General features: G+C 36.9%; 1 long non-coding RNA gene and 1 pseudogene across 2 annotated transcripts; one reads left to right on the top strand and one right to left on the bottom strand.

Annotated features, from left to right (window-relative positions):
• The first annotated feature begins 63,274 nt into the window (after positions 1–63,274).
• Positions 63,275–103,080, top strand: LOC124961113 (uncharacterized). 2 transcript variants are annotated; one of them, XR_007104239.1, is made up of 4 exons: positions 63,275–63,295; positions 65,399–65,687; positions 102,531–102,666; positions 102,938–103,080. It is a non-coding gene; the product is annotated as an uncharacterized LOC124961113 (long non-coding RNA). The 2 variants fall into 2 exon arrangements; XR_007104238.1 differs by having other exon boundaries at positions 102,528–102,666.
• Positions 103,081–119,958: 16,878 nt separating this feature from the next.
• LOC124961953 (nucleophosmin-like) lies at positions 119,959–121,127 on the bottom strand (annotated as a pseudogene).
• Between the last annotated feature and the right edge of the window lie 23,052 nt (positions 121,128–144,179).

Here is a 144,179-nt window from a genome sequence, read left to right as displayed (position 1 = left end):
AATAAGTTGCAAATCCAGTTTTGTCTACTCACAAATATCAGAGTTTTTCCATTAAACCATTTGCCCACCCTCTTTTTAAAACCTACTTCTCTTAGTTGTTTACAGTAAAGTAAAATTAAAAATATACATTTGCTGTTAAGAAAGTCAATCATTTTTAATTATCAAAGACAAAACCATAATAGGAATTCCAAAATTCCAGGAGGGTTGAACAACACAACCAACCTAAGAGGGCAGGAAGTTCACAACAGTGATGGAGTAACTACTGCATAATTTTTATAAGTGTGTCTCCTTGCTTTTTCATTTTTTCCAAATTAAAATTTCTAGCAGATGTACCTGAGATTGGCAATGTGCTTGACAATTAATTTATGATGAGTGATGCCTGGTAGCTATATGTTCTGGCGTTAAAACAGACGACACAAAAAGTCATCAGACAGAATAAGCCAAAGTCGTTGCCTGGACCACATTTAGCTCCATTTAAAATGTGCTATTTATTGTATCTTCTATGTAGAACACAATTTGCATGAATAACATATGAATCCTCTAAGTAGGTACCATTGTCTGTTATAGGGATGGGGCCTTCTAGGAAAATGAGGCAGTACTAAGGTTCTTCCTTCAAACCCTTCAAATCTTGTGATCAAATCAGAAAGATTCCGGGCACATTGTTCAGAGTAACAGGCATGTGTTTACTGAAGGGACAGGAAAAGGGAAAAGGAACAAGCTCAAGGGATTGAGTGACTCCTTTCAGAAAGGGACAACATTGTCCCTCTCCTGCATTCCAGTTTTATTGGAGATCCCACAGAAGTTTCCAGAGAATTCCACCCAGGTCTACCTCTTGACTTTTGACTGAAAGCAGGGTAACATCAGATTGTCAAGTCCCCACTGCCATGACAACTCTAAGTCACATTGGCCCATGCTGACTGGTTCTAATTGGATTCTTACCCATAATTTCATACAGATTTTGTGTTTAGTAGGAATTATCCTCAGCTCCCTGAGTTTTGGGGATCTGTTCTGTGAAAAGGGTCACAAAAGTCCCCCCCTTCAAGGTAACTCGAGTTCCTCTTATTGACATTTTTTTTCGGGTCTGCATTTCTCCTGTGGATAACAGATTACTTGCTGAGGAATGTGACATATCCTGTCTTAGACCAGGCAGGGTTTCAGGTAAATTGCTTCTTGAAAAAGAAAGCATGTGGGACTCAGCATAGTGGGCCCAACATATAGGATCATTCGCTTAACCTCATATTCCCGCCCCTGGTGTCTCTGTTTCCTATCACTTCCTCACAGATTATGAATTAGTGACTGGGAATATAGGTTAAATTTCTCACTATTCACACAGTCCCTTTATAATGTTGTTGGGAATTATAACCAAATATGTGTCATTTTCAAACTGGTTTTCCAGTGCACTCCTAAAGTCACTCTACCTACCAAATCAGGTGTTTTACTTTGGAGTTCTCCAAGCAAATTTGGAGAGCCTCTTTAGATGCAAATCCACTTCCTGACGCTTTTCAAGTTGTCCTGATGCTTCTCAGTCAGCACAGGAAGGCCCTCATCTCCAGCTGCTCCACCACATCTTAGTGATCATACATGGAATATGGTCTTCTGATACCTAAATACGTGCACTATTAGTCAATCACTGACAACCACATCCATAACTCTGCTTTACTCCTCACAGTGATTTATGTAGAAAATATGTTGTTTGAGTTCATGGAGCAACAGACACTTTTATATTTTATTCTCCACTTTTACCTACCATACAAGAGAAAAAAAAAGTTATCATTTTATGAATATTACAAGTATTAGAAATGACCCATAATATGAAAAGGTTACAAGAATAAGGGCACCCCACTTCAACCTTCTGTAACAGAAATATTTCTATATAAGTAACTTCATAGAAGTATTTCTACAAAAAACAATTGAAAAGCGTTTTGCTGCAACAATCTTTATTTGTTGGCAAATGATAAAATTAGTAAACATAAATATGTAGGAAAACAATTGATTTTTTTATTGCTAAGTTTTCATCAGGAAAATTTCTGATTTGGTCAGGTCTGCTTTGGCTTATTTGTGGCTACATCCCTTTAAAAAACATACTAGAGAAGTAGATATTTGTATTGCTGCTACTTTCTAGGGAAGAACAATACCTTTAACTCAATGGAGTGAGATTAAATTCCCCATCAACTGTTCATGCTACATGAGGCTGCTTGTATTTCAAAATTGTCTTCACCTGTCCAGTGTGCAAATTAAAATGACTTCATTATTTGCAAGCCACAACATATGTTTTCATCAATACTTAATATATTTAGAAACTTCTCTTCCTGTTCCCATTCACCCCAAAATTGCCCAACTAAAAAGTTAACTTCCCTGGTAGATTCATGTAGATTTGCCACTGGAATGCACAGCCTTCATCTGCAAGTACCGAGGGCAGGAAGGAAAGTCTCATGTTAACTGCTTTGACTTAAAAGGTACATACAGTAAAAACCATGCATTTCTCCCCATTAATCTTTGGTAGATGACAATAGTGACCCTGATTTTTCAGCTGTATTCCTATCTGCCCACTCTGGCTCAAGCCTAGAGAAGTGATATTTTACTCAATGAACGGTTAGCAAAGTGAAAGAAAGAGAGGCTTACAAAATTCTTGTGTGTGTCTGTTTGTCCCTTATAGCTTTGCTTGTGACCTCAGCAATATGTCCCTTTGGGGTTGTAAGAGCCAATTACTTCTTTATCTCAGTCAAATCCATTGTAGATTGACCCACAACCAGCTAACGCCTAGCATGCATAGGACCAGGTAAAAGAATCTGAATAACCCAGCTGGCCTCCAGAGATGTCAGGGAGCCCAGCCAGATCAGCCCAGCACAGATCAGAGAGCAGAAACCATGATCCTGTGAGCCAAGGTCAATGTTTATTATTGCACGATATTGGTCACTTGTGATGTTTGGTGGACAGACTATGGTGTGGAGCAGTGATACTCGGTCAGCTCTGAAAATTTTGTCGTAGTACATGGACCAATATTCTTGAAACACTGAACAGTTGGAAACTAAACTAGTTTCAGTCTGTGGATGGATCTGTTAACCCTGTTGTCCGTGACAAGGTACCGTGGTGAGGTGTAGGTAGAACAGATGAGTAGATCACCATGGAACTGAGAGTACAAGCTCTACCATCTCTGGGTCAGCTGTGCCACCTCTGAGCGTGAAGGACAGCAAAACCTTCAGGAATAATGATTCTATAAATTCAAAGCTACATAGTTTATAGGTTTTTCTAATCAGAAAAGACACCTAGGAAATTGGAATCAAAGTACTCATAAAGTGACCTTACCTCTTTTGACAAGTATATCTAAGGTCGGTCTATTTGTACAAAATCATTAAAAGGCCAATGACACAGGAGAGTGAGACCTGACTACTTGTCCCTTGTTTTCAGGATACGCATACAGAATCAGGTATGGTCCTAGCCCATAGAACCTGTGCCCAGGGAATTGAAGAGGGGCAAGTGGCTTTGAATAATTGGCCTAAACTACTTTGTAGACTCTAAATAAAACGTCAGATAAAAAATAGCTTCCAGATGAAAACTAGATCACAAGTCTGCCCGAGGTGAGCTCCGCCCGGCCATTCCCCAGGGCTGCACTGTTCTCTCTCACACTGTGGTCCCTGGTCTTGCTGAGGCTCCACCCATGTCCCGAAGAAGCAGCGTCTCCTGCAGATGTCAACTGTGGGAGGCACCCTTGGTCCCTGGTCAGCAGTCCAAGGATGTGAGGAAATAGAAAAGAGCTATTGATATCTATCACATAATTAAATGCACTAAGCAAAATAAATAGACCTCAAGAGACAGTGAAGAGAAAATCAATGGAAGAGGCAGTAGGTATCTGAAATGTTAGACCATGATGTTCGGCTATCACTCCTTGTGCTGAAATGGTGCTCTAAAATTTACAAAACACTTATGCATGAAGTAAACACATGTAAATAGAGTTGCACATGAAAATCGGAGTCATGCCATTTCTTCTACATAGAATTATTTTTACTCCTGTTTAATGGTTGAGGCAAACAAGGCTGAAATTATTTTTATTGACTCAAGTGCAGATAACTATAGAGCTGGATTTCAAAATACATTTTTTCAACCCCCTGTGGAGCTACTTCCACCACCACACAAGTCCTTATGTAACCTGTTTATTACTAAATGATTTTCCTTTCCAAAGAAATCAGAAACCAGTTAATGAACTCTCAGGGTTCTAGGTATTTCTTTTCTATAAAGTCCAGCAAGCAAAACATGCAAGGCCCTTGATTCAAGTCTCAGGACAGCTAGAGCTCTCTGTGGTTTGTACCTCATTGTATTACCCACAGCCCCAGATGTGTGGGTTGTGGGTGTAGCTTAGTGCGAGAGCACCTGTCTAGCATGCACTGGATCCTGGACTTGTTCCCCAACACACAAAAAAGAGAAAGAGAAAAAGAAAGGAAGAAAAGTTCTGAACACCCACACATACACACATATGCAGAATGTGACTATGTACTGATACATTCCATAAATCTCACATATATATGGAAGGCTCTCCCTGATGAGTGGGAAGGTTATGCTCATATACATGTAAAACATGTGAATGATTTCTAATAATCAAAAATGATAAAAACAATGAATTCTAATTAGGCTCTGAACTTTGAGACAGTTTTTTAATGGAATTAAACCTTTCATGTATGTGCAGCCTTGCTTATTCTTCATATCAAACCCCAGCTCTGCAGGGTCTATTGTTTAATTTTTGATAAAATCTAAGACAGTGAAGATATTACCTTATGTTATTGAAAATAAAAAATATCCAGAAATCTAAATAAAAAAAAAATTCAGCTCTCTACTACTAACCTGATATATCAATAATCTATTCCTCCACTAATTTTGTGTAATGAACCTAAACAAATATTCAGAGGCAAACAATAATAAGCATGAATTGTGCTTGCTTCTGGGAACAGCTAAATAGTCCCCTGAATGAATCGTTCCCCTCACCAACCATAGCATCAGCTGGTGGTTAAGGTGGTGTTGTTCTGGACCCCTGGGGGATCCGTGCCTCTTTTTCTCCAGGGGCTAGGGAGCTAGGCCTTTCCCCTTAGTGATGGCAGGTGCAAGAGAGTCAGAGAAACACACAGGGCCCTTGATCCAAGTCTGGGGACTGCAGTCTAGTCCCAAGATAGACACAGATAAATCAAAGAGTGGAGGAAAATAATCCACACCTTATAGGAAATCCAGTTATTTGGCACTATGGTTACAGAATAAAGAATTAAGCCTCTAATGCAGTAAATACACTGCTTTTGATCCCCAAATTGGAAACTCCTTGCACTCTGACATACACGAACATTGAACATTGGTCTTTACATTTTCTTTCAGTGTAAAATAAAAATATACATAAAAATAAATATAGAAGAGATAAACTATTCACTTTCCAGTTTTCTCAGTTAAAATGCTAATTTATTGTTCGATTATTAAAATTATATACCTTCATGCTTCATGATAGAACATTCGGAAAAAGTTTTGAAATTTCTAAATAATCTGAATGTGATGGTATAAACAAAGAATATTCTAGAAATTGTTCTATTTATGATTAAAGAGTCATCCAAGAGTTTTAACTTACATTGTACATTAGAGCTAACATTTAAGGAAAAACTGAGAAATTATCTGCCTAAGTTTTGCCAAACACTCCTTGAAATTTATGAGCACATAATATGATGGCTCATTTACTATAATGAGCCAGAATGTATGTCTATGCTACGGTAAAAAGTTCTCTCTGGAAATCAAATCATGGAATTCTGTGGGAAGTGGAAACGGCTTCCTTCAATCAGCCAGACTCCCACATGTGTAGTGGAGCTCTTTGTTGGAGATCATAATCACATAATTGTGTAACACAGTTTGTGGCACTGAGTTTTGTAATTTGCTCAAGAATAGTATCTGCTGTATGGAATGAGAAAAATAATTTGTTACTCTACTTTCCATAGCATTTAAATAGTGGAAACATTTTTAGAAAGGTAATATAAGAGACCAATACATTTATAACACAGGGCAAGCAACAGAACATTAGACAGATTTTTGGCTTTGTTGCTACTATTAACAATGGCAGTTTTGATAAGGCTACACTTGATGCCATATGTATAAAAATTATAATACTAGCTCTCTCTGATAGTGCCTGATGTGATGCTTTCCTATTTAATATTTATTCTTTAAATGGGGGAAGATGTAAGAATATTATAAATATTTCCAAAAGGTACCCTGAAAAAGAAAAATGGCATTGTGTTTCTTGCAACCTATTCTACAATCTAACTTTAATCTTCACAGTTAAAAAATTCATTTCATTTTTATTTTTCAATTTTCTAATTCTATCCGAATTGGGAAAAGCTCTCCTGATTTGTAAATCAAGTTTACAGTAAAGGTAATTGAACTGAGTAACTTTGGATACATAGAGAAAACAACTTTAGTAGAAAAAATTCTGGTGAATGTGAGGGAATTAGTTATCATGTATTTTGAAATAACCCTTAACTTTGCATTTAAAACCCACCTTGTTGTCACAGGCAGGAAGGCAAAGAGAGACCCCTTTGGGGAAGAGACAGTGTAGACCAGTGATAATGGCATTTCGTGAAGATTACATGAGTCAGCATATTTAAACTTCTTGAGATGTAGTTGGCCTTATGGTGAAAGTGATATAATCAACTATACATATACATTAAAATGTAAGCATATGTTGAAAATGACTTAATGCATATACTTAGACTCACGTTTTCAACTTAGGGTTTTGTCAATTCTTTTCCTTATCATGGGTTTTTATAGTTAGGAGATGATGCATTTTCCCTTTAATAATTTATTGATCCATCTGGTTGCACTGAAATCTTTAAATAGCAGCTGAGATAGACTAGTTCTTTCCATCACACAGCTTCCTAACTATGCCAGATGCGAGAGGACTTTGCTGTCCTATACAAAACTATCAGAGTCTCTTCTTTGTCCTTGAATTTGACCCTGTCCGGGGTCTAGCTTAGTCCCACAGCACCCAACAGTGAACATGCGCCTGTGGCAGGGTAAGCCCGAGAAACCTCTCCTGTGTTCCTCCGACCTCTCTCCACCATCTTCAAGATCAGGAACAGGTCTTCTGGAGTCGAAGAAAAAGAAGCATTGAGCCATACTTGGTAGCTACTATGGTTAGATTTAGGTGTTCCCCAGAGGCTCATGTATGAGACAATGCAAAAAAGTTTAGAGGTGAAATGATTGGGTTATAAGAATATTAATCTAATCAATATGTTAATTCCTTGAGAGGGATTAACTTGGGTGGTAACTGTAGGCTGGTAGGGTGAATGGAGGAGATGAGTCATTGGAGCATAACTTTGGGATTTATATTTTTTCCTTGGTGAGAGGATGATTCTCTCTCTCTCTCTCTCTCTCCTTCCTGGAGGTGATGTTTGAGTAATTTTTCTCCACCACACTCTCCTACCATGATGTTCTGCCTCACCTCAGATCCAGAACAATAGAGTCTGCTGTCTATGGACTGAGAACTGAAACCGTGAGTCCCTAACAAACCTTTTCCTCCTATAATTCCTTTCATTAGGTCTTTTGGTCACAGTGGAAAATATGCTGACTAAAACAGTGGCCTATTTTATAGTCAAGGTCAATCTCCATCAGTACCCAGCCCAATCTCCAAGCATGCAGGCAAGACCCACCCAAACTAGAACTGCCACCTTGCCCAGACTAAACCACTAATCCTTCAACTCACAAAGTACATGCTTATTGTTTCAGGCCACAGAATCTTGGATTGATTGGTTTGTAATGCCATATCATTGAGGCAAAATAAGTACAAAACTAACGTAAGAAAGAGTAAATATATGTATATTATCCAGGGAGAGTACATAATGGTTTTATTAGTATTATTTAGTGAACATATGAACAAGAACATACAAGTATGTAAGAATCAGATACAGTGCCTAAGCATATAAGTTAAAAAAAAAAACAAAACAGACAAGTCTAGACAGGTTTTATAAGCATTCATGAAGTCAAACCTGACTTCATGTGTACGATTAGCTAAAAAGATTTAACACATGATTAAGCAGCAAGTTGTGCATGGGTAGGAGCTTATGAAGCACATTAAATTGTTAAACTCTCTTTTGATGTTTTAGTGCATTGTATTTTTAGGAGAAGAGAGACAAGTTCCTTTTTCGGAAGACATATTAGAGTCTATTTTGGCAGGGCTCAGGATGAAAAAAGAAAAATATGAGGTATCGTACTCAATTTTTCTAAATCTGTTCATGTTTCCTTTATTCATTCCAAAAAGGAGAGAAAAGGGAAGGAAAAAGGAAAATGACAAATGACTTCTTAGCTCCAGTTTCCACTCAATTGATAAACCAAATTTCCTATTTGACTTAGTTCTGCAAAATGTTAACTCAGTAACACTGCAGACTGATTTAGATAAGGCTAATCATTCACTGAAAGTCAAGGCTACTCTCTGTTTCTTCTGTTGCCTTTTCCATTTTTGGATTGTAAGTCTTAAGAGATCCCATGATTTTCTGCTTCTCAATGAACCAGCCAATCAGTGAAACTTGGACTGTTTTTATGCTCAGGAATATCACTGCTGGCAGGTAACTTGTTGTAAGACAGACATGCATGGATTGAACATAGTTAAAAGTTGACTGGCTAGCTAAAGTACAGAACAAACCAGTCAAATATTCTACTTCTTGAATAGAAATTCAGAGTCCATATCATCTTCTGTTGTTCATGCTAGAGAGCCTTTTAAAGAAAAGGGCAAAATCATTTTCTTATCTTGAGGCTTTCTGCAGATGGGTTGGATGTGGCTCATATACCACTTATTCTAACCCAAGTCAACCAGCACTAATAAAAATGTGGCATACCAAGTATCCATACTTTGGTAGACTTCTTATGCCACATGGAAGCAAACACAATCATTTCAATTACACATTAAATAATCATGTCTTAACTTTTGCACACTATGTCAAGGTAATTGTCATATGTTATTTGCATTTACTGAGTTATAAGCATAATTGAGAACTCAGATGTGGTAGGCCATAAGTCCAGTTTCAGATGGGAAACACTACTATAAGGGTCATTCTCTCTGACTCATTCAAGAAAACAGAAAATAGTGTTCGAATAAAATAATTACATATTTTTATGAGTTATGTCTTCCTACAAAATGACCTCTTCATCTTCTTCTCTTGGTTTTGGTATTGAGGTTCATGGGACAAGAATAAAAATCCAACAACTGCAAATTTCTGAGAAGTTCGCTGATCTTTTGGTGCCTGATCATTTTTTTCCCTTTCCCAATTGTAGCTGTAGAAACAGTGCCCAACTTCTGGGCGCAACTTCCTTTGCAAATTTGCCAAGAAATAGTCTGGATTGTTAAGGACCAAATCCTTCGTCTTTGTGATGAGATTGTCAGCAGTCTCCTGAGTCTTAAAGTAGATAAATGCATAATCCCTGAACCAATTTCATGGTAGAGGCTCTTCCAAGGCAAAGTGTTCCCCAGAGTGGAAAATGCGTCACAAAGCTGCTGACGTCACTGTGTGTGTGCTGATGATTGACTAAGGTTTTCCTAACTGCACTTTCCCCAGAAGTATCTTGCTATCACATTATTTGGAGTGACTTCCCTTCTGTAAGAAGCATTTAATTGAAATATAACAAAATTTGCTGGATCGTTATCTAATTGCTTGTTAGAATAACTTTGAAAAACTGAGATCACAGAATATGCAAGAATCTGATGCAAAGTCTCAAAATGATTGTCTTATTTTCATACAAATAATCTAGTAATTTAATCAACAGAAAGCAAAATTTTCTATTTTGTTGACCTGAACAAATTAATACTGAAGCTAATAGGAAAAATAAGGCAGAATTAGACAGAAATTTCTGATAAACAAGAGCAATGAAAGTATTGTAATTTAGGATCGATTAAAACATTATAAAGAGACTACAATTAAAACAGTTTATTGCTAGATGATAAACAGATGCATGGAATTTATAGGCAGGTATATATATGTTGTAAGATGAGAATTGCATTCAGTAGAGAACAGATTGATTATTCATACAATGACATCCCTATAACTTCCAGTCATACACAAAAAAGTAAGAGTATCATTATATCCTATTTGGTCAAAAATTTCCAAATGGGAAAAGATTGAAATTATAGCAAAATTAGCAAGATATTATGTGAAAATGTAGGTGTATTCTTAAAAATCACAAACCCCAGAAAGAAGAATAGAGAAGATATGCAAGTGTATATAATATGCTATTTTTAAATGATTTTAATATGCATATGTGCTTATGTATTCATAATGTGGATATCATATATGTCACATATATTTATATATTATATATATATATATATATATATATATATATATATATATATATCAAAAACAGTTGTTAATTTGGTTGATCGAATGGTATCCAGAGTAGGATGTGGTATAACTGGAATATAAATAACTAAATGATATTTTTGTGCCATTTTGGTTTAACCATGTGTATGTATTAAATATAAATAAGTAAAGAAAAGACCACTTTAGAACCTTGAAAGGAGGCTTCCAGTTTCCAGTTGGGCATGGGATGAACTTAGAAGCTTTACTACAGTCCACACAATAAGGAAGAGCTCAGAGAACAGAGAAATCAGCCATTTCCCTTGGAGTCTTCCGAGAACTGAGGTCACAATTCGACTCTTGCTCCTAAGATTGGGCAGGCAGGTCCATGGAGAGAGTCTTCATGGAGTGGAAATCAGAGCCAGGTCAGGAACACTTAAATGGTAGTTTTCAAATTGCTGGAGGCTCAAGAAGAACAGATCTTGAAGTTATGACTCTAGGGAGTCAATCATGGGGTGGCAGGTCCCACATTTTTCTGAATTTTACCTCCGGGAGCTTGACCAGACTTTCCAGATGAATAACAGAAATGTCACCTTGGTTTTGATGGCGGTGGGGTAGCCACTTTTAAATACGCCAGAGAATTCTGTTCTTGGCAGGATCGACCCTCCGCAGAAACAAGCTAACTAGAGCCTAACCCAATGGATAGCCTCATAACCTTGGGAATGGGGATGCATCACCACAGCCCGCTCAGGCAGCCTATCCATGCAGGTGAGGAACAGTGAAGGTCACAGCCCAGAGGAAGAGGCTCAGTAAGGACAGAGACCTGTCGTGGTCCCTGGACAGCGTGCTCTCCCCCACCCTCTGCTCCTCATCCATAGGGGCCTTTCTTTCTGTAACTTCCACCCTCTCTTCCTTCCCATGCCACTGACTTTTTGGTGAAACTGGTTCCTCACCATGACCATCCAAGTTGGGGGAGCAGGTGCTTTTTGTCGCCTTCTCTTCTGCTCCGGCCCAGGCTTGCTCTGGGGTTTTCATTTGTGCCTCTCTCCCCACTGCTCTGTAGAGCCGTTGTCTTGGCGAGAGAGATTCAGGGGTGATTTTGACATAAAAGGATTCATTTCTAATGCTACGTGCTTTGCATTTTGTAACACTCTTTGACTCACAGTTTCTGAGCCTCCTGATTCAGTGATGCCAAGATTAATCAGTGTGCTCATCCTGACCCTTGTGCCAGCAAGGTTAGCATCAAAATTTGGCTTAATATTTTTAGTACCTATGGATGATGATGTAGTGAAAAAAATTCACTAAGAACCACAAACTGAGACATTTGAATTCGGTTATTTCTTTTTAAATCATTAACTGGAATGTATCTATAAAGCAGGATTTTTGTTTTCCTCATCAGCTATTGGATGACACTGACATAAGAGAAAAATAAAGCCTACACACTTGACTTTCTCTGTTAGCTGTCGGAACAATGATATGGTATTATGACACCCACCTCATAATATTAAATCTTACATTTACAGAAACTGAACCTAAAATATAAGAATATAACGTGTTATATTTTATATAAACCAAAAATGCTTATGCAAAATCATATAAGATGCTTGTTCTGTAATTGATTTTCAAACACCCTCCATATTTCCACTCTAATATCTATTTATTAATTTTATTTTCATATGTACTTGTGTTTCTTATATGAGTCCATGGATTTTCTGATTTTATTATATAAAGAACCAACCCCCTTAGTTATATATTTTCTTATTTTAACTTTACATTTCCTGGTATATTAATACTTTGTTTTTATTTATTTTATTTGCCTTTTTTATGCTCATGATTATTTGACATAAACTTTTTATTTTATTAAGATTCCCATATATCCAGTATCCCAGCTTCCTGTTATTAACATCCTGCCTGATATGCTTCTGAAACAATTAATAAATCAGTACAGATGCACAGTATGGACTGTGGTCCCAATGTTCTTTTGCTCTTCCAGGATCTTATCCAGGATACTGTATTGTGTTTATCCCCTGCACTTTCTTACACTTGCCTTATCGATAACAGCTTCTCAAAATCTCCTCATTTTCGATGACCTGGACAAGTTTGAAGAGCATTGTTAACATGTATTACGGAATGTCCTTCAGTGGAATTAGTCTAATGTTTTGCTCATGATTAAATTTGGACTATGTGGCTTGAGGAGGAAAACCAGAGTTTTAAAAGACACCTTTCTGACATCATTTCAAAGGTACAGACCACAAACATGACTTAGAGTTGTCAAGGGCCAGGCTCTGAGGCTGGGGTAGTGATGTCAGGCTTCCTCACTGTTGACTTACTCCCTTCCTCCCTTCCCATACTGCACTCCTGGGAAGGAAGTCACTAAGTCACAAGCACATCCCACATTTAACTAAGTGGGGAGGTGATTGCTCAATGTTTTAGTCAGTTTTTTTTTTTTGCTACTGTGACCAAAGGACCTGATAAGAACTCTGTAGTGGAAGAAAAGTTTATTTGGGGGCTCATGGTTTCAAAGGACTCAGTCCACAGCAGGCTGACTCCATTCTTCAGGGCCTGAGTGAGACAAAACATCAGGGCCAAGGTGTGTGGCAGAGGAAAACAGCTGGGGACGTGTAACCAGGAAGCAGACAGAGTCTTCCTCTCACCAATGACATAATGTGTACCCACAAGGCCCACCTGCTCCAGTCACGCCCTACCTGCCTACAATCACCACCCCGTTAATCACTGTGAGGAGATCAACACATGGATTAGATCGGTGCTCTCATGACCCTATCATTCCACCTCTAAGCCTTCTGCATTGTATCACACGTGAGCTTTGGGGGGACACTTTACATCTAAACCATAACACTCAATTTCCTTAAAGGCAGAATCTCCTCATCAATTTCACAGACTTTATGTGCATCAGAGATTTTTCTGTTCTCTCAGCTGCTTATTTCAGTAGCAATATAGACTCATGGATATTCATTTTATATTTTTGATTATAATCCAGGACTTATTGTACTTACTGTGTTACTCACTTTCTTCCAGTTTCATTACTGATAGGTCTTCCAGCTGCCTCCTGTGATAGAAATGTACCCTGTCCCGTGTCTTGTCTGCTTTGTGTTTCTGTTGTTATTTTGAGTGGTTCCTTCCTACTTTCTCATGCTACAGAGTACTCCAGGATCATCTTACGTATTCCCTGTTCTTGTCCTAAAATCAGCCATATCTTCAGGCAATCCTGGTTCCTTTTATTGGAGAACAGTGTAAAAACACATATCTTAGTGGCTGACATGTGCATTGGGGTGTTGTTACATTTAGCTGCTTTGTTTTTTACTCAACGGATTTCTTGAGCTCAGTTGCAGGCTTGGATTGTTTTTATTTCATGGCATTTTTTAAAAGTACAAAATTCTCTGACTAGTTACTAATGTTGCCCTTGCAAATTACCATAAAGTTGGTGACTTAAAGCAACATAAACATGTTGTCTTACAGTTTTAGAAGAAGTCCTCGATGGATATCACTGGGCTGAAATCCAAGTGTTAGCAAGGCTGTGTTCCTCCTGAGAGTCATATTGAGAAGTGTTTCTTAGCCTCCCAGGTTCTACAGGTCTCCTGTGTTCCAGGGATAATGGCCCTTTCTTGTATCTTCAAAGTCAGCCCAAAACTCTTTGGTGGGTAAATAAACAAACAATGTGTGATCAATTCAAACTATAGAATACTATTCATCAATAGAAAGCAATGCACATTTGACATATACCTGAACTTGGTATATTTTTTGTTTAAAGAAAGAAAAGCCACGTATATTATTCCACTAGCATGATATTCCTTAAGAGAAAAAGCTATCAAAACAGAAAATGCACAGTGATTTCTTGAAGTTTGTGTGCATTAAGGATATAAAGTGAGTAAAAAGCAATGGATTGGAGAGATTTGGGGTGATGAAATTGTCAGGTAGTGATTATTCACGAATGCATGTAGAATCCATAGAGTGGAATAACTAAACAGCATTCTATTTTATGCTATACTGAGTAAAACTTTAAGAAGTAAAAGATTAGGAAAAGATAATAACACAAATCAAAAGAAAACTGAAATAGGTTTGCTAATATCAAAAGCAATATATTTCAAAGTAGCAAAATAGATTTCGTGTAGTAAAGTATATTGTTTTATAATGATAAGTGGGCCAATTTATCAGGAGAATTTAATAACCCTAATAACCCTACAAGATATGGACTTAGGAGTATAACATAATTGAACTAAGATGATAAATAAATACAAGAAGAAATAGACAAATCCCCAATTATAGTTAGACATTTCAAAACTATCTCTCAAAAATTGATAGTTCATGTGGTCAAAAGGCTTCATTAAGGAAGACTTGAACCAAGCTGTTAGCCAACTTGACCTAATCGATATTCATAAATGACTCTAGCACAAACCAGGGGACACATTCAATTAAAGAACATGGGCACATTGACCACAGACCAGGGTATAAAGCAAGTGTGAAGAAATTGAAGAGGATTCCAGATTACAAAATATGTTCTCTGGCTGAAATAAAATTAATTCAGTAATCGAAACAGAGAGATCTCTCTACAAGCACAGAATATCTGAAAAACATATATTGCATTTTCAACACTTCATGGTTTATATGGAGACCAAGAAAGAAATCAGAAAGTATTTTGAGTTGAATGAATGAGAGCACACGGTTAAGCTGTACTAAAGCTGTATTTAGGGGAAGAGTCATAGCAACAAATACTTACGTTAGAATTTAAGCAGTGTCTCAGGTCAATGGCATCATATTCCCCTCAAGAAACTAGGAAAAAAAAAAAAAAAGAAAGAAAATAAATCCAAAGTTGAGCGTAACAAAGGAAATAATAATAATTAAAATAGATGTCAATGAAATAGAAGAGAGAAAAAGTAGAGAAGAAATGCAAAGAAACTTAAGGCTGGTTCTTTGAGATGATTAACAAAACTGAAAAAATCTATAACAAGACTCATCAGAAGAGAGGGAAAAAAAGAGAAGCAGAGAGAGCGTAGGAGAGACAAATATACAGAGACAGGGAGACCAAAAGTGTAGATATAAATACCTAAATTGAGATTAAGGGTTGTGAAGTGGCTTCAGAAGATGCTACATATGCTTGAAGAACAATGAGAACGTCTGAGGACGTGGCTCAGTGATAGAGCAGCTCCCTATTATTCATGAGACCCTGGGATCAATCCCAGCACACACACACACACACACACACACACACACACAAAAAAAAAAAAAAAAAAAAACCGAAACAAAACAAAAACAAAACAAAAACCCATAAAGACTAGCATAGCAAGATTATATCAATAACTTTTATAACTTCAATGATACGGACTCATTTTTTTGAAAGACCAAAGTATCAAAGCATGATCAAGAAAACTATTGGTAAACCACTGTAATTCATTAAATTTACATTAAGAAGTTAAAAATTAAAAAAAATTCTATGATCATCATAATACATCGTTTAACAACATTGAACACCCATTTCTGGTAAAAACTCATAGCAAAGTAGGAATAGAAGGGAATAGTCTCAGCCTCATGAAGGGAATATCTGAAAAACTTACATCTTATACTTATCAATGAATTCTGAGCAATTTTCCCCTATAGAACAAGAAAACTATATCTGCTTTTATCATTGATTTGCAAACTTATATTGGAAGTTCTAGCTTACAGTACATTAGGATAAGAAAGAGAAAGAAAGGCGTAGATATCAAATCCAAATAACACCACTTTTATTTCTAGGATACTTGATTTCTATGTAGAAAATTATATAAAATCAACAGGAAAGTTAATAGAATGGATATAGGAGTATCTAAAGAGTTTAGGGTTAAAATCAGTATTAGTTGGACACAGTGGTACATGCTTGTGCACTGCAGCTGGGGAGGCTGAGAAAGGAGGATCGCAAATTCAAAGCCAGCCTCAGCATCATTGAAGTGCTAAGCCACTCAATGAGACTGTCTCTAAATAAAATACAAAATAGGGCTGGGGATGTGTCTTAGTGGTTGAGTGCCCCTGAGTTCAATCCTGGTATCCCCCTCTCTGTATTAAAAAATCGACCACGTCCATGTATTTAGAGTAAATAATTGAAAATCAATTTTGAATATATTTAAAAGACAAAAATATAGACTATTTGGGGATAAATATGACAAAATTCATAAAACTGAAAGCTAAAAATATTTCAGTGGAAAATTAAGGAAGAATTTAATAAGTGAAGAGATTGTTTCTTGAGTTATCTTTGTAGAGACACTTACGAAGTTATTTTAAATATTTCTAAAAATCAAACAGATGTTTAAGCAATTGGTCAGCCTGATTTTCCAGCTGTGCCTGGGATTCCGGAATAATTAAATTGATGAAACAACCAAGGTTTGCAGGCTACTGGTCCAACCTAACCTGCTCTTTTATGAAAGGGTTTCTTAATCACAATAATTTGAAATACTGGAACAGCATAAAAATTCTCATAAAGACAAATAATAACAACCATAATTTATCCGATATGTTATACAGCAATTGTGCAACACACTGAATTTGATTTTATATATATATATATTTTTAGTTGTAGGTGGACTCCGATACCTTTACTTTATTTTTATGTGGTGCTGAGGATCCACCCCAGGGCCTCACGCATGCCGGGCGAGTGCTCTACCACTGAGCCACAACCCCCGCCCATGGACTTGATTTCTTAATGTAATTTAGTCTTTGCTTCAAGCCAGAGTGTGGCTGAAGTGTCCACTGCTGAATTTCAGCCATGTCTGTAACCCTCTCCCTGGGCCATGCCCTGGTTCCAGGATCATCACTTGGAACCAGCGCCCTGCTGGGGCAGCGATGAATCCTGCGTACCCATCTCCCTGGCGGCAGGATCTACTCTTCCCTGCATGTCTGTGCCTACTTCAGTGAGCTCTTGTAGGGACAGTGGGGCTACCACACAGCGGGCAAGAGGCCATGCACCCTGATCCAATGACCACTCGTTTTTCTCTACCTTTGCACCTTGGCCATCTACTGAGAATCTGGAGCAAACACTTTTGCCTTCGTGGTTTTCCTAAACTCCTCCAAATTCTTGTTTTCTTCTGAAGCACAAACCTATAGAAATAAAAATCAGACAGCTTCCACAAGAATTCTGCTTCATCAAACTCTCCTGTTAGAAAAGAAAAGAACTCAGGATACTTTCCTGATAGTATTGGGAGAGGTACTTTCCTGATAGTGTTGGGAGAAGTGGAGAAGGGTAAAATGGGGAAAATATATAAGCATCGACAAATAGGTTTAGGAATGGAATTGAAGAGTATTTCCAGGTACTATTTTGATTATTTGTGTCTATGTGATATGTAAATGTACAGAGAATGAGTTTAATATTTCATGCTTTTCCCTTCAATTTTTTCATTCTTTTAGGTTGCTAGAAAGACCATTCAGTTCTATGAAGTGTGTGTCAATATTCTGAAATTGACAAGATTGTCACTTACATGGGAGAAATATTCAAAGGTATAATATAAAGTATTTGCCAACAGGTAATGAAATATCATTGTGAGCCACAGGTTAAAAAAAAAAAAGATCTGAGGAGACCGAGAATAGAATCTGTCCTTTACTGTTGGGACTAATGACACGTTAACTAACTCAGGCTGACTCCTTACTCCCTGGCGAGTGAGCAAGATCAAGGCTCAAAGGCGGTTTCAATAGTTAATGACGATAAATTGGACCACCATCAGGGATTGGTTAACAACAGTTCCCCCAATGTGATAGCTCCTGTTTGCCTTATAGTCCTATGGGACTCTCACCTGCATGAACACCAGTGCCTTGCTGACCTTTAAGCTGATTGGTTCCCACCCTGCCTCCACCCCACAGAAAAGCTGTGTGACTTCCTCAATAAAAGAGTTCCTGCTGTGACTGGTCTCCCTGACGCCTCTGATTGTCCTCCACCCAGAAGGCTGGGTGCAAGCGGTCAGTCGGCCTTACCTATCCCTGTCTGACCTTGTTGGGGAGTGTCCCCTTCCCTTGCCACTGGTCGTGAAGAGCAAGGAGGCTTAAGACCCCGACACTTTACTCCTCTTTGAATGGTTTCTTCCTCATTTCTCTTCATTGTACTCATGTGACATGAAGGACCTTAATTTGAAGCATTTTGAACCGCTTGATCCTTTGTAGGCTTAATACAATTGAGTCAACTCAATAAACCTCTACTTCTCTGCCCTCATCAATTCTGATCTGGAAATAAAACTACAATGAAAGAGAAATTAGCATTAATTCTGGCTATGAAACAAATGATGCCTTTATGCAAAGGTGTGTTATTTGGTTAGAGAATGAACCATGGTTACGACTTGCAAGTCCTTTTCCTTGGTAGATTTGTCCAAAATATTCAAATGGAATTTCTATGTTTGTGTTCTCTGTGCATAACTCTTTTGAATCAAACATCTTCATACCCCTTTTCTTATTGTTAGTATATTTTAAAATGTTTTTATTCATGCATTATAGTCATACATAATATCAGGGTTCATTTTGACATAATCACACGTACGTGGATTATAACTTATCCCATTTTAGTCCCTAGTCCTCCCTCTCCTGTTTCTCTTCTTCTGCTCTACTAGTCTTCCTGCTACTTATTTATTTATCTATTTATTTATCATTTTTAGTTGGTGCCTTGTAGGTACACACAAAAGTGGACTTCATGGTGACATATTCATTATGTATTCACACAGCAGGATTTCAAGAAGTTCACTGAACATTTGTTCCCTTTTCCTCTCTCTTCCCCATCCCCTCTCCCTCAATCTCTTTTCTCTGCTCCATTGATCTCCCTTCTATTTACACACGATCACCTGCTCCCCTTTTATTCCTTATTTGTTCTAGTTTTTACGTATGAGAGGAAACCCTTGACAATGGACCTTCTGAGTCGGGCTTGTTTTCCTCTCCTCTGCTCTGGAGCTCCTGGGTGCCCGCTCCTGTGTACCGGGTGCCTGATGGTGTGCCACATTTCTCCGAGACTCCCTAGATCTTCATTCTTTTTCTGTTCTTCAGCTCACTCTATCTTTACTGATCTAATTTCTAGTCACTCTTTTGCTTCTAAATCTTGCCAGCTTAAATCTATGATTGAGTTTATTTGTGGATTTATTTCAGTTATTCTACATTTCATCTCTGGAATTACCATATCATTGTATTTTTATAATATCTAGCCCTTTACTAATTTTGCCCATCTGATAAGTCATTATAATCTTTCTCCCTTTCTTTCTTTTTTTTTTACAGTTGCAAGACATTTTTTATGATAATAAATAACTATGTTACTGGTTTATGCCTTTATTATACTTTTATCATTATTTGTTTTGTTTTGCTTTTTTGTTTTTGCGGTGCTGGGGATTGAACCCAGGGCCTTGTGCTTACAAGGCAAGCACTCTACCAACTGAGCTATCTCCCCAGCCCACTTTTATCATTATTTTAGTATGTAGTCCTTCTACTTATTTTTATTATTTTTGTAGAATGCATTTTGATTCATTGTACACAGATGGAGGTCCCTTTACTTCTTTAAGCACTGCTTTCTGCAGACGTGTGAACATATCCACAGCAGCTACTGTGAAGTCTTTGCCTCTTCTGCACAGCTGATCCTCCTCACAGAGTTTCTTTATGTCTGTTTTTCCCTCAGGAGGGTTCCATTTTCCCCCTCACATGTGTCACACTTTTGTTTTCATTTTTTAAAAATTATTTATTTTTTTTTTTATTTTTTACAGACTGCATTTTGATTCATTGTACACAAATGGAGTTTCTACGGTTGTGTACGATGTAGATTCATATCATTTGTGTAATCATGCATGCATGTAGGGTAATGATGGAACATTATTCAGTCATAAAGAAGAATAATAAAAGAAGAATAATATTATGGTATTTGCAAATAAATGGATGGAATTGGAGGATAGCATGCTAAGTAAAATAAGCCAATCCCAAAAAACCAAAGGTCGAATGTTTTCCCTGATAAGTGGATGATGATATATAATGGGTGAGGAGGGTGGGGAGGGAGAGAAAAATGGTGGAATGAGACAGACATCACAATTTTCTTTAAATTAGAAAGTGGACACTTCAGACAACTTTTTATAACAACTCTAGATATGGATTCCCTCTCCTCTCATGTACTGTTTTATCAATAGCTTGTTGCTTTTTGTTCACTTGATGACTTGTAAAGACTTATAATTCTGTAAAACATGTATCCTTACAATGTACGTGTATACACTATGATGTTTATGCTCAGATTTTTTTTCTCATTTTTAAGTTAAAGCCTGGCAGGCTAAGCTTGTCCCCAAATCAGCACAGTTTAGAGGTTAGTGTCTGATGGGTTAAGTTTATTCTTTAAGCTCACTGAGCCAGTAAAGTCTTCATCTTTTACTACTGAATCTGACTATTGTTTTGAGACTGCTTTCACAGTTCAGGGGGTTAATGAGTAGTCTCCACATTTAGCCTAAGACTGGTAGCTTGGAATTTCACTCACTGTCCCATCTTGTGGACCGCCAGGGATGACCACAATTTTACCAGAGAATAATCTGACTATTCCTGGATCTCCCAATTGAGTGTCTTGCCTATCACACCAAGCTGTTGCCTCCACTGAAGCCTTATTTCCTTCGATAGTGCCCTGCACACAGCTTGTCCCGTAGCCTCATTCAAGTTCAGCTGAATCTCTCAGGAGGACCTGAGTACTGGCTATTTCCAGTCTTTGAGGCTGGACCCCATCACTGCCAGTAGTCCTTCTGAGATACAAACAGCAGGATAGATACCAGACTTGACTTTCACTTTTGACTGTCCTTGTGGAGCAAGGTGTGTGTGTGTGTGTGTGTGTGTGTGTGTGTGTGTGTTTAAAACTGCGGCTGTTTCAGAGTCACTGCCTGACCAGTACACATTCCACATATGGTTTTCAGATTTTTATTGCTGTGATCAAAATACCTGGCAAGAAAAATTTAGAGGAGGAAAAGTTCAGTTTCGGCTTATGGTTTCAGAGTTCTCAGTTCATGGTCAGCCAACCCCATTGCTCTGGGCCTGAGATGAGGCAGAGTGAAGTTACTCAGCTCATGGCAGCCAGGAAGCAGAGGGAGGGAGAGAGAGAGAGAGACATTCTCACTAGGGACAAAACATCTATCAACTTTAAAGTCATGCCACCAGGGATCTACCTCCTCTGGCCACACCCTACCTGCCCACAGTTACTACCTGGTTATAGTAGACCTTTCAAATGATTAACCCATCAAATATATTAATCTGCCGATGAGGTCGCAGTGTCCATAATCTAACCATTTCACTTCTGAGCATTCCTGCATTGTCTCATGTGAGCTTTTGGGGAACACCTCATATCAAAATCATGGCACCACAGCACAGAATCAGAAGAGATAAGATCTCCTGATGTGCACAGGATTCTGGTCTCTGCGGAATCATCTCCTGCATCAGGAAGCTGAGGGAGATGGAAGGTACCACTGACCGTCTGTCTGCTCAACACTCTTCTGACCCACAGAGCTGCAGAAATTTGGGGATGTACTTACTCTCAGAGCTGTCCTGCCCAGACCCTTCCTACAGAAAGAAAACTAGAGTGTGGGGGCAAACACTCCTGCCACCTGCCTGTCACCAAATGCTTCTTTAGATCTTCACTTCACAAAACTAGGGACGTTGAAATTTGTCAATGGCCAATACACCAGAAAAGTTCTCCTGTCACTGGCTTAAAATTCCCCTGGGAAAACTTTGCATAATGCACAGCTGGGTGGGAAAATGGTGTGTGGTCTGGAGGTAAATGTCATGCACTCCTCCTCCAAGGCATTCTTGTAGGGTCTTTGAATGTATGATTCTCAGTTTGTTGTGAGCCCACGATCAGTGTCTGCAGACATTTCTGCGTTAACCAGGCTGATGGCTCTTTCTCTTGGGGAGAGGCCTCGCTGAGCTCATCACTCTGCCCCTGGGGAAGCCCCTCCAGACTCCTCATTCAGCACGTGCAACATCAATACGTATTGGCAAATGCCACATTGTATTATGCACTCATTTTGTTTGAATTCCCTTTCTTCTCATATCATTCTTACTTGCAATCTATCCTGTTTATCTTCTAAAGAACCTATTTTTTGTTTTATTAATTTTTCTCTACATTTTATATTATTTTAAGTCTTTTTCAATTTATCGTATCCTTCTTTTCATTTTTATCATTTTTACTTGTTCCAAAATACTGATTTCAACAGTAGTTTATTTTCCTTTCATAATAATGCAAACTAAATACTAATTAATTTTCATAAATGGACTCCTTTTAAGTCTATACTTTTGATTTAATAATATTCTACATCAATGATATGTTTTTAATTAACAAATCTATTGAAGATAATAAGAATTGAAGAAAAAAACTAATACTTGCCTTTTTACTTTGCATTCAGAATTTCTAACTTCCCATGTGCTGACCTCTGTCTTGCAACTATGTAATTCTGTTTTGAAATATTTAATATATCATCTTTGTTATTTGATGAAGGGCTTCAGTGTTACTATTTCAGATAAATTTAGCTGATGAGTGTTCAAAACAGGATTTATGAGGATATATACAGCACTTTATCATTACTCTTAACCTTCTCATTTTTGTTAATTTTCTTAAGTGGTAAACATGGCTCATAGAATTTGATTTTTGGTAGATTTCTCTGGATTATTTCTTTTTTTATGGATTTGATTATACAATATTTGTATAAGTAAAATTAAAACTTAAAAAGTATATTTATATGAAGAGTAAATTTTCTCATCTTTTCTTTGGATTATATTTCTGTAGTTTCTAAAAGAATAATGTTTGTTTTAGGGTATATATCAAGCTAGTCTAATTTCATTTGTTTGAAGTGGACATGATTTATGTTATTGCCAGCCTTCAAGTTTCAATTAATTTAAATAATTCTATAGAACACAACAAATTTATAGATCTGCAATATCATGATTATCACCCCATCCCTGGATTTGGTGCTATGTGGTTGGTTATTTCGGGAGAATGCTGTGGTTTAGGATGCAGCCTTGGATATACCCCTATACCTAAGCTCTAGAGAACCTCACTCACATCTAAGGATCTGTCCGGGGACAAACACCATTTACGCATCAGCCACCAGCAAGAGGGTCTCAAAGTGAACGGTCCTAGTTTTCCCATAGACATTATGTCAGATTGTGTCAGATATCCTAGAACTGTAATAAGTCATATGGATTTTTGTAACAAGAATGTTCATTGTGCAAATGTTTAAATATTGCATTAGAGTTATAAGATTAAGATAAAGAAATTAAATTATTTTACTTATGTATAATATATGTGTGTGTGTGTGTGTATATATATATATATATATATATATATAGAGAGAGAGAGAGAGAGAGAGAGAGAGAGACTAAAGAAATAAAATGGTTTACTCTAAACAATATCCATATTCTTTTTTCACTCTAGTTCTCTCAAATGTCTTTACTGAAATCAAAGGTAAGAAATTAGGCTTATCTCATTTAGTCAGGATTTTGAGAATGAATTAATGACTGTTTAAGAACTTTGCTTCTTGCGATGCTTATGTCCCATGCATGACATTAATAACCTCTGATTTATTTTTAACATATAAAAAGTGAGATTCTTTTCTACTGTTATTATGAAATTAGTAAGAAAATAATGTGATAGTTATCAAACATTTGTGTCTCAGTAAGCTAATAAGCTGGCATGTTTCTTTGTAGGTGATAGTTTTATAAAGTTACTGGTACTTATGAAATCATGAAATGCTTCTCTTGGTTCTCCATTTAATTTGAAACATTATAATTCTCCCAATTCTCCATTTGATTCAAAACACTGTAATTATCTGTATCTATCAATATTAAATGTGGGAGAGGAGAAATTCAAAAAGTTCTATAGAGTCTCATCTTATTTTCCTCAATCTTTACCAAAACCCCCTGTAAGAAGGAATAAAGAAAGTCTCCATCAACACAGCATTGGTGTGTTTAAGAGACAGACATGGCAATAAACATCAGCTGTTAAATAAGCATGCCGAACAGTCCCAATTTTGTCCTTACAAAGATATATTGAGCAGCATTGCCCTTTAGGGGTTACAGAGTATAGAACTGAGCTACTAAAAATGGAAATTTATTCTTCAACATATTATGGCTTAAATGGGGAATATTCTGATGTCTCTAAGGCTTTTCTGGATAATTTTATCAGTTTATGACCCTAATACTTCAAGGCCACGGAATAGCCATTTTTTTTTTTTCCTTCCTTAGAGTAAGTTAGAGCTTGTCATCTTTTCTGTGACTACCACATCTCTGTGTCATACAAGGTTTGTTCATTGATAGAGTAAAAAATGTAGCCCATTATTTAGCAATAGTTTCTGCTTTTATTTAACAGTTACCTGCTAACTAGTATATAATAAAGCAACACACACAAAAAAAAAAGATTAATAGTAAAGTCAATATGAATGCTTATGGAATTTTGTTTACTGACTTTTTTCTAATGCAAACCTATTTACATAACAGTTTTTGGTAATTTTCTAGTCTCTTGTGTATTAAATGGCTAGCACAATGTCTGATGAAATCCACCAAGTGCTGCAGAAGTAGAATTACTATAGTCACCACATATTGGTGATATTATAGAGAAAGCAATAACTACCATCAGAAGCAATGATATTGAGTCTTCTTAATTTTCTTTATCCCTGGGCTGAAAAAATTTCCATCAAGGAAGTGTATGATTTCACATATGTCATTTAACAGTTTTTTAAATCAATGACATTTCCAAACATTTCCAATTCATATGTCTTTCTTATACCTCTAATTTATTTAAAGGAATTTTACTGTGGGAGGCTTGATGTATTAGGAAGTTTCTGTGGTGAAGATAATTTTGTTTAGTAAGCATGTCTGAATGTTCTTTTAAGTTTTTTTCAAATAATAATGAAAATATACTAATTTAACCTATTTTTAACTTATGAATAGTGTTAATTGATGTGCAACATTAATTGACCTGCCTTTAATGATCACATTACTTATTGTACTAAGTAAGTCTTATGTTCTATAGCAACAGAAGTTTAAAATTCTACATGAAGACTCCTGAAAATGTGATTTTAAAAAGACTAAGGGAAAAGTTTTATTCTCTATTTAACCAAACAAGTTCTTAAGATACTTAAAACTCCTGTCTTGCTTTTTAGCTGATCTCTGAATGTGACAGTGAATTCTCTTGGATACATGAAGTTTAAGAATTCCTGGTTCACCTAGTAAATTAGTACTGATCAAGGACAAGGTGATGCCAGTAGGGTCGCAAGGCATGGAACTCTCCCCTAGGAGGAAAGTCAAAAGGTTGTTACTCTTCTACTGCTGTCATGGAGATACGCAAAAGAAAACCTTCCATTTGTAGTTCATTCACCCTCCATGGAACTTGCTTCTTCTCATTTCTCAACCCCATACCACATGCATTCACAAAAAGCTAATTGTGCTCCTGATCATTTCCCTAGCACGATTCCTTGATGTATCTGGTCATCAGCTAGAAATTCTTCAAAATTGATAGACAGAGTGGAGACACAAATTTGAGGGTTTGGTTTGCCAACAAGCTGAGACAGGAAATGATGTAGTAGATTTTACCAATTTCTCATGTATCAGCATTCATTGCTGAATTATAGGGAAGGAAAAGTGATTCTTGTATAAATACAAAAGAAACCAATTGCAGGTCATTTTAATTTAGAGTCCATGACTCTTTTATTATTTAACACTTTATGTTTTGCAAATAAGAAATAATATATACATATATATTCATATACATATACATATATATATACATAAGGATATATATGTACATATATAGAGAGAGAGATAGTACCATAGGCAATCTCTCAGCTATCCATTATGGTTTTAATGTGAAATTCTCTAACAAACAAAAATAATGCTGGATATTTTTTCATATGCTCATTTGCCATTTGATCATCCTCTTCAGTGACATACCTATTCATGTGTCTTGTTAATTTTTAATTGCATTATTTGCTGATTGTTGAGTTTTCCACTCTCTTGTATGCAGACAAATAATATTTTTGCTCTCTTGTATGTTTCATTGGTCCAGGTTTCTTGGACTCTCTGTTTGCTACTTTTTCAGAAAACTTCCTTTCAGTAAATCTGTACCAAAAAATCTTCTCTAGGAAGACTAATCCTTCTTCTCTCTCACCAGGATGACTCCATTACTGTGTTCTGGGGATGGAAAAAAAAGACAGGAACACAGTCATTGTGTAGAGAAAGAAGTTTCTCATTCATGAGGTCGACTCTCCACTTACTTGATTACTAAGACTAGTTTAAGGAGGATGGTTGGTAGAAAGCTCTTCCTTTACATTATAACAAGGGGAAAAATTATCAAATGTGATCTTTTGTGTTTGGAAGAGTTATCAGAAGCTCCCTGGGACTGAGTCCACTCCTCCCTTTAGCATCCTGTGGATCTTCTCTGTCTATCTCCATCAGCCTGTGCTTTGTCCATCTCCCATCATCTCCAGTTTGAATATTTGCAGCATGCAATTACAACTCTGTTGCGTTTCTCTATTTTCTTGTTCCCATGATCCAATGACTGTTTGAAATGTCTAGCATCAGCCCATTTACTCCTCCTGAGAGGCCATCCTTGAGAGCAAACTTCACTTTGATTTTGAAGGAGGATACTGCAGAGCACAAGAATCCTAAACATTATGCATATGTGTCCCTTTAATCTCAGCTAGTAAATAACAATTTTAGACTCACTGTCTTTCCAAATCCATCTCTTTCCATTTCTTGCCTTTGTAGAGGTCTGCTGGGAAAAAGTGGCTCACTGTTGAGTCGCACCTTAGGATAGTATTAGGCAAATCGCTGAAGGAATATTGGTTATCGGGATAGATGACAAAGGTGAGGGAACTGAGATTTGTGACCTCCCGAGTTATACTTATGTTGTTATTGCTCCTCATCACCCAACTTCTTTCTTTCATAGAGACACATATAATGCATGTGCATGTGTGCACATACAGCTGCATGCTTTTGCACATATTCCTATAATTTCCAAAACATAGTGGCTATGGTGACTGTAGCATAGATATGGGAGGGTTTTAAAAATGACCAGTGAATCTACAGTGATGACCAGTGTAAAGGATAGCCAGTGTCCTTTGGCCTCATTAGTCACTTGATTTGCCCTGATGGCTTTAGAGTTGATTTCCTTCCATATAACCAATTGAGCTTCACACACATGATTTTTATTGATTTTCTCTCTAATTCTTATATCCCTAGGTAACCTGTAGTTGTGTTTGATATACAAGCATAGCTTTGACATAAATGTTACCTTACAATTGTTGAACAGAGAAATATATCAGAATCTCTTTCAACACATGATTAACTTCTTGTATGAATGAGATCATAGCTGTGATATAGTGGACAAAGATTTCTTCAATATTTTGTGCTCTTCACCAATTAATTGCTGCATAACTGATATGCTTTTTAATTCAATAATCTGCAGTAGTAGCATTTTAAAATTATTTTCTCTTAAATGTACATAATCAGTTACATTAGTCAGGTCCTGATGTGTAGTGTTTGCCTATTCTCATGGGTTTCAAGGTACCACCACGAAGGCAGTGAAGGTCATGTGTCAAAGCACTGCACAATGTTCCATGATTATTTCAAATTTCCAGTGTATTATACAATTGATGTAAATGCCCTTAAAAGTAAACAGAGCAGTGACATAATGAGGAGTAATGAGTTTTGAACATTTATTACCTGGGTTTCTAATTCAATTAATTATAAGTTCATACAAACTAATTTTTAATAAAAAATATTTGTGTTTCATAACCAGCTTGCAATATTCCCGAGCATCCAACAGGTAGTGCTCATAGTCTTTCAAGAAGAAGTGAAGAGCTTTAACTAAAGTTGTAGCTAGGGATTTCTTGGAAACATTAGTAGAAGACATTCAGCTATCTTTATACAACACTTATGTGACATTCAGAAGGTACCAAGGAGATGTTCTTTACAAATATTACACTTTACAAAAGTTAACTGATTTTCTTGTCATACAATCTCAAGAGTTAGGTATCATCATCGATTGCATTCAACAGGCAAGTAAACTAAGGTAGAAAGGTATAAGTAACTTGTTCAGGTAAAGCAGAGGCAGACTTTGAACTGAAGCAGTTTGATTCCATGTTCTAGTCTATGCCCCCAGACACCCCTCTGGTCTGTCTATCTTGGAAATTCTGTACTTGCACGTTGTGGTGATATGATGGAGAAAGTACAGAACTGCATAGGTTGCCTGGGAAAAAGTAGGCCAAAGATAGGTGAAAGTGTAAGAAAGGATTCATTACCATTGTAAAATGTTTGCACTTTACTCCATGAGTGTTTGAGATTTTGGGGAGATTTTAAAGTGTGATGGCATAGATTTTGAATTTCATGGTCAGAGGAAAAGCCTGGTGAGAACTGCACACTGGAATGTGAGAAAGCTGAGTCTGTTTCAACTGTCCAGTTGCTTGATCCCAGCAAAGGGGTCAGGATGGCTAACCCAGAGAGGGGAGCAGTTCAACAAGAGGCAGGTCTACCCAAGAAATTAATCAGTGAGAAACGTTTTGGAAAGAGATTGAAAACACCTTAATAAATGATTGGATGTTCAAAGGCAAGAGATGCGATAACTCTGTCTAAGATTTCTTTTTAAAATTTTGATTATGTGATGTTCGATATCTCTGAAGTGGCATTTCGATCATGAGTGTAAATTATAACACATGAAAGCAAAATTAATAAATTAGATATTAGATAGAACATTACCAAATTAGATAGAACATGACCCACAGTGCTGCATCTCCTTGAGCATCTCTCAATCCTATTACTGTTTCACTTGCCCAGGGTAAATTCTCATCTGAATTTCATGTTGGTTATTCATTTTTTATAGTTTTCTTATATTTGTGTGTGTCAATAATATATTATTGCATTATGTTTTTCTTTGAAATATATACAAATATGTTGCATTCTGAGCTTTGACTTTCTGCTAAACGTGGTCTTTGCAGATCCATCTGCCTCTGTGCTGTTTCAGTCCATTTTCTTTGTTGTATATAATTGACTTGTAGTAATACATAGTATGGTGTATTTTTGCACTTTTTATTTTCGAACATCTTCTGCCTAGGAGTGCAATTTCTGGACTGTAGGATATAAAAATGCTCAACATGGCAAGATGATGTCAAATTGTTTTCTACAGTTGTTTTACAAATTTGAATTCTTATGAATAGTGCACAAAATCTCCATTTCTCTATTTCTTCACCATTATTTTATATTATCATACTTCTTAAGTATTGCCTACCCAGTGAGTGTGAAATGGAATTTCTTTTGTTTCTCAATTTGCATATACCCAATTGCTACTTACTTTGAGCCTATTTTGTATGTTAATAGATTTTTTGAGCTCTTTTACTGTAAAATTATTCATCATTTTTGAACATTCGTCAGTGTAATCCTTTGCATATCATTCACTTGTTATCTTTTTCATTTCTTCATGTTATTTTATATATATATTTTAACAAATAATAATTCATTCACTAATCTATTTCCTTTATTTCAAATTTATATTTTTTTTTAATTTTTATGGACTGCATTTTGATTCACTGTACACAAATGGGGTACAACTTTTCAATTCTATGATGTAGATTCACACCATTCATGTAATCATACACATACATAGGGTCATGATGTCTATCTTATTCCACCATCTTTACTAATGTATTTTCTTAATTAGGAAATATGTTTCAATGTCTTTCTACATACCAGGTTGTGCTAGGTGGTGGAGAGGAAGCTTCACTCAATTTGGTAAAGTGTCTGTGCTCAAAAAGGATTTGCATTCTTGGAGAGGAAACACCAATAATTAAAAAGTTAGAGAAGCAAAATATCTATCATACTGAACATTGATTCATATAAGTAAGGAATCTGAGACAGAGCATACACAGGCAATTTGGACACTGGTCTGAATGTGAATGGTGGGTAGGGGAAGTTTCCCTGAAAGGCAGTTATTTGAGAAGACACTTGGAAGGGAATAAGGGGAGATTCATTTAGGAACTGGCATTGACAAGAGGGACCTCCAGGCAGAGGCACTGAGAAATTCACAGGCCCTGACCAAGGAGCATAGAAAGGAGGAAGATGTAGCTAAAGCAGAGAAGGGAGGTGCAAGAAGAGGGAGGTTTAGGTAATCAAGAGCAACATGGTAGGACCTTAGTGGTGGACTATACAAGGATGTCTGGGGGGCCAGGATCCAGTAGCTGAACTCTTCTTTCTTCTGTCCTTTGGGCTGCAAATTCCGAGCAACAGTTTATTAACCTGAATGACTTCTAGATGATTAGAACTCAGTTCTTGATGGTAGTGATACTTTCAAGAGCACAACTTACATGGAATTCCCTGATCTTTAGGACTCTTTCTTAAACTATACCACCTATATGTACAACTTTATCTTAAGCTCAGCTTTCTGGAAGCTACCCTAACTAAAACGATTTGCCTCCAATTCCCTAAACTTAAAGCAAGAAGGGCAGACTCAGGCCTTCCACTCATGCTTACAAGCCTTGTCTACTGATGAGATTTTATATATCAGCCTCTGCTTAAAGTGTAAATCCACCTACTGGGATTAATTGCAGCATTCTGTGCTCTACTGTTGCTTCCATCTTTAACTTCCTATTTCTAAAAGAGTTTTATGAGTGCATTACAGTTATACATAACACTGGGTTTCATTTTGACATATTTGTAAATGCACATAACACAGTTTCATTCTTGTAGACGAAAGTTATGGGGTATTCGATGGGTAGAGATTGAAGGTAAGTTGGCGATATCCCTTGTTTCTTGTATTCATAAATTTTATGTTATTGAGAAGGAATTATTCTCAGTATATTCTCAATTATAGTGGGAATTTTTTTGAAATTATCTAATCTGCCACACTAGTTGTGTGTCTTTGGAAGTGATTAAAGCTTTGTGTTTGAGTTTCCTCAATAAAGACAATAGTTATTTTTACTACCTAGTACTATTTTGAGAATTAAGTGTGTGTGACTTTGTAGAGCCCATAAAATTGTGCTGGACACATAGGAAGACATAAGTGTTGGCCATTTTCATAGTTGTTGTTATTGTTAAATGTGACAATGTCCTCTGGGGCAAGGATTGTTGTTCTGTCAACTACTAAGCTTCGATCAGCCCTTGGACCAGAGCAAGCATATGCAAAATATGTTGAATTAGTGAGCAAACAAGTGAGGAAAACTGACGGAGTTGAGATTGTCCCAAGATGTGTTTGTTAGTTTATTTGAACCAGTGAGTATTGTGCTATCTTATGGTGTTGATTGTCCATCCTTAGACCATCTCAGTACCTCTAGCTTTCTCTCTCCTGCCCTCTCCCATCTCAGTTATTGGATACCAAGCAGGAACATCCTTCCCCCTGTGCTCATTTTATCTGATCACTTTGGAAATTTTAGGCAAAGTTATAAGTTGTCTAATAAAAAGGGAGTCAATCAAATATTATGTAATTGGATTCAATATTTCTTTCTACAGACTGAATCTGATTAGACAGAGTTCTAACTCATCTGGCTACTGGATTTCTCTCTAATCATTCCTTGTGAATTACAGTGTTTGGTTTACCTCATTCAACTATGAATATTAGAGCACTGATTGGATTAAAGATATTCTGGTTTCCATGTAAACTAAAATTCTGATCAAATATTAAGTTCATGGAAATACGCACCTAATTTCTTAAAATCATGTATTCAAAATAATTTTCCTGATTATTTCAATTTTCAACAACTTATTTGCTATTAATTTTCCAGATATTCCCTGTGTTTGGGCATGACGCAACTTGATATGGCCCTAAATTACAAAAATGCCAGACAAAGAATTATCAGCTGTAGCATTTTGCTGCATGCAGGAGAAGTCCATGATCAAAATCCTCAACAGTCCTAATGGATTCCTCCTATCAAATTTGTAGATAAACTTTAGGACCACAACTTTCTGTTTATCTCCTCCGTCATAATTCTTCATGTGATATTTATGAATGACATTTGAATAGTTGCGGATTTTCTTTGAAATATTTTTTCATTAAGATCCAGAAATCATTTGTGAACTTCTGAGTTCATTAGCACTTATTTTATAAGACAGTGCATATATTAACGAAAAAATATTGACAAGAAGAGTGTGATCGAATCCAAGTGCCTCTAAACTCTTTGAGAATATTCAATAAAATTTATTTCAGCTTCTGATTCAAATTTGAATCAGAATTAAAATTCAGATTACAAATTTTATTTCTTCAGAATTAATTGCATGGAAAATATAGAAAATAAATAGAAAGGATACACATTTTTTTGAGACATGATATCAAATTGTATTCAATTTTGTTTTCCAAAGTCCCTGTATTTCAGATTTTAGTCCTGAAGTGAATAATAAAGTTATGTGAGTATTTTATAAAAAATGCCACTACTGCAAAAAAAAATCTTTTTGTTATTATTTCTGTTTATAAAAGTGATACAAATTTGTAGCTTCAAATATTACTGTTTGTCAAGGCACTCATCTATTTTGCTATTTTTTTTTTGTTAAACCATATTTACATAAGATTGTACATTTTTGCACTAGTATAAATAATAAAGCTTTGTTGACTATTTTATTGATATATTATTACACTCTTAGAATTTGGTATACCTTTAACTCATCATTATAGATGAGATCACTAATACTGTATATTAAGGTAAATGAACCTATATGATAGTTTCTAAATTTATCTGAATGCAAATAATACATGTCCTAAAATTTAAAACTTACTTATATCTTTGTGGATATCCATTAATCAAAAATATAGTCCAGTTGCTGAAATTTCTCACGACATCCTGATAACAGGATTGAGTTCTATTATGTTTCCATCCTCCCTTATCTCCAGTTTTGCTTTCCAGGGTTTCGGTTATCCAGAGTCAACTGAGACAAGAACATTAGATGGAATATTTCAGACAAAACAAATACATGAACTTTAAACAGTGTAGCATTCTGAGGTTACTAGGATGCAAGCTTTCCTCACCGCAGCTGTCAATGTGATGACGTGAACACCCTCTACCTGACGGACGGGCTGGTAGTGTGTGCTACGTGAAGGAACTGGGTGATGGAATGATCCACTCCCAGGCAGGACGGAGTGGCACAAGTTTTGTCCTGCTCCTCAGAATGGTTGTGGGCATTGAGGGAGAAGCCCAGGAGTCACTCAGTGCTGGGCCGCTCTGTCTGTCCTCACTTCATCTCTTTCCAACAGCAGGCTTCATCTGTCATCCTCACAAGGAGAAGGGTGAGGGAATTACAATGTCTCCAGAGAGGCAGCGCATGTTGTCAGAACTTTGATTACATTGTTACATGTGTTCAGCTTCATTATTATCTATTATTGTTAATATCTTACTATGCCTTGTTTTTAGATTAAACTTTAACGTGGGTATGTCTGGATAGCCAAACGCACAGGATATATAGAGTTCGGTCCGATCTATGGTTTCTGGTGTCCTCTGGGGCTGTTGAGATATACTCCCCACAAATAAGGGGAGAGTCCAGGACAATCTATAGGGGGATATTGTGTTTTGGCCATGTGTGTTCTGTAATTTTAGAAAACCCAAAATCTCTATGTAATAGATGCAGTTTATTAAATGTCACGGACATTGTCTTATGACCAGTAGCACTAGCAAAGAATTCCTTTCACATGACCATGAGGGTGGAAACCCACAGTGTGGCAGATGCTACTTTGGAAGAAGCTAAGGGTACTTTTCAACCAATAAGACGCTGTTATGAACAATCGTTCCAATTTTTTTTTACTCAGTGTACCACTTTTATTATAACCACTAAGAGAATTCTATGGGATTCATATAGACTATTCTTTCCCAGGCTAAAGTTATGCTTACTTTTTCATTCAAATTCCACCATGATGCCTATGGTCCTATTAAAATACATTTTTTTACTGATTCACCACTTTTATCTCTAAATATTAAACACAATACTTCAAAAACTTCATTGAATACAAACTGTGAGTGAGGAAATGAGCTAAAACTGGGTGGTTAAATAGAGTCAGACAGTTTCAAAATCTCAAAAGCTTTGCAGAATATTAGGGAAAGGAACAGTTATCTCGCTATAATAAATATGGGTCATTTTATATCACAATTTAAGATTTTCCTGTGGAAATAGTTATTTGTTCCCCTGGGAAAAAGACAGATGTGATCTATGTGAGACAGGAGATGTGAATGGCCAGAAAGCCTTCAAAAGGAGGCAAAATTTGTCAGGTTCTGTCAAGCAAAAAAGGTAGGAAAAACATCCCAAGCAGAGCATTCCTACAGGTAACATAAAGCCTTAAAATTATTGGCCGTGGCTCTCCAGGTCTGCAAGAATGACATCCTTTTAGGTCTTTTGACACTGCTTCAATGACTTTTCTTTGCCTAAGCTCAAAATGTGTAAAAAAATCTTGGTATTAATTCATTCTTCAAAGTGTTACTATGCTATTACTTTGGACCAGGTGTTATTATGGGTTTGGGGGCTATAATGATAATTATAAAGTCTTTGTCTTGAATACTTTTAAGACTCTTGGGGCAAAGTGACAATTAAAATGACAGTTATATGCAATGCAGTAAGTTGAATATTCTCTCATCTTTTATGAAGTACATAAAATGTATGTGAACAGAAATTATGCTACAGTTCAATGAGAATATTTACATAGAATAATAATTCTATGCATGTATTTATAGGTAAAATAAAAAGAGTGTATCTCAGTGTTTAAGGACGTGAACTCATAACCAGGCTTTGTGCAATGGTACCACAGCTCTGAACCTTACAGATATTTGACCTTGGGCATGTTACCTGAAATTGTTTTTGGAAATATGGGGGTAATAATAGCACACATTCCCTCCCACAAACAGAGCACAAATACAAACACATAGCCAAAAACTCACTGATATAAATACATGGGTAATTTTGCTGCCAAAAATCAATGTGTGATTATTATCAAATCTATCATTCTCTTTAACTCTTTGAAGTATATTGGTATCCTTGGAGAAAGAAATCAGGGACTGCCTACTGACCAAGCATTGTGGTTAGACTATGGGACATGGTTATCAATACAAAAAAAAAAAAAAAAAAAACTAAAAGAAAAAATAAATGAAACTATTTGTTACACCATCTGATCAATTCATATGTCATTCATATTGAATAAAATCAAGATCAAATTTAGAAAGTGGGTTACATGACCAATATCATCGAGGAATCAAGCCAACCATTGCCCCATGAAGTTATAAAGAATGATTAACTTAAATATTCTTCCATAGCAATAGGAAGACAGTCTAATTTGTCACTCATCCTAATGCATTTCAAAGAAATTTTATCAAGGTTTAACCCACTAAAATCACTAATCCACAAAGTTATTGATATTTCACACTAATTTTCAAGTATATATTGTCTTGAAATTTTCTCCAACCATTGGTGAAGATTCCTTTGGAAGTACTTGATATTCTACTTCCCCAAAAGGATGGTATTGATAAAATTATACTTCATAAAAATTTAAATAGGGGAAATACATAGGATGTACTTCATGTCTCAAAAGGAAAAAATAAATTCTGGCATTTCAAGTCATTTCAAAATGTGAAGGTATAGAAAAAAGATGAGAGGTGAGGTTTTGACATTTTGTTGAAGAATTATTAAAGGAAGTATTATAAACATTCTCCCCATTTTATTCATTCATAAACCAAAGCAAAGGCAAAATATCTCCATAAGTTAGTACTGACATGAGAATAATAAAACAGAATATTTGGGGGCAACATATTCCTGCAGAAATCAGATCATAGAAACTCTTGCATACCATTCCAATAAGAACATATTTAAGTAAATTTTCTTATGTGTGTTGGAAAAACCACTGAAAGGCTTTAAAAGGAGCATTGGTACTTTTTTTGTCAGCTTGTTTACTGCTGTGACTAAAAGGTCTGACAATTATAGAGGAGGAAACATTTATTTGAGGGCACAGAGTTTCAGAGGTCTCAGTCCATAGACAGCAGGCTATATTCTACTGGTCTCCAGGTGAGGCAGAACATCATGATGGAAGAGTGTGGCTGAGGGAGGCTACTCACATGATGATCAGGAAGAAGAGAGATACACGAAGCTCAGCTCACTAAATATATACCCCAAAGACATAAATATATACCACCAATGCCCCAGCTCCTCCAGCCACACCATACCTGCCTTCAGTTACCACTCAGTTAATCCCATCAGGGGATTAATGCACTGATTGAGATAAGGCTCTTAAAACCCAAACATTTCTCCTCTGAACCTTCTTGCATTGTCTCACATATGAGCTTTCTGGGGACACCTCACATCCAAACCATAACAACCCTCTCATTTCCTGTCTCATACGATTGTCCTGCTCTTTTTCCCTCTCTCCCTTCTCTTCCCTTTCTGGTAAGCTCTTATGAACATCTAGGAATTGATAATGAGGACTTGAAATAAAATGTTGGTAGTACACTTTAGTTCTTGTGTGCATTTGTCTTTATATTATGCTTGGAGGATGTCAGTGGAAATAATTAATTTCCCCATCAAACAAATAATTCAAGTTATGACTGGAAGACTTTAGAGAAGTTGATGCAGTGATACAAACCCAAATGAGTTAAACAAAAAATGTTAGTATTGAAATAAGTGCATTTTTAAATCATAAATTTATTTTGTCAGTAGAAGTAGAAACCGTGTCTTCTATTTCAATGGTAATGACTTTTCACTTTCCTGGAATAGTTAAAGGAACCCAAAGAAAACTGGGCCAGAAAATTTCAAAGATTTCACTGAACATTTATTTTTCACCATAATACATAAAACATGAGTGGAAAATACCACAAAATTTTATCAAATATTGATTGTACAATCTTACCTGTTATTAACAAATAATATTTTCCACATAATACCACAGCAATATATTTAAAAGGAGATACAGAAAAAGAGACTTGCCTAATATTTTCAAAGATCATTGTATCTTTCACTGTAGACCCCAAATTTTACATCAGGATAATAAACCACTGTACTTTCAAGTTTTCACATAATGAAATGCAGCAAGTCAGCATATTGGAGTAGTACAGTTGTAATTATTATGTGAGAAGAAAAAAATTGGCAAATTTGCACATGTATAGAGAAGTATTTTAAGCATGGTGATGGATCTCTCAATCTACACAGATGAGGATTTGTGGGAATTTGTGACTCTGTTAAGATTATTAGCTGAAATGAGTGTTGCCATCACAATAACTGTCAGAAAATAGCAAGATAAAGTCCTAGAATATAAATTGTTTTAAACTATTAGAGAATCACATTCTCAATGAAACCAAGTAGCTTTAATCCCAGGAAGAGACAGGCTCTACAAAGCAATGAAGAATGTACATATACATGGACATGGGAGAAGGGAAGCCACCATGTAAAGAGCGGGAAGACATCAATGACAGTATGGTACCCTGGTGATTCAGACAAAGGTAAGTTTGCATTCATATGAAGATTCTTTTAAGTGGACAATACTAGGAACTCATAAAGGTGACTGGGGCAGCACTGTGGGTTGGAAAAAGTCTCTTGATGGAACAGGTGCACAAAGGTGTTTGGAAGACAAGACAGAAGCTCATTTTCCAAGGCATCAATTTATCCATCTTATGGAGCACAGAATTTTAGCCTCCTCATGGGGATAGGGAGGAGCTAAGGACTTTGAGGGTCTCAGAGCACAGGTAAAGACACATTGTATGGAAAGAATAACTGTAAATATTCTCCATCCAAGATAAAGGGATCAAAAACCATCTGACCAAAGGATCGTGTGACTGTATTGTTATTGCTTGGATCCCAAATGTCCTGAAGGTCCATGTGTTAAAAATGTAGTATCCATCCTTCAGTGCCACTGAGAGTTGGTGGAACCTTAAGGAGGTGGGATCAAGTGGGCAGTGGTCAGGTCACTGTGGCATGCCCTTGAAGGTGATGTTGCACCCAGTCATGGTGGGTCTCCTCCACCACATACTCTTGTCATGATATACTGAACTACAATGGACCTACAGCAACAGGGACAATCAGTCATGAACTGAAGCCTTCAAAACTGTGAACCAAAATAAATCTTTCCCTTTGTTGATTATCTCAGATGTTGTTACTCTAAAAGAAATTTGCCAAACAAAAACACCATGAAAATCAAAATGTATAAATGCATTCTACTGTCATGTACAACAAATTAGAACAACAACAACGACAACAAAAACAAAAACAATACCATGTGAGACGAGATACCACATGGGGGACATGAGGGAGCTTTCTCATAAAAGACTCAGCACAGGAACCAAGCACTGTTGGACTATCACGATGAGGTGGGGCAAAAGCATTGAGAAAGATTCATTTTGGAGAGCCAGATCCACAGCCTGATTAAGAATAAAACTGATGAGGAAAGCAGAGAATAGGACTGTCACCCCATGCCTGCTAAGCAGGCACTATTACACAATGCATTATACTGCTGGGAGAAGGTGCAACAAGGTAGAGATCTCCTCTGTGATAAAATAGCCATGTAGAGGAGAACTGAAAGCAAAAGTGGAACAAAAATCAACAATAATAAGAAAATTCTGTCTGGATCTGTACTAGATTTCCTATTTGAATAAAATATTTAACAATGGGGAAGAAAAAGAAATTCTGCCTTGTACCCTAGAATTGGCACTAAGTACAAAATACAACGAAAGAAATCTGAAATTGGTGGCACACTAGAAATAACTATGGTAATAAGAAAATTCAAGCCTAACTATAACTTATACCAAGTACACCTCATAGTAATGACTTGATAGAATAAGAAGGGTAGTCTTTTTCAAGTACAAGTGCTATTTATCATAGATAAATACTATTTATCACTGATTCTATTCAGCCACATGTGATGTAAAGTATGCAAAATGAAATTATAACACAACCTGGAAGAAATAAAAGGGACAAAAAAAAAAAAAAGATTCAGAATGGGCTTAATTACTGCAATGATTTTATTGGACTTAAAAAAACATTATAAATGTATCAAAGTCTTTGGGTGAAAATGGTGAACAACATGCTTAATTGGAAGATTCCATTAGATAATGGAGAATGCAAGTACAAATTCAATGAAAAGGAAGGTGAAAAACACATGTTGTCCAAGATGAAGAATTATTTCAATGAACTCATCAGTAAAAAACAAAAAAAGAAAAGAAAAGAAAAAGAAAAAACTAGAAAACTTGAAGATAGGTCAATATAAAGATAATTCAAACTGAAAATAGCAAAGAATAAAAGAGGAGGATGAACTAAGCATCCGAGGACTATGATGTGGTATAAAGTGAACTACAGTAGACAAGAAATATTCAAATGGAAAAAGAATGAAAGTGAGAAAATGGAGCATAAAATGTATTTGAGCTTCAATGAACCTTGATTTTCCAAAATAAAGACATTAAAAAATTTGGCCAAACAAAAATAAACACAACATTCACACACACACACATGCATGACATTCAAACTATTGAAACACTGCAATAAAGATAAATATCTAGCTGGGCACAGTGGCACATGCCTGTAATCCCAATGGCTCAGGAGGCTGAGGCAGGAGGATTTCAAGTTCAAAGCCAGCCTCAGCAAAATCAAGGCACTAAGCAACTCAGTGAGACCCTATCTCTAAATAAAATACAAAATAGGGCTTGGATGTGGCTTAATGGTCAAGTGCCCCAGACCAGGTACCAAGAAAAAAAAAACGATAAATTCTAGGAAGCAGTCAGACATGTCCTGCCTTTCAGAAAAGACCCCATTTTATGTAGAATTGAAATATAAGATGAACAAATCTAAGATTTCAGATACAAGAATTATGACAGACTTCCCACCAGAAGTTATATAACCTAGAAGACAATGGAATAACATCTTTAAAGGACCACAAAAGAAACTATCAAGCTGAGATTTTATACCTTTGAAAGTGTTTTTCAAATATGATGATGACATAAAGCTGCTATGAGATGAATAAAAGCTGAGAGAATTCATCAGAACATTCCAGGGCCATATGAAAAGTTGAAGGAAGATTTTCAGGCAGAAGGAACATGATGTTTAAGAGAAACTGGATTAACACAATGAAAGCTAAAGCTCTGGAAATGTGAAGAGTGACAAAAATTATAAACAGTACATTTCTTTATAACTTATCCAAATGATTACTGATAGAATGTGTCGAATCGTGACCTACAACCAAATCCCAGGCTGCAACATCCTTTATATAATCCAAATTAAAATCACTATGTGTTAGTTTGCTTTATACTTTACAGATGGAGAAGAAAAAATAGAGGGAAAAGAGGTTGATGAAGGTGAAGGTGAAGATGAAGGAGGGGGACAATAAGAGTGAGAAGTAGCAGCTGCCCCAGTGGAGACCATCCATGCAGAGGGTCTTCCATTTCCTAGGGGCTGCTGTAAAGAGTTACCACATACTTATGGCTTAAAGCAACAACCATTTATTGTCAGAGTTCTAGAGGTCAGAAGTCCGAAATCAAGCTGTTGGCAGTCCTGCTACTTCCAGAGGCTAAAGGTTGAGCCCTTCCTTGCCTCTTCCACCAACTGGTGGTTCCAGATGTTCCTTAGTGTGCAGCTACCTTGTTCCAGTCTATGCATCTTCCTTTGTCCTTCCTTTGTGTTGTTCTGTCTCTCAGATATCCCTCTGCCTTTCTTTCATGAGGACATGTGTCATTGTATTTGTATTTGGGAACCACTCTAAACCCAGGATTATCTCATCTTTAGATTATTAGCCTAGTTAGAGCTATAATGACACTTTATCCAGCTATGGTCACAGCCACAATCCCAGAGGGTGGGACATAGCATATCTATTGGGGGATTGCTATTCAATCCCCTACTCACTGCAGAGCCTAAAATACTTTATTCTTCCTTTTATAGGAAAGTTGTCCAAAGAAAAAAATATATATACACATCTGAGTTTAAAAACATACACAGTGAACTATGTAAAAATTACCAAATATTTTTGAATTAATTAGATTAGCATATTCCTAAATAATGCATGTGTCAGAGTTCACAAGAGAATTTGGGAAACATTTCAAATTGAACAAAATCCGAAGTAGGAGGAAAAGGATTAGCATTAAATACTTACATTACAAAGGACACTCAAATCATTGGCCTGGGCAATCACCTCAAGAAACTATAAAACAAAGAGGAAATAAAGATAAAGAAAATAAAGTGAAGTTGAAAAGATGTTAGAATCAATAAAACTATAGAATAAAATGATGAAGAAATTCAGTAATATTCAAAAGTTATTTATAAATGATAAATAATATTGTCAAACTTTTATTCAGACATAGAAAAAGAAAATAATGCATGAATAAAAATATTATGAATGAAAGGACATTGCTTATAGAATTTAAAGACAATCAAAAGATTAATAGAGAGAACAAGCTCCGAGTCCCGGAGCCAGTGCAGCGCAGCGTACTCCGGCAACGAACCAGCGGAGAGCCTAGATCCGCAAGCAGCCTCTGGGATCAGGGCAGGGCAGCCAGAGACCTCTTCAGGCGGCTCTGCCCACTCCGGCTGCAGGCTCTCTTCACGGGGCGATCCAAGATGGCAGCCTAGAGGGAGACTGCACCCCCAGTCGCTCCAGAACCCAGGAGTTAAGAAGGGGAGGCATTGAGAGACTCGGACTGAAATAGAGCCACGGGTGAGTCTGCCCACTGGGTAAAGCTCAGCCCGGGTGGCAGGCCCAGATAGAGGTGGCTTATTGGAGCCGAGCAGGGCAGCTAGAGTCTTCCCAAGGTAGCCTTCCACACTCTGGCAGTGGGTTCCTCCCACACGGCCAGCTGCACGGTGCAGGCCCACAGTGAGAGCATTTCTGCACAAAGCCAGTTCCAAACTGTGGAACCAGTAGGGGGCTAGGGGCAGTTTTCTTCGGATGAGCTGCTTTATCAGATTCCTCCAAGACATCAGGCTACTGAAGGCTGGGAGGTGATACACTGGAAATCTACTGGGACACTATAAGCCAATAGTGGAAAACTGCAATATCTCAGGGTCCCACTGACAACTGACCATTATGAAAAAACAAGGGAAGAAAATGTCCCAAACAAACCTAGATACTACATCAATAAAACCCAATGACAGCAGAGCAGAAGAAATGTCAGAAAGGGAGTTCAGAATGTACGTAATTAAAACGATCAGGGAAGCTAATGAGGAGATGAAAGAGCAAATGCAGGCATTGAAGGAGGAGATGAAAGAGCAAATGCAGGCATTAAATGATCACACCAATCAACAGTTAAAAGACCAAATACGGGAAGCAAGAGATCATTTCAATAAAGAGTTAGAGATACTGAAAAAAAAAACAAACTGAAATCCTTGAAATGAAGGAAACAATAAACCAAGTTAAAAACTCCAGAAAGCATAACCAATAGGATAGAACACCTGGAAGACAGAACCTCAGACATTGAAGACAAATTATTTAATCTTGAAAGCAAAGTTGGCCAAACAGAAAAGATGGTAAGAAATCATGAACAGAATCTACAAGAATTATGGGATATCATGAAAAGGCCAAATTTAAGAATTATTGGGATTGAGGAAGGCTTAGAGAAACAAACCAAAGGAATGAACAATCTATTCAATGAAATAATAACAGAAAATTTCCCAAATCTGAAGAATGAAATGGAAAACCAAGTACAAGAGGCTTATAGAACTCCAAACATACAAAATTACAACAGACCCACACCAAGGCACATTATTATGAAAATACCTAACATACAAAATAAAGACAGAATTTTAAAGGCCGCGAGAGAAAAGAATCAAATTACATTCAGAGGGAAACCAATAAGAATATCAGCAGATTTTTCAATCCAGACCCTAAAAGATAGAAGGGCCTGGAACAACATATACCAAGCCCTGAAAGAAAACGGATGCCAACCAAGAATCTTATACCCAGCAAAACTTACCTTCAAATTTGACGATGAAATAAGATCCTTCCATGATAAACAAAAGCTAAAGGAATTTACAAAAAGAAAGCCAGCATTACAGAACATTCTCAGCAAAATATTCCATGAGGAAGAGATGAAAAACAACGATGCAAATCAGCAACAGGAGGCGCTAGCCTAAAGGAATAGCCAAATAAAGGAGAAACCAAATCATGTCAAAAACAAATATGAGTCAATTGACTGGGAATACAAATCATATCACAATAATAACCCTGAATGTTAATGGCCTGAATTCATCAATCAAAAGACACAGACTGGCAGATTGGATTAAAAAGAAAAATCCAACAATATGCTGCCTGCAAGAGACTCATCTCATAGAAAGAGACACCCATAGACTAAAGGTGAAAGGATGGGGAAAAACATACCATGCACACGGACACAGCAAAAAAGCTGGAGTATCCATCCTCATCTCAGACAATGTGGACTTCAAACCAAAACTAGTCAGAAGGGATAAAGAAGGACATTACATGCTGCTTAAGGGAAGCATAAATCAGCAAGACATAACAATCATAAATATCTATGCCCCGAACATTGGCTCATCCACGTACATCAAACAAATCCTTCTCAATTACAGAAATCAAATAGACCACAGCACAATAATACTGGGCAATTTTAACACACCTCTCTCACCACTGGATAGATCGTCCAAACAAAAATTGAATAAAGAAACTATAGATCTCAACAACACAATCAGCAATTTAGACTTAACGACATATATAGAATATACCATCCAACAAAGAACGAATACACTTTCTTATCAGCAGCACATGGATCCTTCTCTAAAATAGACCATATTTTATGCCACAAAGCTACTGTTAGCAAATACAAGAAGATAGAGATACTACCTTGTACTCTATCAGATCATAATGGATTGAAATTAGAAATAAATGACAGAATAAAAAACAGAAACTTCTCCAATACCTGGAGATTAAATAATACACTATTATATGATGAATGGATAACAGAAGACATCAGGAGGGAAATTAAAAAATTCTTAGAAGTAAACGAGAACAAAGACACATCATATCAAAATCTCTGGGACACTATGAAAGCAGTATTTAGAGGAAGATTTATTTCATGGGGTGCATTCAAAAAAAGAAGTAGAAATCAACAAATAAACGACTTAACACTACAGCTCAAAGCACTAGAAAAAGAAGAGCAGACCAATACCAAAAGTAGTAGAAGACAGGAAATAGTTAAAATCAGAGCCGAAATCAACAAAATCGAAACAAAAGAAACAATCGGAAAAATTAACAAAATAAATAGTTGGTTCTTTGAAAAAATAAATAAAATTGATAAACCCTTAGCCACACTAACAAAGAGAAAGAGGGAGAAAACTCAAATTACTAAAATTCGGAATGAACAAGGAAACATCACAACAGACACGAGTGAAATACAAAACATAATTAGAAGCTATTTCGAAAATCTATACTCCAACAAAACAGAAAACCTCGAAGACATCAACAAATTTCTAGAGACATATGAACTACCTAAACTGAACGAGGAGGACATACACAACTTAAATAAACCAATTTCAAGCAATGAAATAGAAGAGGTCATCAAAAGCCTACCAACAAAGAAAAGTCCAGGACCAGATGGGTTCTCAGCCGAGTTCTACAAAACCTTTAAAGAAGAGCTCATTCCAATACTCCTCAAACTATTCCATGAAATAGAAGAGGAGGAAACCCTACCAAACTCGTTCTATGAAGCCAATATCACCCTGAAACCTAAACCAGACAGAGACACATCTAGGAAAGAAAATTTCAGACCAATATCCTTAATGAACATCGATGCAAAAATTCTCAACAAAATTTTAGCAAATCACATACAAATATATATTAAAAAGATTGTGCACCACGATCAAGTGGGTTTTATCCCAGGGATGCAAGGTTGGTTCAACATTCGGAAATCAATAAATGTCATTCACCATATCAACAGACTTAAAGTTAAGAATCACATGATTATTTCAATAGATGCAGAAAAAGCATTTGATAAAATATAGCATCCCTTCAGGCTCAAAACACTAGAAAAAATTGGGGTAGTGGGAACATTCCTAAACATTATAAAGGCAATCTACGCTAAGCCCATGGCTAATATCATTCTAAATGGTGAAAAACTGAAAGCGTTCTCCCTAAAAACTGGAACAAGGCAGGGATGCCCTCTTTCACCACTTCTATTCAACATCGTCCTTGAGACTCTAGCCAGAGCAATCAGACAAACCAAAGAAATTAAAGGGATACGAATAGGAAAAGAAGAACTCAAACTATCCCTGTTCGCTGATGACATGATTATATATTTAGAGGAACCTGGAAATTCCACCAGAAAACTTTTAGAACTCATAAGTGAATTCAGTAAAGTAGCAGGTTACAAGATCAATGCTCATAAATCCAATGCATTTTTATACATAAGTGATGAATCTTCAGAAAGAGAAATTAGGAAAACTACCCCATTCACAATAGCCTCGAAAAAAATAAAATACTTGGGAATCAATCTCACAAAAGAGGTGAAAGACCTCTACAATGAGAACTACAGAACACTAAAGAAAGAAATTCAAGAAAACCTTAGAAGATGGAAAGATCTCCCATGTTCCTGGATAGGCAGAATTAATATCGTCAAAATGGCTATACTACCTAAAGTGCTATACAGATTCAATGCAATTCCAATTAAAATCCCAATGATGTACCTTGCAGAAATAGAGCAAGCAATTATGAAATTCATCTGGAAGAATAAAAAACCTAGAATAGCTAAAGCAATCCTCAGTAGCAAGAGCGAAGCAGGTGGTATTGCAATACCAGATCTTCAACTCTACTACAAAGCAATAGTAACAAAAACGGCATGGTATTGGTACCAAAATAGACAGGTAGATCAATGGTACAGAATAGAGGACATGGACACAAACCCAAATAAATACAATTTTCTCATACTAGACAAAGGATCCAAAAATATGCAATGGAGAAAAGATAGCCTCTTCAACAAATGGTGCTGGGAAAACTGGAAAACCATATGCAATAGAATGAAATTAAACCCCTATCTCTCACCCTACACAAAACTCAACTCAAAATGGATCAAGGACCTCAGAATCAGACCAGAGACCCTGCATCTTATAGAAGAAAAAGTAGGTCCAAATCTTCAACTTGTTGGCTTAGGATCAGACTTCCTTAACAGGACTCCCATAGCACAAGAAATAAAAGCAAGAATCAACAACTGGGATAGATTCAAACTTAAAAGCTTTCTCTCAGCAAAGGAAACTATCAGAAATGTGAAGAGAGAGCCTACAGAGTGGGAGAATATCTTTGCCAACCATACCTCAGATAGAGCACTAATTTCCAGAATCTATAAAGAACTCAAAAAACTCTACACGAAGAATACAAATAATCCAATGAACTAATGGGCTAAGGAAATGAACAGACACTTCACAGAAGAAGATGCACAAGTAATCAACAGATATATGAAAAAATGTTCAACATCCCTAGTAATAAGGGAAATGCAAATCAAAACTACCCTAAGATTTCATCTCACCCCAATTAGAATGGCAATTATCAAGAACACAAGCAACAATAGGTGTTGGCGAGGATGTGGTGAAAAAGGAACACTCATACATTGCTGGTAGGGTTGCAAATTAGTGCAGCCACTCTTGAAAGCAGTGTGGAGATTCCTCAGAATGCTTGGAATGGAAACACCATTTGACCCAGCTATCCCACTCCTTGGCCTATACCCAAAGGACTTAAAATCAGCATACTACAGAGATACAGCCACATCAATGTTCATTGCTGCTCAATTCACCATAGCCAGATTGTGGAACCAACCTAGATGCCCTTCAGTTGATGAATGGATAAAGAAACTGTGGCATATTTATACAATGGAATATTACTCCACAATGAAGAATGATAAAATTATGGCATTTGTAGGCAAATGGACGAAATTGGAGAATATCATGCTAAGTGAGATAAGCCAATCTCAAAAAACTAAAGGACGAATGATCTCGCTGATAAGCGGGTGAGGACATATAATGGGGGGTGGGAGGGGCTAGCATTAGGTTTAGGGTTAGGTTTAGAGTTAGGCTAAGGAGAGCGGTAAGAATGAAGGAAAGAAGGACTGTATAGAGGGAAAAGAGGGGTGGGAGGGGTGGGAGGGGTGGGAGGGGTGGGGGGGAGGAGAAAAATAAAATAAACATCATTACCCTATGTAAACATAAAAAAAATAAAACTAAATAAATAAATAAAAAAAATATAATAAAAAAGTCTGGGCATGTAGCTTAGTGGCAGAGCACCCCTGGGTTTAATCCCTAATACCAGGAAAAAGTCAGAAATACATAGTTTTAGGGCTGGGGACATAGCTCAGATGGTAGAGTGCTTGCCTTGCACGCAAAGGCCCTGGGTTCAATCCCCAGCACCACAAAAAAAAAAAAAAAAAAGAAAGAAAGAAAGAAAGAAAGAAAGAAATACATAGTTTTGAGGATGAGAGAGAGTGACCAGGAATGGGGTGCATGAGGTGAACCTATAGGAGAATATTTCTTAATTGAGGTAATGGTTATATTGGTGTGCTTACTTTGTGAAAATTCATCAAGACCTGTACTTGTAATGTATGCACTTTTCTGTATGTGTACTATACTTCAGTAAAAAATTTCATATTTAAAAAAAAAAAAGATTAATAGATTATATTACATCAACCATATGTTTGACAATTTAGAAGTAGGTAAGTTCCTTGAAAGACACTAATTATGAAAGTCATCTCAAAGAGAAAAAGATTATTTAAACAATACACTACTAAATATATTTAATGATGCTTTAGAATTTGAAACAAAGAAAACTCCAAGTTCGTGAGTTTTAAAAGTGAATTATATAAGGTGTTTTAAACAATTTATTCAAGCTTTCCTAAAAGGTAGGAGGGAATATCTTCCTATTTATCTTATGAATCTAGCATTATATGTACAAAACTAAATGGAAAGTTGTAACAAGTAAAATGATTTGATACATAAATATAAATATAACATTAAAACATAATAATATTTAAATAGCAATACATAAAAATGATGATATATTTTGACTAAATGTGATGTATGGAATGCAAATCTTTTGAAGTATTTGAAAATCAATCAATATGTACATCTTTAGTCGTATCAATGGACTAAAGGAAAATAGTTATGTAATCATCTGAATTGATAGAAAAAAGATTTGAGAAAATTTGACATTCATTTGGAAAAGAAAGTACTCAGCAAGCAAGTAGCTTCTTTACCACAAGAAAGAATATCTCCAGATGAGCTTATTTAACATCATACCTGATGAATGAGCTCATTAATGGACTTACCCTCTAAGATTTAGAAAAATACAAGAATATCATCTTTCATCATCCCTATTTGACATTGTGTTGGAGGCATTAGCCAGTGAAATAAGACAAGAAAAGCAAATAAAATCAATAAAAAATTGGAAAGGAGAAATTTAAAAGGTATTTAATTTTGCAGACAAGAAGATTTTTTGTGCTCATGAAAAATCTTTAAAAATGCTCTTAGAAATAGTAATTGAATTTTGTATAGTAATATAATACAAAGTCAACTTAGGTTTAATTGAATTTCTTTCCATTAGAAATAATTTGGAATCAAAAATTGAACAAAGTATCATTTACAATATAATAATTTAAATTTTTTTGCAATAAATCTCACAAAATATAAGTAGGACTGATGTATAAAAGTAGAGAAACCTTAAAGAAATTAATTAATAAGATCTAAACACAGTTATATTACAATGACAATTCTGTTAAAGTCAATCAATAAATGATGATTCCAATAATAAAAATTCCCATGAAATTTTTCATTAAAATGGACAATGTATTTTGATAAATTAATTAGGTAAAAGAACTGTAATAATAAAAATAATTTCAAGGAAAATAACATCAGATGACTTAACACTACAAGTTTATAACTTACTAGAATGACAACATTAATCAAGTCAATGTGGAATTTATAGAAGGACATATAAATCTGTGGACAAAATAGACTATAAATGGACACACACAGGGTTAATTGATTTCTGAAACATGAGCCAACTTTAAAAAAAGAATATCCTTTGCAACAAATGGCACAGGATAAGTGGACATTCACGGGTTGGACATTTACATACCAGAACAAACAGCAATTGATTTTCCTGACTGAAATATTCAGGGTGTTCCAAAAAAATAGAACTAATATAATATATAAAGTGAATTTTTGTAATGAGTAGGCTCACAAGATGATGGGGAATGGCAAGATTAAATCGGCAGTGTGGACTAGTGGGGCTTCAGAACCCAGGAGAGTGGATGGTATAGAAGATATTCCAACCAGTCTGATGGAAAATTTCATAGCAGTCAGGGGAAGGGCCAACCTTTTGTTCTACTAAGGCCCTCAGATGATTGCATGAGGCCCACCCACATTATCATGGAGAATAGTCTGCACACTTTTCCCATTAAAAGGTGAAAATCACACATAAACATCCAGAAAAATTTTTGATCAAGTATCTGGACATCTATAGTCCCATTAAGTGGTCACATAAAATTAACCATCCACTTCTTATCAGATATAATATTGAATCAAAGTGGTTCAGACATAAATGAAAACCAAAATGTATAAAATTAAATTGAATAAAATTCAGAAAAAAAGGTATTTTAGGTGTTAGAGTAGACAAAGATTTCTTAGGTATGATAGAAAAGCAAGATCCACCAAAGAATATTATTAGGAAACTATATTTATTTAAATTAAGAATGATTTGCACTTTCAGTAAGAGTGAAAATTCAATCTAGGCTGGGAAATAACATTTGAAAAGTACTTATCTAATGAAGGAGTCATATGCAAAATATATTCAGAATACAAAGTACTCTAAAACTGAGTAGTAAGAAAATAAATGATCCAATAATAATGGGCAGAAGATTTGAAGAAATATTTTACCAAAAGTGATGTAAACATGGCAAATAAGTTTGTGAAAACAGTTAAATCACATCGTCATACACAACTCCATTTATAGAGCATTTTGAAAAGAGAAAACATCATCTGCTGTCAATGGCCAGTTTAGGAGGAGGGGTTGATCTCAGAGTCAGGAAGTCTGGGGTAGATGGAACCATTTATATATTTCGAGTACAGCGTTGGTTACATTATGACATGCATTTGCCTATTTTAAAATTGCACTTGTGCAATTTTAGCTTCATGTTAATTTAACTTTATGTTAATTATACCTCCAGAAGTCGACCATTTATTTTAAAATGATTTAAAAAAGAAATATCTATATACAGTATGATTTCATTTATATAGCATTATGAGAATTGCAAAACTATAATCAGAAGTGAAATTCATGCTTCCAGGAGCTTTGGTGGAGGAAAGGTAAAGATTAGCTAAACAGGGTCAATGGAACTTGACTGGATGACTTCTTCTACATCTTTATTGTAGTGTAGTTACTTGACTGTCAAAGCTCGTAAAATTGCCCACCAAAAAATGTGCAAACTTTAATGTATGTAAATTTTCTTCAAAACAATTGACTTGAGTGAAGAATTGTAAATCACAATTGAACATAAAGATAAATAACCAAATATGTGAAATGTGATTTATGGAAGGATGACATCTATTGTTTGAAGCGATTACAGGAAGCACTGAGACATCTGGTGAACATTACAAAAAGTAGATTATGGTTCAAATTAAAAAAGAAGCCTCCCATCAATATAGTTATCCAGGGGCTGGCGTTGTGGCTCAGTGGTAGAGCACTTGCCTAGCATGTGTGAGGCACTGGGTTCAATTCTCAGCACCACATAAAAAAATAAGTGAATAAAATAAAGGCCTGTCAACATCTAAAAAAGAGAATTCACAATCCACTTAAAAAAAAAAATATATATATAGTTATCCAACAAGTAATAAGCACTCAGCAAATGAGTGAATTTTCTTTGTCACTGCAGATTTTCAAAAAGAAGTTAGAGAAATTTAGAGCATTGTGTAGAGACATCTTACACTGCTTGAGAGATTGGGTTGAATTTTAAATGTATTAGAAGTTGAGGACTATTTTCTTCTTTCTCTAATCTATGTTACCCAAAAGGAGTTAATTAAAATTCTCCAATAAAAATAATTTGTTCTACAGTAAAACAGAGAAACGTATTCCATGCAGCATTGATGTATCTGACTTATCTATTGTAATATATACCAATTCCAAGGGTTTATACATAATAAATTTGGAATTAATTTGAGACTAAATTATTATTAGTATGATAATATTTAGTAAACCAAAATGTATTAGCTTAGTATTTGGTGATATTGAACCTCGAAATTGCTAAGAATTGTTTAAACTTTACAGAGTTCTAATTATTAACTTAGATTAATTATCTCAGTTTGCCCGTGCAGCCACACCTTAATGGTATATCATACTGTCATTTTCAATTAAAAGGTAAGAAAACTTAAAAAGGATAGGTATATTCATCAGACAGTGTTGTTCAGAGAAACACCAGCAGTGTGTTTCTATTGTGTGTTGGTGGGATCATGTTAAAAAGCTAAGACTCAGATAAATCGTGATCACTGACAATTTGGAATTTTACCAGAATTTTATCTGGTAAAGATTTTATGAGATATCAATCATGAAAGGTAAGCAGTCACTTGAATTTTGGGTTTGTAAGTGTGGGTCCTCCCCTGGCCTTTTTAACTTTCTAACTCCCTAGTTGGTTGACCTGTACTCTGACATGTCTTATTATTGTTTAAATCACTTAACAGAATTTACCACACTTATTTATATTAAATAGGTGTCTGCCTAGTCCAGAAACTTATGAATATAGGAATCTTTCTTATTTCTAGTGTCAACATACTGAAAGAGTTGGACAAGTCTCCCTCATTTTATGGAGCTTGTAGGAAGGATGCCTGGGCTCCATTTCTTTTCCACCCAACGCTCTCTGGTCAGCTCCTCATTCTAAGGCTCTCAAGGAGGCCAGAGAGTCACAGCGAATGTCTATCTGGAGCTTGCCCATCTGCAGGATTGGCTTTTTCTTTGTTCCCTTTCTTCTTTCTTGAAACTCTTTAAAAACTGCCTTATAAAAAGAGTCTTGATTTTTAATATTTGGTCATGGAACCGCTGCACATAAGCTGGAGTTTTGACTTTGGAAACCTATGAGAAGTTTAGAGCAAACAGATTTGGCTGTTGGGAATCACCACAGCAATGAAAACTTGAAGACTCAGGGGCTTTTCAATGTGGATTTGTGTATATGGTAACCCCTCTCGGACATTTCTGCATGAGAGATTCTGTGGAGAAGGATCTTTTATGTACTTTGGTGTCTTAACCTCAGCCTGTTAGCTCTTCTTGAATTACCTTCAATTGTGTTTTTCTTTCTGGGGGTCCTAAGCAAGAACATGTCAACTTTCCCAGATATTAACCCCCCAAAATCTCAGAATCCCTGAATAATTCACCCTGGGTAACATCCCCAAGCATGATCAAAATGTTAAGAAATATGTGGTATTTCTCTTTTAGCCTATGACATTCATTTTCTTTGCTTCTGTCTTCCCCTTTGTCTTCTGCTTCCTCTAACCTCTTTTGAGAGTGTCCTATAATTTTGTAACTTTGAAAGACAGGGCCTGCTTTCATAGAATTCACCTATTTTTTTTTTTTAATGGTTGTGCAGATTTCAACCCTATCATCTTCTATTTCAGCCTTGACTTTGACTTATGAAGCAGTCCTTTTTGTTGCTTTAATTTCCATTTATTTCCTCTGAACCATGTTCTACATGGTTTTGTTTTTCTAATGAATTGACATAATCAAATGTCCCTAAATAGACATGCCCCATAGGACAACCTCAACTATTTATTCAACTCATATATGGATCAGAGTTCACATCAGCTTTTGGACAAATGTAGATGAGACACACAGAAAAAGAAGTCATTTCTTTGCATGGAGTCTGCGGGTCAAGGAGATGTCCACTGTCCTGAAGGTAGGAAATGCCTCAGGGCTACTTGTTCACACAGAATGTAAGAGGCATTCTGACACATTGGAGCCAATGGGAGAAATGGAGGCCACTAAGACCACACAGCAAGATAAAAAAATGAATACCAGGATGTTTGCCATCTTTGAATCACAAAATTGATTAGGAAGATTTTAAATGAATACTATAAAAATAAATGGGCTGAGGGTATAGGCTCAGTAGTAGTGTTTGCCTAGTGTGTGTGAGGCCCTTGGGTTCCATGCCCAGCTCTGCAATCACACACAGGCTTATATACCTATAATATGTTAGTTCCAACTTACACTTATAGGTGTTCCCAGTCTGTTGGTTTCCCTGAGATCCTGGACAAGTCATAACTGATTAGGGGTCACATGTGTATATACCTGATGTCTCAGTTAGTTAAGGGTTTGCTGTCACTGCCCAGAGGTACCTGGTGACTAGGAATGAGGTCATGGGAACACAGCACCCTGTTATTTATGCAAGCTCTCACACAGTCCAAGAAGTGTGAGCAAGTCAGAGGGAGGAGTAAAACAAGTTGATGCTTTGTGCTCTCACGGAGCCTGTGGCCAGGATCCCTTTAAAGAACTATTGGAACTGTGTCAGGTCAAAGCATATTCCTTCCTGTAAGTAGTATCCCAAAGCCCACCTCCATGAAGCCTGCCATAATTTCCCTAGTTGGTTGACCTGTACTCTGACATGTCTTATTATAGTTTATATCACTTTTCAGAATTTACCACCCTTATTTATATTAAATATGTGTTTTCTTAGTTCAGAAACTGATGAATATAGGAATCTTTCTTATTCATCTAGTACAATATTTACTTAATGGACTTTAGTAGTCAGGAATTCATCCATCCATCCATCCATCCATCCACCCATCCATAGATGCAGTAGGGTGACACTACATTTCTGTTTATATTTTTATTGCAACTTTTCTAATGATATTCCTGTAATATGAATTTTGAAATCAAAATTATATGTCAGGAGAAAATCTGCAAAAAATTGTCTAATAATTAATTAGTTCATTTTCCCCTTTCTTTTCAAATGCTTACAAAACAACATTTTATACTGGAATGTTTTTCCTTAAATGTGCTGTTTTTAAAAAAATTATTTATAAAAATTTCCCCAGCTTATTTTGTTAACTACTAGGTAGATACCAATGCATTTTAAATATATATTCAGTGTGTAAAGGGTAGAAGACCAGTCTGTGCCCACTATTACTAATTATAGGGAAAAGTGTTTTATAGATCATGATATTGGCCTTGTCTACTTCTATTTATAATAAGTGAACCACATATAATTACTGTTTTGGTGGATGAAAAACATTGTAGTTCTCAAATTTCATGTCATTAGGCATAATTGTCTTCTCACTTCTAGATTTTTCTGTTCCAAAGCTAGGTTTGAAGCATGGAAGTCAAAAACTGTTAGGTTTCTTGAGGAGCTGAAATAGCCTCTGGAAAGGCTTCCTCCGAAGTCTAGGTGGGAAGTGGCCACAGCCCTGCTGGGCCCTGGGAGCTGCCTGCTCCAGACTCTGACTGCCCACCTTCTCCAACCTCGCACCCCAGGGTCTCCTTGCCTCCAGCCGGGTACGAGCACCGCCCCCTCAGGTACAGAGGCCCGAGCTTTGAGTTCACAGTTTTATTAGGAATGTGGCTTCAGCACTTTCCATATTGTCTTTCTTTAATTCTTTCTGCACTTCAGTTGAGCTTTTATACTAAATTTTTGCTCACCATTTTCCTATGTTAATTTGGTGGTAAATACTTTTTTTCATTTCATTTTATTCATTTCATATACATATTTGAATTTAGGAAATCTGCTACAATAAATTGAAAAATCACCTCCAAATCTTCCAAACTAGGAAGTTATTAGCAGGGAAATTTTTTTTTCTATTATAGAGAATTTTACCAACTTAAAAAATACTCGCATGATGTCCTGATGTCACACTGTCCCTTTCTTTGCTCTTCAGTACCTCCTGCTCCTCACCCTTAGTGTCTATGATTTTCTTTTTCCTACTTTCAGAGACGTCTATTTTAGAAACTCTCTTACTTAGGATCTGGTGATGGCAAAATCACTCTGCCTCATTTTCGCAAAAGCCTTTATTTGCCCTCAGTGTTGAAACACGTTTTCTCTGAGCATATTATCTAAACCGACATTGAGGTTCGTCTCAGTATAACAACCATACTCTCTGGGTCCTTGTTTCCATTGCTGCTGAGGGTCACAGTCAAGCCAAAAGCATTTCATTTGTAGATATCTCACCACATTCCACAATTCTGCTTTTATGATCCCTCGGTTCTGGTATCTTTAGCTTGTCTATGATGCGTTGTATTTTTCTTTTTCTCTCTTTTTTTTTTTTTTTTTTTTGCATATCTTAGTTGGGGTTCTTTGTGATTCCTGAATTTTAAGAATGTATTTTTAATCAGTTCATATACCCATACAGCCCCAGATATTGGGGTTTTATATTTTATTTCCTCTATTTTCTCTCTTATTCAGCACCCAATTTCATACCTGATGATTCCGTTCAGACTTCAATCTTTGCCCTTTATTTTCTCGTTAGTATTTTTTAAAGTTTACCTTTCTGTGTTGGATTTTAGATAATGTCTTTAACATTTTGGTTCATTTGACATATTTTCTCTTCAAATATGTTTAAATTGTGGTTAAATTTATTCACTTTTTTTACCTATTATATTTTCACTTTATCTGTACTCTATTCCACAGCTTAATTCTTTCTCTTGGATAATTTTATTTTATTTTTTCTTGAACTTTCTCATCTTAAACTCTTCTTCTTATAAAAATTTCAAGATTCTATCTCGTATCCTGGCCTGATTATTATCGCATTTGAAGGTTTATCTGCTTTGATCTTGCTTATTATTTTTTCTGCTTCTCTTGTTCACAGTGTAATCTTTGCTTGATTATTATGATTATGAAATGTGAACTTATATTTCACAAAAGCTTCTCTGTGAGGAATTGTGGGATCTGAAAGAGAATATTTGTATTTAATTCTGAAACTTCCCTGGGCGTACTGCCAATTGGGGTTTTGATTAAATTCCCTGATAAGGTTTTTTTCGACCACCCAGTTGCAAGAAGGTAGGTTGGGTGTGCAGATGAGGATCTGCCAGAAGAGTTTTCAGGGTGGAATAGATTCCCCTTGGTCCGACGATCAAAGGTGATTAGATAATTTTATTTCTTTTCCAGACTCTGTTAATTGCTAGTTCACCATGATTCTTAGGTGTGTCCATTGCAATCCCACTGTGGCATAAGCATCCAGGTTCCCAATATGGGGGAACTTCAGTCTTTTTCTTCTGTTTCTAGTATCTCTCAAAACATAATGCAGTTTGTAAAACAATTAAAAAATAATAAATATTTAAAAATTTTATTATTTTAAATTAAAAAAATATTAAAAACAAAAAAAATTTGAATCAGATCGTTAGCTTTATTTTTAATTATAAAGGATGATTATTTGAGAATTAAGTTGCAAAAAAGGTATAAATATATGGTTAAGTTCTTAGGGTGCTTACATATGTTCAAAACTCTGTTCAACTGAGAGAACTGGATTAGATTAAAATGTTGTAATTTTAAGAATAAGATTGTTGATTTAATTCTGTTTGTAAAAAAAAAAAAGGACAAATTATATATCCCAAAATTAAAAAAAAAAGGCAAAAGTTAAATTCACTTGGATTTTAACTTGGATTTTGACTTCAGGGTAAAATCAGCTTCAGATCTTTGCTCATCTTTTCCTTCCTGCTTTTGCACTATGCTGACCTCTACAGAATTCTCATTTGACCTTGCCAAACATTTGGTGTAATAAAAATATTTGTTATGTATTTTATGCAGCACTTTCCTTTTTATTTTTTAATTTCTTCTAATTAATTATATATGACTGCACAATGCATTTGGACACATTATTCACAAATGAAGCACAACTTCTCATTTCTCTGTACATGGTGCAGAGTCACACTGGTACTGTAATCACACATATGTATGGGGTAATAATGTGGGTCTCATCCCACCATCTTTCCCATCCTCACACCCCTCTCCTACCCTTACTCCCCTCTGCACAATCCAAACTTTCTTCATTCTTTCCTACCTACACACAATATTGATCAGCATCTGCTTATCAGAGAAAATATTCAGCTTTTGATTTGGGAGTTTGACTTATTTTGCTTAGCATGATATTCTCTGATTCCATCCAATTACCTGCAAATGCCGTAATTTCATTCTTCTTTAAGGCTGAGCAATATTCCATTGTGAATATGTACCACATTTTCTTTATCCATTCATCTGTTGAAGGGCATCCAGGCTAGATCCAGAGGTTAGCTATGGTGAATTGAGCTGCTATAAACATTGGTGTGGCCACGTCACTAGTATGCTGATTTTAAGTCCTTTGGGTATAAACCAAGGATTGGGATAACTGGGTCAAATGGTGGTTCCATTCCAAGTTTTCTGAGGAAACTCCATACTGCTATCCATAGTGGTTGTATGAATTTGCAGTCCCACCAGCAATGCTTGAGTGTGCCTTTTTTCCCATATCCTCAACAGCATTTATTATGGCTTGTTTTCTTGATAACAGCGCTCTCAGTTTCCATTAGAAAGGTCAGTTTCCACCCCTTGTCGGCCACACAGCTGAAACAGCCATCTAGATGTATCACTCCATGGCTGCTGATGTAGAGGATGCTGAGGACTCAGCTTCCAGCTGCAGGGACTGCTGCCAGAAGAGAGGTTCAGACTTTGGCCTCTTAGAGGAGTGGCCTGGATAAGGAAATCCAGTTTTCTTGGACAGTGTGCATTGAGGGGTCTCTGATGCAGGGGTGATGGGCTGCCTGGTCGCCATGTCCTCGAAGCCTCTGCTGCGGCTGCAGTTGAGATGCACTGCTACTCCCCCGCTGCCCAGGCTTGCTCTCTTCCCACTTCCCTTCCAGAGTGGTGACCCAGTGGCCCTGCAGAGCACACCCCAGTGAACACACGGCAGGCCAGTCTCCATCTCAGGGAACTCAACCCACAAGACCAGTTCCTACCACTGTCTTGTGGTGTCTGTTAACACCTGGACTCTGGCAAAACAGCAAAAATGAGCTACCTGCTCTTTTACAGAAGGTTATTTCTTTATCCTCACAGTTGGTTTGCTTTACCATGAAAATTTCTAATGTATGAGAAAATATACTCTACTCCCACGATGGCTCAAGTTGATTTTAAAATCTACAGTATTTGGGTGCATAAATTAGATTTCATAGACAGCTTTAAGGACACAGCTTTTGACACACGATATCATTTTAGGGTCATGGTGTTAAAAACAGTTTTATCTCTTACCTTCCTTCACAGACATTCATTGTCCACACATCGTCCCTAACATAGCTCTACAGAAAAATGCAGCAGGAACAATTTGGCTGCGGCAGTCCACTGGCTCCCTCTTCCTCTGGAAGCCCGTTATCTACCAAAATGGCAGCTCATCTGAAATTGGAGAAATATCAACACATCCTCTAATATTTCAGCACAATCAGCAGCAGTTTTGCAAATAACCAAATAGTATTTATGAACCTTGCACATGCACCATGCTGCTCTCCAGACACCTTTGTAATATCATCATTAATTAGGATAATCAAATTTCTTTTTTATCTTCATTCCATGATTACTAAGTCATTTCGATAGGCATATATTACTCATTCATTATCATGACCAAATTTATTTCTTACGAACTTCAAACATCTTCTTATCTTCAATAGCATTAGTCTATTAGGAAATAGATACCATTTTCCACACTGAATAAGTATAATTCAGAAGGGCATTTCTAAATAATACCTCATCTGGCTTTATGTTCAGTCTATGCTATTTCAATGCTTCATTTGACTGGAATCTACAAAGTGATGTAATTTGTCTTTAAAGTTAGAACAATTTTCCTCCTCTCCTTTAAAATTGTCTTGTGATGGATAGATTCTGTCTGAAAGTCACTTAGCATTTTTGAAAACCTCACTGTTAGTTGTTAGTTAACATTATATATATATATATATATTTTTTTTTTTCTCATTATGCTGTTACTGAAGGCAAATGGTTAAAAAGACTCAAGAAATACAGCTCTCTCTGATCAGGAGATACCTTTTACCTTCTTTTCATCTTAATCATAAAGTTAATTATAACAATTTAATATTTTGATGTGAGCCACTTTCTTTTCCACTGTTTAGTGTGGTGCTGGGGCTCTTCGTATGTGGAACTTGCACAGGAATCATCTGGAGGGATTTTTTTTTTTTTTCAGTGTTGATCCTCACTCCAGATTCCAGTTGGATTATATATTTGTTGGGCATTTTTCTAGTTTGCAGTTAACGTGTCCCATGTGTGATTCTCTGAGCCTGAAGATTTCAAAGACTGTTGGCTTGGGGAATGGGGTGTTCTACAGTCCTGTGGCTCACCTACTGGTCTCTGCTTCAACAGGGAAACTGTCACCTCCGGAGTTCTCAATCCCTTCATCTACAGAAGGGCGGATGTGGTGCTTACCTGCAGATGCTGCCTGGACAGGTAGTTTGACGCATGGGACTTGCCACAGACACTTTGTTCTGGATTTGTGATTTCTTCAGCAATATGGTTCTCTCCAAAATCTAGGAAACTTCTTCTACTCAGTCCCTTGTTCCAGAACACATGTGATTCTAACACTTGCTCATTTCTTTGCCCTTCTGGAACTGTGATATATCTTGAGATCATTTGAAGCAGGACATGGGAAGACACCATCTTGGGATTCAGGACTTCTGTTCATTTAAGAAGTCTTTCTGGGCACCTGTTACTTTAAATCTTTTGCCATATTTCTTAATATCTTGGGTCCAGAACTATCCAATATTTCTAACCTCATCAGGCCCTGGTTTTATGGACAGGATTTGTGAACACTAGTCAGGTCTTGCTAGAGATATTATTATTATTACTATTATTATTTTGGTAATACATATGCCAAAAAAAAAAAAAAAAAGCTAAATACACAAGAAATGTGGCCATTTCCAGATGCCACACTCCATGGTAATCTGTTTTCTTAGTTTATGGAGTGAATAGTTCTAAATGTTTGCCACTGCATAACCTGGGCCTATGAATTTCCTGACTCCAGTATCAGATAATTTGCCATCTTGCCTTATCATTAATGCCTTGTGCCTTAGATTTTCTATGATGGCAATATTCATCCTGGTATAATTTTATCTATTGTATTAATGCTAGATATGCTCATACCCAAATCTCAGGAGTTTCAAGTGCATCGAGTTTCAGTGAGCTCAGCTGAAGTCAAAAAACACATGCTGATTGCAAGAGTGTAGTGACTCTTCTCTGGGAGGTTACTCAGGGATTCAGTGTTCTTCTATCCTGTGCTCCTGCCATCTTTAATAAGCAACTTTCAAGGTTTCTATGGTAATCTTCATCAAATCAGTCAAGGAATGTCAGAAGGCAAATTGCTCTTCAGCCCCTGGACTAAAGGCATAGACATCGGTTCCATTTAAGTTCTACCAGCAAGAGCTCTTGCTAATGGCTACAGGGGTGTTGGATGGGAGAGACAATAGTTTCTGGAAGCACATTCTCTTCTCTAAGTTCTTTACTAAAGAAGGAAAGTAGAAATATTTGGTGGGCAACTATCTCTGCCCAGAGGCATTTGGAAGAGTCAGTTATCCAAATGCAAAAGAGTCATATGAGCAAGAATGGGGTCTTTCAATTTGTTTTGTGAGTCACAAAATGAAACTATTAGAATGCAGAATCAGGTTTCCAGAAGCAGGGTGGAAGACAGAACCAAACAGGAGTTGGTATGTAAATGTCAAAGGATGATAGGAAGAAAGGAACACACGGTTTGTTTCTGCAGCGAACTGAATATTTGTCCCCCACCAAAATTCATATGGAAAAAGCATAATCCCTGACATGTTGATATTTGGAGGCATGGCCTTGGGAAGTGATGAGGTCATGAAGGTGGAGCCTTCATGGAAGAGAGACTCCTCAGCTCCCTCTCCTTTTCTTTCTGCCATGAAGGACACAGTGAGAAGTTGGAAGACTGCCACCCAGAAGAAGCCCTGAATCAGAATTCAAGCATACTGGCACCATGATCTTGGTCTTTCAGCCTCCCAAAGAGTAGAAATTAATTTCTGTTGTTTATATGCTACCCAGTGTGTGGTACTTTGTTATAGCAGCCCAAACTAAGACAGCAACTTTAGAATCTAAGATTCATAAAGCAGTCTCCAAGTCGAATTTGACTTAAGAGCATATGCATTTTCTTTAGAATCTCAAAATCTTTGTGAGTTTTGGTTTTAGATATCTGGGGTAAGAGGTAATGGTTAAGGTAGTGTGTTCTATCCTACCCCACCCTAAGTTCAGGTCTCAGTTCTGTTTCTCCCTGGTCATGTGATGATAAGCACATTGATACTCCTTTCTAAATATCTTATTCCTTATTTCCAAATTGGAGTCAATAGCAATATCACTGTCACGTGATTGTTGGGAGCATTAAATGGATCAACACTTGTCAAACACAGTGGTACATGCTTAATGCATGTTAGCTGTTCTTATCAGTTTTGAGTGCATCCATTTTCTAGATGTTTATGGCACAGAAGAGAAAAGAAATTAAAGATAGGAAGCTCCTCTCATAGAGAATAGAATAGAAAGGACAGATGCAGAAGAGATATTAAAGTGGTCTGCAATTGTGCAGAAGCCCTTAGTTGAAATATATTTGTAGCATTATGAAGTTAGTCTTTTTATAGCAACAGATTTCCAGCAATTTGCATAACATTAACTATAATTATCATCGCTATTACTATTACAATTACTATTATTGTTTGGCTCTCTTCCTAAACTAAATTAGTATCTGTTAGAGGAGGAGGTTGACAGTTCCTATTACTGAGTTAACAGCTGGACCATAGCTTGAAATTCCAACATATATGAAAGAGGCCTGTAGGTGTTATTTTAACTTATATTGCCTAAAACCTAATTGTTTTAGTCAGTTTTTTTTTTTCTTCATTGCTGTGACTAAATGACCCAACCAACACAACTGTAGAGGAGGAAAAGTTTATTTAGGTGTGCACTGTTTCAGAGGTCTCAATCCAAAGATAGAAGGATCCATTCCTCAGGGCTCAAGTTGAGGCTGAACATCATGGCAGAAGAGTGTGGCAGAGGGAAGCAGCTCATATGATGATCAGAAAGCAGAAAGAATCCACTTGCCAGATACAAATATATACCCCAAAGCCACACCCCAGTTCCCACCTCCTCCAGCCACACCCGACCACTTCAAGGGGATTAATTCACCGATTGGGTTAAGGCTCTCATAACCCAATCATTTCTCTTCTGAACCTTCTTGCATTGTCTCACACATGAACTTTTGGGTGACACCCCACATCTAAACCATAATAGTAGCATTATGATTTGGATATAAGGTACTATGTTAATGCAGGAATATCCAAAGTGAAATGATTGGATTATGAAACCTGTAACTTAATCAATCCATCTGAGTTCCAAAGGACTAAGTGGTATCTGTAGGCAGTGGGGGCATGGCAGGTCCAAGTGGGTCCCGGGGGAATGTGCCCTGGAAGGGTTCATTTCCTCTTTGGCCCCTAACCCTCTCTCTGCTTCCTGGCCACCATGAGTCAAGGACCATAGGCCCTTCTGCCATGATGTTCTGCCTCACCTTGAGCCCAGAGCATTGAAATTGGCAGGCCAATGAGTGAACCTCTGAAACCATGAATCAAAATAAACTTTTCATTATCTAAGTTGTTCCTGGCAGGTATTTTTATCATCCACAGAAAGCCAACAGAAACATATAGTGTCAAGTCCAATTTTCTTTTAAGTATTGAAGATGTACCATTCAAAATATAAAAGACAAAGCTGTGATGAGGCAATGTCCCAAAGAAGTTTCTCCAATAGAGGAAATGCCCTATGTGTGCCCTGTCTAATCTGGCAGCCACTCGAACATGTGGCAATCGAGCACTTGACATGTGGCTAATATGACTGAAGACCTGGATTTTTAATTGCATGGAATTTAAATCAATATCACTTAGGTTTAAATTGCCGCATGTGGCTTGTGAATACGGTATTAGTACAGCTATGTTGCATGAAATCTATTTTAGGAAACAGATGATGGAACAATTTCCAGTGGATAACGAGTGACCCGAATCAGGGACACAGACAGGAGCTCTGGTAAATAGAAACTCACACCCAGTGGTCACTTGGGAACAACCAAATGTGGTGGTGGTAAGTCAAGGTTTATATCTTTCATTGAATTATCTTCAAAAATATTGTTTTCCTTCATTTTTGTGCATCTGAGTATTCAACTAGTATTTATACAGGTGAAATGGATTTACAGTGCCAGTTATGGACTGGAGATGTAGCCAGTGGTAGGGTGCTAGCCCAGCATGTGTGGAGTCCTGGGTCTTGAATAAAAAAAATTCAGTTAGTAAAAAGGAGGCAAGGTAACAGCTTCAGTGATAATTTGTTTTAAAGGTCTGAAAATGTAGTCACAGTTTGAGGGATTCAAAACATCCCACTTAGTTACTAGTATGCTTTCTTCATAATAGTGTTTCTCTTCCCAAAATATTGGCAGTGCATTTCATTTTATTAATGTGTGGCTTCTCTATTTTTATCAGAATTTCTTTTTCATATCCAGGCGTGCTTCTGCCCTAATTAAAATTGCATTTCCTTGCTCCTCAAACTCTGAAAAAACAAATTGAATTCCTCAGTTTCCTAACCAAATTTATTTGGAATTTTAGGTGTTTGGGTCAGCTTTTGCCCTCTTACCAGTTTAAAATCTCATAAATTTCCCCATGATGGTCAAAGCAGCCAAATGGAAGAATTTTGAGCAAATTCAAGGTCAGACAAAGTAGGAAGATTGCGAATTTGGGCAGAGAAGGGTGTAGAGAGAGGATGGGTGGAGCTGGAGGTAGAAGCGTGGTAGACATGGCCTAGAAACTTATCTATGATTCTGGCACGTGTTCCAAGAGCAATGGAGAACCCAAGACATGCCAAATGTGGGCAGGGCATCTGGGGTTTCACTGGAGTCCTTGATCTTGAAGGTCCTGCCAAGCCCATCTCCTATGCACGGGAATTCTCCCCACAGTGGTAGCTACTTAGATGAAAATGAACTTGAACTTGATCCACTTGATCCATTCAAGTTGCCTGTCATTCCAAGAAAAGGGTGAGGGATTCAGATACTATAGAGAGTAATGTTGACACTGGATCACAGAAGCTAAGCTATATGCAAAGGTAATAAAAACAGGAAAAATTCAAGTTTCTGAGCTAGAGTTGTGCAAACCACTAATAAAGGATTTGAGTATTTGAGTAAGACATGTTAATCAACTGCCTTTTCTGTGGATGTGTCACAGGAGACACTATTTTAGCCACCAAGTCCTCATGCAGCAAGCACCATTGGAAGTAAGTGCAAATCCTTTGTTGTTTGTTTTCCTATAGCACAATCCTGTCAATATCTACACATTCACTGCAAATGTTAGGTGCAAGGCAGAAATTGTTTTCTCCAGTGGAAAAATCCAGACTTGCTACCCAGTATACCTCTTGCTCAAACTTTTTTGCAGCCTCCTCTGCCTTTCTCCTGCCCTTGAGATAATCTGCAGTGACATGCAGCGGCATTTGATTCCTTTAGGAAATTGATTATTCTTTGATTTCACACTCTCTTAGCCTCCTCTCCAGTTCGTGTGATATTGGTTGAATTTTTCCTGCTTTCCTAGCTTTTTGTTTCCTAATTCCCATTTGCACAGAGTTATAATAGTGAGACAGTCTCTATTCTAATATTTGGAAATCTTTTACAACAAGCTCCTTCTGACAATATTAATGCAATGAAAATGGAAACTGCAACGTTCTTATTTCAAGTGGGTATTTAGACTTTTGTTATTTGGTACAAGAAGTTGATGCCAGAATGTGAACAATAAAATTACATGGAAAATTGTTATTATGAATCATTGAATATTTAATGAGTTATGGAAATGAAACTGTCAAGACATGAGAGCTGGTATGAAAAGCTGTGAGGGGGAAAATGGATAAAACTGGAAACCTGAAATATTGCAATGCTGCCAAACCCAGTGGAAGTGTCCATACCACTCTGGGTTTTTGAGGGTTCAAGGCGCTGTCAACAGAAGCTGCAGGACATGGGGTTGGTGCCTTTGTGGTAAGCAAATTTGGAGCATAGAGGAATGTGGCATCTCTTCTTAAGATTTTTCTTGGGTTTGGGGTTCAAAGTGAACTACAGGCATCAATTTCTTCATTAAATTTCAATGGATGCTACGTAATGTGAAGGGACACTGATAACAGTCAACAGCATCTTAAAGTGACTTCTCTTCCTTTCAGGATCAAATGCCTTCTGTACAGACCTCCCATCTGCAGGCCCTGAAGAGGTGAGCCAGAGCTCGGAGGAAGGGAGACACATTGGACTGAATTTGAGAATAATATTTTAGATTCCTCACATGGGATTTGGGGTTTTTACCAAAAGGTCATCAGAAATTCTGTGTCTTACCCAAGATGAACTTAAGAAGCAGGCGAGGAAGATGAAGAAACTCTGGTTGCAAACAGGCCACCTTCGGAAGGTGCTCACTGGAGGGATGACCCTCTTCTAACTTCATAGCACAAGTTTTTCCAGGTCAGTCCAGGTTTTGCTACATTAACATTTCTAGTCCACAAATCTTTAAGATTTCATAGAACCAAGCTTTGAGTTTTCATGCATATTACCAATCTATGAATTTGCATCTAAGTCATCTGGTAGGTTTAGTTTGTTGGAGTTGCTCAAGGGTCTAAGCTGTTGTAGAAACTACCACTGTAGCCATCCAAGGCCACCTTGTGTTATGGTTTAGATATGAGGTGTCCCCCAAAAGCTCATATGTGAGACAATGCAAGAAAGTTTAGAGGCAAAAGAATTGGGTTAAGAAAGACTTAACCTAATCAGCTGTTAATCCCCTGATAGGAATTAACTGAGTTTTAACTACAGGCTGATAGGGTGTGACTGGAGGAGGTAGTCACTGGGGGGGTGTGCCCTTGGGGTTCATATTTTGTCCCAAAGTGGAGTGCGCTCTCTCTCTCTCTCTCTCTCTCTCCCCCTCCCTCCCTCTCTCTCACTATTTCTGCTTCCTGGCCATGTCCTGAGTGACTTTCCTCTGTCAAGCTCTTCAGTCATGATGTTCTGCCTCACCTCGACCCCTGAGGAATAAAGCTGGCCATTTATGGACTGAGAACTCTGAAAAAGTCACTCCCCCACACCAGATAAAACTTTTTCCTCTAAAATTGTTCTAGTTAGGTCTTTTAGTTGCGGCAGCAAAAACATGACTAAAACACCTTTCCAGGAGGGAATTCTGAAAGTCTTCAAACCAGCAACTAGATGCTTCATACTAAAAATGACACTCACTTATTTCTGCTCACGTCACTAGGTGAGATTAATCATGTGGTACTTCTCAATCACCAAACGTTAGAAAGTGCAGTCAGGGCATGTCTCAGGAAGGCCAAAGTCTACAAACACCTGGAGAACAGCATTAATGACAGGTACAAGTTCTTCTAAGATGAAGAGCTTCAGTAAAAATGAGAAAGCATATTTTTGTGGTGATTCTGAGCAAAGTGACAGTGGTATTAATGGGGAAAAAAATTCCACTTTTTAAAAAATGCTAAAACTAGAAAATTGATACTGGGATAGTGGCCAGAAGTTCACCAGGATTTGGGAAATTAAAGGACAGGCTAAGGACAAATAGGAAGTGTTGACATTTCTCCTGGGTATAATACAGAGGGAAGGGAAAAGGAGAGGGAGAGACTTAAAATATATTTTTGGAGTAACAGTCTGTGACTATTAAGATCTAGTTAGCAATGGATAACTTATTCTTAGGATCATTATATTAGAAGGAGCACAACTCAATACATTGTAATAATAGTGGGAAAATTCCAATAGAGTTCTTTTGTCACATTCTCTGGATAGTGAAAGGGTGTGTGTGATAGAAGATCAGTCTTAGATTTGGAGCACAACTTACTTTTCTTTATTGAATCTATGCTCCATTACTTATGTTGGATTATGAAGTTCATTGTTTTTCAAATGTGTTTTCGTCAATGGAACCACTTCTTTGAAGGAAATCTTATCCAGAGAAAAGCAGAGCTCTTGATAAAGGACTCTTACTGAGAGAATTGTCTGTGGGTTTTGGGAAATATGGATGGGGGTGTTCTGTCTTCTCCCCCAGTGACTCTTCTGTCCCCAGTGCCTTAAAGTCTCCCTGAATCTCTGGCAGTTCTTTAAAACTCAGTTTAAAATCATTAGACACCTCCTTTTGTATGGGAGAATGCTGACGCCAGAAATATTAAGTATTTTGCTCAAGGCCAAACAGATAATTAGTGACTGATCTTGGACTATTGATTTCTATCCCAGGGATTGTTCCCCATTGAAATATTTATAATGAATAAAGAAGATGCTTGTTTTTCTTCTAGTATTACCTCCTTAAGCAAAGAATTTTTTTCCTCTGCCCCTTTGATATAGTTAAATAACTAATGATTTACATCCAAACATTAAATCCTGTGGAAAATTCTCAGAATCTTTAACCGCTTCTTGACATTCACCCACAATTCTTTCAAGCAGATATTGATGTTTTCTGGCTTCATTAGCTCTTCGCCATCTGGTGCGTTGATGAGATGGGAATGGAGAGTGAGTGATTTAGCACATTTCTGACAGAGTCCAGGATTTCTTTTCTGTTACCTTTATAGTACATTCTGCTCCTCCAATTATGCTGGCCACCCTATTGACACATCCCTACTTGTCTCACCCAATCAATGGTATCTCTCAATCAAACTTCTCGAACTCACCTCATTCATTTCCATGGTGAGACGTTTTCCTGATTTTAGTCCTCATCTTCTCTCTGTGGCGCCCGGTGTCTCATGCATTATCCATAGCTCTTTAGCTGGACATAGTCATGTGGTCCATTATATTCTGCAGATCATCATTCTTTAACCTTCCCAGGGTCTAATTTGCAGTTTTGTCCTCCATTGAAATGAATATTGCTTTTCTGATAACTTCGAAACATTTACAATAAGCAGTCATCATTGATCTTCCTCAAAATAAATTTTCTTTACAATTTTTTATTTTTTTTACCTTTGTACGCCTTGTGTTTTAACTATTAGATTGATCATCCGTGAATGCACTTCATCAATAGCACTAAAAAGTTTCTAAAGAATACTGTTTGAAAGTTAGGGAAATAGAGTTTATGGCCTCTAGCTTTATTTTGTTCTGATCTTAAGCTCCGTGCCTTCTTTTATGAGTCTTTCAGTTCTTAGACACTGGGCAGCATTAAACTCCTGAATACAAGAACTACCTCAGGCCTGTTTAAGGAGTGTAGTAAAGGTGAAGCTATGTTCCAGAACATGATGCTATTGTTTAATGTAGCAATCAGCATGGGCTGGGAAAACTGGAGTATTTTGCCTTGGTAATCTGCTAGAAGTCACTTCTAAGTCAAATGATGACATGGTAGTGAAGAGAGTTTTCAGTGGAGCAGGGTAACTAGAGAAGGAAGCATCTTTCAATACCTTTGGGATTCTTAAGGTCTGCTCTCCAGTAGAATTATCAGATCTATCGCAAATTCAAAGATACATAGATAAAACAGTTCTCCCAATGATACAGAAAATAAAGCAGAGAACATAGGATCCTCCACCTCTGTATAAGCATCGAATGTAACCAGCTAAAAGAGCTAAGAGGGAGAGAGGGAAATTTTTTCTCAATCTCAGCTGATCTGCAATTAGCTATTGCCAAATTTTAACAAACTTTATATCACATCCTGGTTAGTATGCAGTTGTGCTTGCACGTTAAGACTGAAAAGCATAGGGGGTAGTTTGACTAACTCATGTCAAAATTTTTAATTATGAATATCTTCAATATTGTAATCAAAGCTGATTATCCAGAAGTATTTCAATTGATTACCGTGTATCTGAAGATGTGAAGATGAAAGACTTTTTTAATAATCTACTTCAATTTATTTAGGTTTGTGTATTTTAAGATTTGTTTTTTGGAGGGGTAGCAGCTCATTCATTTTAGTTTTCAAAGATGGAAACTACAGATACAAAAGCAGGCATCTGACATCTGACACTACTTTGTTGGAGATGGGGCTCAAAATCCAGCTGCCCTCACCTGCTGAGCCGTGTCCCACCCTTTCCTATGACCATAGCTTCAGGACTTCGAGAGCACCCATGTGCTTGGAAAATCACAGTCTTGAAAATCTGTTCAAGACCATAAGCCTTACCATGTGCCTGTGCACCAACACTGTGTCACGATTAAACCACATCACTCATGAAGTAATAAGAACGGAAGGGGGAGTCCCAATTCCCCATTCACTGGTGTGGGCTGTAAAGTTCTGAATTGGGCTCAACAGACATATATTTAGCCCCTAAAATGGATCAGAAATCACATCAGAGTTGTTGACACAGAATAAATGAGGGACCGTCTCTGTCCTCATGGATCTTTTATTCTGGGAGCAGTTAGTAAGCATGATATAAGGAATCAAATTACAGAATAAAAACAAGGCAACTAAGAAGTTAAGGAGAGCCATGAATGTTAAATTGAGATTTAGAAGAGAAAGAGCTGTCCATGGGCATATGAGGGTTCTCATATTGTGTGTGTGGTTTTTTTTGTTTTTGTTTTTGTTTTTTAATATGTGGAATCTTTTTCATCACTGTTATTTTTTATAATTTGTTCTTTTCAGATATACATGACAGTAGAGTATATTTTATATACTATACATACATGAAGTATAATTCTAATTAGTATCCCATTCTTTCAGTTGTGATGTGGAGTTTCTCATATCTGAACATAGGAAAGTTATGTCCCATTCACTCTACTATCTTTCCTATTCCCACCCCCATTCTCTTCATTCCCCTTTGTCTAATCCAATGGACTTGTAATCTTCTTTGCCTTCTTATTGCGTGTTGGCATTTACATATTAGAGAGAACACTTGGCCTTTCATTTTTAGGGACTGGATTATTTCACTTAGCATGATAGTCTCCTATTCCATCCATTTAATGGCAAATGCCATAATTGCATTCTTCTTTATGTTTGAGTAATATTCTGTTGTATATATTTATACCACATTTTCTTTATTCATTTATCCTTTGAAGAGCATCTAGGTTGGTTCCATAACTCTGCTGTTGTAAATGGAGCTGCTATGAATTTAGCTATGGCTGCTCACTGTAGTATGCTGATTTTAAGTCCTTTGGGTATATAGCAAGGAGTGGGTCAATTGGGTCAAATGGTGGTCTCATTTTAAGTTTTCTGAGAAATCTCCCTACTGCTTTCCAGAGTGATTGCACCAGTTTGCAGTCCCACAGACAATATATGAGTGAGCCCTTTTCCCCACATCCTCACCAACATTTATTTGTATTCTTGATAATTGCCATTCTTACTGTAGTGAGATGGAATATCAGTGTGGTTTTAATTTGCATTTCTCTAATTACTAGAGACATTGAAATTTTTTTCAAATATTTGTTGAGCATTTGTATTTCTTCTGTGAAGCACACTGTGGTTTTGATGTGCATTTCCCAGTGATTAGTGATGTTGAGCACCTTTTCCAACACCTGGTGACCTTTTGTATGTCTTCTTTGGGAAAGTGTCTCTTATACAGACTCTTTGCTCACTTTTTCATCAGCTTACTTATTCATTTAATTTTTTTTGCTATTGTGTTGTATTCCCTCATATGCTTTGAATATTAATCCCTGAGAGAATGTATGGTTGGAACATATTTTCTCCTAACCATAGGATACATGGTCATTGTGTACATTGTTTCTTCACTGTGCAGAAACCTTTCAGTCTGACATAGTCCCACTTTATTTTTGCATTTGTTTTTGAACTCCCGTTTTGATCAGGGAATTTCCAAGCTCAATGCCATTGAGTCTTTCTCTTATCTTTTCTTGTAGAAATAATGACTGTTAATGTTGACAAGAATATGGAGAAGTTAGAACCCCTGCACACTGTTGGTGGGAATGTAAAGTGGTACAGTCACTAAGGAAAACAGTAGTGAAAGTTCTTCAAATTTAAAAATAGAACTACTGTATGAATTAACAATCCCAACTCCCTTCTGAGACTACATTCAAAGAATTAAAGTAGGAATCATGAAGAGATAATGTACTTCTCTGTTCGTTGCAGCCATGTTCATAGTAATCTAGAATGGGCGCAACCTAAATGCCCATGGATGTGTATAAGGATAAAAAAAAAATGTGTGTGCATGCATGTACACAGACACAGACACACACACACACACACACACACACACACATATTCAATGGAATATTATTATATTATTCAACTCAAAAAAGAAGAAGAGGATCCTATCATGTGCAACTAGGCAACAGCATAGATGAACTCAACGTCATTATGATAAGTAAAGTAAGCCAGGCTCAGAAAGACAAGTGTTGCATGATCTCACTTAGATGAAGTGTCTAAAGCAGTTGAACTCATAGAATCAGAGAACAGAAAGGTGCTAGCCAATGACTGAGAGTAAAGTGGAATGTGAACTTCTGCTCTGGGTATGAAGTCTCAGTCACACAAATGGAATCATTTCTAGAAATCTGCTGTGCCACAGGGTGCTTACAGATAGCCACACTGTATTTTTTAATTATTAAGGAGCTCTTTCAAGGAGAGGTCTTATGTTAATTGTGGGACCAGGGTGTAGCTCTATTGAGAAGGATGATTTGGGAAGCTGTCGGATGGTAGGTAGATCCAGGCTGATTGAGGTATTAAATCTAAAGGCTATGAGGAGTCACTGAAGACTGCCGAATAACACATCCTAAGATCCTTCCTTTCCTCCTCTTCAGCTTTTTCAGAGATAACTCTTTGTTTTCTTAACACATTGATCTGGTATTGAAAGTTGTGCTTTCCTTACACTGAGAGGGCTTGATCTTCTTTGCCTCTGTTTGTTGGGAGCGGCAACTAAATTATGGGTTTTGCAACTGTTCTGTGACAGAGGCTCACCCCTCTGGAGAACTCTCCATGTGAAGGTGCTGATTGAGATAGCCCAGTTGCTATGGTGATGCCCTGTTCAATGGAGGGTTCTGTGCCAGTCCCAGAGCTGTTTGGTTCTTAACCTTGGGTTTCAGATGCCAGCTTCTTGGGACTACAAAGTTACCGGCCCAATTGATATTCATAGTTGGGCTGCTCAGTCTCATGACCTTGGCTCTGCTTGCTTTGAAGAAACTTTCCCACAATAACCCTTTCTATGGTACAACCTGAATAATAAACATGCTGAGCTGACTCGTGGTCATGCACTCCATTAGGGTGTGGTGGCCACTGGGTCCCAACTTCCAGGATATATTCCATTCTTACAAGATGAAACCCAGTGTTTATCTTTCTTCAAAGAGAGAATAATTTTTTTGTGTTATGTAATAAAAAATGACCTTGATGTTTCCAAAGGAAGTTCTAGGTTCATTGTGGTTACTGAAGCTCACAATATTTGTGTCGTATTAAGTCATTCTTAGTGATTTTCTATCTATAAAAAACTAGTTAAGAAACACCTTTTAGAGAGCTCCTAAATTGAAAAAAAAAAAAAGAATAAATTAGTTTTACTGGAACAAGTTAACTTGTTTTCAAGACTACAAATCCAATATTTACTGTGTGCCCTTAGACAAGTTACTTAATTATCTGAGCCTTAAATTTTTAAAACTATGTGAAATAGGAAAAACAATTCTCATCTTGAAAATTTTGTATGGACCAGTAGTAATAAAAGATTTTAGTGCTTATGCAAGCAAGTGTTATGTACCTGTTCCATGATGGTTATTATGGGTGATGCCAATAGCATTGATGAAATTCTTCAAATCAATAGTCTTAGAAGACTATTAAATGGTGATTTAGGAAGGAGTCATCATATTTGATTCATGTTATAAACTTCTTTGGAGATCTTCAATTTTGTTATTGTAATTGTTTTAATAATGTTCTCCAAAATCAAGTTGAGAATATTGACCATGGCATTAAAATAATTTGACTTTTACATAAATTATTGTCCACTCTGTGTGATGTATGACCACAGACTCATAGGCAACTAAGAACACTCTTAGTGCTTTTGTTCAACTGTTTGTTGTATTAGTTTTCTTGGTAGGTCTTCCTCGGCCTGGATTTCTCTTTCTTTGACTTTTATTTCTGTAATAAAATGTAGTTCATTTTCATTGGATAAACTTTGAAAACTCATAATGACAATTTAAAAACCAGAATCTCATTTCTGGAATGGAACTCTTAATAATATTTTTGTGTGTTTATTTTGAGTTTCCCTCAGGTTCTCTTTGGCCTCATTCTATCTGTCTATCTATCTATCTATCTATCTATCTATCTATCTAATCTAACTATATCATCTATATATTATGTTATAATATATATTGTTTTAAAATATATATACAGATGAGCACAGGGATCCATACTATGCACCATATGATTTGTCATGAATTTCCTCAGAGTATGATTCAGTTCATTGAGTACTGCAGGGTGGTGGCTCCCTGCATTTTTGGTTCTTTCCGGATAATGTGAAACATTAATTCTGTTGATAAAGTAATAAAATATTCCCTTATTTAAAAGTTTACCTATATGACTTTTGGATTGTAAGGTTGAGGATGCAGGTTTAAACCAGCTTGTTGAAATGCCTATTCATCTCGACCCTGACTATTGATATTATTGCTCTCCAAAGGAACATTAGGAAAAATAAACAAATTTTGGTGGCTGATTTGATCTTAAGTATTACAGCTTCTTTGTTGCCTTGGAATGGCAACAGGTGTACTATGCCTTTGTTATCTCAGACACCTCAGGTTAACACACTTTTATCAGGGAATATTTATTATTTTCTTCATAGAGGTAGCCCCACACTCAGGCATCCAGGCGCGAAGTCTTGAGTTTGTGAGAGACCGTGCTCTGGACCATGCTTGGGAAGTGTGTGTTCTCAGTCACTTCTCAGAGAAGGATGGATTCTGCAGCCATCAACTGTCATACATGGCACCAGTAACAGCAGGTCCTGCCCTGCTCTTTGGAGTCAAAGAGCTCAGTCATTCTTCCTTGCTGCTTACTGTGTTGCGATTGCACACAATCATTTTTCCTTCCCTTTGACCACCTTCTCTAGTTGGCCTCCAGGACCTGTCTGGATCATAGGACCTTCAAGTCATGTTCTTTTTAGTGCACACCTGTGCTTCAGTTTGGTACTTAAATATTTCCAAAACTGCACCTCAATTTCTCCTCCTGTTATTCTCTCCTCTTTCAGTTGTTACTTACACTATACTCAGGACACAAACAGGGACTTGATTCAGACACCTGGGGTCATCTCAGATGCCTCTTTCCTGTTCTTTTACACAGAATCTTTCATGAATTCAAGCTAAATCTATCTTCAAAGTATGGTTAGGTAATTTTTACATTTCTTCTTTTTTAGTTGTTCGTGGATCTTTTATTTTATTTATATGTGGTGCTGAGTATCGAACTCAGAGCATCACACATACCAGGCAAGTGCTCTACCACTGAGCCATTATTTCAGCCCCTTAAGTAAATACTAAATTACTAAAAAATAATTTTAATACAAGTTCTAATAATGATTCCATAAGTCATATGTGGAATCTTTTATAACTCCATAAGCAGTCTCTCAAATTTGGGGACCTATTTCACCTTTCTTACTCATTCTCTTTCCAAAGAAGTCTTACTAAGATTCTAATTTGATTATATCCCTTCTGGCAGGGACTGAATTGTAACTCACCCCTTTCCTTATTATTGAAGCCCTTACCTCCAATGTGATTATGCAGCTGAGGACTTTAATGAAGTCATTAAGTTCAATGACATCATGAGGATGGCCCCAATCCTGTAGGACTGATGCCCTTATGTGGAAAGACATTGCGTTCTCCCCTCTTTTTATGCATGTATAGAGAAAATAATGTAATGCACCAACATCTAGCTTCAATAATTATCAATATTTTGCTAATTTTGTTTTTCTGTTCAAACTACACATTTTATTTATTTGTTTATCCATTCAATAATTTTACAGAAAATTCCATATATTATATAATTTCTCCCATAAATGGTATGAGTTCTAATAGAAAAGAACGTCTTAATAAACATAGCCACAAAACATCACACTTAAAAAATAAATAATTAAATATTTCTTTAATATCATTGAATGTCAAAAACAGACTTTCTTTGGTGGATATATTTCTTAGATTGCTTTTCTCTCATAAAACTTGTTTTCTTGGAAACAAAATAAATAATGCCTAGCTTTTCCATTTTCTATAATGTTCTAATAATGACCAATGGTATAAGGACCATTTGACCCATTGTTGTAAAATTTTCCATCAATTTTCCAAAATGGTGTTATCAATTCTGGATGACTGCAAATCTACAAATTACATACATGTGTGCTACTTTGTAAAGCTTATAAAATTGTACATAATTTACTTACTATTTAGTTTATTAAGATAATGCCATTCTAGAAATTCATGTTGAATGCTCATAATGTAGAAAAAGCCTCAGTAAAGTCTTACTGAAAATGAAATTTTTTCCAGGTGGTACTTTTCTTACTGACATGAAATTAGCAGTTAAGTTTCAAAGTCAAATGCAAACACAGTGTTCTAAAGATTTTGGTACATCTAGCTTTCATCTCTTTTTAATAGGGTATAGTATGGGATGTTGCCCCAGACACAAAAGGTAGATTTATTTCACATTTTGGAGGCAGTGGTTAGGGGAAAAAATCAGAGATATGCCATGTAAAATGATCTAGTCAAGACAATTCAACAAACTCGTTGTACCAGGAGGATCCATTTTCCAGACATGGGTGGGGCTCAGACTAATAATGTTTGTGTCCCTGAAAGAATAGCCAGGGCTCCTATAACAGAGTTTAGTTCACACAAGAATTACCTGTGTGTGTGTGTGTGTGTGTGTCATATATACCTATCTTCAAATTTAATACAAAGGCATTGAGGTTGTTTTTCAGAAAAGAAGATCTGGCTTTATGCTCCAAACATTAAGAATCCCATCCCACCAAAAATGGGATTAAGATTGAAGGACATAAATGCTAGTGCTTTAAGAAGCCATTTGAAATTTCCCATAGGAAAAATTTTAAACTACATGTAATTTTAAGTCTGGGCTGCAGAATAGCATACATAGGATGAACATTTATTACCGCAAACACTAAAGAGCTGTAGAACAGCTTTGAGCACACTTTTTGAGGAATGAGAATTTCTCAGAAACCATTCTTTCTTAAGCTTGCGTGGTTAGAAATAATTCTAAAATAGGCAAGTTACATTTCCATCACAAGAGAGTATAGACTAATAACCATAATTGAATCATTTTAATGACTGAGGTTTTAGAGGTTTGTCAGGGTAATTGTTACCATGCTCCATACTGTCATCTAAAGAAAGCACAAGTGATCAGGTGGAATTTTAAGCAAAGGATATAGGTCATTTTATCTAAATTCTTGATTAGACTTTTTTTTTAAATGACTTTGTGATTGACCTCTAACTGCAGGGCGGATTCTGATTGATTGAGTGACTTCTGGTTAATTAGGCTTTCTCTGTTTTAGATCTCAAGTCCTGGGGCGGGAATGTGCCATATCAGACTGGGTAAGCAACACCTCGCCAGCAAGAAAAGAGCCTTCCTTAACAACCTGGGAGAAGCAATCATGACCAAAAGACAGATTTAATAGATGTCTACAAATACAAAAATTACTCTTCAGCTTTCCTACCAGTCAAATTTTTGGTTCTTTGTTCAGCATAAAATGAAAGAGATGGTGTGATCCATTTAGAATATTTTTCAATACACTAAAGGGAAAATGTAGCAGCTTTGGGTGGTGAGTTATTTGTGATCTCTTCTCCTTAGTTCCCCTCTAGATATGAAATAAAATTAGAGTAATGGACATAATTAACTCTGAGTCTCATCTCAGAAGGATAATTTATTACCAGGTTAAAACCCCTTGACCCAGAACTCCAAGTGATTTGTAGTGATTATTATACAACACTTTCACATTTTTGCTGACCTAGTTTTCTTTTTAAAAAAGAAGGCAAGAAACTAAATTATGGAATAAAAATGAGCCTTACCTATCTCACTGATTGGACTGCCTGTGTCAGGCTATTTTTTAAAACCACCTGAAAATCATTGCATCCTTAATTCACTGACTATGTCAAAGGGACAGAGATTGTACCATTCTCAGTCCTTCGAGTGGTGTTAAGGATGGCCCTGGTGCTGTGGGTCAACTAGTTATCTTATCTACTTGACCAGGCCACCTGCTCAGTCGCAAGCCTGTAATCTTTGTTCTCAAGAAGGCAGCACACAGGTTAAGAGGGGAAAATTCAGAAAAAAAAAAAAAATCCAGAAATAATAAGAAATTCAGAATGTGATCCCCGCCCCCCAAACATACCTTTCAACATCTATAGTGAAATAAAATTTGTAAAAAACTCTGTTGAACCTGTTTTAAAGCAAAGTGCTAAATGTTGGAGCAAGCTCAAGCAAGGGCATCCTTGGGACACAAGGATTAGTTGAGGACACCAGATGGGATCTGAGGACTCAAGGAGCAGCAAATATTGAAATGGCATATCAAACAGGCAATAACAATCCAAACCATAAATATGGAGAAATTGACAGGCAGCTGGTGTGTCAGAAGCAGGTCCTATGTCAAATGAAAACGTGCCTGAGGAGGATGCAGTGGGAAATTGTCAGAGCCCATTATTCTAATGTCACTTTTTTCCTGCCCTTGGCTTGGCCAGCAGCCCCTCAGATTCGGGGTGGTGCATGGTGCAGGATTGTGGAGACATGGAGGACTCAACCAATTTCACAGATGAGGATATTCTTTGACTATTTGGGGTGTGTCATTCCTGACAATTATTATTTTTTTTTCAGTGACAGGTGAAGATACTCATTCTAATTCCCACGATTAGAATTGTTTGTATTCCATGTCAATTACTATTTGGAGAATGCTAGAATTAAAAGTTGCAAATTGAAGTCCCTCTCTCCCCTTTAACATAATTAACTCTAATTATAGAACAAATTTGCATTTTACCGCACAACTTTTCCAGTGTGACTATTCAGAGGAGAGTGATTATCCCCTAAGAGGAAAGTGCGGTAGTAATAACTCATCGGGATATCTTTAAGCGTATTTTTTCAAGTATTAATGATTTCTGCCCTTCTGTAAAGAGAAAGGGGGAAATAATTCACTGACTATGGCTTCTATCTGTTGCTCACCACCACATGCACGTGTTCTAAGAGCAGTGAGAAGGAAAATGAGAGAACTGGATCCCCTCACCTCTAAATGTGCTCACCTTTCTATTTCTTGCCGGCTTTGCCCTAGTTCAGAAGTGAAGATAATTCTCAGCTTAACTCCCTTTCGTTCAGATCAATAGTAAACTGATAAGCAGAAGCCTGCGAAGCGCTGAATGTGGGAGTGGCTGCCCACAAATCAAGATCTCTTGCTTAATGACCTGCTGGATTAAACAGCACTGAGAATCCTATAGTTCCGGGCATATGGGATCTTTAAAACCAAAGCAAAGCCGTGCTTTGAACCACGCGGGGAACACAAGGCCCATGGGATATACCAATAAACCATTTGCCAGAGTTATTTTTGAAATCTTTTGCAGACAGAAACCTCAGAGCCTCAGCATCTCCCTTCTTCACCTGGAGGGATGGCATCTAAGGGCAGAGCCCTGGTGTGCTGGGTCTCACCTGGTGTGCTCCAGAAGTTGTGTCTCCCGGAATGGGGATCGGTGCTGGGACCCCTCCTGCTGGGAACGATGCCGGGCCCTTTTCTGTCTGTGTGGTGAAGCTACATAGCACCCACATATCCTTCGGTACTGAGTGTGACCAGGACCGTTCATCTAAGTGGGTATTTTGTGGACATGATCTAAATGTATTTCTCATCTCCATCCCTTGATTCATTACAATTATGCTCTCATTCGCTGAAATATGTATCTTGATCCGCCTCAATGCCCCGGTACAGTATTGCGAACCCAGAGGCACTTTCCCACTAAACCATATGCCCAACCACTCCCCCTTTTCTTTTTATATTTTGAATCAGGCTCTCCATAGACAAGGTTGCTTAGGATCTTGCCAAATTGCTCAGGCTCACCTTGAACTTGAAATTCTCCTGCCTCAGTCTCCTGAGTCATTGGGATTATAGTAATACTCCACTGGCCAATATTGTTTATTCTTACCTTCTAAGCTCTGATGTTTTCACTAGGAAAAGAGAAAAAAAATTCTAACCTAACCTAATGTTTTTTTATTCCTGACAAATTCATGAAAAAAAAATTAATATGTATTTATTTCTCATTTTTTCCATACAAATATTTTGGGCAAATAAGTAGGATTTGGCAGACTTTCTCAGACATAGTTTTTTTTTCTTTGTTTATCCAACTATATAAGATATTTTGCACCAAAATTAACCTTACTAAATGTAGTACTAATGCACTAATAAAAACAAAAATACTTAAAAATATTTTGATGAAGCAATCCTTCTCATCCTCACTTGACTGAATTGAAAAGCTTCCAAAAGCATGTGCTTATACTTTACTTACATATTTTTAATGCTCTTTTCAAATAGCCATGTGTCTTGCTCACAAATGAGCATAAAACAAACTAGAATCATGAGCAGTGTTTGATGTCTGAGAGCTTTTGTAGTTGAAAAACAAAAGAAAAAAATCGACTCACAAAACCAAAATACAAAAATGTAGGAAGACATTTTATACACCTAAAATTTGAAAACCATCATTCTTTCCTGACGTCTAATGGTTAATATTTTTATTTGTAGTTGGATAAATTGTATAAGCATGTTCTCTCTCTCTCTCTCTCTCTCTCTCTCTCTCTCTCTCTCCACACACACACACACACACACACACACACACACTGAGGACAAAGTAGTCAAACATTACTGCCTTTATTTTTGTTGTTTTCTCTTGGTTTTATGTTTTACCTTCCAAGTCCAGTTCACTCTGTTTTTAAAGCAGGATCTCTAGGTGAAGTTTCTGTCTGGATTTCATAGCCATTTTGCTCTTTCTCTTTTACATTAATGGAAAGTAAAAGTTTCAATTGCTGAAAGAATTTAAACATTATCACTCTGAGCCCACACATGTGGCAATGTCTGTCAAATTCTCAAAGAAGCATTCTTAGATTTCTTATTTGCAAAATGCACATAACATTTTTTTATTTATCAGGAGAATTGGTCAGTTAAAGTAAAGCAATAATTTGTCTTGCCACATAGAAAGTGCTGGATAATGGATACCTTTCATTATTATTTTATCATTTATTAATGGTCATTTTTATGCAAGTCTCTCTCTCGGGAAGTGACACAGGTAACCTGTACCTATATCACTTGGACAGCTTAACCGGAAATGCAGGAACTAATCAACTGATGCATTGTGAGAAGCAAACTGGGTTTTGGTGAATTAATCTTATTATGTAATAGGTGATATAATAAAAAAAAATACTGTGCCACATAAAAAATTTAAAAAGATCATGTTAGGTAAAATAATATTAAACCTTTTTTTTCTTAGAAACTAATTTAAAGCTGAAGCTCCAGGTCTGTAAAATCTAACAAGGGATACAATTGTGAGAAAATTACTCTTCCTTGGTAGCATGTTCTTCTTCAGGGACTTCTTAGAATTATTTCTAATAATCAGAAATCTTTCACAGGGCTGCATGAAGAGGGGGCAATTGGAGTTTGATTGCATTTCTTGTATCTTCAGAAGAAAAAAAGAGGACTGTCCTTATTTGAAATAAGTAGAGATTTTATTTCCTTGAAATGAACGTAATAAAGAAAATGACCAAATTTGATTTTCGGAATTATGATCATGCCTGGAGCATGGAATTCTGGGTCTCCTAATGTAGGTCCAGGTACTTCAGTGTGAGCTCTGTGTGTAGATTGAGGGCATCACCGTGTCAAGGGACAGTCACTTGCTTACACAAAGGAGAAGCAGGTTTTGAGTTTTTCTCCTTCCTTTCTTATGTCTTCCTTTGACCTGTCTGTGGCTTTCCTCTGGTTGTCAGGAAAACGTCTCCTGGACTCTGCTGGGACACACTCTGCATGTTCTGGGGAGGAGGACATCCGAAGACCCAGCCATCTCCCCGCTGCAGTTCTTGTCCCAAGACTGCCACAGTGCTCGCTCAACCTATCAGTCCGGAAAGAATCAGCTGTTTACCAAACATTCCACTTCCAAGGACTGGTATACATTTGTCATAAGAAACGTCAAGATGATATCTTATAACATTGTTATAGAGATGCTCTTATGAATACTCTTATTTACAAGTTATTCCAGGGAAGGGAGGAATGTTAACCAGAACCATCTCAGAACTTATTGCTTTGAACTCATCCACAGAAAAATTGGCAGATGCTTTCCTGCTACCTTTGTTTGGGGAAATTTGCCTGCCTAGAGCCAAACAGAGCATCTTCTATGAGTTTTCGTTGCTTTTCTCAGTAAATAGTCACCTTATCTAATGCTGCATAGTGTTTCATTAGCTTATACAAGTTGTGTTAAATCAAAAATTAAGAAATGATGGAAACTGCTGGGTGTAGTGGTGCATACCTGTAATCCCAGCAGTCAGGAGGCTGAGGCAGGACGATCATGAGTTCAAAGCCAGCCTCAGCAAAAGCAAGGTGCTAAGCAACTCAGTGAGACCCTATCTCTAAATGAAATACAAAATAGGGCTGGGGATGTGGCTCAGTGGTCAAGTGCCCCTGAGTTTAATCTGTAGCACTGCAACCCCCACTCCACCCTCCAAAAAAAGAAATGATGAAAACTCCCATCTAGCATATATCAATTGAATAGTTAAATTAAGACTATTATATCTAAAGTATAATGGAGTATATGATTCTCAAGATCTCAAAATTGAATTTCTTTATGTTATTTTATATTATGTCCTAAAAACATGACTATCCCATGTGAATATGTTTTGCCAGGACCTAACTCCTTGAGAATGTGAACAGAGAGTCAGAAAATCTGGGTTTGAGTCTTAGCTTGAAGGTTATTTCCTATGTAAATAAACTTGATAGGTCTTTAACCTCGGTTCTTCTTCCTCTTTGTCTACTAGTAGGTAAACCTCAGAATCTGATAAGCTGTGAGAAGGAAGTTTGTAAATGTCACCCACTCCAGCGCTGCTCCTAAAACACAGCTTTGAGTTCACATTGAGTTCATTTGTGGTGCTTCTCTACATCTTCCCATAAATAAGGAGAAGGTAGCCAGTGCTATACAACCCTACATCCTGCACAAACCTGTCCCTGTCCCCGCACACTGGATTTCAGCATTGATGGGAACTGGGTGACGCTTCTGAGAATGTTTCTCCTTCTTGTATTTCTTGAATCTTATGCTAAAAATAGAAACTAGGAGTGAAATGAATGATCATCTATATAGGATCACAGCCTTTGGTTAAAGCAACAGCAACAAAAATCACCGAAAACACTTCAAGTTCAGCTACTGTAGTTAGGTTAGAGATATTGACTCTACCATGAACTATCAGTTACTGAACTAAGTTGAATTAAAATGAATTAAAACCTCCTAAAATCTTGCAGTAACCAATTGTCTTCCTATTTCGCTGTTTCCAATCTCTCTGGAGTATACAGAAACAGAACTGATAAAACCTGGTTCCTGGACCTTTACATACTTCACAGAAATCTTTTTTAAAGCACCAGGAGACAGTAAAATCAATGTTTTATGTCCTTTCTAATTGCAACATCTAAAATGAGTCTTTAATGCACTGTTCTACTATGTATAAGTCAAATCTGTACAGATTCTATTATTCGTAGGTTTTTTTCCCAGTTAATAGAAATGTCAAAAGAACCTCCAAACTTGAATGAAAATTCCTGAGCTGCAGTGAATTTCACTCACAGTTCTGCCACTGATTATTCTTAGAACATCGTCCTTTTTATTCCTTTGACCTTTCAAATTGCCCACTGATGTCTTTTTAATTTACATTTCTTCAAGCTACTGTTGGGTTCTGATTTTATTTTTTTTTTTCACCATCCTATGTCACTTCTGTTCTACGAGAATCTACTTTTTTTGATATTCTTTCTTTTATTTATTTTCTCCTTCATTATATAATCACATTCAAGTACATACTGTATGTTTATATTTAATATTCATATATACATCTATTGTTTTTTAGTTTTGGGATTGTATAGAGGAAAAAGAGGGATGCGGAGGGAGTGGGGGAAGGAAAAATAACAGAAGGAGACAAACATCATTACCCTAAGTAAATGTACGAATACACAAATGGTGTGGCTCTACATCATGTACAACCAGAGAAACAAGAGTTGTACCCCATTTGTGTACAATGAATAAAAAAAAAAGAAAAAAATTAAAAAATTTGAAAAAAGAATCAACTTTGAAGATTCAGCGTGAAGTGGTGGTCTGTAAGCCCACTATTGGTGGGTCAACCTACCAGCATCTCTCTTCTGATAATCTCTTGTTCAGGTCTTAAGAAGCGACTAGTTTTCATGACTCAGCCCCTTACACATTTAATACTGGATTAAACGATTCTGATGTTACTTTTGCCTTTGTTACCATGCATCTGTAGCTAATGAGGATAATCAATCTTTATATTAGAGCAATCCTTTTAAGGAGGTTTGGAAAATTGCATGCGGAGCAAACAACTAAAAAACAATTAAACACAAAGCCCTCTCCCACGGTCTCCCACTGTGTAGAAAATACTAAGGGATGCAACGAGTGAATTAGCCCTTGAGCTCCTTCTCCTCTTTGGAGAGGACAAATTTCCAGGACAAAAATATTTCCACTGAGAACTGTCTCAATACAAAAACTCACCAACTTACACATGGTGTCTCCTCTTATCACTCCCGAACAGACCTTGGAGTTTGAAAGGGCTTAGAAATTTGCTTAACTTGCCATTTCCTGACATAATGAGGAAATCAATGTGTCTTGCCTTTTGAAATGCTTGTGAGTTCAGAATAATTCAAGAAGAGTGTGCAATGATAAGCAGAAATAAAACTGCACAACTTGCTCATCAACTCAGAATCAGTGATAAGTTACAGATAAAGCAATACTCATTTATGGAGGGGGATCCTATGTATTCCACACCTTTAGAACAAACTTCAGTATTTTGTGAAAGGTTCATCTTGCAATTGTGAATGATATTACAGATCAGTCCCATGCAACTGGGACTTCGAGGGGAAAACAATTGGTTTCGGAAAAGCTACATCCTCTTCCACGTTCAAATCATCTTTTACTTATTCAAATACTCTTAGGGGTGAGCTATCTGCTTATGGGAAATAATAGAATAAGACTCTGTGACCTCTCAAGACCTTTAAATCATATACCCTTGCTGTTGTAAAGCAAGTGGGTCTGTTAATAGAATTAAGGCCACAGATATGCTGATCAAGTAAAGCACCTTGCTTTGTAGGTTGAGTGTGCAACAAAGGTCCAGCACTGCAGGGTGCTTATCAGGTGAGTGCAAATCTACCTTGAATTTCCTCATTCTCAAAAGTTTATTCCAATGCACCGATTTGAGGCAGAATTAACACAATCTATTAAACTTAACCCATTCCTAACTTCTAAAAAGTTTACAAAGAGTTATATTTGCCTTATAGCTCTTTTCCTGAAGCCTGCCTCAGTTTGACCAATTATGTCCAAGAAGTCAAAATAGTTGAGGGATAGAAACACAATCCAGTTCTGCACTTTAGCATCATCCTTGTCTTGATGAAAAACCCAAGGAAAGAAGTGAGTAAATTCTGTTTATTGGAAGAATTATGATGAAATTAAGATAGTAAACCTTTTGACCAAGTTATCCCACTCCTTGGCCTATACTCAAAGGAATTAAAATTAGCATACTACAGTAACACATCCATATCAATGTTTATAGCAGCTCAATTCACAATAGCTCGATTGTGGAACCAACCTAGATGCCCTTCAATAGATGAATGGATAAAGAAACTGTGATATATATACACAATGGAACACTATTCAGCTATAAAGATGACTAATATTATGACATTTGTAGACAAATGGATGAAATTGGAGAATATCATGCTAAGTGATATAAACCAATCCCAAAAAACCAAAGGTCAAATGTTTTCCCTGATAAGTGGATGATGATATATAATGGGAGTGGGGGGATGGGGGTGAGAGAAGAATGGAGGGACTTTAGATTACATAGAGGGAAATGAGGGGGGTATGAACAATGGTAGAATGAGACAGACATCATCATCCTATGTACATGTATGATTACGCAAATGGTATGAATCTGCATCATGCACAGGCATAGAAATGAAAAGATGTACCCCATTTGTGTACAATGAGTCAAAATGCAATCTGTAAAAATAAAAAAAAGCAATTTAAAAAAAGGAATTAAGAATTACACATTTGTATAGGGGATTAAAGGTACAAGTGAAGGCACCCACGTGAAGGTGTGGGAGGAGATAAACGAACATCCACCTGATTAGAGAGCCTTCCAGGTAGGGCTGCAACCAGAGTCAGCTTAAGTGCTGTACCCATAACCAGGAAGAAGATTGATGACTTACTTAATGTAGTCACATGCTTGCCAAAGACTCAGAAAATTAAAGTTACTCATCCAGCACTTTGCTGAGAAAGAAGTAATTTTACAATTTTAACTTACTTGGTAGTTGACTCAGTGTTACTTCAGAAGGGTCATGCATATAATACCAAAGGAAAGCGCATTTTGCAAAACCCCTCTGAAAATAGAAGCATTTCCACTGGGAGTCTAAGGGGTCATTTTCCAACATGCTCAGTAAATTTACAAGCATCTTGACAAAGAAAATACCTTTGCATTTTTGTATATAGATGTAACCTGTGTGGGCATTGCCAAGCTTGCAATTAGAAAGATTTGTCAAAACATAAAGTACAGGATCTAACTCTAGGTGACTTCCATATTTAATTCTGACCTTATAAATGTCCTGCTTCTTATTCCAGGAAGAAAAAATAGAGCATATTTTCCAAAAATAACAAGTAGCATACATAATTGCAGGTATACTCTTGAAATCACTAAAGTGTGAAAATGATCAGGCATTTGAATGAGGGTAGTTCAGAGACTTGAGAAACCAATTATGATAATTCCTCAGTAGCTTTCAGAAATATTTAGTATTTGTGAGCAATATGATATAATATATATATATCAATCAGAGATTAAGAGCATTGTTGAGTATTTTAACTATTTGTACAATGAAAATGATAGAAACTATTTCTGATCTATGTAGAATTTTAAATTATACTGTTATTTAAATAATAACATGTATTAAGGAAAAAGTGATACTTTTTTCAAATTTTCATCAACAATGTTATCAATATAAATAGAGTTCTGTTTAGTCTGTTGTTCCAATCTTATCCTAAAGAACCAAAAGAAAAACTACTGATCACACCATTTGGCTTGGATATTCCAAGAAGACTTTCCTAAGGCACACAGAGACACTTGACAAAATTTTGACAAAGTAGGTAATGGTGTGGAACACCATTGGTGGAAAATAGATAATTGGCTGCAAATTATAGATTATATAAATTATATTGGAAGCACAGACACACAGATTGAAAAATAATTGCACTGTGTGTTTGTCTCTCTAAGGGTACATCTATATTCTGCTGCATGACATTACTCTTAATAGCAAGAGTTAACATTAGCCAGGTATAAAAGCAACTTCGGGCAAGGTGTATGGGAGGGCTGCATTCTGTTGCTTACACATATCACTCGTACTATCCTCAATGAAGCTGTGACACATGGGTCAAGCAGCATGTCCTGCAGATGCTCTGGAACTGTACTTGGGAACCCAAGAAGGGCCTTGCACGTCAATATTGATCCAGCTATCAGCAAATGCACCCCTAAATCCAGAGCCATTCATGACCACAAATAGGACATTTCACTACCATTAAGAACACAATTTAACATCCAGTTCACTTCTCAATTTTTTCTTAAACTAGAACATTCCCAAACTGTATAAAAACCTTATGACTCTAATTTTGATCAAGAGTAGTTCTTGCTGCTCTGATCCACTGGTCTCAGAGAAAACCTGTGTTAAGTCAACTCTCTTCTTGCTGTGGCTAAAAGACTGACAAGCACAATTTTGGAGCAGGAAAAGTTTATTTGGGGGCTCATAGTTTCAGAGGTCTCAGTACCTAGACAGCAGGCTCCATTCACCAGGGCTTAAGGTGAGACTGAACATCATGGAGGAAGAGTGGCAAAGGGAAACAGCTCACATGAGGATCTGGCAGCAGAGAGGAGTTCCACTCCTCAGATACAAAATATAGACCCCAAAGGCATGCTCCCAATGACCTGCCTCATCCAGTCACACCCTACCAGCCTACAGCTACCTCCAAGTTAATCCCTGTCAGGAGATTAATTTACTGATTAGGTTAAGGTCTTGTAACCCAGTGGTTTCACTTTTAAATCTTTTTGCATTGTCTCATACATGAGCTTCTGGGACACCTCACATGGAAACCATAACAAACTGATCTTGATTACAAAGCAGGGTGTTTTTAAATATCTCTTTGGAAAAGCCCTCTGCCTGGAAAAGTCTGCTTCTCTCTCATTGAAAATCTAATGTGTGTAGAGTTCCCCGATTATCTTTCAAATCTGTCTGAGGCTTTTTAACTTTCACTTCTGGTATTGCAAGCAGGAATAATGACATTCTAAATACATAAGAAATAAGGTAAGAAGCAGAAAGTATCTGTAATGGATTTACTTTTATGAACTCTTTTCTGGTGATCAAATCACAAAACAGTTTGCTAATACATATAAATATATGAAATGAGGTCTCCATATACTTTACGTAAAAATCAATTCCAAAACCATCGAAGACTTAAATATGAATGACAAACCTTGAAAGTTTTTCAAAAACAGTAGAGTTTTCATCTATGAAGAAGTATGCTACTTCTTAAATAAGGTGCACAGCCATTTATGTGCATTTTGATAAATAGGATTTTTTAATTTGAATGTCATTGAGCATACAAGCATTTTCCTTTGTGATTTGTTTCTAGTTTGTAGTCTGCTTCAGAATTCCCATCTTTTTTGTGCATGTCTGATTTTTCTGGTTTCTGCTTCACCCAGATCTTGCTCCTCCTGCCTTAATTGTGTGTGTGTGTGTGTGTGTGTGTGTGTGTCCCCCATTTTCAACTGCACTTCATCTTTGGAAACTTGTGGATCATCTGTTGAAGACATTTCCCGGAAGTATTTGCTTTTGCTCTGTCAAGTGTAAACCAGAGAATACTTTAAAATAAGGTCACAACTTGAAGTTTTTCATGACATAGAGACTGTGTATCTTCAGATCTCAACTAGTGTTGGACTGCCCACATTTGACCTTTAAACATTAAGGTTTAGCCTTTGGATTCTGAGTTGTGTGCTTCTGTCTGACACTAGACTCTGCTCCCCGAAAATACATCTGGATCATCTTCTGCTCCAGCACTCTGCAGTAACATCCATTGCAAGTTCATCCACATCAAGGATGTGTGAAGTCTCCACTTTTATAACATTCTTATTTCTCTGGCTTCTTCCCTTTCTTTTCCTTAATTTATGGACATCTCAATTTGGAATTTCAAACAAATTTCTTAAAATATGTATTATACTTATTTTGCTGTATCAAGGTTGTTTAGACTATTTCATGTTTTCCTACCATACTATGAGAAAGCGTTTGACCATACGTTTTTCTTGTCTTCCTTTTTACAATTATGTTTTCTATCTGCTTTTAAAATGCCATTTATTCTTTAAGTTCTTTGAAAATTCTGTTGCCTGCTTTCTTTTTGCTGGTAGTTTTAGAAATCAGTTCAGTTTTTTTTAAATGCAATGTCATAAATATTTTTAAGGAATGAGAGATGATACATATAGAACGAAAGTGTGTCATGTATCATTTTAGCTCTCCAAAGGAATAATTGAGCACCACCCAGGAAGATATTTGTTTGCAGTACCAAATTGCCAGTGCATCAATTGTGAAACTGCAGTACATTTCCACAATGTTTAGCTTGGAGTATTCTTTATTGTTTGATAATCTGCAAGTGCATTTTTTTTAGAGTAAACAAGTATTTTCTATAAGGCTTTGAAGTTTTTTTTTATTTTTAATTTTTTACTTATTATGTTGGCATGTTGTTTGATGATCTCCTTTTCTAAAAATAGGTTGTGGAGTGAACGTCAGGGAAGTTGAACCCACAATATAAGGTGTACAGCCATGGGAACTTAAACAGTTAAGGATAAAAGTGTTGGCACCCTATGGAGTGTAGTGCGATCTAAATGCCCGTGTCAAATGAGACGTTTGCTCTCATGGAAATTGGAGAGCACCGTGGCGAATGCTGGCTGCAAATCTCATCTCCAAATTAGACACACAGACCCTTCTGCTCCCTGTGCACTTTTCCCTGTGACTTAGTTTGAGAGCGTCTCCTTTTATGAGTCATCCAGGAACAATATCGAAAATTAGTTCATTGAGCAGTGCCATTTTGTGTAAGTTTAAAGAAGAGCCTTTTCCCCTCAAGTTAAACTTAAATAAATTCACCTGTGATAGACATTCTTCCTAGACATGGAAAGATCTAGAAAATTTTGCACTGATGCAAAACAGAAGCATTGGGAATACAGTTTTGTGGTCATGAGACATTTATGTCTCTTTTCTCCAAGACTCTGTAGTTCTTTAGAATGTGTTAAATAATATAAAAGACTGAAATACTCCTCGCAGACTTAGGATGCTGAGAGAAACTATCAAATTACTTTGGTTGAAGAGGATTTTTAACTTCCTAACAATAACGTCCTATCTCTCCACTTTGCACTGTGTAGTCAGCATATGTATTTTTAAATCGACAATTATCATTTTAATCTCCATTAGGGGTTTAGAACCTTTACTCACACTGAATCAGTGTGACTTTAAGCAAAAGTCCATTTATTAAATCTTTTATTAGCCTTTTCATTATGCATGCTTGTAAAGATCTTAATAGAGATGTTAAGTAATGAAATTTTGCAAGTTCCTAAAATCTTCATAAATCTCCATAAATTGACTCTTTATGAGAAGTCTGCTTTCATTGTGTCTGATTTTTATTCATATGCAACCAAAATGTTAATATACTTTAATTAGAGCTAATATGATTTATCTCTTCACTCATTATATAAGTTAATTTTCTCCTGAAGAAGTCCTGTTTTCAAATTCTCTCCAGCAGTGTAGAATTAAAGTAATTATAGTTTGGCTCAGGAAATTAGTTATGAAGGTTCATGAATACTAAAACAAATTGAAGTTTTCACAGGATGGATTAGGCCATATGCTTTACAGAAAGAAAAAGGAGAGGAAATGAGTTCTTTTACTCAGTTTCCTACAGAGGATACAGTCTCTGGAGAAATCGGAAGGTGGATAAAATCTTTTGACACAGCCAAGCTAGTGCTGTGATCATAGTCCTCATTTCTATGGCCTCCAATGGACTGAACCAGTTTAGAAAGTGCACATTTAGAATGCAGTCTGATTCCAACAATGAACAACAAAATGCTCATTATTCAACATCTGTTTTTATAGTTTTTGGCTTCCTTTGAGTAATGAACTCCAAAAATGTTCTAAAAATCTCCCAGAAACATTTTTATGAGCTTTTGTCTGCTATTGTTGCAAATACAGAATTTCACTTTCGGTTGTTGCTTTTTTTTTAAATGTTCTATGCAATCCCTCCTAACTTTCTTCATATCTTACCACAATGATGCTCCGGAAACATTTCCACGATGGTTTCTTTGTTATCACAAGAATCAAAATAACACGTACCACTGCCTTCTATAAAGGAAATCTCTGGCAGATCATCGCATAGGTACTAAAATTCTTCCACAAATAATATAATTCTTTGCTTCTGAAACTTAAGGTTAGCATACTTACTTTATTTTTTTTATTGTAAACAAATGGGATACATTTTGATTCTCTGCACATGGAGTAAAGGCATACCATTTGTGTAATCATAAATTTACACAGGGCAATGTTGTTTGATTCATTCTGCCATTTTTCCCCCTACCCCCCACCCCCCCACCCCTCTTTTCCCTCTATACAGTCCTTCCTTCCTCCATTCTTGCCTCCCTCCCTAACCCTAACCCTAAACCTAAACCCTAACCCTAACACTAACCCCTCCCACCCCCCATTATGTGTCATCATCCACTTATTAGCGATATAATTTGTCCTTTGGTTTTTTGAGATTGGCTTATCTCACTTAGCATGATATTCTCCAATTTCATCCATTTGCCTGCAAATGCCATAATTTTATCATTCTTTATGGCGGAGTAATATTCTATTGTATATATATACTACAATTTCTTTATCCATTCATCAGTTGAAGGACATCTAGGTTGGTTCCACAATCTGGCTATGGTGAATTGAGCAGCAATGAACATTGATGTGACTGTATCTCTGTAGTATGCTGATTTTAAGTCCTTTGGGTATAGGCCAAGGAGTGGGATAGCTGGGTCAAATGGTGGTTCCATTCCAAGCTTTCTGAGGAATCTCCATACTGCTTTCCAGAGTGGTTGCACTAATTTGCAACCCCACCAACAATGTATGAGTGTACCTTTTTCCCCACATCCTCGCCAACACCTATTGTTGCTTGTGCTCTTGATAATCGCCATTCTAATTGGGGTGAGATGGAATCTTAGGGTAGTTTTGATTTGCATTTCTCTTATTTCTAGAGATGTTGAACATTTTTTCATGTATCTGTTGATTGCTTGTACATCTTCTTCTGTGAAGTATCTGTTCATTTCCTTAGCCCATTTGTTGATTGGATTATTTGTATTCTTGGTGTAGAGTTTTTTGAGTTCTTTATAGATTCTGGAAATTAGCGCTCTATCTGAAGTATGGTTGGCAAAGATATTCTCCCACTCTGTAGGCTCTCTCTTCACATCACTGATAGTTTCCTTTGCTGAGAGAAAGCTTTTCAGTTTGAATCTATCCCAGTAGTTGATTCTTGCTTTTATTTCTTATGCTAAAGGGATACGAATGGCATACTTACTTTAATTGAACAATACCTTAATGGAAATATCTCTGTGAATTAAAGAAAAAAAAAGTATTTCTGAAAAGTACTTGTAATTTGAATAATATTTCTACCCTGGATACCCAAGATTGAGTGAAAACAGACTTTATAAAGAAAAATAATCTGGTAACCACAACATTAGGGAAAGATCTCAAAACAACATGGGAAATGCACAGGAAATTGATTTCTGCTGTACTTCTCATATTACAAAAACATAGTGAAGGATAGTCTCAGTTTTTATTCCTCCACATAAATTCTCTATCTAATTTTAATGCCAGAATGTAAAAGATAATTTTAAATGACTTAATTATTAGCCTTCCTACATAAATCACAGCCCCGTCTAGCTTCCTGATGCACTATCAGTGAGTCTTCCTCTTGTCTTTTCTGCTTATTGTTTAATTGCCCCTTATAATAGAGAAATAAGTCCACGGAATGTAAGGAGTTATCTGTGAGTGTGTGTGTGAGTGTGTGTGTGTGTGTGCACAAGCTTCTTTTGGTGGCATGATGGCTCCTTCTCATACACTGTGCACACTCTCTGATTAATGATAACCGGATTGTCTCACATCATGCCATTTATCATGTAGATTCCCTTATTAATATTTCTTCATCTACAAGCTCCTGAATGAGAAATTCTGCCTAGCCCTAATCATGCCCCATTATAGAATAAGTTATGAACTGTCTCTAGAATTTAGCATATTGAGGATATTCAGAAACACATTATTAATTTCCATCTATAAACTTTTAACCTGTTCCCTCTTTTTGTTTATTTATACAAAGTAATATACCTCTGCTCACGATTGAAGATCTGAAATGTCTTGGGTTTGCCTTATGGTTATCTTGTTGCTGATGCTGAGGCTGAGGGTGTGTTATGGCAAAGTTGGATTTTGAGGGGATTTTGAGCCTCAGAGTTAACCACAGGTTTCCCAGCAGTCACATGAAGAAAGAAAAAGAAACGGATGAACTGAATTTTAATACTTTTTTTAAAAAATTGCATGTTCTATACAAAAACATATCAAAGCATTATCCATATAAAATTTAATGAGTTATTTAACATTTTTTCATACTCTTTAAAATCCACCAAGTGTGATATTCTTTCAGTGCATTTTAGTTTAGATCTGGTCACATTTGAGTGTTGTGGCTATAACACGGCATAGTAAAGACTTTGAAAAATATCTGGTATAAACCAAAGGCTTCTTTGGAGTTGAAGATGTTTTCAAAAATAATAAAAGATATAATATCTCATCATGGTATCAAAGAAAATATGTGTGATAGATAATGCATTTATAGAATTTGGCATGCAATAAGCATCTTATTAATGTTATCCATTCTGTTATGACTTGTCACACCCTATGCTGGGTCTTAGGTCTTTGTGCATGTTGAAGATTTAATCCTTGCTTTGGAGGAAGTCAGTGGTAAATCTGGACCAATGGGAACTTACTTAGATGCAGTTTGAGTAAATGGGTGCACACACAGAAACTCTTTACTTTGTCTTTCCTTTTCTACCACGTTCTGCAAGCAGAGAGGTTATGTACCATGGACTCTAGAGTCTGAACTCTTTGACAGTTGGATCATAATGAGTCCATGGAAAGTGCTGTAGAAGACTGACGAGGTTGGGGCAAGAGACATCAAGACATATCCTCACATTTTGTCCCTGGTTGAGCACCATGTCTTAACACATGGCCACAGCTCCCTCCAGTCAGCAACAGCTCCATGTTCTCATCTTACAGCCCTCAAGTATCATCACAGGCCATACGTGGTCTTCCATCACTGACTGCAGTAACCACTTCTCATTTGGAAAGCTGCAGACACCTCAGCATCCCTGCTCTATCCTCTCTACTTTGCCGATGTCTCTGTCAGTCCTTTGGTCAAACCTCTTAATTTGAAGCATCAGTTGTGAATCGGTTTCCTCCGTACCTCTTGGTGCATTTAGTAGCCAAGTCCCAAATCTATCCTAATTTCCAAATAATGGAATTTGGCTTGTGTCTTCATTTAGAAGTTTCCAAGTTTTTCCATTTAATTTTTAACTCCTCATTTTTGCCTACCTATTGCATTTTGTTAGGCAAAGCAAGATGATGACCAATACAGGACCCTTGGAAATAACATTAGTCATACCTTTGGTCAGCTCTGGTGGATCAACAGAAAGGATGGGAAATAATTAAGATAGGAAGTTAGATCTAGTGTTGATTTACTTTTTTTTCTTTTACTTTGTTAACGATGAAATAAGTAATAAATAAAGTGCATGTATCAGAGCAGAGAAATCTGTTGAGATAGAAAAGAAGATTTTTCGAAGCCAATTTTACTGAAAAGGTAACGTGGATTAAAGGTGGTGCATGCATGAAAAGCTCAGCCTGTACAAAGACTGGCAATGCCCTCAAGGGAAAGGTGGGGTGGCAGAGGGCTACAAAAGAGTATAGGAGGGAGGCAGCCGTGGGGAGGTATGTTTGCTATCTTATGATTGTATCTCATAATTATAAATTTAAGATAAGGTGAAGGAAATTTTAGAAGGGTGAAGAAGGTATCAACAATAACATATCAGAGTGGAATATCAATGACATGGAAAACTAAATGATAGTCAAAAATGAAACACCCCTTAAAGTTTGTGGTTATGGCTTCACATGAGTACGATTGGTGAGGTTGTTTCCCTCCAGTGTTCACAATAGGATGGACAAGTATGGAATAGGAAGCAGTTTTGATATAACCAGGATTGAGTTTGCCAGAATATTGTGACAGAGGTATTACAGTTTAGACCTGAAATGTCCCCCAAGAGCTTCGGTGTTGAAGACTTGATCTCCAATACAGCAATGTCCAGAGGTTGGGCTTTGGGGAAGTGATTGGATCATGAGGTCTCTTACATCTTCAGTGGTTTAATCTATTGATAGTTGAATGAACTGGGAGGAGATAGAAACTAGAGGTAGTTGGGACATGGTTGGAGAAGTAGGTCAATGGGAACATGTCCTCAGAGAGAATATGTTGTCCCTGGTCCCTTTCTCTCTCTCTCTTCCCTGGCTACCATGAGCTGAGAAGCTTTTTCCTCTGTCTTTCCTTTCCGCCATGATTTTCTTTTTTTTTTGGCCATGGATCCAGATGACTATAGACTGAGACCTCTGACATCATAAACCAAAATAAATTATTCCTTCTTTAAGTTTTTTTATATCAGGTATCTTGATCACAGGCATGAAAAGCTGACTAACACAGAGGGAAAATGAGAAAGGAGTGGAAGGTCTCTACAAAACAATGATTAGAATTACGAACCATAAAAATTAATTGGAGAAAGTGGTGAGCTATGCACGTGGATGGTAAGGTAAATTAAAAGGGAAGTAAAAGGAATATTATTGGTAATATGAAACAAAGAACTATCGATACATGCAGCAGAAGGGATGAATTTCCAGATGCATTATGTTATGTGAGAAAAGGCAGCATCAAATGGCTACAAAATGTACGGTTCCATTTACATGGCCTTCAGGAAAAAACAGAACCAAGGAGAGGAGAACAGACTAGTGGTTACCTTGAGGAAGGTCTCACTGAAAAAGCAGGTGCCCCAGGAAAAATTTAGGGGGATTTTTGAGTTTTCTATATCTTGATCATGGTGGTGGTAACATAAATTTTATACACTTTTTGAACTCATGAATATGAAGATTGAATTTTCATTCAGTGTATGTTTTATAAAGTAAAACTATAAAAATTGTTGAATAACATTAAGAATTTCTTAGTGAAATATTTCTTACTAAAAAACTCATTCAAGAAATGGTAAGTATTGAACAAAAAAAATGACTATAGAAGAAATTTATAAAAGTGAGTCAAAACCCCACCTCAAAGAGGTTCAAGTGAATACACCCAACCGATTATTCAAATAGGTACAAAAAGAATGCAGAGGGGATTGGGGATGTAGTTCAGTTGGTAAAGTCCTTGCCTCACATGCACAAGGCTCTGGGTTCAATCCCCAGCACCACAAAAAAAAAAAAAAAAAAAAGAAAAAAAAGAAAAAAAATGCAGCAAAGGAAGGCAAAGGAAGACACCATTTCCAACATACGGTGCTGGAACAGCAGACATACACAGGGGAAATAACAAAAACAAGAATCAAGAAGTCACAAACTAAACAAAACTTGAGGTAGCTGGGGCCTGGTTGGAGAAGTACGTCAATAGGAACATGCCCTTAGGGAGTATATGTTGCCCCTGGTCCCTTTCTTTCTTTCTCTCTCTCTTTTCTGGCTACCATGAGCTGAGAAGCTTTCCTCTGTCATTCCTCTCCGCCATGATACAAAACTTGACTCAAAATGGATCATAAAAAATGAACTGTACCACTGAGAGAAAGAAAAGATGGAAAAGACTCATAGAAACTTTCAGGACTTAAGACTGAAATGAAAAGGCCTGACATTAAAAATGAGATGCATGAAAGAGAAAATGGATAAATGTGAATTTAAAGCAGATCATCGCAATTAAACACTTCAACCCTAATCTTGTAAAAATGATAGTCAAACTATAGAGTGGAAATAAATACTTGCAAAATACCATGTGAAAAAGGCCTTATTCCAAAATATATGAAGGATAATTCTGAAAACTCAAAAGTAGGGTGGAGAGTGTAGCGCAGTGGTAGAGCACAGTCTTTAGCATGGGCGAGGGTTGAATTCCCAGCACCAAAACAAAAACAGAAGCAAACATGTAAACACTCTATTTAGTAAAATTTTCTCAGATGCAACCAGCTCTGGATACTCTCCTGTGTGCGTACAGTTCTATGAAATTTCATCCAGCTATAGTTTTTATTCTTCTTTATTTTAATTAGTGCTTTTTAATTATTCTGAATAATGGTTTTCTTTTAGTAAAAGGATACAGGCATGAACAGACTATTTCAGTATAAAGAATATATTGATGGCAAATAAGTACAAGCAAAGACATTAAATAAAAGTTAGCCTTTAAAAACACAAATGAAAACTACAAAGAGATATTCCTACATACTTATTTTAAAATTAAAAAAAAATCATGATAATGCTGACTATGCTAAAGAAGATGCTGAGAAGTTGGATTATCCATACATTGCTGAGGGGAATGTAAGAGGATACCACCATGTGGAAAATATTTTGGTAGTTGCTTATAAAACTAAACATTCACTTAATTGTATAACTCTCAAATTGTCATCATCTGTATACTTTATTCAGATAAATGAAAGCTTGTGCTCACACAAAATCATGAATCTTTAAGTCAGTCTCATGCATAATAACAGAAAAGTCCTGTAATGGGGGAAGGGTTAAACCCATCACAGTTCAAACAACTTGGATGTATCTCAAGGAATATGCTAAGACTATTGCCATATTATTTCATTTATGACATCTGAAATAAATTTATAGAGCTAGGGAATGGATGTGTGGTTGTCAGTGTAGTCAGCAGTAAGCAAAGAGGTGGACCACAAGGCCATGTCAAAGGGACATAAGAATCTGTGCCAATCTGTATATTGGTAATGGAGGCAGTTACACAGTTCTACACTTGGGATAAAATTACTTAGAACTTTATGCGTACAACACATGCTTGTATGTAAAACTAAAGAAATATGGGTAAGTTCTGTGCACTAGGCCAATGTTAAGTTTTTGGTTTTCATGTTGCACAATGACTACAAAAATGTTACCATTGTGGTCATCAAGGAAAAGTAAGTGAATGATCCACAGACAATCCAGTTCCTTATTGGCAGTTTCTAGTGAAGCCACAATTTTAAAATGAGAAGTTAAAAACTACATACAAACTACCTACTAAACACACATGTACATTTGGATTTGTATGTGAATATCACCCAACTGTTCATGTGACTTTGTAACTATAATTTTAAGAACCTGGTTTAAAGGACTCATCTATATAGAGTTTTGCAACTGAGTTTATGTAGCAAAGTTGGCAGTAGTAACAATTCAGGTGGAAAGTTATATTATCATTCATTAAGGGAGTCTCATATTATGTGAGTTACAAACAACTTTTCATATAATGGGAGTATCATAATTCCCTATTTATTAAAATACATGGAGTTGCCAAAAATAATAAAACAATTCTTACTTTTTAAGTTTATTTAATGTGAGCCTCTCTTAAAGTTGGTCAGTTGGTAACAGATGTATGCCAACAACACATTTTCACACATAAAAGGTCAATCAATTCCCAATTCCTCCTTCCTCTGGAATTCCATTAAGTTTGTGATCTCTCTGCTGCCATAATCCCCATGTAAAATCAGATCCCTGCTTTGCTCAGGAAGGCTGGACTTCACTTTGCTTATGCAAATGGTAAATTCACCTTGTTTTTTCAGATATTTGTTTTTTTTTAAATTATTTTTCAGATATTCAGTAGTCTTTCCTTTCGTCAATTAAGAAATGAACAAAAAAAAAAAAAAAAGGAAGACAAGTCAAGTTCTTCCAGATGTTGAAGAAGGAGTGTGATCACTCCTGAGATCTTTGGGGGCCATTAATGGAAAATTGGGGCCACATAATTATCTCCAGAAAAGGCAAGGGTCCAATACAGTCACCTTGGTGAAGGTTAAGAACAGTGGTAAACTGTGGAAGGTACAGAAGGCAAATCAGAGCTTCAAACACATTATGGGGTGTCGGCAATTTGACAAGATGAGACCTAAGCATGCACTAATGCTTCTTAGGTAAAAGTTGGTGCTTTGAAATCACTGGGAATCCCACCCAGTTCTGTGCATGGAGGATGACCAAGACATCACTTCTAACTCTACCTGTATCAGCTGGCACAACTGAGCTCACCTGGATCATCTGCTTTTCTGTACTCATGGGAAGAAGAGAAATAGCTCTCGTGCAGAGGATGGGTACTTTTCAGTACAGAGAAGTACCCTTTTCCTCCCACACTGGCCCTGTTCCCATGATTATTTAAAACTCTGATAATTTTAGTAATCAGTATAATAGGGAAAGACAACTCTCTTCCACAGAGTTAGAGTAGCTAACCATCATGCAAAGTCAACACAATGGACCAATGTGAAGCACTTAACCAAAGTTCTACGTTCCGTGACTGTCCAGGTGCTAAGAACACAGTTAGTTATGTGATTTGAAATCGTTGACCTCTATCTACCAATTCCAAGAAAGCAAAAATTCCTTGCTCACTTGCAAATTCTTAAAATGATGCTTTGGTCCCAAGGATTCTCATTGCTTTTTACCTTCATCAAACATCTATTCCTCAGTTGAGCTTCATATACACCCTGACTCACTTCCTTCTATGTTTCTTCTATACAGATAGATCAGGGACAAGTGCTCTGTGAAACTGAGAATGACTACTTAACGTTAAGGGATGACCTGTCACAGCAAAAGTACCCATGTGATATCACTGCATCTATGCTCATGAAGGGCATTCAGGTGCCAGGAAGAGATGCTACGAAAGCCAGACTTGGACTTGGGCCATGCAGAAGGGATCACAAATGCAGCCAGCCAGCCTCTTGGAATGCACTGCTTCTATTTCTCCTTTAATCCTGAGGGAGAGAGAACTCACATAAGGCGGACTCTCAGGTTCCAGCTGCTCGTCTGCCTTCCATCCCCTGTGGCTACACAGAGCAGGTGGGTTGGGTGTACCATCTGGACAGAGACAGACATCGGATAATGAATTTGTGGCCACCAAATATGTCTAGGTAATATTCAGTTAGAGGCTCCTGTGACACAGGTGCCCAAGATTTGAATATAAATAGCCCATAAGCTGTCCTTTGCATCCCTTTACCAATTCTCCAGCAAGCCCAAGAAGTGACGGCATGGTGTGCAGTGGACTGTTGGTACATGGCAGCCATTACAACTCCAGAACACACTTCCTGAAAAGCCTTGCCAGAGACACGTGAAATAATTTCTCACTCTACCTACCTCTCAACTCCTAAGAATGTCGTCATGGTGTTGGCCGACTCCTCGTTGCTGCATGATTCTCTTTAAACTGCGGAAAGAAATGACAACAATGCTCAGGTTATTGTTAAACAAGATAAATTGTTATAAATTGTGATTTTTCCCTTAAAACATTATTAAGAGCATGTTAACTGATAAGACACAATGGAAGGGAAGAAGAAAAGAGAGGTTGCTAAGGAAACAGTGAGCTTTTAAATGAGTATCAAAGTGAACACGTAGGTAAATGCATGAAAACTGGCTATATAATTAAGTCCTCTCACCATTTCAAAATTGATAGGACTAAGTGCTGCAAAAAGCAATGGGACCTATTTTCTTATCAGACTCAGTCCTGGATGAATAATGAATGGGATCAGATATAATCCTTTCCCCTTGACCAAATCCCATAATTCCCAAACACAACTTTGGCCATGCCTGCGTTGTAAATTATATATTCCACATGTTTAAGTTTCAGGTATCCTCTTATTTTCTAACTTTCCACTGAGAAGAAAAGTACAGCCAAGCACAGACCACAAAAGAGGGCCTTTATACTCTTCTGCCCGGAGACCTAAAGTGGAAATATTTTACAGTCTGAAAAAAATAGGGTTTTTCCATTTAAAAACTACCCAGCCTTTTTGAAAATACAACTATTGATCACTCCTGATATTTCCATCTTTTGAGAGTGAACAAAAACTTAAATGAGACATTTAGCTGAGATGAACCTAGTTGGCTTCCTGATATATAATAAGTGTTTCCCCTTCTCTGCACTGTTTTTAATTTTCATTCATGATAAAATAATGAAGGGAAATGGATTTTAGTTTGATGAGGAGAACAAACGTCGTGAAGGTGACTGAGGGTCAGCAGAAGATGGGGTCGATGACTGGAGAGAGAAATGGCAACGGAAAATCACAGGAAAGGACAGAATAGGAACCGTGAGAAGGTGGAGGAGGGGAGGAAAGAGCACAGGCCAGGCAGAAGGCACAGGAAGGAACAGCAAAGTCCTCAGAGTCAGAGGGGGAAGCGGAGCCGGGATGAGCATGCGCAGAGCGTCCCAAGGTACCAGGAGGAGGCGCATCAGGAGTCTCTTGTGTTCCCAAAACCGCACTTAGCAGTGCTTGAAAACACAGCTACCCAGAAAACCAGGCAACAACTATCATAATAGGTACTTAGAAAAAGCTGTCAGCAAATTTTCTTGCCTAGAGTGTAGGAAATTCCAAAGAGTAGACAAGAGTCTGGGTCTGTCTGATCCAGGGTTCTTCCTTCCCACAGCGCACTGCCTTTCTCCCCCCTGATTCTGGGAAAATGCAGTGAATCTGAGGCGGTGCTCTTCCCTCCGCAGTCTGTGCCTTCCTCTCCCTGTCTAATATGTCACACCCTGATTTCTGCCCCATGCTGTGCGTTGCTATCGGATGGGGTCCCATCTGCTGCTGCAGTGGAATCTGATCAATGCCCCGGAGAATTGTGTCTTCGTCTTTCTGCTTCCTACGCCCTAACCTTGTCTTGTGTCCTTGCTCCACCCAACGAGGCTGCTGAGCTCCCAGACCTCTATTCTTTTGACTCTTTTCTACTTACATTCACAAATTTGGTTCAGAGCTCAGATTTTACCCTGTATCATCTGCATCAAGTGTCCAGCTGCAGTGTCTGGATTTTCAGAAAATACTTTTCACCATGTATGCACAGGGCTCATACAATAGAAAACTTCCTCTACTGCACAGTCTAATTTTGGTACAGGTGAAAACAAACTGTCAGTGAGCCATGATATTTAAGTTCAAAATGTTGAGTGATAGAGTTTCTGGGTTTTGCTCAAGGGCTTAATCAGAGTTCTCAGCAATAATATTTTAGTAATGACAGATTATTAACTTCCAAAAAAAAAAAAAAAGACAAGCTTAGGTTCCTTCAGTAATAAAGAACCTTAAACACCACAGAGGGCTGTATCAACAGCAATGGCTAAAAGTTCTGATATAAAAGTAGAATTTTAGCTCATTGATTGTATGGATTTTAACCTGACCAAGTGGCTACCAGGTAAAGAAAAATACCACTCCATCAAGAGCACTCTGTCTGCATGGTGTAGGTGATGCAGATAAAATTGGGATTTTTATTTTTTATTTCCATTTCCAAACCATGTGATAGCATTCTTTGTCTGCCTGTATTCTAGACAGAAGGCAACAAGTGAAGCTTCAGAAATGCATGTGCTTGTCTTTTAGTGACTTGCTGTTTGAAGTCCTGGGTCTGCATGAGGTACTGAGGATGGAAAGAAGGCCCACAGTAAGTTCTGGGCTTGCTAATGTTTAGTAGTAGAGCCAGCAGAGGAGTGCAGGTAAGGGAAAATATTGGGCAGTGCAGTGTCCTGGCAGCCAGGTGAAGGAAGAACAGTTGTAAGGTGTCAAGTGTGTGAAGAAACTCAGGAAAACCAGGGTCAATTCTGACATTCTGTTTGCCAAGATGAAAGTATTGTCAACTCTGACCAGAGTGGAGTCAAAGAGTTATGAGTGCAAAAATCTGATTCAGGTAGAGTCAAAGAATGTCAGGTAAGGAGCCAGGTATGGTGGCTAGAGAGACCAGGAGGCTCACTCCTTATCTACAGTCCAGAAGTAGAATCAGAAGGAAAATGAGTGTAGGAGTTTTCTGCTTGGATATAGTAATATGTAGAACAATAAGTTCTTCTCTTCTGCTCAGGCTCTTTCTGTCTCTCTCTTTCTGTCTCTCTCTCTCTCTCTCTCTCATAAAGAAGAGATGTGTGAAGATTCAGACATGGTAGAATGTGTGACTGGCTTACAGGGGGAGTCTTAATTCCTGACCAAACTGAAGTGGACAGACTCAACTGGAAATACTTTCTGACCTAGCAGCAGTGACAAGACCACAGGCATGTAGGTATACGGCATGCTGAAGGGGACTCCTTCGTCTCATTTTGAGGGGTCCAATGTAAATACTCTTTCTTGAATCTTAAAACTGTTCAGGCTCCTGGCTTCCCTAATAGTGACAGCGTAATGAACCATTCCAATGGTTTTGGTGTTTTCCACCACTTCTTTTTTAGTGTCTATTAATCTCATAATGTTCTGATACATTCTCTGGCTGATTTTACTTTTCTCTGGTATCTCTTGGATCTCCATCATTTTAACCCCATTCTTTGCTTTTCAGTCATCTTCTCTTATACTTCAAAAGACCCAAGAAAGAAGTTTCTCTGATTCAAATTTGTACCATCAACACATTGGAGGGAACATTGTTTATTTGGTAGATGAATTTATGAATGGTTTTCTCTTTATTGGAAACATTAAAGAAGCAACAACTATTGTGGGTGTGACTGTTTTGAGTCATCTGTTATGTAGACTTTTACTAATTCAAGTTTACTGAGTCAGCAGGGTCCTGATATTCCAAAGTGATGCTGATAAATTGATAGATACTCTCTGTTATTATAGTCTATTATTATTATTATTATTATTAATATTATTATTATTATTTGGTGCTGGGGATTGAACCCAGGAGTGCTTTACCACTGAGCTTCATCCTCCCCAGCCTTTTTAAACATTTTTATTTTGAGATAGGTTCTTGCTAAGTGCTTAGGGCCTCATTAAGTTGCTGAGGCTACCTTTGAATTTACAATCCCCCTACCTCAGCATCCTCAGCCCCTGGGATTATAGGCATGCACCACTATACCAGGTTCTACTGTTTATTTTACTATCATCCTTTTTGCATGATACTTGATTGATAGTGTCAAGGATCAAGGTGGAAGTCTCACTTTTGATTAAAATTTTATTGATCATTTCAAAGCTAACTGTTGTCTATTGGAAGGACTACGGATAGCATTTACACTTGGGTTTCTTTTGGTTTGGTTTTATGTCTGAGGCTCAGCAAAAACTTTGTTTACTCCTGGAAAGAAGCATGCTTTCTTTTTTTTATAAGGTGAGAGTGGTTCTCTCTGTTCTTACATGTGGACAACTGAAACCCAATTGGAGCCCTCACAAACGATTTTATCTGGCTTAGATTTGGCTGTTTACAACTGCTCCAATATGAGAAACTTAGGTTTAGGCCACTTGCAATCTGTCCTGAAAAGGGTCAGGTGGGATTGCATAACTGACCACATCTTATGAAATGTTTTCTTGTCTGATCAAGCAGAGCAGGGCTGGCTGGCTGTGCTCTGATATCAGAAAGATGCAGTCATCTTATACGTGTGGGTGTGTGTATCCAGGGACAAATGGCAGGCAGAGTTTCCAGCATGACCCAAATTCCAAACTCCCCTTACAAAACGGGAGAGGGGTGCTTCGTTTCCTCAGTTACAAAGATAGTAACTTTGTAAAAGTTAGATAGTAAATTTGATAGTAATCGATGCACTTGTAAATTTGTTTCCAGACCCATTGGAACAATGGGACCAGAAAGTTTTAGAATTGCCTCTAATCATTTGAGTTGGCAGAAGCTGAAGAAACATGATGATATAGGACAGCAATCATCTGCCTTTCCAGAAATGTGGATAGAATCAGAGAAAGTGTTTTATTGAGCAGAATGCAAGTCCGTGGTAATTTAGAAGCAGTGTTTCTCATGCCATGTAATGTTTTAATCCTGAATCTTTATGATAGATCTGTAAGGAGCCCATTCAGCATTAGAAGAAGCACCATCCAGGTGTGTCTGTCCTTAGGAGCCACTCTGTTGTGAATGACAACTAATTTTTTAAAGTGCATCAATTTTTGTGATCCTGAATTATTGGACTATGGTTATAAATGTGTTTAAATAAATCTTATGACCAGGTCTAACTGGGCATGAAAGGCAAATAGTTACAAGGAATAATTTGAGGATATTCTTAGTTATAAAATCATTTTCTCTATCTCCCTTTTTGAAGAGATTTCTTTACAATCAAATCTTAGGATTTTGCTGAAATATAAATATGGCAGGGGACTCATCTTTCCAGGATGCCCAATACCACATTCCAAGCATTAGGGAGAGTGTTCAGTGCATAAGAGCTGTCTACTTGTTATTTGTTGAACAATATTTTTTTCCAACTTTCTGGAAGCTTCTAGTTCAAATATAAACCTCATACTTATTATCAAAATCTGTTAACTTAATATCCCGGCATCCCCAGGACTGAAGAGAATATTCCTGAGAGAGGGTGCTTCTGGGAAACAAGGGACTGTGTTTAGTCCTGAGAAGGAGAGAAATATTTTCTATGAGATGCTCATCTGATCACATGCTGTGGAACTTGATCTGACCTTCATGCTTAGTCCCACTTTATTTCAAGACTCATCTTGAAATACTTCCATTTACCCCAACTTCTTTCTCAAGTCATTAAGTTCCAACATTTACAAATCATATATAATATTCCTTCATCCCTTCAGATGTAGACCATTACTTTCCAGATCTGTGTGTAAATTTTTGTTAACATGTACATATTAATGGGGTTCAGCATGATATTTCAGCATATGCCTGCAATATGCACAGATCAAATTAGGGCAATTAGCTTTTCCCTCTCCTTCTTATTTCTTTACATTTGGAGCCTTCAAGCTCCTCCCTTTTAGATATTTATAAAGCATACAGCAGTTTATTGTGAACTAGATTTGGTCCTTTGTGCTGCAGAATACCAGAACATATGTCTCCTATCTAGTGGTATCCAATGTCCCTTTACCCATCTCACCCTCTTCCCTACCCCTAATAATCACTATTCCACACTTAGGTTGACATTGCTTTGCTTCCACACATGGATGGGATCATTTGAACTTGTCTTTCTGGCCCTGGCTTAGTTTACATAACATAATGTCCTTCAGTGCCATCCATTTTGACCCAAAAGACAGGATTTCATTATAACTGGGTAATGTTCCATTGCATATGTATACACCACACTTTCTTTATGCATTTATCTGTTGATGGGTACCTAGTTAGATTGTACATCTGAGCTACACTAAATACATTAAATAGTGGTTCAACAAACAGGAGAGTGCAAGTATTTCTTCAGTGTGCTGATTTCTTCTCCTTGGTATATATGCCAGATGTGGGATAGCTGGATTGGATAGGAGAGTTCTTTTCAGTTGTTGAGAAATATTCACATTGTTTTTCATACGAGATGAACTTTCAGCTTGACTCCTGCAAAAAAATACCTCTTCCAAAAAGAGATTTAATTCCATCCTTCTTCACTCATAATGCCCACTAAGTTAATTGCTCTGAGAAAATCATAAAAAGACCAGAGACAAAATTTACTCTTACTGAATAGTTAAAAGACAGAATATTCAATAATCAGATTTATGGATAACTAAAAGGAAAAATGCAGATGACTATTAACTGAGAAGTGAACCTCCTTGAAGAAGAAGAGACCAGGGGAGCCTGAGTTCAGGGCACCAGTTTAGGGCTCTGTGGTGGAGAAGCAACAGAGATCAACTGTTAAACCACAGAGATAAACTGTTAAACTTTAGCCTGCACCCAACCTGAGCAGCAGGTAGAACCTGCTCCACACACCAGCATGAAGCTACTTAGAGTAGCTTAGAGTAGTGTCTTAGAGCTTCAGTTACAAGCTGAGCAAAATGACATACTGCTTAGACTGCTATGGACAGAATTAAAGTATGCAAAGAAATCAACACCAAATAGTCATTTAATCAATGGATGATATTACTTAAAAATTGGAAGGCTATAGACTGGTGATAAAGTCACATGATTAGATGCAAATATGATTCTGCTATGTATGAGCTAAATCAAGGACTTCAGATGTTTACTGAACTCATCTTCACTAGGTTCATCAACAAAATCGAGGACAATATTATGTCTCTGAGCATGTTATATAAGAATGTTTGGTAAAGTAGATACAGATATGGATATAGCCCTGTAGGTTATATTTCTATATCTCCATTTATATACATGTTTATCTACCACACAGCCATCTATTCTACTTATATGTCTACCTATTTACCTATCCCTGGATTCATTGCTAGGAACATGATACTCCACAATGAATGACAGTCCTTAATATAGCATCTTACTAAAGATTCTTCTGAATTATGACTTCACTTAACAAGATACTTTCTGCATGTGATGATTTTCTTTTAATCCAGTTCCCACATAAAAGAACATTTCATTCTGAATCTCTCATGTGTGACTTTCACAGATTTCAAATGACAGCATTTCAGAAAGAAAGGGATACAAATTGTTTACATTCCTTTATGTTCATTCAGGGCTTTTAACTAGATCCATTGATAGCAAATTCTATTTCAGTCCCATCTGCATCCGTGTGTGATGGAGAACTGGCCTACTGTCTAACTCAACCATTAATTTCAGCCATATTCATAATTGATACTAATCTCGACAGTTTAATTGAGTCTAATCAATTGCTAAGAGAATTTGCTTCTTCAGCTCCTGGCCTGGCAGGAGGTACCTGTTGGAGATAGAAAGAATGTCAGGTTCGAATTAAAAATACAGCAGAATGGAGACAAATCTACCCAAAACAACAGGGTAACAAAAAAGAAAACAGAAACTCGAAGACAAAAACAAATAAAAAATGAGAGTGCTAACACTGTTCCCGCACACACTGACTTTTATAGAGAATCATATATCAGCAGGAGGGGGAAAGAGGGAATATGGACATGTTATCAGAAGGAGAAAGGGTATCATCACTATGATAAACATGCTGTCATAGCAGAGTAGTGTGTGACTCACGTTTTTTAACAAATGGAACTTTGATATTAAAAGCCAAATAAAAATGAAAACAATTAAAGAATAAGTTATTTCTACTTTTCATCATTTTGCAAGCAAATGCAGAGAGTTCCCAGGAATAGTGAGGGACCTGGGATGGAGAGGTGAGTAAAAGTTGTAGTAGGTATGCTGCTCTTGAATTTTGAAATATCCTCTTGGATGAGACTTTAAGGAAGTTACCTTAACTCTGGGAATATGTAGTACATAGCTTGGTCTGGGTTTCCCAGAGCAGAGACAGGCTTAGTACAGTGGACAAATTGGGAACAAGAATAGTGTCTAGGAGTAGGAAGCAGGAGGTGGGGGCAGGCAGGCAGGCAGAGGCCACTATAGGGTTGTGCATTACTGGGCTTAGACTGACTGTTGCTATGTTTCATAGGCCTCTGAATGGTGCATTTATGGAAAAAGGCAAAATCATTTATTTAATATTTCCATCACCTCCTGGCCAAAGGGGCCACTGGCAGCCACCCTTTCAGGTTTTAGTGTGAAATGATTTCCACAAGTGAACCCCCGAGTCAAGATGGAGGCCGCAGGGTGGGCCCCAGGGGACTAAGGTGACCTGCTGCTGGATTATGTGTGTGAACTGGTGGTGTTGCCCAGAATTTGATGCTGAAATAATTACTAAAAAAAAAAAGGTGAGATCAGTAGGATCTGAGGAAGTCTATGAGTAGTTTCCCTATCATGAATTACTCTGTACTCATTAGATTAAAACCATTTAACCTCTGATCTTTGTCAATCACTGCTGTCTGAGCTAAAGAGCACATTGAAAAATACATTTCAGTGAAATAAAAATAAGTTGAATCAATGGCCAAAATGCCTACTTTGGAGCCACTATATCATAATTTATTTTTATGTTGATTGTTTTTCTGTTGCTATTCCAAATCCAGACATATTTTGCTGGTTAGACAGACTTTTCATTAAAATGCCAGCCTCCTGAGAGCTGAAGGTAAAGACTTACCACTTCTACCCACCTTGTGCTGTATGTTCTGTGATTTGCTTGCAACCCGTGCATTATTGCAGTTCACCATTTAATATATTTTTGTACTTTTTAAAATAGTGTGTGTATATAGATAAACTCCAAAGGAAACAAGCTTGGAGGTACAATTTAACTTGGAGAAGGTGCAGGAGGGACTTTGGGTGTTCTAAGGCATAGCAGCTGCAAAGGAGTGAGTGAAGCAGACCTGGATGGAAGGACAAGTTGGACTAGGATGGATGTAGTAGAAATAGGCCCATGAGTTGTCCCAAGGTGAGACAAGAGGACGGTGACATCAGCTGTCTTTGTTGAGGCAGGTGCATAAACCAAGCAAGGCAGCTCCATTTAACTGAGAGAGATTCTTGGAAAAGGACACACTGAGAACCTTCAGCAGCCAACGGTCCCCACCCAGGGGAGAGATGCTTCCATTCTGAGGGACAGAGAGTGCCCAGGGTCATCTCTCAAGTTGGGTTTGACAGCCCATTGAATGGACCCTCACTAGTGATACAAACTCATCTTTAGATAAGGATGAGTGGTTGGAGAGGAGAGTGAGATCCATGGGAGACAGAAAACTCGTTTCATATAGAAACGGAGGAAGGAAAGATGGCAGACAGTTGAGGTAGGAAGTGCGATTTCTTCCTGTGCACACATTAATGCCAGCATGTAGAAGAGGAAAAATTAGATTTGCTCTCTCTTCTTCAGAAAGATAAGAGAACAAGTGTAACATAAAATGTTACAGAGGTGGTTTTTAGTCAGCAATCCATGAAAAACTGGATACTAGAATTTATTAAAATCAAAAATGTCTGCTCCATGAAAGACATTATCCAGATAATGATAAGGCAAGACACAGACTCAGATAAAATATTTGCAAAACATCTGTGTAATGAAAGACTTGTCTCCAAAATATACAGACTCTTAAGACTCAACAATAAGAAAAACAAAGAATCCAGTTTTTACGATGGCAAAAAAGTTAAGCTAACTTCTGATCATGGGAGATAGAAAGATAAGAAATAATCATCAAAAAACTTCAACACAATGTGCCATTTAGAGAGTGCACATTGAGCAATCCCGAAAGCCATTAGTGGCCACACTCTAAAAAACTGACAATACATTTGCTAGAGGGGATTTAGAAGGACAGGAATTCCCATTAATTGATGGCATTGTCAATTTAGAAGACTCTGACAAATTCTTATAAAGATAAGTCTTATCATGGATATAGTATATGCAAACCAGGCATTCCCTAGTTATTTACATAATTTATTTGAAATTTTATGTCCGCACAAAAACATGCACATGAGTACTTAGTACATCACTACTCGTGACTACCAAAACCTGGAATCAAATAAGATTACCTTCAAAAGGAGAAAACATATACAAATTATAAAATGATAATTCGATTTCCTTAGAGGATAACATACTACATATAAAAATAAAAAATGAGCTTTCGAGCCATGCCAAGCTATGAATGAACCTTAAATGAACATTTCTAAGTACAAGAAGCCAGTCTGAAATGGCTGCATACAACATGAGCCCTTTGATAGGATGTTCTAAAAGAAGAAGCTGATACCAGAGAGGAGGTAAAAAGATCATTGGTCGCCATTATTTCAGCAGGTTGATGGTGGATAGGAAATGCTGGGGGCATTTTGTTAGGGTGGTGAACTTATTCTCTTTGAAACTACAGTGGTAGAGAGATGACCTCAAGTATTTGTCAAAACTTACAGAACTTTATGGCACAAGAAAAAAACCTTAACATATGAAAAAGTTTTAAAGGGCACTTGGAATATTGGGGGATCCTCAGATGAAGAATGTGACCAAACAACATAATGGCATTACAAACAAATGAAACCACCCTGCTAAGGAGCTGGTTAATGCTGACTTAGGTGATATGGAGAAACTTGAGGTGTGAGACTGAAGGCAAAAGGATCTGTCCATAATGATTATGCTGCAGTTGATGAAGTTGTGACCCACAGGGTACAGACTCTCAATTCTGTAACCACTGTACTCCTGTGTTGGAATTGATCAAGTTACGTGAATGGATGGTAAATGATCCAGACAGGTTTTCTCACTATTGGAGTAGAGGATCCTGAGTAGGAAAAGAACAGAGACTAGAATGGCTTGTACAATGGATCAGACTCAGAAACATTGCCATGAACTCCTGGTAAACTGGGTCCGTACACACATGGTTCTATCTAGAAAGACTGGTAGGTGTGTCTATGTGTGGGCTATTACACAGGTAGATTTTCTTGCTGTGTCAGCCTTGAGGATCTAGATGTCATCTTTCCTCAGCAGCAATGACACACTAAGTGTAAAAACTTGACTTCTAGTACTACTCTCTAGCAACATGGCTTCTTGGGGAAATGACTGATTCTAGCACCAGAGTAGGAGATATCCAAGAAAACCTTAAGTATTTGATAATAGTAGAAGTTAAAAAAGTGCTTCACACACACACACACACACAACATGATGGAGTATGTCAAGAGTTGAGTAGGCAAATGAGGGGCTCTCAATATGGTTACTCACACTTAAAAATTTGAATAACAAATTATATGTTAATATTGATAGAATTATAATTATAATACAAAGTATAAAATAAATATCAATAAGCACACACAGATACAAAGATTAAATAAATAAATGTAGAAGAGATGAGTCACCTGTGCACAGTTCCAATTAATCATTTTTTACTTCACTTTCAAGGATGAGGAGCATGATTCCCTACTATAGACCCTAGCAACTTCTTTGCCAAGAGCACAGAATGGGAAAGGGTAAGAAGAATAACTTCACAGTGAAAAATCTTGACAAATAGTCCCTCGGGCACATAATCAAGGTTAGCACTGACTGGACTTTGTGTTGCTAGTGGATACCCTGTGGATGGTATGCGAGAGCCGCACTTTACCTCAGCCTGTCTTCCTCCAGAATGCACGTAATCCCAGTCTAATCATGGAAAGAAATGAGATAAATCCCAATAGGACCACATTCTACTGAGTATCACTACTGAAAATCGTCAAGGTCATCCAAAACAAGGAAAGTATCAGAATCTGTCACAGTCAAGAGGAGACTGGGAGACAGGATGACCATATGCAATGTGATGCGTATAATAGATTTTGGAACAAAAGAGGGACATTATGTAGAAATCTAAGAAAATCTGAATAATATGCAGACCAGTTAATGATAATACATCAATGCTATTTCATTAATTGTGAAAATTCTACCATAATATATAACCTACTAAACTAGAAATAATAGAGAAAACTAGGTGTGGGCTAGATGTTTTCTGTATCATAGGCATAATATTTCTGTAAATGAAAAATCATTCTAAATCAAAATCTAGCTTAAAGAAATTTTTAAACAGTAATAGAACAAATAACTTTTTTTCTGTAAGATAAAATATTTTAGATTTCTCTTTTAATCCTGTGAGTGATTTCAAATGAGAAAGCACCAACCTGGAAAATAAACTGGTCAGACCCTGAAATTGCTTCAACTCACAAGTAAGTTGATGATTCCAAATTAAGAATGAGGAAGTGTGATCCTATTAGACGGGCAAAGTGAATAGTCTATCCAAGTTGAGAATGGGAACGCAGACATGGGTTAGGGCAATATCACAGATTTTGCCTAGGTGAGGCTGGACTTGAACTTGAATGACAGACTCTTTCTTTCATAAGTGAAAAGGATTATTTTCCAGGTCAGTACAAAAACACAAACCAAGATATGAAACTAGGACTCAGCAGGATATACTTAGAAAACAGTGATTTTGATTGAGGCTAAATTTACCTATTTCTGTATAAGCAATATGTTCATCTGAATTAGGAGATGTGGGTTGGTAAAGAGACTTTGACAGGATTTAAAAGGCACCATGAAAGAATTTTCCTATAATACAATGAGTCATTCAAGAGACATAGAAAGATGGAAAATTAATGAGAGGAATTTTTGAGAAGGGTTGCCATTCTTGTGCCCTGTGTGTGCTTTGAATTAGAATGGGAGACAACAAGAGGACAAAGGGACCTGAAGCGTATTCTTTAGCTCTTTGTTATTCCTGGCTTTCACCTCTGCTACACATGCACAAGCCACCTTTGAACATTTCCTTCATAATCACTAAACCTGCAGGCTTGGAAAGTGAGACCACGAAGTTGTGGAATTATTTCACAATCTTAAACTTCACATTCATTTCAATATCACAACTACAATAGCCCACGAAGTAAGCAAAGTCCATGTCACTTACCATCATTTAAGAAGTAAAGTGTTTTCTTCCTTTTAAGCGTTTGGTGATAATACAAATTTTAAGATTATTGTCATGATGGTAATGTTAAAAAACAAAATACATACAATGCAATGCATAAGGATACTTTGGGGAAATGGAAAACTAAGTGAGAATGATAATCAAAATGGTATGGGAGATAAACTGCAACATTTTGTGCAGTTAACATGTATTCTTGAATCAATTACAAGTTTGTACTTTTTCTTTTTTTTTTTTTGGTACTAGGATTTGAACACAGGGGACTTTGCCACAGAGCTACATCCCATTCTTTTAATTTTATTCAACCCTCACTAAGTTGCTGAGGGTTTCACTAAGTTTGTGAGGCTGGTCTTGAACTTGTGATCCTCCTGTATCAGCCTCTCAAGTTGCTGGGAATACAGATATGTACTATCACACCTGGCCCAAGCTTGTACTTTTTAAACTGCTATTAATAATTATTTTATATTGCATAAAATAAGCATGATAGATAATGAAGCAAATGAGAAACATACAGAGGTCATAAAAACAGTAAGCAGAAAGCAACAAAAATTATGTGTGAATTAGTCTCATAACACATAAGAACAATGATAAAAAGTCCCTGCCATTTATTTCACTTTTGCTTTATTCCAAATCCAAAACTAGCCATGATTTAACTTCTCAGTATTTTGGGGGTGTTTTATTGGCTCAGAGTCAAGTTCTTTGAATAGAAGATACTAATCCAAGACCACTGCAAGAGTAATAGCAATCAATCTGCTTACACTATTGTGGCTCCATAAGGCAGCAATTCAGTTGGGACAAATGTCTGACTGGAAATTTAAAAGAAATTCCTGAAGAATAAGGTGAGCAGAGGGAGCTTTGAAATATGTGACATATTCCTACGGATCTCAAAAGTTTCATGCATGTACAAGTTTCTGTATTAGCTTGGGAAAGATCTAGATAGAAAGAAACCTCTGTCATTCACCTCCAGCTCATCCTGCAGTCCTGCCTAAGCAGAAGGTGAAAACAGGGCTCTCCTCAGCCACATGAAGAGTGCAGCATACTTTCCCTCACAGCGCCTCTTACTGAGGGTAGAAGACAGGGGACACATTGAAGAAAAACTTCTGACCAATCCTTGGCAGGTGACTGAATTACACTAACTGCAAGAGTAATCCCTGGAAAGACAGGATTCAAAATAAAATTGATAACTTACAAAATATAGTTAGCATGAAACACAGAGGCAGTCCACTGTAGGGAACACAGATGCTGCAGAAGGAACCCAGAAGAGTCAATCCACAGAAGAGCATCAAGGAGAAAACACAACCCCACAATGAACAAAACACCTGGCAATACCCTGGGGAGGGATCTGAAATCAGAGTTGCTATGATGCAATTTCTAAAGAGTCCAGTGTTTGATAACAGCAGAAGAGAGGCATTCAAAGAAACAGAATATACCACCTACAAAATAGGGAAAGAAGCTGCCAACAGTGTTCCTGAGGGAGCCCAGATGTTGGGCTTAGTAGACAGACACTTCAAATAAACCATTATATATACATTAAAAAAAGAAATAAAGGAAATTGTATCTAAAAAAAAATTCTGAGAAAGTATGACAACATAGCTCACCAAATAAGCAATATCAGCAGAGGGAGATAAATTAGAAAAAAGAACAGATTCAAACTCTGAAGTTAAATGCATAAAAATTTAAGTGCAAAGTTAATTAAAGTGGTTCAAGAATAAATCTGGGCTGGGAGATTTCAAATTTATAAATTGACAAAAATATTGTTTATATAAACATATAAATGTACAAATTAATAAAAAGAATTTATAAATCAATTAATTTGTTTGAAAATAAGCTAATCAAGGTCTTTTAGTCTGAGAAACATGATATAAAACTGAAGAACAAAAATCAGATGTCCATCGGCTTGCAGAACCCCATCAAACATACTGCCTTACACAGAGGAGAGACAGAAGAAAAAGATGAGGTGACAAAAATTATTTGTTGAAAATATTAATATAGCAATTCAAGAAGGTATGAAATGCACATATGCATACAGAATAGTCCAAGAGGCTCACACCGAGATGAACCAAAGTTAAATTGATCAAAATCAGTTGAGGAAAATGACTTATCCAAGAGAGTCTATTTAATGACATTATCACCTGACTTCTCATTGAAAATCAGAAAATGACAGAAATCAGAGACAGTGAAATGACATAAGTATCAAGATCCCAAAATTCTGTGTTCATAAAATTATTCTTGAAAAACACAGAGAAATTAAAACATTAATAAACAAAATTTAGTAGAATTGTCTCCTAACACTCTGCCATGTAAGAAATCATAAAGGTAGTTCTATAAGCTGATGTAAAAGGACACTAGAAATCTACTCAAATGCAGACCAAAAAACAAAGAACACTGATAAAAATAACTACATAAATATAAAAAAGTATGAATATAATTTTGCTTATTATTTTTTCCCTATTTGTTCCTTCTTTCAGTATATCTTACAATGTTTTGTTGAAAGTCAGATGGAATGTATCAAGTAGGGGAAGTGCAGAGGTAATAAGCTCTTTAGAGTACTTGGCAGGGAGGCTAGTTTTCTTCAGTTGTAGGTATCAGGAGAATTCTTTTGTGGTGTCTCAGAGACTTCTTCTGAAATAGAATCTGAGCCTGCAGTTCTCACAGCTGTAACCCTAGAGGTGCACAGGAGCCCAGTTGGTGGCAAGGTGCAGAGGGAGAGTAGACTTTCAGTGGTCCTAATATTAGGTTCCTTGCTTACTGAGCTTGTGCCCTTTGATTATGACCTGAACATATGCTTCTGAAGGTTTTCCTCCCTCAGGAAATACAGGAGAGCTATACAGGCCTAGGGTTCATTGTTTGCTTCCTATAAATCTGTTAGACTCCACTAAATTTTTTTCCTTGAACAGTAGGACTTTGTTAACAAGAATGAACTGGTATATTTCAAAAAGTTTCCTTTCCTTTCCCATAGCATAGGGTCTTTTTCCCACTTTACCCTGAGTCCTAGGGAATCCTCTAGAGGTAAAGCTTGCAACAGCATGGGAAGTCCCTAAAACTGAGTCAGCAGGAAATTTTCCCTCTCAAGGTGGTGGATGGCTCAGTCTCCAGCAGTTATGTCTCCACCAGCTACTGGCCTATGTGGGTTTCTGCTCCTGGTTGGTACTAGATCTCTGCATTTTCCTGGCTGTATAAAACTAGAGAAGGTGATGTTTAGGGTTTTTTTTTCTTTTTAGTAGCTTTGTTCTTGATTTGAAGATAGGACTCAGACTCTCAAGTTCTTTAATATCATTAATTTATCAGACTGGAAACTGAAAGTCCTTTATTTTAAGAGACAACCATATAAAGCAATGTACAACAGTGCTGATGGGATTATGATGTATAAATATATAAATTACATGATAATAAGAGTGGGAAAGCCAGGGATGTAAACAGAGGTATATTGAAGAAAATTTTTTAATACCAAACTAATCTAATATTAATTGCAATCAAATTACATTAAGTTAAAATGCTCATTGAAAATCAGCAATTGAAATACAGCAAAAGAAACTAAAAGAAAATTTTATAAAGTAAGTTAGAAAACATACAATTAGCACAAAAACAGCTGTAATTAAGGAATGAAAGAACAACAAAAAATCCTTAAGTCATATAGGAGAAATATCAAAATGGCAGATGCAGAGTCTACATATCAGTAATTATATTAAATGCAAATGAATTGATTGTGCCAATAAAAACACATTACTTTTAAGATGCGCTCTGAAAGAAATGGTTTAATTCAAAGATAGATATAGGCTGAATTGAAAGGATGGTAGTGATATATGGTTCGACATGATAAAGTGTGTTAATGTGCTTTTCTATAACAAAATACCTGAGATAATCAACTTGAAAAGAGGAAAGGTTTATTCTGGCTCATAATTTTAGAGATTTCAGTCCATGGTTAATTGCTTTGGGGTCTGGTGAGGCAGCAGAAGATGGTGAGAAAGCAGAGAAAGAACAAGAGACTCATGTCCTGCTAACCCCTTAAGGACACACCTCCAAAGACCTTAGACCTCCAACTAGGCCCCATTCCAATGTTTCCATCACCTCCCAGTAGCCACAAACAGGGAATGAGCACTGAACACAGGGGCAGAAATTTTAAATTCCAAACAGGGCAACCACTAACCAAAAGAATGCTCTAGTGGTTATACTAATATAAAAAAGAAAAAAAATACATCAACACAAAAGTTGTTAGAAATGATAAAAAATATATATTGTATCATGACAACAGGGATAACAGGGCCGTTTCATTAGAAAAATACAATTATGAGCATGTATTTACTGAACAATAGAGCCACAAAATATATGAAGAAAAATGGAAAGAACTGAAGAGAACAGTACACGATTCAACAATAATAGTTGGAGACTGCAAAGCCCCACTTTCAATTATGGACAGAATAACTTGGCAGAAGATCAAGGAGGAAATCAAAGATCTGAACAACCCTTACATCCAGCTCTACCTAACAGACATATCCAGGACATTCCACCACAAATGGTGGATTTCACGTCCTTCTGAGCTTCACGGGGAATATCTCCACGATGATACTGTGATAGGCCATAAAGAGGACTCAGTGAGCATCAGGGGACATATGCTGGCCGACCACAGTGGAACACACTAGATATCAGCAACAGAAGAAAATCTGCAAAACCCTTAACTCTGTGACAATTAAATAACACAACCCTAAGCAAACAGTTGTTCAAAGAAGAAATCACCAGGAAAATTAGAAAGTACTTTGAGTCAGATAAAAACAAAAGCGTAACATGAAAACCTATGATCTGCGACTAGAGCAGTGTTTAATGTAAATTTGGAGCCATGAACACCTATGTTAAAGAATAAGAAAGATCTCAGATCAATAACCTAATGTCTTGTCTTATGAAAGTAGAAAATAAGAGCAAACTAAACCAATAGCAATCAGAGATAAGGAAATAATAGTGACTGCAACTAAATGAAATAATAATTGGCAACGAAAGAGAAAATCAACAAAGCCAAAATTTGGTGTTTTGAAGAATAAAGTAAAAAAAAAAAAAACAAACTTTAACTAAATAGATAACAAACCAAAAACTCCCCAAAAGATCCATATTTCCATGATCAAGAATAAAAGAGGTACTGTCACTACAGACTTAATAAAAAGAATTCTAAGAGTGTGTCATAGACAGCTCTTTGTCAACAGGTTAGAAACTTAGATGAAAAGGTTAAAGTCCTAGAAATGCATGAACTACTAAACTTGATTCATGAAGAAAAAGAAAATCAGAATCTTAACGAGTGAAAGGATTGTGTTAGTAATTAGCAACACTTAACCACTAAGAAAATCCCATTTTCAAATGGAGACGTCCCAATCTCCCAAATCATGTGCCAGCCTCAACTTCCTTCCTTCATTAATCATCCAGTTTCCAGATGAATAAATAGTGATGTTCACTCTGGGTGGCATATTTAAAATATTATGTATATTTTATATGTGGATGCACTTATTATATTCATTCCATATTGGATATAATAATGATTCTGACTTGATAGGGTTATGAAGATTAATGTAGATTATGTTCTCTGCACATTCCTTGGTAGTCAATACATTTTGATCAATATTTAAGTTGCAAATACATCTTCAAGTTCACATTGTGTGTGCAAATTGCTAACACTTTCAAAGAATGGAAGTATCTGTCTTATGTAGACAAACACCTTATGTTATGCAGATCATCTCTGCCTTCTTTTTTCTCCTCTGTTGGACTCTCACCTGCTCCCTAAGTCTGACACTGACACTGGAGGAGAAAGCACCTTAGTGGGACCACACTTGCTCTGGAACACCTCTCCACCTCTTTACCCTTTGGTTGCCCTGTGTACCTGAATTTCTGACTCTCTCCTCATCTAAGAAACTGATAATCTTACCTGAAATTTTTAAAAAGGCTATAGGGACCTTGAGGAGTTTCAGCAACACTGGATCTCTGAAAGTATTGCAAGCTAAGTAATACGGACCCAAGGGCAGATGCCAGTCCCTACTGAGCCCCAGAGGAAGATACCAAAAAAAGGGATGTAGCAATAAGAAAACATGTTCAAACCTTCATAAGAGCTGGAAGTCACAGTCTAATGATACTCTAAATATTTAATGTGGGCTAAATTAGTTAACTTCTAAAATCTCAATTTTTTCATTTGTAAGTGGAGCCCATGATGTGGTTATGATAAAAAGGTAATAGATGCAAATATCCAGATATACTGATAATATAATAGAGTCTGGTATAACAGGAAGCTTATTTCTTTTGTCCTTTAATTATGTGCAATTGCTAAGTACTCAGAACTTACATATAATCCAAAGCCCATTTTATCTACATCTTGTAGTACTGGAAAGAAAAAAGTGCTAAATCATATATTTATACACACATAATAATCATGATATGGAAAAGGGACCCAAAATATAAATTAAATGTCCATGTGTCCATACTGATGTAAATAAGTGGTTGGACAGATGGCAAAGAGACAGAGTGCCTATACAGAAAAATTATAAATAATCGAAGTAGGAGTGGAGTATCCTTCTTCCTTACTGAAGACTCGGTAAAGTGAGTCCATTCTAAGGAATGAAGTATAGAAAGGATGAGGAGAAAAGAACAACTTCACAGTGGAAAACGACGTAGGCGGGAGGCGGGTGATCCAGGCCACACTAAGAGGATGACATGTTGACAGTACCTACCCTCGATGTGATGTGAGGGAGAGGCACAGCGCTCCCTGTCTTCACCAAAGCCACAGTCTCATTTTACACATTACGTGATCAAAACTCCTCAAAACTGCCAAGGTTATCAAAAGGACGAAAGTCTGAGAAATCTGCACTGTAACAGGAGACTAAGGATACGTGACAACTGAATGTCATGTGGTAGGTTCTGGAGCAGAAAAAAAAAAGACATTGTGCAAAAACTAAATAAAGCTGAATAAATTAGGGATTTTAATCTTTGATAATTTTTCAATACTTTTTACTTTATTAAAATATCAAATTTATTTCACATATATACATTGTCTCCCCATCATTTCCATGTCTGAGCACGTCGACTACTATGTCCTTTGATAAAATTCCACACATACACCACAACCTAGCAAAGGGTGGAGTTGAATCTTCAAAAGCTCATCAGCCTTTTGAACAACTCAGTCTTGGCCATGAACCCTGGACAACATTGTATCAAACCACTAGGGAAAGTTTTCACTTTGCATTATGGAAAGGGCAGCCAGATAGCAACTGTTACAGAAATGAAATAAGATGGAAAATTTTAAGAAACTCTTCAAACTGTTTTTTAAAGAGACTTTTTCCAATGCCAGGGATCTTGAATAGCCTCCTGGCCAGTCATCTGGAAGCAGTTCTTCACATAATTGATGAAATTGGCTTTCACGTTGGGAAGAGAAACACCTTTTCCAATACTTGCTTGCATTTTTGCTTCCATGTCTTCTACAGAAACAGAGTCCTTGGGTGCTTGCTTTAGGAGATTTTTCCTCCCTTTTGAAGGATTCTTAACCTTTTGATCTTGGTGTTGATGATCTTGAGTCTTACTGCATTCTGCTGTGATCTTTTTGCATTTTTGTAGTCTCTATTATGCCAGGCTAGCTCAGACGTGGGATAAGGGTGCGGAGTCAAGACCCAGACTTTGGGAGTTGGGTGGAAGCAGGCTTGTGCAGAGCAACCTGCAAACTCGTTTATTGCAGGAATAGCTATACATTTTATAGGTTTCTTGCCCAATCACAATGTGCCACGGGGGATCAGACCACCAGGTTCCTATATGGAACCTTGGTAACACTGAGTCAACTTGGGGCAGTTGTTTAATTTCCTAGGTGGCCTAAGCAGAACGCTCCTCCCCGCAGATTTACACACTTGAGACATTCACTGCTGCCAGCCAAGAACTAGGATTTCTCCCAACACACTTTTGCCTGAAGCGTCTCACAGAGGTCTCCTCGCTGGAGCTGCTTCTTCCGTACCATCATCATCACCGTCATCTTCATCATCGTCATCGTCTTTATCAGCAGTGAGTTGTGCTGTTTTCTGTGGAACCTGGGTACCACTTCCAGGGGCAGGTGGCCTTCCAGAGGCACTTCACAGCTTTACATCCTTCTCCTCTTCAGCCTCTTCTGCATCTTCCTGAACAGCTACTAAGTGCACAGGTCCTGATCCCACTTCAAACTTAAAACCACAGCTGGTGTGATTTCCAGGACCTCAGGGAACCTGCTGGCTGCATAGTCCTTTTCAAAGTTGCCAGCTTCCCTCTACTTGGACTGCCTTGGTGATGTGTTGCCTCGGCTTTGACGGTGGCTTCTTCCTTTCAGTCGCCTCTGAACTGACCCTTCTTAGTGAGAACTGGTGCTCGTTTTCATCATTACCCACTGTAAAGTGTTAATTTTTGTCAGCCTTCAACTCACAACCAAAAACATAGTTCTGGTGCCTCAAGGGGCTTGACACCATCAAATTGCCCATGGGGTGGTGGCAAGCCTTTAGGTGTGAGAGGCAAAAATATGTGACTGCCGCTCTCAGAACAGACATGCAGGACAGAACCACGCCAGGGCTCAGTATTGCTTTTTTTTTCTTTTCAATAAGATGCGAATAATAGAGAAACTGAGTTTGGGTCATATGGAAACTTTCTGTACTATGTTCTAAACTTTAAAAAAATAAAGTTTATTTTTAAAAAATGGATTTAATTATTTAATTATGTATTTAATCATGAGTAAAAGTTTTCATTTTGAATGTCCAAAAAATGAAATACCCAATTACCTACTGCTAAAAAGAAGCACATTTAGCAGTATTGAGATATAAAATTCAGAGCAAAGACCAAGGAATAAAGAAATAAAAAAATAAAGATCAAGAATAAATCTAATCTTTTTGCATAATAGAGACACTGCCCTTAAAAACTGAAGAGCATATAATTTTTCCAATGATGAAGAAATGGGAATGTTTGCACACATCTAACACGTATTGGGCCACAAAATATCCCTCAATAAATTTCAACAAAATCTTGAAATCATATGAACTGTGTGAATGCTATCTCAAAAAAGTGGATATTTCAACAGAGTAGAAAAAGAGCATTATTTTGATAAAGGAAGGAGAGATATATGGATGAAAATTATAAGTCACCAGAAAAATATAATAATTCTACATTTTATGTACCTTATTGCTTATTCTTAATATATACAAAACAAAATATTTCATAGTATCACAGAGAAAAAATGTGTTTATAATCAAGGTGAGAAATATTAACACATCTGTCTCAGTACCTGATGGAAGAAAAAAATAAAAGCTCAGTAAGAGTGTGTGGTAGAATAACTAAGAAACAAGTTCAATAAATCTAATCTCTGCATAATATAGAATACTGTCCTTAAAAACTGAAAAGCATATAATCTTTCCAATGGCAAAGAAATGGGAATGTTTGTACACATCTAACATCTATTGGGCCACAACATATCCCTCAATAAATTTCAACAAAATCTTGAAATCATATGAACTGTATCCTCAGACCACAGGGTCATTTATCTAGAAATCATTAGCAACTGGATTGAAAGGAAATCCAAATATATTTTGAATATAAGTATATTTCTAAAGAGAATGCATACATAAATATTTAAATTGCAGCAACTAGGAAACAGTCTGATTTGAGCAATAATGGAAACATTAGACATGAAAATCTGTAGGATGTAGATAAGGCCATTTGCATAGAGAAATTCATTAAAAATAGGGAGAAAGATCAATGAGCCTAAGCATCTGAACTAAAAGCCTAAAAAATACAGATAGAAGGAGATAAATATCATAATATCCATTAATGAAATAAAAAACAGGATATGATAGAAAGTATCAATAAAACCAAAATCTGAATCTTATAAAACACCAGTGCAATTAATAGCCTCCTTGAAAGACCATTCTAGGAAAAGTAAAAACAATTACAGAAACCAAAACATAGTCTCTGTCCGTCTCTCATTTTTTTTTCCATTCCTCTTTCCCAAACACCTCCCCTTCAACCAACACCATCTCTACCACCACAACAGAAGACACTAGTACCTCTCCCACAAACTTTTAAAGGATAATGAAAGAATATTATTCACAAGATGTTGCCAATTAATTTGATTATGCCAACTCAAGTGAACAGTTTTAAGACACTGAATATTTACAAAAATTGGGCAAGGAAAAATAGGAAGGAAATAGGAAGTAATAGTAATCCTTTGATCCTAAATAAATGGACACTATAAACAAAAACTTCCCTCCCAAAACTCCAAGCCCAGCTTTATTCACCAACAAATTCGCATGAGTATTTTAAAGAAGAAATGAAACAGTTATACTACAAACTCTTCTGAAATATACAACAAACTGAATACCTGGATTAAAAAAAAAATCATAAATGTAAATACAGAAGGATAAAGAGATCATCAATTTCACTAATAAATACTAATGCAAAGTTCTTCAACAAAATATTAGGAAATCAAATTCAGCATTATATAATAAGTGCAATGTATAACAAGCAAATTGACTTCATTTCAGAAAACTGAATACTTTAAATGTCAGAAAATTAATGACTATAGTACATTTTGTTAAATTTCATGAAGGGAAATATTTAATATCATATGATTGAATATCAAGAAATAAGTATACTATTTATAAATGTGTTCATTTGATAACTACAAATAAATATGATATATCTATAAAACTGTAAAATGTTCATCAGGACCAATGGTAGAAATTCTCTTTGGGTGTAAAAGTCACTTCCATCTTCAGTGAATGTTTACTTAAAATCACTAAACTGTGCATTCAGTACAGGAAACCTTTGCTAATTGCACTGTAAAGTATAAAAGAAAAAGTTCAGTCAGGAAAGTTTTGAGAAAAGTAACAGTTTTAATAACAGCTGAAAGGTCAAGAAGAGTCAGTCACAGATTTTCTCAAAGACTTCTTAAGGAAATAGAAATTGGTTAACCATTTAAGAGAAAAACTTGCCAATATGTTCCAAGAAACCCAAAACTACTATTTGATTTAGACCAATTATGTACTTGTGAAATAACTTTATGGAAATAACCCTATGATTTACTTACAAAATGCTATATGGCAAAATTACCAACACAATGATCTCAACTAAGGTCACCATTACAAGGAGGCATCTTTTTGGTTTATTTCTGGAAATACTGCATTTTGAAATCACAAACATAAATTATTTTAAAAGTGCTTTGAATGATTTGGTTGTGTGATTCCTAAATATACGTCTATATATGAACTATGCATTTCTACTAGACATTGAGCGTGATAGGTTGCTATTGGCTCAACACTGAATTTTAGTCATATCTAAATAATAACAAGATAACCAAGTCATTACTTGACTTGGGATGGGCCAGATAAACACACTCATTCAGTCACATGATTTCACTGAACTTATCTGTGCAATTCAGAATCACTTTCTTCCCAGCAAAGCATTACAATGAGAAATAGAGAGGGGTGGATGAGACAAGACATTTGAAAAGAATTCTGGAATTACAGTCTATGCAAAGAATTTGTTTTCAGTCCAACAAGTGACCTGCTTCTAGTGGCTCAATTGTGTAGTCCTAAAACTATGTGTGCTTACATCTGTTATTCCATTTATCTTTATGCATGTTTTGATGCTAATACTGTGCTGCTTTTAATACTATAGCTTTATAGTATAATTTTAGATCCAGTATTATGATGCCTCTAGCCTCATTCTTCTGGCTTAGTATTACTTTGACTATTCTAACTCTTTTATCCTTCCAAATAAATTTTAGGACCATTTTTTTCTGGTTCTTTGAAGAATGTCATTGTATGTTGATAGCAAGTGTATTGAATCTGTACAATACTTTTGGTACTATGGCCATTTTGACAACATTAATTCTGCCTATCCATGAACATGGGAGGTTTGTTCATCTTCCAATGTCTTCTTCAATTTCTTTCTTCAGTGTTCTCTAGTTTTTATTGTAGAAGTCTTTCATCTCATTGGTTAGATTTATTCTCAAAGGGATTTCTTAATCATCTCAAGAAAAATGATACAAAATTAAGATGCACAAAAATTGGCATCTTATAAAGATAAATAACAACAAACATAACTTATCCTCTATGGCAGACAGTCATTTACAACATACATGAAGTGTGTGAAGTGTTGATTTTATAATGTAATTTAATCTTTACTTCAAGCCAGAGTGCTACTGAAGTGTCCACCGTTGCTGTCCTCCTCTCCCTGGAGCCTGACAAGATCACCCCTTGGAATCAGTGCACAGCTGGGGAGGCACATGGGACTTAATGATCCTGCAGGATCTTCTACTCTCCTATGCATCCTCTATGCCTGCAGCAGTGAGCTCTTGTAAAGATAATGGGTAAGTTGTCCTGCACCCTGACCAAAATGGCCACTGGTATTCCTCTTACTTCCCATGTTGGACATTTCCTGACAATCTGGAGGAAACATTTTTTTCTTCATGGTTTTCTGAATACACTCCAGATCTTTTTCTTCTCAGGTACAAAAGTGTATATATAAAAATCAGACCTATGTGAATGCTGCTTCACCAAATGTCCCTATTAAAAAAAAAAAAAAAAGACTAAGGATGCTTCCTACTAGATTTGGGAGAAGAGTATGAAAATGGGTAAACACAGGGAAAATATATAAGCATTTACAAAAAAGGAATAGGAAAAAAAGATGAGGAGGATTTCCAGGCATTATTTCGATGATTGTTATTTATGCAATATGTAAATTTACAGAGAATAAGTTTAAAATGTTATGCTCTTCTTTTCAACTTTTCTTTCTTTTTAGTTGCTAGAAAGACCATCCAGTTTTATGGAGATTTTAACAATATTCTGAAATTGACAAGACTGCCATTTATGTGGGATAAGGAGCCAAAGGTATAATATAAAGTATTCACTAACAGGTAATGGAATATTATCTTGGGTGATGGATTAAAAAAAGTCTGCCACTACAGAGAATGGACACTGAGAGTAGAATGTGTCTTTATACCTCTTTGAATTGTTTCATTCCTCAGTTCTCTTCTCTGTACTCATGCAACATAAATGACATTACTCTAAAGTGTTTTGAACTGCTTGATCCTACGTGGGCCTAATATATTTAAGTTGGTTTAATAAGCCTCTACTTCTTTGACCTCATTGATCAGATATGGAAATAAAAGTAAAATGAGAGCAAAACTAGCATTAGTTACTCAAAGTTGTGAGTATGAAACAAAGGATTCCATTATTCAAAGTTCCGTATCATTTGGGTCAGAGAATGTACTATGTTTAGGAATTAGAAGTCATTTTCTTTGGGAGTGTTTTGTCCAAAATAGAAATTCAACTGAATATTTGGTTTGTTTAAGTCAAACTTCTTCCAATCCTAAATAAACTCTGATGCCTAAATAACTGTGTACACATTGAAGAATTTATTGTGCAGTGTAGGGTTTCTCGACAGTGTAAACCCACGTAACTCCTAACACACCAGCCGTGAAGTGGTGCTTCACACCACCTGCCCACTCAGTGTCCTTGCTCCACGTGTTTCATCAGGGCTGCTCAGTCCCTTTCAGCTCGGCGTCAAGTCCAGAGTTATGTGCTGCCTTAGTTGTCCTGTTTCCATCCTCCCTCATTTTGATCTTGAGGACTTCTTTAGTCTTTCCCTTTCTTGACCTTATAAATCTAAGAGTAAGTCTTTCATTTCCCAGACTGAGCCTCATCCCTCATCTGGGACATGATGGTGCCCTTCCCCAGGCATCACAGGGCTTGGGGGGCACATGGCGCTCCCTCGTCCCACCAGTGGGGACGTCAGCCATTGTCACCTGGTCTACCTCTTTACTTAGCTATGGGATCTCCTCATTACCTTTTGGATTGAATAGGTATTTTCTGAGGATACTTCCTAAGAGGAAAAGTAGTGTACATAACTTACGGGAGGAGTCCAGAGCTACTGCTTAAATACAGTTTACTGTCTTCAGTTCTGAATGAGTGAATTTAATACCCAGTTCAAAACACTCACATTGGCTTAATGTTCATTTTATGTGGAGGTATTCCTGGCTTTCCATGGATTCTGGTTTGGTTATGGCATTATTTACTTGAAGAGTAAATGAATTGTGAGCCATAATCGGATAAAACCGGGCCAACATTCCAGTAGCCCAAGGTCTACTCTGTGTTTTATTTTGACAGAGCTGCCATAACAGAGTGTCATATAAAAGTGGCCCAAGGTAGTAGTAGTCATATTTCTGGACACCAGAAGTACAAATCACAGGGTTGGTGGAGTAGATGCCATTCTAAAGGAGCATGACCACATCATGCTTTGATTACATCTGCAAAGCTCCTATTTCCAAATAAGACCACATATCAAGGAAGCAGACTTGAACCCATCTTTGGAGGGGTACCACTATTCAGCCCCTTCCCCCTTGGCTATGAGATACCTATATCATCACCACTAGTCTCGTCTGAGCTACATGCTTAGCTTAATAAAATTTTTCATGGACCTTGGTTTATCCAGAGCCTCTTACCTATAGTTTTCCTAAATTAGCGCGTGTTTCTCAAAGTAGAAATAAAATATTAAGAGTAAAACAAGTGGGTCTCAAGGGTCTTATTTTGTTTCCCAATGGAGCGCAACACTTCCAGCAAAACATACAACCAATGCAGCCTAATCTATCAACTTTTCAATCCAGAGACGCTAAGTGTCTGTGACATAACAAGATCCACTTAGATAGGACTGAGATGTGGATCTTTTCAAACTAAGGGTTTTCATTTTCCATATTTGTCTACCTTACTCAAATTATCTGTTACTTGGAAGACAATGATGCACAGAAAAAGGAAGCAACTGTCAAAATAATTTCAAAATCGGTTACTTACAAAGTGTTTCTGTCTAAAATACTTATCTTTGTTCAGTTACAGTGACTAAATGACTAAAACACATCAAAGTATACGAAGCAGCTGTTAAATTGAACATGATGCCTGCTGGATTTTACCATCTATTTTTTAGTGAGTGGGCTTTTATGTAGTAGGTAACCGAATGAAAATGTTTTGATGATGGAATGAACCCATGTAGGGACACTGCAGTACAGAAACCTGGGCAATTGTCTTATTAAAAAAAAATTGAAAACGAGGTTATAATGAGTTCAGGTATGGGGTGGTAGGAATGAATTTCAACTATATCACACTGCACCTATGGTGGCTCTCTGGTTCTCTGTCTACTGCATCAAAGTGTGCACACGTCCATTTTCTCCCGTGATTCCATGCACCACTATCCCTCCCCAAGCGAGACAGCAGTTGAAACTACAGTGAAATGTTCTCAGCTTCATTCATCAGCATTGCCAGAGATCAGAGCATGGTTGAGCTGTGTGTCAGTGTAGAGAGGTGGACATTAGATGGTTGGGCACGGTGGCACATGCCTATGATCCCAGTGGCTTGAGAGGCTGAGGCAGGAGGATCTCGAGTTCAAAGCCAGCCTCAGCAACAGTGAGGTGCTAACAACTCAGTGAGACCCTGTCTCTAAATAAAATACAAAATAAGGCTGGGGAGGTGGCTCAGTGATCGAGTGCCCCTGAGTTCAATCCCTGGTACCCCTCAACCCCGCAAAAAAAAAAAGGTGAATGGATGACTCTTTGTCAAAAATTAATGAGTGACATTATAATTAAAAATATGAAATGATTCGCAAGTCAGGAAACCTTTGGAATAGAGGATGGTGGATACATGTGACCAGATTAGAGCAACACATGTTGTAAGAAGGCTAGCAGGGCAGAAATAGGTGAATTGCTATGTCTAAATGTATCTTAATTCCTTAAGCTAAAGGTCATAATATCACAGTTATAGAGGTTCTTTAGTTTACTGAACAACCAGAAAATAAAGGGATTCTGGGGGATAAAGCAACCAAATTCAACAATCAAATTATATTATTGTCCTTCTGCTATTAAATGAGATATATATACTCAAAAGAGAAATATATTTTAAAAATCACTTTCATTGTTTGAAGCAATGATTCATCTTTTAAAAAGGCAAAACAGATTAATTCTAATTGCTGTTTTTATTTAATTTTAGAGCTAGATTTATATTAGAAGATAATTATTTTTGACATAAGATTTTATATGAAAAACACAAATAAATTTGCAATAAACACAACCCAATATATGGTTTCAAATGTATGGCAGGTGAAAAGGTTTTCCCACCTATTTTTTTTTTCAACATTTTTTCATTTAAATTTTTTTTTTTATTTTTACAGACTGCATTGTACACAAATGGGGTACATAATTTCGTTTCTATGGTTGTATGCGATGTAGATTCATACCATTCGTGTAATCATACATGTACATAGGGTAATGATATCTGTCTTATTCCACCACCTTTCATACCCCACTCCTTCTCATTTCCCTTTACATACTCTAAAGTTCCTCTATTCTTCTCTCAACCCCCCTCCCACCCCCATTATATATCATCATCCACTTATCAGGGAAAACATTTGGCCTTTGGTATTTTGTGATTGACTTATTTCCCATAACATGATATTCTCCAGTTCCATCTATTTATCTGCAAATGCCATAATATTATTCTTCTTTATGGATGAATAATATTCCATTGTGTATATATACCACAGTTTCTTTATCCATTCATCTGTTGAAGGGCATCTAGGCTGGTTCTGCAATCTAGCTATTGTGAATGACCATCCTGAGTTGCTGTAAGGAGTGCCTTACTCTCACATCAAGGGTCTCTCGAGCTCATGGTTTGTGAATATTGGTGAAATCTGAACTATATCTGAACTTCTGTTTTAGTGTTGGTGACTTGCTCTAAATCAACAACAGCTCATCAAGGGATCCAGAGAGCATGTAATGACCAGAGAATGGCAACAGTCTGGGACACAATTCCAAGTGGGACAACAAAGTCAAGGTGTTCGATGAGAAATGTAGTATAGTAGAGGATGAGGGAATGTCAGAGGTATTCATTATTTAATGTGGTATAGATAGAAGAACCAAGGGTAAAACAGACTTCCTTAGGGAAAAAATGTAGATTTTGACTTGGAAAAAGAGGAATTAATAGTGAAAGATATCTAACAATCAAAAACATTTGGAAAATCGCAGAGTGTGGCATTATAATTAACAATATGAAATGGGTTGCAGGTCAGGAAACCTTTTGAATAGAGGATGGAGGATACATCATGTCATTCAGCATTTTTCTGTCCTGGGGATCAGGTTATATTGATTCCAAGATTTCTGCTACTCTGATTCTATAAAACAACTCTTACAAAAATGTAATCATGGCTATACTCTGCACCATATTTTCAGAGAAGAAACAAAGAGGTCTTAATTTCAGAAATATTCATAGGTTCTCCGTACATAAGTCAAGAACTGTTTTCACACTTGAGGAAAAAAAAAGTTTTAACATACAGATGTTTGAATCAGGGAGCTTGGGAGGACATCAGCACACAAATGAGAGCTTTTGGTATCCCATAGAGCTGCCAGTGGTGTATGCCTCAAAGCCTTCCTTGGCTGAGCAGACCACATGGGGACAACCAAGTCTGTCAGATGGCTTTGCAGGCAAAGTGCTTGGAGCCCCACTTCCTCATTTATGGCAACAGCAGATGACATGGCTCTTAGTACTGTTGTCCTGTGAATACACTTCCCGAGCAAGTCTAAGAGTCACTGATGTGAGCTCTCCCCACAGGGGAAATATCTAAATGCTGTTTATTTCTGTCAATGGGAAAATTACATTGGGCACAAAACAACTAAAAATGTTTCTTAAGTTGTTCAATCGCTGTTCACTTCTCAATGGGAACTTGAATAACCTACATTTATTAGATTATAAGCTTGTGGTGTGAAAAACACCTTCTTCAGATTGAATAGTTCTGCGTTTACATTATGCAACTTTCCTGTCCTAAACCATCTATGCATGTTTCCTTATTCTTAAAATAAGAGTAATACCTAAATGATAGGTGTGCTCCAGAATTTACATCCTACAATGTGCATGACGTGAACACCAAATACAGTGCTCTATTTGCATCTTCCTTCAATTCCTTTTCCATCATAGTTTTCCCTTATACCGGGCAGTTCTGAATCCCCATTAAGTTCATAGATTAGACTTTGTGTGTATGTGGTGTGTGTGTGTGTGTGTGTGTGTGTGTGTGTATGTTTAATATATTTTTTAATTTATTTTTTTTATTTTTTACAGACTTCATTTTGATTCATTATACACAAATGGGGTACAACTTTTCATTTCTATGGTTGTGCACGATGTAGAATCACACCATTCGTGTAATAACACATGTACATAGGGTAATACACTCTACTACCTATCCTACCCCCACCTGCTCCCATCCCATTTTCCTCTACATCATCCAAATTTCCTTCATTATTCTCTTCTCCCCCTTCCACTCCTCCTCATTATGTATCGTCATCCACTTATCAGAGAAAACATTTGGCCTTTGGTTTTCGGGGCTTGGCCTATTTCACTTAGCATGATATTTTGCAACTTTATCCATTTACCAGCAAATGCCATAATTTTATTCTTCTTTATAGATTAGACTGTTGCTGAAGGAGGACTTGAAGTGACAGAGAACTTCTTAGGCAGTAAAGGGAGTGGGGCGAGTGATTTTCCTAGCACTCCTCAGAACAGTTAGCCATTCCCAGAATGTGACTATTGATTAAGAGTCTCTGAGAGGCTGAGTCCACCACCTTGCCTGGAGTATCTGACTGGCACAGAAAACAATATTCCTTTCATGCCTTCCTGAAGGGAAGTAGGTCAAAGCAGACTGGAGAGGCGGTGCCTTAGGTCTTCAGTAAGTTCTGTTACCAACTGAAGAAGTCTGAACAAATCTATAAGTATTCTATTATTCTTACTTCTACACACATGAAAAGAAATATTTCTGCACAGGCACATACAGCTGTACACACACTTATAAACACACACACATACACACACACACACATGCACACACATACACCCTCACCCCTAGGAAGTTTCTTGAAGCTAAATATACAATTTTGTCTCCTGGGGTTCCTAATCCATGAATCTTTGTGCTAGTAATATATAATCAACTCTCTGAAAAGGCTTAAAAGTAAAAGAAATATAAACAAAGCTTTGACTTACCCCTAATTTGATTCCTGGTTAGCCAGCAGTACTTCATAGTCCATGGTTATTACCCACGTGTATTTTCATTTAAAACGTGCCAACTGGGGCTGTTCTCATCTGAGAATTTTAACAGCTGTCTCGGTGGAAAATAAAAGCATGCCACTTTAAATTTTAGAGCAGGGCCAAAGGAATGTGAGATTCCCTCCTCAGCTATACAGTGACACACATTATATTTGACCTGAACATGTCCCATCAATTCACGTTCATGAGAAAATTACACTTTGGATTTACTTGATTCCTGTTCTTTATCCAATTTCTAACATAAAAAGGCAATTTGATCTTCTCTTCAATGGCCAATGTACAAATATCACATTCAACAGCAGCATGCTAATATCTTGGTCGTTTGATGATATTTTTAAAATGCCAGCCACAATAGTCCCCTCTCCCTTTCTATACCACCGAATAATTGCAATCTAATCAATTTTAATTATATTGGCTATCTTCTAAAATACACTGCACTTCTCCGTGGATAAATTTAAAATTAAGCTCAATAAGTTATTTTTCACTTATGATTTTCTCAGATCTAAACTTGTGCCTGCTATATAAATTTTTCTTTCTACCCCATCAATGTTCCAAGTATATTAAATACATTCTTTAATACATGTTTCTGTAAATTGGTGGGATATTTGAACTTCTAACAATCCTTCATAGGATTTATTATGAGCTTCTAAATTCCTGATTGATCAGAGTTTGATGAATTTTTAATAATCTTTGCCTTGCTATGTATGCACTGCCTCTGGAATATGCTGTTTTATCCCATACACTCCAAACAGGAAGAATAGATTTCATTTATTTGGGCTCCAGTGGTGCATGTAGTTGGATTGAGATGTAGACTCTTAGAGGAAATTTCTGCCATGTAAATTTATGTTAGTATGTATTCTAATTCTGGTTATCTTCCATTAGGAATGAAGAAATATTACTTAGAAATGACTTGGAAAACAAATAAGAAATTAATTATGATAACAATTCAGGAAAGACTGCTGATAGGAGGGTATATTTGAGCCTGGTCTAAAAAATGGGTAATATTTAATGTTTGCAAAAATTGCAATTTAATTAAGGGGAGGGGATATTAGTGAAGAGAAGAAAGACATAAGCAAAGACATGCAGATATGCTAAGAAAATTGAGTGGTCACCATTGCCTAGAGCAGGGTTGGCAAATAAAATACAGCTTGCTGCCTATTTTGTAAATAAAGTTTTATTGGAACATAGCCACATTCATTACTGCGCACTATGTCTGTGACTGATTTAGCCTTACAGATCTGAATACTTGACAGAGAAATCATGAGGCCTGAAGATACTAAAATATATACTATCTGGTCCTTTATAGAAAAAAATCGCTAACCCCAAAGCTGGAGCCTAGGACGGAAATACCAAAAAGAAAAAATTGCTTAATGGTAGAGACCTATTTGAATTTACTCTGCAGATAGTGTTAGTAGTGGGACCAAAGTTCTGACTATTGGGAATTTACATGCATAAATTTTGAACTACACAACTGAAAAAACGAATAGCTCTCTGTTCTCCCCTTCTTCTTTCCTCTTAGCTCAGATATGACCACAATCGGAGTGATTACCTTGGGCTCTGATATGAGAGCCACAACATAGAAGGAAATCTGTCCTACCAGATTGATCACCTCTGTCCTGCTATGTGAGCGAGGAATAAACACCTGTCTTGCATTTCTAGAACGTTTCTGTCACAGCGCTTACATCTGGTTATTGTTGGTTAGATGTTCACATACACACTGTCATCACATTGCAATATAATTGTCCATTAGTCCACTTCCATGAGGCTGAGGAACGCATCCTTGTTACTTTTCTTATTATGGCCAGACTCTAAAGATCATTCCTCCTTGTCTTGGTCCCTCCTTGGTCCCCAGGCTTGCTTCATTTTAGACTTAGCTATCTTCCAGTAAAATTCACAATAGGAATAAAATGTCCTTTCTTAGCCTCAATAGCTCCAAGAGTAGTCATTTAAAAATCAATGTTCTAAGAACTGTATAATCTTGTTTTTAATCTTGTCTCAAATAATTTTTGTAAGTTTCCATTTCTTTACTTTTTATTCCTAGTCACAACTCTTGTCACCATTCGTATTTATTTCCTTAAAATAATAATGAAGTAGTTTTAGGTACTAAAAGGACTTGCATATTTTTAATATATTTTTGTTTATTACCAAATTGACAGTATGATTGGACATCAATTTAAAATGAGTCAACTTCTTTCACTTTCTTACTAGATATGTTGTTTAAAAATATACCTGTGGTACTGGAAAAAATTAATGTTTCTACTTTATTATTACTACTGAAACCACTAGGGGTGCTGGAGATGTGTGATTTTGCTCAGTGAGGTGAACTAAGGATCAGACTTACCTGTGATGAACAGCTATGGCAGTGGACACAATATGTGGAGAACTGTTTCCAGAAAAGAGAAGCAAACCAGGTGAGTTACAAGTTGCCCAGTTGTTGTTCCACCAAAGGCCTGTATTGAACAAAAACAGGAGTAGGTGGGGATGAGCAGAGCATGTGACTTAGCACAGGACCCAGGACCAGGTAGGAAAGACTGAGATAGGATCAGTACATCTGCTAAAATTGGAAGCCCATCATTACCCTGGCTTTCAAACACAAAGGTAAACTGAGAGCTCCCAAGCAGCAAAACAGAGGAGTTGTCAAAAGCAGAGTCACACTAATAACCAACTAAGGAAGAGATACAGACTGAAAAGAAGTAATAGTAGTGGCAGCCTGGATTTGGAATTAGATACATGAGCAAATCAAAGACTAGTAAAATAAATTCCCCAGACTGGTGTAAAAAGCAAACAAAAAGAAAGCAAGACAGAGCATCTGCGACTTTAGGGCAAGATCAAAGATTCCAGCGGGATGGGTGTTTTAATTTTAATGTATATTCCAAAACAGAAACTCACCATAAGTGACCTTAGCTGTTCTTCATGTTGAATAGTGTCAGTTCATGCAGCAGATGCAGCGTTCCTCATTGTACAGAGTAGTTTTTATTAGAGTTCTAAAAATCTTCCCTATTTTAAAATAAGTCTTTACATTTTGTTGACATGGCGTTTGTGCTACCAGTATTTTAAATGTTATTTTAAGGATTTTGACATTTGAAAAAACTCATTAAAAAATACTATTATTTAAATGCATGATTAGAATGTTTTTGTTTCCTTTTAATACCTAAATCTTTAGTCTATCTATAATTTATGCTAACAAACTGTATAAAACAAATTTTTCAATTCTGAAAATTTTTCCACATGCGAACCAATTATCATAATGCTATTTATTATGTAGACATAATGCTAAATTATCAGAAATTTGATCCATTAGACGTTAAATATCCTTTACAATGGGTTTGTTTGGAGGATTTCTGTTTTCTTTCATCAATATGTCTACTCTTGAATTAAGACTATTTTAGAATTTATTATACCTTATGAAATATCTGGTTGTGAAATTCCTTTCCCTTTGTCTTCCTTCTATATATCCTTAATTATTATGATGTATTATTATTTCAGAAGAAATGTGCAATTATATTGTCAAGTTTCAAAATAAAAGCCATTTGGGATTATGACTGAGATGTAATTACATATAGACTGTGTACTTTGCCCTATTTCTCATTTCAATAAAAACATCTTCGTTATTTTTATTGTTTTGTGTGATGCTGAATATTGAATTGAAATTGAAACTATTTATATTAATAAGCTATATTTTATATTTTACAATTATATTTATAATTGATATGTATTGAATGCCTACATATTTCTGTTCTCTGCTGTATATTCTGAAAATTATTATAAAATTATAATACAGTATTCACAATTTATATATTCTTGTTATTTTATAATGTTCTCTAGATACTAGATTAGGGTCCTGAAATATTTTATTTAATACTCAAAAGTACAAAGAATATTGAGGATTAAGGAAACAAAGTAATGTGTCCAAAATCTCCTGAAAGTCAGTGGCAGAACTGAGTTTTTCATTTGGTAAGTGGAAGATAGGAATGGAATGAACTCAAATATGTAGAATTAGGTTTTGATTTTTTGCATTAACATATACAGCAGATCAATAGTTATGAGCACAGACTTTGAGAGCAGAGTAGGCAAGATATTGAAAAATAATAAAGTGTTTAAATACGGTTTTTGGTTTGAAATCAACAGACACCAACATCAAGTTTATTTATGTCTCAAAGCAAATTGAGTAATCTCACAAAAGGCATTTTCACAGAACCCAAATGTTTGTGTGTGTATGTTTGTGTGTGTCTGAACTTACATGCACATGACACACCAATTTACACATTTGCATACATGCACACATACACACATGCACACATGCAGGCACACATACACACAAGTATGCATGCGCACACTCAAACACTTGCACATGCAAAGCGCATGCATACACCAAGTGCACTCGTGCACATACCCATGCCTAGAGGTGAGGAATGGTTGAAACTTAGGACTGGAAGCTACTAGGAGACTCTCCCCAACCCTGGACTCCACTCTTCACTGCATTTCTTTTACCTTTTCCATCTCTTTTCCTCTTTCTCCTCTTCCTTCTTTCCCTGACCTTCCAAACTTTCTTCCCTCCCTCTTTACATCCTTCTCCTGTTTTCTCTTTCTCCTCTCCGCACCTCTGTTCCCCTCTGCCAATCTCTCCATCTTCCTCTCTTTATTGATTTTTAAATAATATTTCAACATTTTGTGTTCACTTGCGATCTGGTTTCACTACTCTTGCCATAAAAAATTGTAGTTACTACATCATTTTTTTTTTCATTTTAATATCACAGCTAGGACTTATTTCTAAATCTTTGAGAAATCTTTCCTAAGTCATCTATTTCCAGAAGGCTAACATTCAAGCCCAAGGGAAAAAACCCTGGACAGCAGCACAAGTGCTTCCCACAGCAAAGTGCCCCAAATGCATGTCCATTAATCTGTCTGGCTTCTCCTACGACTTGTTAACACAGCCCTATTTTACAGATGATGGATTTAATATTCCCCTAAAACTTGCACAAAAACATATTTGTGCCATCTCAGCTAACAAGTTCATCTTCTGGTTTTACAAAAGCAATCTGTGGTTTGAACATGGAGGGAAATTAAATATTACTGGTTACTATGATGTAGTTACATTTTTATGATAATTTAACAATAGAGATAATCTCTAAAGAACACTATTAAGTGTATACAAGTATGATATAAGCTTGTAAATAAGTATAGGTTTTTTTCTCAAATCATAAATTCTGAACCACTTGAATACACACATACCAACACCAACACACACACACACACACACATATGCACAGACATGCTCCTCAATGTACCAGGGAGTAATATCCTGATAATTGGAATTATTTTATGTTGAAAATGCATTTAAGTCACCTAACTTTAAACACCCTAGCTTTCCCTAACTCAAAGCACTTACACTAGCCTATACTTGGGCAGAATCATCTAATTGCAAAGCCCTTTTTGTAATAAAATACTTAATATGTTATGTAGTTTTGATCAGAAACTATAGATAGGTAAGAAGAGAGAAAGAAAGAGTTTGAATGTAAGGTGGCCCAAAAACTTCTGTTAATGAAGGAATATTTGGAGGCAAAGTGATCAGATTATGAGATGGGTAACCTAATCAATCTGCACTGGTTTGAGTGACTGGGTAGCAACTGTAGGGGGTGAAGCATGGCTGGAGGAGGTGGTTCTCTTGGAGGTATGTCCTTGAAGGGCACATCTTCCTTATGGCAGCTTCCCCCACTCCTTTGCTTTCTCTGCTTCCTCAACCAACACCGTTAGCTGAACTACTTTCCTCTACTGGACCCTTCTTCCATGATGTGCTGCCTTACTTTGGGCCCAAAGTGATGGAATCAACCATTTATGAACTGAGATCTCAGAAATCATAAACCTCAAATAACCTTTTTCTCCTCTAAGTTGTCCTTGCCAGGTGTTTTGGTCACGGCTATGCAAAACTGAAATAGTTACATAGATAGATAGATTGATAGATATGTAGATAGATAGATAGATAGATAGATAGATAGATAGATAGATAGATGATAGATAGATAGATAGATAGAATGAAATTTAGAACTCTCTCCAAGTAAAAATATAAAGTGTATTTAATTGTTCATAGCCATTTGTTAAGAGAATCCTATCATTCAAAGTTCATTTCAGATTGGTTTTACAAAAGTCTACTTTGGATCTTACAAATTTCCTTAATTAGTTTGGCTTCTAGAGTTTATTGATATTCAATGAATAGAGTGGTTCTGCTCATTAATATGTTGTAGGGGAGTGGTCACAGTTATATGTAAGCAATATACTTTCATTCTCAGATTCAATGTAATCTTAATATGCTACTTGATTTTCCTATATTGATAATTAACTTAGGAGTCAAAGTTGTACTTTTAAGAATTATTCATTTAAATAAATGCCAAGAGCCTTGTTTTCTAGAGAATAATCTGAATATTTTGTGGTGTATACTCTAGTGTTCCATTTTTATCTGCAAAAGTAAAATGTGAGCACTAGATGAGATTCAAGGGCAAACACAAAAGGCTCCTGTATCTTATTTCACTTGGTAGAATTTTTCTCCACATGCTGGAGAACACCAGTTGTTGAATAAAGGTCAAACTTAATCTCATGAAAATTGTGAAAGATACTGCATTGTAGAAAGAAGCTTAATTTGCATCAGCTTTTATTTCATTCCTATTATGGTTTAGAGATATGATGGATTTTGATGTCCCCAAAAACTCATATGTGAGATAGTGGAAGAAAGTTCAAACTTGAGATTGTATGAGTTGTAACCTAATCAGTGGATTAAAAAACAGGAATGAAGTGGGTGGTAACTATATGCAGGTAGGTGTGCCTGAAATTTTACATTAGGGTTTCTATTTTGTCCTTGATGAGTGGAGTCTTATCTCTGCTTCCTGGTTGTCATGTAATGAACTGCTTTCCTCCACTATTACCCTTTGCCATAATGTTCTGTTTCACAATGAGCCTGGAAGAATGGAGGTGTCCAACCATGGACCTCTGAAAGCATGAGCCAAAAAGACCTTTTTATCCTCCAAGTTATTCTTGTCATGTTCTTTGGCAAAAGCTCAGAAGGCTGCCTAGAACAGAAATTGGTGCCAGGAATGGGATCATTTCTATGACTAACCTGATCATATTGTCCAGAAACTTTTGGAGATATTTGGAGTTTGTGAGAGGAATTTGGAAGAGTTTAGAAATGCAAGCTGGAAAAACTTTAGAATGTGGTAAGCCGAGTTTAACTGATAATTCTGGTGAGAACTCAGAAGGTCAGAATGCTGATAGGTATGCAGACAGTTAAGACTGGGCTCATGAGTTTTCAGAGAAAAAGGAGAATTCTACTATAAATTGAACTAGAGGCCATTCATGCTACATTATGTAAAAAAGTCTTCTATATTTTCCCCATGTTATGAGACTTTCTGTGATGTGGAATTTAAAGGTAATGGACTAATTAATCTGGTGTAGGAAATTCCATAGCAGTACAGTATTCAGGGGTGGTATGGACATTGTTAACAGCTGTTAGCCAATGTTATGATAATCAGGAGTCAAAGGTAGAGCTATTCAGTGGTTTACCCTTTCAGGTTTTCAAGATGACTAAACTTTAGAGATCTACTGTGCAATAAATAAAATAGTCTAATGTGATTGTATGTTCCTATCAAGTATGTGTTTTTATTGTGACTACTTGTCAGCAATACTGTACTTTAACTTAAAAAATGGGAAGAATTCCTGTTAAATGTTCTTATTACCATAAAATAAAAGTTTAAAAAAATAAAGCAAGCACAACTGAACCATGCAGTTTAATGTGTTCTTTAATGAACTTGTGGTGGCATATGTACAATGAAATAGGTACTAAAGGACATGTCTGTTGTAGGCAGGGTATGCTACAGAAGAGACAGGAATGCTCTCCTGGAGAATGTAATCTTGGGGAAAAACCCTTGGTGTTGCAAACATCCCTAACCAGGACAGTAATACAGTAGCTTTGTACAGAAAGCTCATGGTATAGTTTGATGGAGGTGGAGTAGAAGAAAGGATAGAAAGAAAGAAATGTAGGTTCAACATGGCATATTTTTGAGTCACCTTATTGATTTTGGGTTGTGTGATTTCTTCTGGTTTCCTAACACCCAATGCTCCCAAACACCGTCCACTTTTCAAAATGTGTGCATTTCATGTGACACTTTCTCAAAAGATTACTATTTCTTAAGTTATAGATAATTTAATTCTTATTACTTAGTTAATATAATAGAATCAATGTTTTAACAAGTCTATTAATTAATTTAATTAAGTAGCTTATTAAATGTAAAGTAAAATCTATGTTATTCTAGGGGATTTTCTACATATACGTGTGTGTGATGTGTGTGTATGATGTGGGTGCATATGGGTCTATATATTGCATACACTGTATAAGGTTATCATCATTCTGGGAAAATATGATGTAAAAGATCCCAAGATTACATTCTCCAGGAGAGCATTCCTGTCTCTTCTGTAGCATACCCTGCCTACAACAGACATGTCCTTTAGTACCTATTTCATTGTACATATGCCACCACAAGTTCATTAAAGAACACATTAAACTGCATGATTCAGCTGTGCTTGCTTTATTTTTTTAAACTTTTATTTTATGGTAATAAGAACAGCTGGAAGTGAAAGATGTCCAGAGGCTGACAAAAGGAACAGAGAGTTGCAGGATTACAGAGTGCTGTCTACTGGGGACTTGGAGAGTCAAGAGTAGTAATGACCTGCAACTGGGTCAGAGAGAAAGAGCATGTCCAGTGGTTTGCATCCAAGTCAGAATGTACCTGGTTTTTCTTGAGCTAATATCAAATATGTCAGGTACGTTCTTGGCACTGACAGAGTCATGGTCTTGCCATAAAGCTCCACATAGCACTCCAATAGAACTGCTTATTTACAACACACTGAGAAACTATGTGGGGAAGACTAATCCAAGTTGCTAAGGAGTAAACATAAAGGTTGTGCCTCAAAGCGAATATACTTGTCCTCAGAAGGAAAGTTTTTCAATCTTTTTTTTTTTTTTTTTTGTACCACTTATATTGTTTTCTTTTAAGCTACATGTAAGAGCTGGAAGCAAGTGCTTTTGGAACTGTAATCTGATTATACAAAGTCCTCCTGGCTGATGTACAATTTATAATCAGAAAAATATACACAGAAGTTAACTTAAAAATTTAGCATATTTCATCTTTAGGTTTGTTCAAACGTATGATCAAAATTTTGAGAGTTAGAGTAAACCTTAGAGATAATCTAATGCAGTTTTACATTTTGTATGATAAAGCAGAGGCTGGGATGGCCTCAAGGATCCGTCACGGTCCTCCCTGGTCAGAGATGGGGCTGGTGTCCTGGTCTATGGATTCCTTGCTTCCTTGTTTGTTCAAGTTTTGGAACCTGAACGTTATTCATTTCATCCAAAATGCTGAGTCCTATATTCAGGCACTAGGAACCATGAGAGATTACGAGAGCTAAGGGGACTCAATCCTACTGGCCACTGTTGCAGAGTCGGCTGCACCCTGCAAGCTCAGAGCTGGGTGGTTGAGGGGCTGAGTGTTAGAGTAGGACAGAGCTCTGAACCGCGGCAGCCTGAGTCCTGGCTAAATGAGCAATGCTCATTCCTTTTGTTGAGGTAGGAACGTAGAAGAAGGTATGGGAGGCAGTTTACATGTGCTGAATCAGAAAAGCCCATGGGACAGGGGTAATGATAATTGACCAGTTAGGTATGCATTTTGGGGGATTTGAGAGTCAGATTCAGATTGGTGATGTGGATGCCAGTGTGATAAGATGACATTTTCTTCATAAGAGTGGACTGAGTGTCCCAGGGAGGCTCCATTGAGTGAGGAAAACAAAGAACAGAAGCCCCTCCACCATCCCACCCTAAGGAAGAACATTTTTAGAGTAATTCTTAAACTCACCTGCTGAAGGAAACAAAGTAAAACATATATTCACAATATTGGAAATGTTTGGTTGTGGTGAGCAAAGAATCCTCCTCTGTCCTCCTTGAATTCCTCACCATCAAATAACTGGGGTTTTCACAGGAAGAGTCTGACCCTTTATTCAAATCCCATACACTTAACCCTAGAGGCAGCCTGACGTTTCCTCCTTCCCAGCCCCATCTCAAATAAACAAATGTATTCCTCTCTCATAATTACTAGGAGGTCACATCTTCACCAAGGTTCCCAAGAGCCTTGCACGATAGCACAAGACAGGCACCCAAGAGATGTGCATTGAAAGGTCAAGTTAGCCAGGTTAGACAACAGTGATGAACTGAGTAAAAGGGAGATGTGAGAACTGGTTTAGTGCTTACAATCAGAGCTGTAATCTGATTATTCAAAGTTCTCTTGGCCGATTTACAATTTACAATCAGAAAAATATACACAGTCATTAACTTAAAAATTTAGCATATTTCGTCTTTAGTTTTGTTCAAACATATGATCAAAATTTTGAGAGTTAGAATAAGCCTTAGAGATAATCTAATGCATTATTATCATTATTTGGAGGAAATCATAATTTGCACTATCAAAAATATTTCCAACTAACTCATCTTACTATCCAATGTGAGCTGCACCTCATCACCCCTTAAACATTCTTTATCTCCCCATGGACCATATTACGTCAGATTCCCCATTTTTCCATGCTTTGGTTAACCTGAGCACTTTGGTTAACCTTGCTCTTCTTCTCCACCTGTTCCCACTTTCGGATCTCAATGTCACATTTAGACAGGACCTTCCCTCACTTGACTCTTCCTCCTCCTCCTTGATGATCATTTTCTCTAGGGTAGATTCTGAATCTAAAGAGAGATTCTTTTTCCTCACAAGTCTCAAGACAGAGCTAGTCTTAACTCCAGGTACAAAGTGATTTCCAATTTCTAGTCAACAGCTCTTCCATCGTTCATGAAGTTGTTGTTCCTTACTTCTTCCTGGAAGAAGCAGACACCAGTTAAAACACTACTGCAGAGACAGAACCTATTGGAGACCTCTGTTAGGAAATTATTGCAGGCAACTGGCTTATGCACTTGTGGGGTGGACAGGAAGTCTGAAGTTCCCACAGATGGACCAGTGTGGAGGGTGAAGCGCTGGTGGAGGTGGGCAGGCTTCTTCCTTGGGATAGCTGAGCTGCACTCAGTCACAGCCAACACAAGGCACAGAAAATATGGTCAAGAAGGTGTTTGCAAGCAATGGGGGTAGTTAAGATTGCTTTTGCTCATGAGACCTCTTTTCTTCTTTCATACCACTTCTCATGGTCACAGTAGCCAGTCCCCCAACCAGTTAGTATTGCTCAGGAGTGATGTGCTTACTGAATCAGCATTATTTGTTAACCTTAGTCTCTGTGTGTGCATGCACATATGTAAAATGTATAGATATATACATACTATATATCTACACATATATATCCATGTACACTATATGTGTGCTCATCGATATACTTACATCCTTACATAGATTTCCTCAACTGGACTTCTCTGAATGAAGTTCTAAATTATCCCTTTTCCTTTCTAAGCTGCTCATTTACTAGGGTATTAATGTCTGATTGTGAGGGCTATGAGCTGACCTTCCCCCTTCATACAAGGATACAAAATTAATCTCCTTTGTTCCCTTGTAACACGAAGCCTTTATATTATTCTCATTGCTGCTGTTCTCATTTGTGCTCCTCTGGATACAGTGGATGCCAAAAGTCACTTTTTACTTATCTGACAGTGACAATTTGGGGTTACCTCTAGGATATAATCCACAATCCTTCTGTTTTTACACAGATGACTGAATATTTTGATGGCAGTAGGAGCTAAGGATCTAGGGCACAGCTCGTAAAAACAACAACAACAACATACACACACACACACACACACACACACACACAAAGAATCATTTTCAGAATCCCTGTGGGTTTGGAAAAAATAAAATGATGGATAACTGGCTTTTTATTTCAGGGCCCTTTATACAATGATGACCTTCGGAGCCACGAGATGCCTTTATTTTTTAATGCACTCTGTTTACGTGGAGATGGAGAAGAGACCTGGTGTTAATTACAAATGCATGCCTTTTCTGTTTACGTGTACCATATGCTCCATGGCTAGGGAGCCTGCTGCACCCTGGGAGTCCTTCCCATAAAACAGATGCTTCAAGGAAGAAAAGGGGCATGGATTTATCTTTAATGATGAGAAAGTCCAACTCTGTTAAGAAAGGCTTTCTAAGAGCTGAATCAAGGATTTGATTTTTCACTAAACTACAAAATGAAAACCATTTTTAACAAATGCTGCAGTTAGAGTCAACTGAACAAGGACTTTAGGAGGACTTTGTATTATTGTCTACAGCCTAATTTACAATCACTTAACTTGTCACCTCAGGTGCTTTATCTATTGATTGGGCATCAATATTTAATCCTCTGTTTCTGAAGAAATTGCAACACCATATACCATCTTCAGTACTT

This window comes from Sciurus carolinensis, chromosome 12, assembly GCF_902686445.1.
Source record: "Sciurus carolinensis chromosome 12, mSciCar1.2, whole genome shotgun sequence".
NCBI classification, from domain to species: Eukaryota; Metazoa; Chordata; class Mammalia; order Rodentia; family Sciuridae; genus Sciurus; species Sciurus carolinensis.
This window is presented reverse-complemented; position numbering and strand designations above follow the sequence as displayed.